Below are 144,179 nucleotides of genomic sequence, written 5' to 3'. Positions count from 1 at the left end.
AACAATTCTCTAACGGTGATCCTGGGACGGATACCACTAGGACAGGACCGATTCACAGGGGACAAGTGACCGCATCCAGCGACATCCTGATTTGTGAGACAAGCACCTGTATATACTTAATCTGGTAAGCAGGGACTTCTGTCAACGGCCCTGAGGGGTTTCTTTTACTATCTGAGTGATCTCATATGCTCTCTATACCCGTACCATCTGGTAATTATACTATTAAATAAGTGGTGGTTCATTCAGGATTGCTTTAATTGTTCTTTGCTGTCTCTATTAATTTATCTGGTAAGCAGCCTGTGATGGTGGTGGTTCCTATGAGCACTTTCCTTGTCTGATACACACGGGAGATATACATCATATATACAGTATCACGCTATGTATTTTCATTTTTTATTTTGATATATCCATCAACTTGTGATCCTGGGACGGAAATTTCTGTGAAGGAATCCTTCATAAACTTCCATCGGGCCTGGATATCTATACATAAAGCTTAATTTGCTGCTGCATCTGGTAAGCAGTAACTTCACATGTATTCTACTCCTGTGGATCCGCGCTTGATAGTTTGGACCCTTATTTGATTGTTTTACTTACCATTACTGAAATTTGGGACTTATTTGGACTCAATTTTTATACTTGTGTCACTAAGCACAGCTTTCTTTATCCACAATTGCATTTAGTAACCAATAGCCTGAAAAATAGTTTTTGATCAAAATGACTCTATTTTGGTCTCCAAGTGTCTAAAAAGCCTTTTTTAGTAAAGATAACTGCATTTGGTCACCAATGGTCTGAATTTTTTTTTAGTCAAAATGACTGCATTTCCGTCTTTTAGAGTCTTAAAAAGCCGGTTTTTGACAAGATAATTACATTTGGTAACCAATGGCTTGAAACATTTTTTTGGGGTCAGAATGACTCAATTTTGGTCTCCAAGTGTCTAAAAATCCTTTTTTTAGTCAAGATAACTGTATTTGGTCACCAAAGGTCTGAATGTTTTTTTTAGTCAAAATGACTGTATTTTCGTCTTTAAGAGTCTTTAAAAGCCGGTTTTAGACAAGATAATTGCATTTCGTAACCAATGGCCTGAAAAAATTTTTTGGTTTAAAATAACTCTATTTTGGCCTCCAAGTGCCTAAAAATCCTTTTTTAGTCAAGATAACTGTATTTGATCACCAAAGGTCTGAAAGTTTTTTATAGTCAAAATGACAGTATTTTTGTCTTTTAGAGTCTTAAAAAGCCGGTTTTAGATAAGATAATTGCATTTCGTAACCAATGGCCTGAAAAAAATTTTTTTGGTCAAAATAACTCTATATTGGTCTCCAAGTGTCTAAAAAAACATTTTTTTAGTCACGATAACTGCATTTGGTCACCAGAGGTCTGAACATTTTTTTTAGTCAAAATGACTGTATTTTGTCTTTAAAAAAACGGTTTTAGACAAGATAATTGCATTTAGTAACCAATGGCCTGAAAAATTGTTTTTGGTCAAAATGACTCTATTTTGGTCTCCAAGTGTCTTAAAAGCCTTTTTTAGTCAAGATAACTGCATTTGGTCACCAAAGGTCTGAAATTTTTTTAGTCAAAATGACTGCATTTCCGTCTTTTAGAGTCTTAAAAAGCCGGTTTTTGACATGATAATTGCATTTGGTAACCAATGGCTTGAAACATTTTTGGGGGGTCAGAAAGACTCGATTTTGGTCTCCAAGTGTCTAAAAATCCTTTTTTAGTCAAGATAACTGTATTTGGTCACCAATGGTCTGAATGGGTTTTTTTTTGTCAAAATGACTGGTTTTTCGCATTTTAGAGCCTTAAAAAGCCGGTTTTAGACAAGATAATTGCATTTCGTAACCAATGGCCTGAAAAATATTTTTTGGTCAAAATAACTCTATTTTGCCCTCCAAGTGTCTAAAAATCCTTTTTTAGTCAAAATAACTGTATTTGGTCACCAAAGGTCTGAAAGTTTTTTATAGTCAAAATGACAGTATTTTCGTCTTTTAGAGTCTTAAAAAGCCGGTTTTAGACAAGATAATTGCATTTTTTTGGTCAAAATGACTCTGTCATGCCTCCAGCATAAGGAAATAATTAATTCTATTGGAACTTGTAATACCAATATGATCCACAAGATGCCACTGTGACATAGACTGTTGTACAGCACTTCATGGTACTTCCTGTTCTCTATTGCTAGATTAGTTCCACCCTTCTCTGAGGAGAATTTCCAGTTTAAGATTTACCTCAGAAGGAGTAGACAGTACCTGAGGTTCCTGTGGGAAGATTCCTGAACCCCTTTTGAAGCATCGCTGGTATGCCTATGAACTGTCAGTTATATACTCAATGCATATACTGTTAATGTTTGTATACTGATTATATGCCTTTATATGTTTATTTACAGTTTCACCTGACTATTCACAATCCTATTCACATTTCCATCTGACTTGTAACCTGTTCATGTGACTACTATTCGTTCACTGGAATAAAGCTTTAAGTTACAAAAGGACTGGTTATTGCAGGATTAAAGGTTTAGCTGTATGTTTAGCTGCACACGCCTGGGGCATACGTGTAGTGAGAACAGAACATTGAAACAGCGGCTATCCAGCAAGTGGGATTTAGGACAGAGACTATACAGAGGCCTGCTACTCTGCCAGCGCAGTCATCTGCATATGCAATACAGCAGTCTCTACACAGTCAAGCATTCCTGCAAACGACATGTCACATAGCCAAACATCCTCACTCAAGACAAAGTCCAGAGTTTCCGGTTCCTCTAGATCTTCCTCCGCAAGCAATGCACTCGCCATAGCACGTGCGAAAGCTGAAGCCGCCAAGGCACGAGCAGCCTTTACTGAGCAAGAAATGCAGATTAAAAAGGAGAAGGTGAGGCTAAAAGAAGAGGCCAAAGAAGCCCTCCTGAAAATGAGGTTAAAGAAAGAGACAGAGGAAGCCCTCCTAAAAACAAAGACAGAGGAAGCCCTCCTAAAAGCAAAGACAGAGGAAGCCCTCCTAAAAACGCAGAAAGAGGCAGAGGAGGCCCTCCTAGAAGTAGCCCTAGAGAAACTGACTGTAGAGAAGGAAGTAGCAGCAGCCATAGCTGAAGCAGATGCCTTAGAATTAGCTGTATACCCGAGAAGTGAACGCAGCAGACGCAGTAATATTCTCGATCCAGCAGCTGAAACTCCAAATTCTCTACAACAAACTTCAGATTACATCAACCAACACTTTAAAACAAGCAGTGTGAAAGATGACATCAAAGAGACAAGCCTAAGACACCACACGGTACCGCCGCAAGTCAGTGACAAACCCCAAGCCTGCAAACAGGAGAAATCCATGCAAAGTGATGTCTCCTACGACAGACTCCACATAGGTGAGATAATAGAATCACCTTCTAATCGCCCTCCAGAACCAACGCTTAAGCCAGAACGGTACATCAGAGGAAAGCTCGGTGCCAGCAAAAGGTATGACTACACACAGCCATCTTACCATGACAACACACAGCAGGCTAACCAAGCCACCATAGACTTTGCAAGGTTCTTTGCACGACGCAAGTTAGTCACCAAAGGACTTGAAAAGTTTAATGACCGCCCTGAAAACTACAGAGCTTGGCGGTCATCCTTTCAAAACACTATCAGAGCCTTAGGGCTATCTTGCAGTGAAGAGATAGACCTCCTGATCAAATGGCTTGGGAATGAGTCTGCCGAACATGCCAGGCGAATCAGGACAATAAATATAAACTACCCAGACACTGGTCTTAGAACAATCTGGGATAGACTTGATGAGTGTTATGGTTCAGCAGAAGCAATAGAAAATGCATTATTCAAAAGACTTGATAACTTTCCCAGAATACCTAGCAAAGCCTACCATAAACTTAGAGAGTTAAGTGACTTGTTAATGGAACTTCAAGTAGCTAAATCTGAGGGGGACTTACAAGGACTTGCATTCCTTGACACAGCCAGAGGTGTCAATCCCATTGTGCTAAAGTTACCCTATAACTTGCAAGAGCAGTGGATTACACACGGATCCCGATATAAAAGACAACATGATGTTCCATTCCCTCCTTTTTCTGTTTTTGTGGACTTTGTGTGCCAGCAAGCTAAAACAAGAAATGATCCAAGTTTTGATTTTACACTGTTGTGTGCTGCTCCTGTGGGACTTAACCCTCGCAAACCTCCAGTAGCAGTACACAAAATTAACGTGTCTCCTCCAAGTTCCTTTCACAGGTCTGTCAACTTCTCTAACTCAGAGACAAAGGTCAACGATCCTGGTAAGCAGTGTCTCTTGCATCGGAAGCCACATCCTCTACTAAAATGCAGAGCCTTCAGAGAGAAAACCCTGCAGGACCGCAAAGCCTTCCTCAAGGAGAACCACATCTGCTACAGGTCAACATCCCATCTCGCCAAGGACTGTAAGGTCAGTTTAAAATGCACAGAATGTGACAGCTCAGATCACAACACAGGGTTGCATCCTGGGCCAGCTCCATTGACTTTACAACACACCCTCAGCACTAGTGAGCACGGCGGGGAGGAGGAGCACACCACCACAACTACACCAGAGGTCACTTCACAATGTACAGAGATATGCAAAGGAGCCATAGGTGGTAGGTCCTGCTCCAAAATCTGCCTAGTCAGAGTCTACCCAGCAGGCCAAAAAGACAAAGCTATTAAGCTTTACGTAATCCTGGATGACCAAAGTAACAAGTCATTAGCCAGCTCAACTTTCTTTGAAATGTTCAGCATTAAAGGCCCCAGCATTCCCTACTCCTTAAAAACTTGTGCAGGAATAGTGGAGACGGCTGGTAGGAGAGCATCCGGCTACCAAATCGAGTCCATCGATGGGCAATCTCGCTTGTCTTTGCCAACTCTTATTGAATGCAATCAGATCCCTGATCATAGATCTGAAATTCCTACACCAGATGTAGCTGCTCATCACCCACACTTGAAACGCATAGCACATCTGATACCAGAACTTGATCCTCAGGCTCAGATTATCCTACTCCTTGGAGAGATATCTTACAAGCCCACAAATCAAGAGCTCAAATTAATGGTCCCAATAACGCTCCTTATGCTCAGAAGTTAGACCTCGGATGGGTCATCATAGGAGATGTCTGTCTAGGAAGCGTGCACAAACCTAACTCCGTTAGCAGCATGCTCACAAATACCCTAGAGAATGGACGTCCCTCTCTTTTCCAGCCATGCCACAACCATTTCCTTGTTAAAGAATCAGCCTACGCCACCCACTCATCTTGTCCCTTCACAAACCCCACTAGTGACAACTTTGCCTGTGACAGTGACCAAGACCATTTAGGGTGCACAGTCTTTCAGAGAACTAAAGATGACAATCGTGTGGCAATGTCTATCGAAGACAAACTCTTCTTAGAATTAATGGAGCAAGGTCTAGTCAAAGACAGCACAAACAGCTGGGTTGCACCTCTTCCCTTCAGACCACAGAGACAACGCTTACCCAATAACAAAGAACAAGCGTTACAACGTTTTGCTTCCCTTAAACATAATTTACAAAGAAAGCCAGAGATGAAGGAACAGTTCTTTTCTTTTATGGGGAAGATCTTTGAGAACGGTCATGCCGAGGTGGCTCCCACCCCTAAAGACTCTGAAGAGTGTTATTATCTCCCTATATTCGGAGTGTACCATCCTAAAAAGCCAGGTCAAATTAGAGTAGTGTTTGACTCTAGTGCCAAATACAAGGGTGTCTCCTTAACCACTTGCCTACAGTGCACTTTCACCCCCTTCCTGCCCAGACCGATTTTCAGCTTTCAGCGCTCTCACACTTTGACTGAGAATTACTCAGTCATGCAACACTGTAACCATACAAAAATTGTGTCCTTTTTTTCACACAAATAGAGCTTTCTTTTGATGGTATTTGATCAATACTGGGTTTTTTATTTTTTGTGCTATAAATAAAAAAAGACTGAAAATATAGTGAAAAAACACATTTTTCTTTGTTTCTGTCATAAAATTTTGCAAATTAGTCATTTTTCTTCACAAATTTTGGCCAAAATTTATACTGCTACTTATCTTTGGTAAAAATAACCCAAGTAAGTGTATATTATTTGGTCTTTGTGAAAGTTATAGAGTCCACAAGCTATGGTGCGAATCATTGAAAATTGATCACACTTGATCACACCTGATGTACTGAAGGCAGGATCTCATTTCTTGAGACACTAAAAAGTCAGGACAGTACAAATACCCCCCAAATGACCCCTTTTTGGAAAGTAGACATTCCAAGGTATTTAATAAGGGGCATGGTGAGTTTTTTTAAGTTGTAATTTTTTCCCACAATGCTTTGCAAAATTAAGATTTTTTTTATACAAATTGCCGTATTAACAGGTTATTTCTCTCACACAGCATATGTATACTTGCAACTACACCCCAAAACACATTCTACTACTCCTCCTGAGTATGGTGATACCACATGTGTGAGACTTTTTCACAGCCTGGCCACATACAGAGGCCTAACATCCAAGTAGCAGCGTCCGGCATTCTAGGAGCACAAATTACACATATAATTTCCTGACAACCTATCGCACTTTTGAAGGCCCTGGAGCACCAGGACAATGGAAACCCCCATAAAATGACCCCATTTTGGAAAGCAAACAGCCCAACGTATAATTTTTGAGGCATAATGAGTCTTTTGAATATGTCATTTTTTTCCACAAATTTTTGGAAAATGTGGAAAGAAAATGAAAACACATTTTTTTACACAAAGCTGTCCATTTATGCAATATTTCTAACACATAGCATGTACATAGCAAAAATTGCACCCCGAAATACATTCTGCTATTCCTCCTGAGTATGGCGATACCACATGTGTAACATTTTTTCACAGCCTGGCCACATACATAGGCCTAACATCCAAGTAGCGCTTTACACAAAGTTGTCCATTTATCCACTTTAAGACTGGGCCTATTTTTGACACTTGGTGTTTACAAGCTAAAATCATTTTTTTTGCTAGAAAACTACTTGGAACCCCCAAACATTATATATTTTTTTTAGCAGAGACCCTAGAGAATAAAATGGAGATCGTTGCAATATTTTTTATCACACCATATTTGCGCAGCAGTCTTCCAAATGCGATTTTTTTGAAAAAAATTCACTTTTTTGAACTAAAAAATAAGAAAACAGTAAATTTAGCACAATTTTTTTCCATAATGTGAAAGATAATGTTACGCCGAGTAATTAGATACCCAACATGTCATGCTTCAAAATTGCGCATGCTCACAGAATGGCGCCAAACATTGGTACTTAAAAATACCCATAGGCAACATTTTAAAATTTTCTGCAGGTTACTAGCTTAGAGTTACAGAGGAGGTCTAGGGCTCAAATTATTGCTCTCGCTCTAACGATCGCAGCGATACCTCACGTGTATGGTTTGAACACCGTTTACATATGTGGGCGGGACTTGCGTATGCGTTTGCTTCTGCGCGCGAGCTAACGGGGACAGTGCGCTTTAATTTTTTTTTTTTCCTATTTATTTTATTTATTATTTTTTTATTTTTACACAGTTTAAAAAAAAAATGTTTTGATCATTTTTATTCCTATTACAAGGAATGTAAACATCCCTAGTAATAGAAATAGGCATGACAGGTCCTCTTTATTGTGAGATCTGGGGTCAAAAAGACCTCACACCTCACAACTACACTAAAAAAGAAAAAAAAAAAAATTGTTGAAAGAGGAAAAAAAAAAAGAAAAAAAAAAAAGCGGCCCTTTAAACCGGTTGCTAGGCAACGTCTTTTGACGTAGCTCCAGTCCTCTAAGACCATAGAGTTGAGTGAGGGCCATCTTGCCCTAACTCGCCTTTCTGTCTCTGAGGATCCGGGACCGGATAGTTTTCCCCGCTGCCGGCGGGTCCGGTAAGCTAGGAAAACGTCTGGGACGCGGCAGGAGGGGGGTAGCACCTCTTCCCCTGCACCGTAAGGGTAATTCCGCGGTGAATCTGCCACTGGGACCACCCTTATCTGAAAGCCGACCGCCTGCCGTTTCAAAAAATACCGGGGTTATGGGGGCTATCTGCTGCCATAACCCCAGTATTTAGCTTTTAATGGCCGACGCATATAGTCGTTAGGCGGTCAGTAAGTGATTGCATGTACAGTGGGCTTTGTTATATTGCAGCCATTTGCTAAAATCATTTAAGTTCATTTAAGTTCATTCTTCTTCCTCATGAATGTACACATAGCACCCCATACTGACAGAAAAACACAGAATTGTTGACATTGTTGCAGATTTATTAAAAAAGAAAAACTGAAATATCACATGGTCCTAAGTATTCAGACCCTTTGCTGTGACACTCATATATTTAATGCTTTCCATTTCTTCTGATCATCCTTGAGATGGTTCTACACCTTCATTTGAGTCCAGCTGTGTTTGATTATACTGATTGGACTTGATTAGGAAAGCCACACACCTGTCTATATAAGACCTTCCAGATCACAATGCATGTCAGAGCAAATGAGAATCATGAGGTCAAAGGAACTGCCTGAAGAGCTCAGAGACAGAATTGTGGCAAGGCACAGATCTGGCCAAGGTTACAAAAAGATTTCTGCTGCACTTAAGGTTCCTAAGAGCACAGTGGCCTCCATAATCCTCAAATGGAAGACGTTTGGGACGACCAGAACCCTTCCTAGAGCTGGCCTTCCGGCCAAACTGAGCTATCGGGGGAGAAGAGCCTTGGTGAGAGAGGTAAAGAAGAACCCAAAGATCACTGTGGCTGAGCTCCAGAGATGCAGTCAGGAGATGGGAGAAAGTTGTAGAAAGTCAACCATCACTGCAGCCCTCCACCAGTCGGGGCTTTATGGCAGAGTGGCCCGACGGAAGCCTCTCCTCAGTGTAAGACACATGAAAGCCCGCATGGAGTTTGCTAAAAAACACCTGAAGGACTCCTAGATGGTGAGAAAAAAGATTCTCTGGTCTGATGAGACCAAATTAGAACTTTTTGGCCTTAATTCTAAGCGGTATGTGTGGAGAAAACCAGGCACTGCTCATCACCTGTCCAATACAGTCCCAACAGTGAAGCATGGTGGTGGCAGCATCATGCTGTGGGGGTGTTTTTCAGCTGCAGGGACAGGACGACTGGTTGCAATCGAGGGAAAGATGAATGTGGCCAAGTACAGGGATATCCTGGACAAAAACCTTCTCCAGAGTCTGGACCTCAGACTGGGCCGAAGGTTTACCTTCCAACAAGACAATGACCCTAAGCACACAGCTAAAATAACGAAGGAGTGGCTTCACAACAACTCCGTGACTGTTCTTAAATGGCCCAGCCAGAGCCCTGACTTAAACCCAATTGAGCATCTCTGGAGAGACCTAAAAATGGCTGTCCACCAACGTTTACCATCCAACCTGACAGAACTGGAGAGGATCTGCAAGGAGGAATGGCAGAGGATCCCCAAATCCAGGTGTGAAAGACTTGTTGCATCTTTCCCAAAAAGACTCCTGGCTGTATTAGATCAAAAGGGGGCTTCTACTAAATACTGAGCAAAGGGTCTGAATACTTGGGACCATGTGATATTTCAGTTTTTCTTTTTTAATAAATCTGCAACAATGTCAACAATTCTGTGTTTTTCTGTCAGTATGGGGTGCTATGTGTACATTCATGAGGAAGAAGAATGAACTTAAATGATTTTAGCAAATGGCTGCAATATAACAAAGAGTGAAAAATTTAAGGGGGTCTGAATACTTTCCGTACCCACTGTATATGGCAAACAGGTGACGATGACTGATGGGGTGACAGGTGACGATGACTGATGGGGTGACAGGTGACAATGACTGATGGGGTGACAGGTGACGATGACTGATGGGGTGACAGGTGACGATGACTGATGGGGTGACAGGTGATGATGATTGATGAGGTGACAGGTGACGATGATTGATGAGGTGACAAGTGACGATGATTGATGGGGTGACAGATGACAATCACTGACGGGGTGACATGTGACGATGATTGATGGGGTGACAAGTGACGATCACTGATGGGGTGTCAAGTGACGATGATTGATAGGGTGACAGATGACGATGACTGATGGGGTGACAGGTGACGATGACTGATGGGGTGACAGGTGACGGTGATTGATGGGGTGACAGGTAACGGGCGATGGTGACTGATGGGTGACAGGTGACGGGCGATGGTGCACGGCGGTACTGATGGCAGTCTCTGGTGACCGGTGAACTTTAGGCTACATTCACATGTGAGCGTAGCGATCATGGGCAGAATCACTGCGATTCCGCCCGTGATCCAGAAATCATTGCAAATTGCGGGACGCCTGTGCGTTGCCCGTGATTTGAGATAGCACCCCAAATGCTGTGCGATGTTGCTGCGATTTCCGCCTGCCGAATCGAGGTAACATCACGCAAACAACGCATGACGCCCCAAAGAAGCTCCTGTACCTTTTTTGGGAGTCATGCGATGTTTGCGCGATGTTACCGCGATTCGGCAGGCGGAAATGGCGGCAACATCGCACAGCGTTTGGGGTGCTATTGCAAATCACGGGCAACGCACAGGCGTCCCCGCAATTTGCAATGATTTCCGGATAGCGGGCAGAATCGCGGTGATTCTGCCCGCGATTGCTGCGCTCACATGTGAACGTTATGGGTGTCAATTTCTGGGCACTGATGAGATGACTGTTGGGTGACAGGTGACATTGGGGGGGGCTGAGGTCTGTGTGGGGACCTTTATTTGTGTGATTTTTACTTTGATTTTTACTTTTGACAGGTGTACAGATCAGTAACTCACTATTTCTAGCTCTGCTCCCCTCATACTGGAAACTGTATGAGGGGAGAAGAGCTAGTAACAGTGAGTTACTGCTCTTTGTTTACATTTTGTGATCGGCTGTGAATGGATTCACAGCCGATCACTTAGTAAACAGTCACTGTCAGTGACTGTTTACTACTGCCGGTGACAGCTGTGTTCCTACGGAACACAGTGCCACCGACATGACCGCGCTGCGCGCTCCCGATCGCGCATGCGCGGTCATCTCCCGGGCGCCTCCATTGTGATCGGCTGTGTCATTGGAACACAGCCGATCACGTGGGAAACAGCCATGCCTATTGGCTGTTTCCCCCACGCCGACACCGGCAGTGCACATCGGCGCGCCCGCGATCGCGTGCCTGCCCTGCATTTACTGGGTCACGTCATATGACGTCCGCCCAGGATAATAGCCGCACCGTCCCGCCGTCATATGACGGCGGGCGGGCGGTAAGTGGTTAAACGATGTCCTCTTGACAGGCCCAGACCTCAACAACAAACTCCTGGGAGTGCTCTTACGCTTCCACAAAGATTCTATTGCCTTCATAGCTGACATCCAGCAGATGTTCCATTGTTTATTGGTCAGAGAGGAAGACAGGAACTTCCTAAGGTTCCTTTGGTTCCAAGACAATGATCCTTCAAAAGATATCTCAGAGTATTGCATGAGGGTACACATCTTTGGCAATAGCCCTTCACCTGCAGTCGCTATCTACGGACTCAGACTTTCCGCCCAAGAAGGTGAACTTGAGTTTGGCTCAGATGCAAGACAATTGCATCTGAGTGGGAGGAGCAAGCAGCGAGCAGCCGGAGGAGTGTGTGTGTAGAGGAGAGCGTGGAGGAGAGCCGGGTGACACGTGCGGGGGAACCGCACTAGGTCACCAGAAGCCGGCGCGAGTGCAGGGGACAGAGAGACCGGAACAGAGAGCGGGACCGGGACGTGAAGGACCGGGACTGGAAGCCGCGGCGGTAGACGGCGGAGCGGCGGCTGCGGCGGTGAACGGACACCACACAGTATTGAGGAGGGAGGTTCACGGAAGCAGGGGAGGAGGAGCAGCGGCGACTGGTGAGTATCTCCCTGCAGCTGTGTGACGTGCTTTGGGACCTGTGACTGACGGACTGACAGACCATCCTGTGACTGACTGACCATAGGGATCTGTGACTGACTGACCTTAGGGATCTGTGACTGACTGACCTTAGGGATCTGTGACTGACTGACCATAGGGATCTGTGACTGACTGACCTTAGGGATCTGTGACTGCCTGACCATAGGGATCTGTGACTGACTGACCTTGCTTGCGACAGTCAACGACTGACTGACTGCTCTGCGACTAACAGACTGTTCTGCGACTGACAAGACTGTTCTGCAACTGACAAGACTGTTCTGTGACTGACAAGACTGTCCTGCGACTGACAAGACTGTTCTGCGACTGACAAGACTGTTCTGCGACTGATAGACTGTTCTGCGACTGACAAGACTGTTCTGCGACTGACAAGACTGTTATGCGACTGACAAGACTGTTCTGCGACCGATAGACTGTTCTGCGACCGATAGACTGTACTGCGACTGACAAGACTGTTCTGCGACTGACAAGACTGTTCTGCGACTGACAAGACTGTTCTGCGACTGACAAGACTGTTCTGCGACCGATAGACTGTTCTGCGACTGACAAGACTGTTCTGCGACCGACAAGACTGTTCTGCGACTGACAAGACCGTTCTGCGACTGACAAGACTGTCCTGCGACCAACAAGACTGTCCTGCGACCGACAAGACGGTTCTGCGACCGACAAGACTGTCCTGCGACCGACAAGACTGTTCTGCGACCGACAAGACGGTTCTGCGACCGACCGACCGACGGCGCTCTTGACTGATCGACCGTGAGTATTTTAGAGACTGGTGAGTATCTTAGCGACTAGTGAGCATTTTGCGACTGGTTAGCATCTTGCGAGGGTTAGCATCTTGCGACTGGTGAGTATATTTGCAACTGGTGTGTATCGGGTGAGTATCTTGCGACTGGTGAGATTCTTTGCGACTGGTGAGTATCCTTGCGACTGGTGAGTATCCTTGCGACTGGTGAGTATCTTTGCGACTGGTGAGTATCTTGCGTCTGTTGGATCTTTGCGACTGGTGAGTATCGTTGCGACTGGTGAGTATCGTTGCGGTTAGTGAGTATCGTTGCGACTGGTTAGTATCGTTGCGACTGGTGAGTATCTTTGCGTCTGTTGGATATTTGCGTCTGTTGGATCTTTGCGACTGGTGAGTATCTTTGCGTCTGTTGAATCTTTGCGACTGGTGAGTATCTTGCGTCTGTTGGATCTTTGCGACTGGTGAGTATCTTAGCGACTGGTTAGTATATTAGCGACTGGTGAGTACCCCAGGTTTAGTACCAGGGAAGTTAGAGGTAGTGTAGGTTAGGAAGAGCAGTTCGTTAATATATCCCCATAGAGTAGTGGGTAATAATGTCCGACAGGATTGCGGATGCCACTCAGTGCACTTCTTGCTGCATGTATGCGTTCCTTGATGAACCATTCGAGGGCGAATACTGCTGTGCAAGATGTGAGCGACTTGTTGCTCTGGTAGACCAGATCCTGGACCTACAGAACACAGTGGCAACACTGTGTGGCATCAACAACCTGGAAAGGAGCTTGGACATTACCTATCAGGCGCTGGTAGGGGCCAGCATAGAGGAGGGAGGAACAGAGGAGACGCAAGCAGCAGAGGTACGCAGCTGGGTGACTGTTAGGAATGTTAGGGGGAGGAGAGCCAGGGAGGCCAATCCTGAGTTGGTACACCCTAACAAATCTGTCGAGTTGCAGGTTGAGGGGGATATCAGCTCAGGGGTGGCAGAGCTGGAGCATGCGCCCTCCCCCAGCTGCCAGGGGAGGGACGGCTCCAGGAAGAAGGGGGGCTGTAACTCAGGAAAGTTTAGAAAGGTTGTGGTAGTTGGGGACTCAATTATCAAGAGGACAGAGAGGGCAATCTGTAAAAAAGATCTCGTGAACCGAACAGTTTGTTGTTTACCGGGCGCCCGAGTTCGGCACATCGCAGATCTGGCAGACAGATTGTTGTGTGGGGCTGGGGATGACCCAGCGGTCATGGTGCACGTGGGCACTAATGACAAAGTTAAAGGTAGGTGGAGGATCCTTAAGAACGATTTCAGGGACTTAGGTAATAGATTGAGGAAAAGGACCTCCAAGGTGTTTTTCTCTGAAATACTGCCTGTACCTCGAGCCACACAGGAGAGGCAGAAGGAGATTAGGGAACTTAACAAGTGGCTGAGGAATTGGTGTAGGAAGGAGGGGTTTGGGTTCCTGGAGAACTGGGCTGACTTCTCAGTCGGCTACCGGCTCTTTAGTAAGGATGGGCTGCACCTTAATGGGGACGGTACAGCTCTTTTGGGGAGAAAGATGGCCACCAAGTTGGAGGGGCTTTTAAACTAGGAGACGGGGGGGAGGGCTCAGAAGTAGAATCAGTCAGGAGGGAGCAGAGGACTGAAGGCAGCTGTAGTGTCAGCAGCGACAGTAGGTCCACAATGTCAATTGGCAGGTCTGTGCGGGAGAACCTCAGACCAAACAGGAATAAACATAACCGCCAATTGCGCTTAACTTCCTTAAAACTAAGAGGGGTATATGCTAATGCCAGGAGCCTAGCTAATAAAATGGATGAGTTGGAAATGTTAGTACATGAGGAGGACATAGACATTGTGGGAATAGCGGAGACTTGGTTCGACCCCTCACATGACTGGCTGGCAAATATCCAAGGGTATTCAGTGTACCGGAAGGACAGGGTAGGAAAAAGAGGGGGAGGGGTATGTCTCTATGTCAAGAACAATATAAAGGTGACAGAAAGGAGTGACATTACGAATGGGATGAGCATGGATTTAGAATCTGTGTGGGTTGAACTCCATAGGGAAGGAGAAAAGGGGAAAGTAATTGTGGGGGTTTGCTATAGGCCACCTAACCAAGGGGAGGAGGTAGAGCTGGAATTTTTAGCACTAATGGGTAAAGTGGCAAAATTGGGATCAGTCATCGTATTGGGGGACTTCAATTACCCCGACAATGACTGGGAAGAGGGGACTGCACACTCACAGAAGGCCCGCCTATTCACGGAAACCTTACTGGATAATTACATGTCACAGTTGGTGGATTCCCCTACCGGAGAAAACGCAGTCCTGGATCTATTGCTCACTAATGACCCAGACATAATCTCGGAGGTAGGAGTCCAGGACAACCTGGGCTCTAGCGATCGCAGGATGATCACATTTAGTGTAAATAACAATATAACAAGACAAGTGGGGAACATAAGAACCCTAAACTTCAGAAGGGCAAACTTTCCAAGATTGTACTCAATGATGGAAAGGGTAAACTGGGACCAAACCCTGGGATCCCTGAACACAGAGGAAAAATGGGAATGCTTTAGGAACATATTAGGCAAAGGCATATTGCAGTGCATTCCTATGGGAATTAAATTTAGAAGAGACAAAGCCAAACCTGGCTGGCTAAACTGTAGCGTCAAAAAACTTATTAGGGGGAAAAAATTGGCCTTCAAGAAGTATAAATCAGAGGGCACAGTATCGGCTTTCGAGCAATACAAGGAGGCAAATAAGAAAAGTAAACAAGAAATCAAGATGGCTAAAAGCAACTTTGAGAGACAAATAGCAGAGGATAGTAAAAAAAACCCAAAGAAATTCTTTAAATATATCAACAGCAAAAAAACTAAGGCAGAGCATATTGCACACATAATTAACAATGATGGGAGGATGGTTACAGAGGACACTGAAAAAGCAACCGTGCTAAATGCTTTTTTCTCGTCAGTCTTCACACAGGAAAAGGAGGGGTACACTGACCAGGACTGTATGGTTAGTAGTAATAAACAGGACTTGCCACCATGGCTAACAGAGGGGGAAATCAGGGAAAGGCTGGATAAACTTAACACAAACAAATCACCAGGACCGGATGGCATACATCCGAGAGTACTCAAGGAACTCAGTAAAGTTATATCGAGACCACTGTTCCTGATCTTTGCTGACAGTATTAGGACAGGAGATGTACCAGGGGATTGGAAGAAAGCTAACGTGATTCCAATATTCAAAAAGGGCCAGAGGCATATCCCGGGAAATTATAGGCCTGTCAGTTTGACATCAGTAGTATGTAAACTTCTGGAGGGGATGATAAGGGACTATATCGTAGAGTTTGCTAAGGACAACAACATCATCAGCAGTAATCAGCACGGGTTTACAAATGGGCGTTCTTGTCAAACCAATCTCCTAACATTCTACGAGGAGGTGAGCTGTGAGCTAGATAGGGGGAGACCAGTGGATGTGGTGTACTTGGATTTCGCTAAGGCATTTGATACAGTTCCCCACAAGCGCTTAATTTATAAAATAAGGTCTGCAGGTATCGATAGCAGGGTTTGCTCTTGGATACGGAACTGGCTAAAAAGGCGTGTCCAAAGGGTAGTAATAAACAGCGCATACTCAGACTGGTCTGAGGTGGTAAGCGGGGTCCCCCAAGGCTCAGTCTTGGGACCAACCTTGTTCAATTTATTCATAAACAACATTGAGGTCGGGATCAGTAGTTTGATATCAGTTTTTGCAGATGACACAAAATTGGGCAGGGCAATAACTTCACAACATGAAGCAGATATCCTACAGAATGACCTGGACAAAATAACAGAGTGGGCAACGACATGGCAAATGAGGTTTAACGTGGAGAAGTGTAAGGTTTTGCACTTGGGGACTAAAAACATAAAAACACAATACATGTTAGGAGGGGAGCCCTTGGGGGAATCAAAAATGGAGAAGGATCTGGGAGTCTTGGTTGATGATAGATTAGGAAACAGCATGCAATGTCAAGCGGCAGCTTCCAAAGCCAACAGAATATTAGCATGCATAAAGAAAGGGATGCATTCCAGAGATAAGACTATAATCCTTCCACTTTATAAAACTCTGGTCCGACCGCATCTGGAGTATTCCGTCCAGTTCTGGTCGCCAGTCCTCAGGAGGGATGTGTTGGAGCTGGAGAGAGTCCAGAGAAGGGCAACTAAACTAATTAGGGGATTGGAGGACCTTGACTATGAAGAGCGTCTACAATCGCTCGATTTATTCTCCCTGGAGAAGAGACGTCTGAGGGGGGACATGATAGCAATTTATAAATATCTTAATGGGGATCCCAGCTTAGAAAAAAAGCTGTTCATTCGAAGGGATTGCATGAGGACTCGAGGGAATACAATGCGATTAGAGGAGAAGCGTTTTAACCTCAGGCAACGCGGGGGGTTCTTTACTGTTAGGGCAACAAGATTGTGGAATTCTCTACCACAAGAAGTGGTTTCTGCGGGTAGTATGGTGGCTTTCAAAAGACTCTTAGACTTACATCTCAAGGATCAGAACATTCAGGGGTATGGGAGATGATTACAGCCACACATACCTACACAGGTTGAACTAGATGGACTATTGTCTTTATTCAACCTCACCTACTATGTAACTATGTAACTATGTAACAATTCATAGAGAAAGACTTTTATGTGGATGACTGATTAAAATCCTTACCGTCCAGTGAGTCTGCAATCTGTCTTCTTAAAAGAGCATAGGAAATGCTCGCTTGTTCCAATCTCAGACTTCACAAGATTGCTTGTAACTGCAAAGAGGTAATGGAAGTTTTCCCCACTCAAGACCATTCCAGTGATCTAAAGGACTTAGATCTGGGTACAGACTCTTTACCTGTACTGCGCAGTCTAGGTCTACTATTGGACTTGAAATCCGATTCCTTTACCTTCCAAGTAAATGGAGAAGAAAGACCCTTCACTCGCAGAGGTGTCTTGTCTACAATCAATAGCCTGTACGATCCATTAGGATTTGTGGCACCTGTTACAATTCAAGGCAAAGCCTTACTTAGAGACTTGGTTTGTGAAACATCCGACTGGGATGCCCCACTACCCCTTGATAAGAGGAACTCTTTAGTAGAGTGGAGGGACTCTTTATCAGTCTTATCTGATCTCCATGTTTCACGCCCATATGCTCCTGTACCTTCTACAGAGATACAGAGTCAAAACCTTTGCATATTCTGTGATGCTTCTGTCAAGGCAATAGCTGCTGTGGCCTACCTAAGGACTGTTGACACTACAGCACAATGCCACGTAGGATTCATCATGGGCAAAGCAAAGCTTGCTTCACACCCGAGAATACTATAGGCTAGAACTTTGTGCTGCAGTACTAGCTGTTGAACTAGCAGAGCTAATAACCTCAGAGATGGACATTGACCTTAAAGATGTTCAGCTCTACACAGACAGCAAGGTAGTTCTAGGCTACATCTACAATGAGACCAGACGTTTCTATGTCTATGTCAACAACACAGTGTTGAGGATTAGGAGATCCACCAGTCCAACACAATGGCACTATGTACCTACTGACTACAACCCTGCAGACCATGCTACAAGAGCTGTTGCTGCATGTAACCTGAAAGACACAACATGGTTTACTGGACCTGCATTCTTGTACGATGCAGAACAAACCTTTCCTAAAAGTGACACGATTGAACTAATAGATCCAGGCTCAGATACTGACATCCGTCCTGAGATCTCAACATTTCATACTGCAACTTCAGGTTGTCAGCTTAAATCTGACAGATTTACCAGATTCTCAAAATGGAAGACACTTGTTTGAGCTATTTCTTGTCTTATTCACTTAGCTTGCTCCTTTAAGGGTGACTCAAACAGCTGTGACTGCAAGGGATGGCACCACTGTCAAAGGATCAGTTCAGAATTAGAGCTACAGCAGTCTCAGGATCTTATCATCCGCACTGTACAGCATGAAGCATTTGCTAAGGATATTGACTGTATCTTGAACGGGAAACCTATCCCTAGAGACAGTGCCCTGAGAAAACTTGACCCGTTCCTTGATCAAAATGGACTACTTAGGGTAGGTGGTCGTCTAAGGCAAGCCAACCTAGAGTCAGACGAGAGAAACCCTCTAATAGTTCCTGGTCACCACCACATCGCGTACTTGAGTGTATCACATCATCACTCCCATGTAAAGTGGAAGTCAAAATCCAGAGAATCAAAGAGACGAAGTTGTTCCTCAGATCAGTTCTTGAACTAGTTTGTTGTTACCATCTGAAGAATAAATGGTGGTATCTGATGATACCAGGCAGGGAGTGTCATGCCTCCAGCATAAGGAAATAATTAATTCTATTGGAACTTGTAATACCAATATGATCCACAAGATGCCACTGTGACATAGACTGTTGTACAGCACTTCATGGTACTTCCTGTTCTCTATTGCTGGATTAGTTCCACCCTTCTCTGAGGAGAATTTCCAGTTTAAGATTTACCTCAGAAGGAGTAGACAGTACCTGAGGTTCCTGTGGGAAGATTCCTGAACCACTTTTGAAGCATCGCTGGTATGCCTATGAACTGTCAGTTATATACTCAATGCATATACTGTTAATGTTTGTATACTGATTATATGCCTTTATATGTTTATTTACAGTTTCACCTAACTATTCACAATCCTATTCGCATTTCCATCTGACTTGTAACCTGTTCATGTGACTACTATTCGTTCACTGGAATAAAGCTTTAAGTTACAAAAGGACTGGTTATTGCAGGATTAAAGGTTTAGCTGTATGTTTAGCTGCACATGCCTGGGGCATACGTGTAGTGAGAACAGAACAGACTCTATATTGGTCTCCAAGTGTCTAAAAAGCATTTTTTTTAGTCATGATAACTGCATTTGGTCACCAAAGGTCTGAACATTTTATTTAGTCAAAATGACTGTATTTTGTCTTTTAATGTCTTAAAAAAACGGTTTTAGACAAGATAATTGCATTTAGTAACCAATGGCCTGAAAAATAGTTTTTGGTCAAAATGACTCTATTTTGGTCTCCAAGTGTCTAAAAAGCCTTTTTTAGTCAAGATAACTGCATTTGGTCACCAAAGGTCTGACATTTTTTTTAGCCAAAATGACTGCATTTCCATCTTTTAGAGTCTTAAGAAGCCGGTTTTTGACAAGATAATTGCATTTGGTAACCAATGGCTTGAAACATTTTTTGGGGTCAGAATGACTCGATTTTGGTCTCCAAGTGTCTAAAAATCCTTTCTTAGTCAAGATAACTGTATTTGGTCACCAAAGGTCTGAATGTTCTTTTTAGTCAAAATGACTGTATTTTCATCTTTTATAGTCTTAAAAAGACGCTTTTGGACAAGATAATTGCATTTGGTAACCAATGGCCTAAAACATTTTTTGGGTCAGAATGACTCGATTTTGGTCTCCAAGAGTCTAAAAAGCCTTTTTTAGTCAAACTAACTGCATTTGGTCACAAAAGGTCTGAAAAAAAGGTTTAGTCAAAATGACTGTATTTTCGTCTTTTAGAGTCTTAAAACGTTGGTTTTAGACAAGATAACTGCATTTGGTAAACCAATGGCCTGAAAAAAGTTTTTTGTTCAAAATGACTCTATGTTGGTCTCCAAGTGTCTAAAAAGCCTTTTTTTAGTCAAGAGTCAAGGCTTTTTAAGACTGTAAAAGACGAAAATACAGTCATATATACATCACTAGCCTGTGAGGCTATGGGGAGCGAGCGCGCGCCGCCGGCTGCGCGCTCACGCGCGGTCACGGTCCCCCCTGCGCGTGTGACCGGCGGTCACTCGGCGTTTGTCGGGGGAGAGGGAGAAAGGCAGGCGGCTAGTGTAAACAAGCCACCTGTCATTCTCCCCTGTGTAGAAACAATGTAGGACCGTTGATCATTGTTCCTACAGCTCAAGCCACAGCTGGGATGCACACAGCCCCTCCCTCTCAAATAAAGTTAACCCCTTCACTGCCAGTGTAATTTTACAGTAACAGTGCATATGTATAGCACTTATTACTGTAGAAATGTCACTGGTAACCCCAAAAGTGTAAAAAAATGTCAGTCCAGGGTCCGATCTGTCCGCCGCAATGTCGCAGTACCACAAAAAAAATCGCAGATCGCCGCCATTACGCGTTAAAAAAACAAAAATGACAAAAATCTTTCCCTTTGTTAGTAAAAACGATAACTTTTGCGCAAACCAATCAAAATACGCTTTTTGCGATGTTTTTTACCAAGCATATGTAGCATAAAACAAATTGGCCGAAAATGTTAAAAATTTAGATTTTTAACTTTTTGGGGGGGGGGGGGAATTTCATATAAAAAATTTGAAAAATATTGTTATTTTTGCAAAATTGACGCTCTTTTTTTGTTTATAGCGCATGATCAAAAAATCGCACAGGTGATCAAATACCACCAAAAGAAAGCTCTGTTTGTGGGGAAAAAAGGACGTCAAATTAGTTTAGGTACAGCGTTGCATGAGTGCGCAATTGTCCATTAAAATCACGCAGTCCTGAATCGCAAAATACCCCCTGGTCAGGAAGGGGGTAAAATCTTCCGGGGCTTAAGTGGTTAAGGACTCTAAAAGACGAATATACAGTCATTTTGACTAAAAAAAATTTTCAGACCTTTGGTGACCAAATGCAGTTATTTTGACTAAAAAAGGCTTTTTAGGCACTTGGAGACCAAAATAGAAACATTTTGACCAAAAAAATATTTCAGGCCATTGGTTTACCAAATGCAGTTAAACCAGTGTTTTAAGACTTTTGGGGTGAAAAAAATTAAATTACGGCATAGTCTGTATTGGTACGTGTGAGATACACCTTTTTATATATACTTTTTTCTATTCCGCTATTCAATATACACCCTTTTGGGGTGAAAAAAATCTAATTTCGGCATAGTCTGTATCGGTACGTGTGAGATACACCTTTTTATATATACTTTTTTCTATTCCGTTATTCAATATACACCCTTTTGGGGTGAAAAAAATTAAATTGCAGGATAGTCTGTATCGGTACGTGTGAGATACACCTTTCAAATTTTTTGGGCGCATCTTCCACCGCCAAGGATTGCAGGGCGCTTCAGTTTGCCTCCTGTTCTGAACTCCTCCTACTCCTCTTCCTCATCCTCATCCTGCCTTTAGGGTAGAAAAAATTGTAATCGGGGCCAAGTCTGTGTTTGTACGTGTGAGATACACCGTTTTATAACATTTTTTTCTATTCCGCTATTCAATATACACCCTTTTGGGGTGAAAAAAATTAAATTGCGGCATAGTCTGTATCGGTACGTGTGAGATACACCTTTTAAATTTGTTTGGCACATCTCCTTCCACCGCCGAGGATTGCAGGGTGCTTCAGTTTGCCTCCTGTTCCGAACTCCTCCTACTCCTCTTCCTCATCCTCATCCTCCCTTTAGGGTACAAAAAATTTTAATCGGGGCCTAGTCTGTGTTTGTACGTGTGAGATACACCGTTTTATATCCTTTTTTCTATTCCGCTATTCAATATACACCCATTTGGGGTAAAAAAAATTAAATTGCGGCATAGTTTGCATATTTGACTGTGAGATACACCCGTGTGATACTGTTGTTGTTTTGTTGTTGTTATTCAATAAACTCCTTTCTAGGGCAAGATCATAAATTACAGAAATATGAGGAGAACTTCAAATAGGGGCATTGGCCTGGGTCATGGTGCTGCTGGTAGAGCTCCTGTTGCAAGGAGAGGACGTGGTCGATCTGTGCCAGCTACACGCAAAAATGAAACACCTTCCTCAAGTGTGAGTAGGCGACAGAACCTACAGCAGTATTTGGTAGGGCTTCATGCGCCTCTACAGGTGTTGAGCAAGAACAAGTAGAGGCGATAGTAGATTGGTTTGCTGACAGTACCTCCAGTTCCTTCACATTGTCTCCCACCCAGTCTACTGCAGAAAGGTCAGAGTTGGCACCTGCAGCCGATGTCCAACCGTCTTTCACCTCACCCCCTTGCAAATCAGGCAAGCAGTCTGAGCCCCAAGTCATGCAGCAGTCTCTTCTTTTTGATGACTCTGTCAGCAGGGTTTCCCAGGGCCATCCACCTAGCCCTGCCCCAGAAGTGGAAGAGATTGAGTGCAGCGATGCCCAACCACTTATTTCTCAAGATGAGTACATGGAAGGACCATCGCAGCACGTCTCCGATGATGACGAAATGCAGGTGCCAACTGCTGCGGCACTCAGAATTGTGGAGACCGACAAGGAGGGCAGGGGTGAAGACTGGGTGGAAGATGATGTGGAGCATGATGAGGTCCTCGACCCCACATGGAATGAAGGTCATGGAGGTCTTGGAGGAAGAGGCGGTGGTCGCACAGAGCCACCAGCACAGCAGAAGCGGAGCGGCCGTGCCCTAGACACTATGCCTGCTACTGCCCAATGCAGCAAGGGACTGAGCGCACCAAAGCCAGCTCAAAGGAGTTCTCTAGCGTGGAAGTTCTTCAGACAATGTGCTGATGACAGGACATGAGTGGTTTGCACCCTGTGCAATCAGAGCCTGAAAAGCGAGTCATAAACCTTCTCAACCTGAGCACAACCTGCATGATCAGGCATCTAAGTGCAAAGCACGAGCTGCAGTGGAGTAGACACCTTCAAAACCAAGAAAGGTCTCTGGCTCCTCCTGATTCCTCTTCTGCTGCAGTCTCGGCCTCTTCATCCACCTCTGTAGTGATACCGGCACCTGCCACACCGCAAACAGACGATCTGTCAGCAACACCACCACCTGGGTCACCAACCATCTCCACAATGTCCCGTGGAAGCGTTCAGCTTTCCATCTCCCAAACACTTCAGAGGAAGAGGAAGTACCCCCCTACCCACCCACGATCCCTGGCCCTGAATGCCAGCATTTCAAAATTCTTGGCCTTTGAAATGCTGTCAATCCGTCTGATGGAGACGCATAGTTTTAAAAGCCTTATGTCGGTGGCTGTCCCACAGTACGTCATGCCTAGCCGTCACTACTTTTCCACGCAAGCCATCCCTTCCCTGCACAACCAAGTGGGGGAAAAAATCAGGTGTGCACTGCGCAACGCCATCTGTGGCAAGGTCCACCTAACTACCAATACATGGACCAGTAAGCACGGTCATGGGCATTATATCTCCCTAACGGCACACTGGGTAAATGCAGTGGCGGCTGGGCCTGAGGCTTGCAGGACACCGAGGATTGCAGGGCGCTTCAGTTTGCCTCCTGTTCCTAACTCCTCCTACTCCGCTTCCTCATCCTCTACCACCTCCTCATCTGGTCAGCGTTACACCTTCACCACCAACTTCAGCACAGCCAGGGGTAAACGACAGCAGGCAGTTTTAAAACTTGCCTGTTTGGGGGAAAAACCACACACCATGCAGGAGTTGTGGAGGAGCATGGAACAGCAGACCAATGAGTGATTGCTGCCAACGAGCCTCAAGCCCGGCCTGGTGGTGTGCGATAACGGGCGAAATCTCATAGCAGCTCTGGGCCTAGCCGGTTTGACGCACATCCCTTGCCTGGCGCATGTGCTGAATTTGGTGGTGCAGAGGTTCCTTAAAAATTACCCCGATATGTCAGAGCTGCTGCAGAAAGTGCGGGCCGTTTGTGCGCACTTTCAGCGTTCTCACCCTGCTGCTGCTCGCCTGTCAGCGCTGCAGCGTAACTTCGGCCTTCCCGCTCACCGCCTCATATGTGACGTGCCCACAAGGTGGAACTCCACCTTGCACATGCTGGAAAGACTGTGCGAGCAGCAGCAGGCCATAGTAGAGTTTCAGCTGCAGCACGCACGCGTGAGTCGCTCTGCGGAACAGCACCACTTCACCACCAATAACTGGGCCTCCATGCGAGACCTTTGTGCCTTGTTGCGCTGTTTTGAGTACTCCACCAACATGGCCAGTGCCGATGACGCCGTTGTCAGCTTAACTATCCCACTTCTATGCCTCCTTCAAAAAACGATTCGGGCGATGATGGAAGAGGATGTGGCACAGGAGGAGGAGAAATAGGGATAATTTCCAAGGCTTTCAGGGCAGTCATTCACAAGTGGCTCTGAGGGTGGGTTCCTGCACCCACAAACGTCAGGTACACAATTGTCCAGCAGGGTCACAGTTCTGGAGGATGAGGAGGAGGAGATGGAACCATGTTCACAGCAGGGTGGCACCCAGGCCAGCTCATGGCCATCACTGGTGCATGGCTGGGGGGATACAGAGGACACAGACGATACACCTCCCACAGAGGACAGCCTTTCGTTGCCTCTGGGCAGCCTGGCACACATGAGCGATTACATGCTGCAGTGTCTCCACAACGACCGCCGAGTTGCCCACATTCTAACTTGTGCTGATTACTGGGTGGCCACGCTGCTGGATCCCCGTTACAAGGACAACGTACCGTCCTTAATTCACTCACTGGAGCGTGATCGCAAGATGCACAAGTACAAATGCACGCTGGTAGACACGATGCTGCTGGCATTCCCACCTGACAGCGGGGCCACAGTGGAAGCACAAAGGCCAAGGCAGAGGAGGAGGAGGAGGAAGAGGTCGCCAACGCAACCAGGGCACCGCCAGCACCTCAGAAGGCAGGGTTAGCATAGCTGAAATGTGGAAAAGCTTTGTCAGCACGCCACAACAAACAGCAGCACCAGCAGCTCATATGGAACGTTTTAGCAGGAGGCAGCATTTCCCCAACATGGTAGAGCAGTATGTGTGCACACGCCTAAATGTAGTGAATGATGGGTCTGCCCCCTTCAACTTCTGGGTCTCCAAATTGGGCACATGGCCTGAGCTTGCCCTTTATGCCTTGGAGGTGCTGGCGTGCCCTGCAGCCAGTGTATTATCTAAACATGTATTTAGCATGGCTGGGGGTGTTATCACAGACAAGCGCAGCCGCCTGTCCAGAGACAATGTGGACAAGCTCACGTTCATTAAAATGAACCAGGCATGGATCCCACAGGACTTTTCCGTACCTTGTGCAGAATAGAGATGGATACCGACCTTACCCAGCCATTGTTATATTTTTGATCTTTCTCACTCTTTTGGGGTGTACCCTAACTTAAAATGACTAAAAAAAAAGCAGTGTTGGCTACCTCGTCCCCCTCCACCACCGCTTCCACCTACACCGCTACATCCACCGCCACCTCAACCTCCCTCCTACTCCATATGGGCCTCATCCTTCACAGATGAAGAAAATTGTTTTATTTTTCTGTTTTTTTGTTGTTTTAAGTTATTTCCCTATCCACATTTGTTTGCAGAGCACTTGCCATGCTCTTAACTACATTTTGCTGCCATTTTCAGCACTCTAGCCCTTTCCATTGGTTTTTTAGAGCCATTTTAGTGCCTGAAAGTTCGGGTCCCCATTGACTTCAATGGGGTTCGGTGTCCGGGTAAAGTTCGGAAAAAGTCCGGGTCACGGACCTGGACTTTTTTTTCAAGTTCGGCCGAACCCGCCGAACACGGACATCCAGGTGTCCACTCAACGCTAATTATAAGCAAACTCTGCTGTAGGAAGGTAGTCAACCCAATCATCCTGCAGATAAGTCACAAAACATCGAAAAGGTATTGCTCCAAAGTTTGATTGGTCCTCTCGGTCTGACCATTAGACTGAGGATGAAAAGCTGAGGAAAGATTAATTGTTACACCCAAAGCTGAGCAAAAATGTCTCCAAAATTTTGAGGTAAACTGTACTCCCCTGTCGGACACTACATCATCAGGAATTCCATGTAGTTTAAAAACTTCTCAAACCATTACTTCTGCAGTATGCTCCACTGAGGGTACACCTTTAACTGGTATGAAATGAGCCATCTTAGTGAGACGGTCAACAACTACCAGGATAGTGGTCATCCCTTTTGAAAGGGGAAGATAAACCACAAAATCCATAGAAATTGACCCCCATGGTCTTGATGGAACAGGCAGTGGTTGAAGTAACCCCAGAGGAGATTGGGGTGTCTTATTGCGAGCGCATGTCAGACACGAGGCCACATATCTCTTGACATCCTTCTTGTACCCAGGCCACCAAAAGGTACGTGATAAGAGTTCTTCTGTTTTAGAAACCCCAAAATGACCAGCAAGTTTAGAGTCATGAACCAATTTGAGGGCTTCTACCCGAAAAGATTCAGGTACATAGAGGCGATGCGCTTGAGTCCAAAAGCTGTTCTTGTATTTGAGATTAATGTTCCTAGGAGGATGATTAACCACTTAAACCCCGGAGGATATGGCTGCTAAACGACAAGGGGGTATTTTGCGATTCGGCACTGCGTGACTTTAACGGACAATTGAGCGGTCATGCGATGCTGTACCTAAACAAATTTGATGTCCTTTTTTCCCACAAACAGAGCTTTCTTTTGGTGCTATTTGATCACCTGTGCACTTTTTACTTTTTGCGCTATAAACAAAAAAAGAGCGTAAATTTTGCAAATATAACAATATTTTTCACATTTTTTTATATGAAATTCCCCCCCCAAAAAATGTAAAAATCTAAATTTTTTAACATTTTCGGCCAATTTGTTTTATGCTACATATGTTTGGTAAAACAAAAATCGCAAAAAGCGTATTTTTATTGGTTTGCGCAAAAGTTATCGCGTTTACTAACAAAGGGAAAGATTTTTGTCATTTTTGTTGTTTTTTTTTTAACGCGTAATGGCGGCGATCTGTGATTTTTTTGCGGTACTGCGACATTGTGGCTGACAGATCGGACCCTTGACTGACATTTTTGACACTTTTGGGGTTACCAGTGACATTTCTACAGTAATCAATGCTATACATATGCACTGTTACTGTAAAAATACACTGGTAGTGAAGGGGTTAACTTTATTTGAGAGGGAGGGGCTGTGTGTGTCCCTAGGGGCGTGCTTTCTACTGTGATTGGCTGTGGCTTGAGGTGTAAGGACACTGATCAACGGTTCTACATAGTAGAACCGTGTGATCAGTGTTTTTACACCGAGGAGAAAGACAGGTGGCTTGTTTACACAAGCCGCCTGACTTTCTCCCTCTCCCCCGACGATTGCCGAGTGACTGGTGGACATCGGGTCCGCCGGTCACACGCGCGGGGGGGGGTCCGTGACCGCGCGGGAGCGGGCCTCTGCGGGCACGCGCTCGCTCCCCAGACCCTCCCAGGCTAGTGACGTTAATTAACGTCACTCTGCCTGGCCGGGGCTGACCGCCGCAGTAAATTTACTTGCGGTGGTCGGCAAGCGGTTAAGAAGTGGGTCATTCTCATACCCCTCCTTAAGAAGATTAAAAAAAGGTTTTAGAACTTGTGGCTCCTAGAAAGTTATTTTGAGGCTGAATATTCGGAACATTCGCAGAACATTCGGAGTTGCTTTCCTGGAGGGGCCCAGACAACATCCGCGATAGAGCATCAGCCTTACCGTTCCTTGACCCAGGGCGGTACAAAATAACAAAATTGAACCTGGAGAAGAATGGGGTCCAACGTGCTTGTCTAGATGACAGTCTTTTGGCAGAACGAATAAATTCTAAATTTTTATGATCCGTGAGAACGGTTACAGAGTGCTTTGCCCCTTCCAACAGATGCCTCCACTCAGAAAATGCTTCCTTAATTGCCAGCAGCTCCTTGTTTCCGATGTCATAATTCTTCTCAGCAGAAGACATCAGTCGAGAGAAATAAGCACAAGGATGGAGCAGCATTCTTTCGCCAATTCGCTGAGAAAAGATAGCTCCCACAGCAGAATCTGAAGCATCCACTTCTACGATGAAAGGTAGCTCTGGATCTGGATGTACCAGTATTGGTGCAGAAGTGAAGAGAGTCTTTAATTTAGTAAAGGTGGCCTATGTCTCTGGTGACCACAAAAAGGGCACCCCCTTCTTTGTCAGCTGCGTAATTGGAGCAATTACCTTGGAGAAGTTCCTTATAAATCTTCTGTAAAAATTGGCAAATCCAACAAATCACTGTATTTCCTTAACATTCTTAGGGACAGGCCAATCCACCACTGCTTTGATCTTATCGGGATCCATGCTCACTCCTTCAGAAGAAATGATGTATCCCAAGAACTGGATCTTAGTTTGTTCAAACTCTCATTTCTCTAGTTTAATGTAAAGTTGATTCCGCCTTAGTCTCTCGAAGACAGTACAGACGTGCTTGCGGTGTTCTTCCAAATTATCAGAAAAAATAAGAATATCATCCAAATATGCTATTACAAACTGATCCAACAAATCTCGAAAAACATCATTAATGAAATGTTGGAAGGTTGAGGGAGCATTGCAAAGTCCAAAAGGCATAACCAAAGACTCAAAATGTCCATATCTGGTTCTGAAAGCAGTTTTCCATTCATCTCCGGGACGAATGCGGACCAGGTTGTATGCTCCTCGTAAATCTAATTTGGTAAAGATCTTGGCGGAGCGTAGTCTCTCAAGCATTTCTGGAATTAGTGGAAGTGGATAGCGATTTTTAATTGTGATCCTATTTAACTCCCTGTAGTCAATACATGGACACAGGGTGGAATCCTTTTTCTCTACGAAGAATAAGCCCGCTCCAGCAGGAGAAGTTGAGTGTCTAATAAACCCTTTTTTTAGATTCTCATCAAGCCACTCCCTGAGCACCTTCAGTTCAGGTTCAGAAAAGGAATAAAGACAGCCAAAGGGGATCTCTGCCCCTGGAAACAATTCAATGGGACAATCATAAGAGGGATGTGGAGGCAGCTGATCAGCATTTTTTTATCACAAGCATCCTTAAATTCAAGATGTTGTGGGGGGCAGGTCTTCATATGACTGGGTAGTTACCATAGCTGCTTGCGAGTCCTGGGTTGGTGGTGGGCTTACTTGGGAAGATCTTTTGCAAATGTTCTTTGCAATAGTCAGAGGTAAGTTTTAAAGAACGTGTCTCCCAGTTGATGGAAGGATTATGGATAGAGAACCAAGAAATTCCCAGGATGATAGGAAATTTAGACGATGTGATCAGCTGAAAGCTGATAGTCTCCTGATGGTCAGTCTCGATTAAGAGTTCAAGTGGGACAGTCTCGTGGGTAACAGGTCCTGAAGACAAAGGTGAGCCATCCACAGTTTCCATATCAATTGGGGCAAATTTATTTCTTCCTTGTATGTTATTATTTTGGGCAAATTCAATGTCCATGAAGTTCCCCCCGACCCCTGAGTCCAGCATAGCGGAGCAAGGTATTTCACTGCTTTCAGTGATAAGCTTTATAGGGATGACAAAATGAGAAGATAACAAATTAACTTTATGAGCTTCTTGAATCAAAGGAGAAACAGAGTGAGAAATTGAGTTTATTTGTTCAGATACCATAAGATCTGTTGCCGCAATTGTTCTTTTAAATTTGTTGGGACAATTGATTGCGTAATGCCCAGATTCTCCACAATAAAGACATACATTTTCTGAACGTCGTCTTTCTTTCTCCTGAGTTGTAATAGATCTTTTAATAGCATCCACCAGCATAGGTTCAGGAGTGTCAGAACCTGGAAGAACTCTTGGACCCTTAGGAGTATACTGAGTAGTAGAAAAACGCATGCCACCATTACTGCCTAGAATTCCCTGCCTCTCTTTTCTCCTTTCAGTAAGTCTTTGATCAATTCGAATACATAATTTAATAAAGGCCTCAAGGTCATCAGGGCTTTCTACTCGGGCAAGCTCATCTTTTACTTGTTCAGAGAGTCCTTGATGAAACTGACTCTTTTGCGCTGCTGGATTCCAATTGGTATCTGAAATCCAACGTCTGAATTCTGTTGTGTACTCTGCAACAGAGCGCCTCCCCTGCCGTAAATTGTGCAATTTTGCCTCAGCAGTAGCGCAGCGGTTAGGATCATCAAAAATTTGATTCATGGCAGCCACAAAATTATTGAAATTATCCAGGATGACATCATCTTTCTCCACATAAGGGGAGGCCCAGGCTAAGGCTTCCTCTGTCAGGAGGTTGATGATAAACAGCACCTTTTTCCTGTCAGAAGTAAATGCAGCAGGTTGCATCTCAAAGTATATACGACATTGATTAAGGAAACCTCTGTAATTGTGATGGTCACCATTAAACTTGAGTGGGAGGGGCATTCGTGTGCTAGTATCAACCGCAACAGCATCTCGAGAACGCATGTCCCGCAACTGTCTGTGCAGATCAAGGATGTCCTCTTGTAGCCCTTTCACTTCAGTTTGTAATTCAGCAAACTTTTCCTGGTAGGTAGTACCAAACGCCTGCAACTCAGAGATTTGTACCCTGAAAGGAGCCACAGCAGCTGCTACAACGGCCTCCATGTTTTGGGCCAGAATATTCTGTCACGATCTGGAGTCAGGCTGGAAGACCAATAGCTATAGCAGCTTACACAGGAACCAGCTGGATAGGAACACAGGCAGGTCTCACTGGCAGATGACGCAGGCTCACCCGAGGTGCGGAATCTAAGTACTAACCGGTGTTCACCAGCGCTCCTGATGGTGGAGATGGATTTTGCTGTGTGTTAGTACCAGGTCGCGGTCCTCAGGATCGCCCCACCAGGAGGTGAGCAAGCCAGGGTCCAGTAGCAGATATAGCAGGTCAGGATCAAGCAGAAGCGTAGTCTAGGAATAGCCAAAGGTCGGTAACAAGTAGTTGCAGGTCGGGATTAGGCAAAAGCGTAGTCGAGGAACAAGCCAAGTGTCGATAACAGATGATAGCAAAGATACGGACAGCAGCAGGAGAGACAAGCGAGAAATCGGCTGTTGAAGGCACAATATTTTGGCAACCAGGAAGTGCAAAGACATGGCTTATAACAGGAAGTTCATAGGAGGAGCAAAGGGTTCAAGGTTCAAGGTAATAAAGATTTACAGCAGAATCATTCAAGGATTTGTCCAAGGAGCTGTCCAGCATTCCAGGTGGCTCAGCAAGAAGAGTCATTGGCACACACACTGGAAGTCCCAGGTTCAAGTCTGGGTCCTGACATTTGGTGACCAAATGCAGTTATTGTGACTAAAAAAGGTTTTTTAGACACTTGGAGACCAAAATAGAGTCATTTTGACCAAAAAAAACTTTTTTCAGTCCATTGGCTTTTCCTTTATTCGTTGGCTTTCTTTTTGTTTCTCCTGAGGTGGCATCTTACCATGGCCAAGTTCAAAGGGGTAGAGGGTGGCAGTGGTGATCGCCTACAGCCACATCACCCTGAAAGCGCCCGATCTCGTCTGATCTCGGAAGCTAAGCAGGGTCGGGCACCTCAAAGGGAGACCGCCTGCGAACACCAGGTGCTGTAGGCTTTTGGCTTTTCCTTTATTCTTTGGCTTTCTTTTTGTTTCTCCTGACGTGCCATCTTGCCATGGCCAAGTTCAAAGGGGTCGAGGGTGGCATTGGTAATTGCCTATGGCCACATAATCCTGAACGCGCCCGATCTTGTCTGATCTCGGAAGCTAAGCAGGCTCAGGCCTGGTTAGTACCTCGATGGGAGACTGCCTGGGAATACCAGGTGCTGTAGGTAGAGTTGAGTGGACATCTGGGTGTTCGTGTTCGGCGGGTTCGGACGAACTTGAAAAAAAAGTCTGGGTCCGTGTCCCGAACTTTACCCGGACACCGAACCCCATTGAAGTCAATGGGGACCTGAACTTTCATGCACTAAAATGGCTCTAAAACACCAATGGAAAGGGCTAGAGTGCTGCAAATGGCAGCAAAACGTAGTTAAGAGCATGAGAAGTGCTCTGCAAACAAATGTGGATAGGGAAATAACTTAAAAAAACAGAAAAATAAAACAATGTTCTTCATCTGTGAAGGATGAGGCCCATATGGAGTAGGAGGGAGGTTGAGGTGGTGGTGGTGGATGTGGCGGTGTCATAGGCGTGTGCTGGGTGTGCTGGGTGTGCTGGGTGTGCCTGGGCACACCCTAATCACCTAGGGCACATTAGCATTATCGCTCTGTTTGCCAGTGAGGAGATGGGAAAGATCTCCCTCGGACCTGCTCTGCTCTATTTCACTTTGCCAGCAGGGAAAGTAATGTACCGGGGCCATATACATGTAGGCAAACACATGCATGTGTATTTAAACTTTGGGGTGCACACCCTAATGCAATAGGCTGCGCACACCTATGGGCAGTGTAGGTGGAAGTGGCGGTGGAGGAGGACGAGGTAGCCGACACTGCCTTTTTTCAGTCATTTTAAATGAGGGTACACCCAAAAAGAGTGAGAAAGATCATAAATAGAACAATGGCTGGGTAAGGTCGGTATCCATCTCTATTCTGCACAAGGTACGGAAAAGTCCTGTGGGATCCATGCCTGGTTCATTTTAATGAACGTGAGCTTGTCCACATTGTCTCTGGACAGGCGGTTGCGCTTGTCTGTGATAACGCCCCCAGCCGTGCTAAATACACTTTCAGATAATACACTGGCTGCAGGGCACGCCAGCACCTCCAAGGCGTAAAGGGCAAGCTCAGGCCATGTGCCCAATTTGGAGACCCAGAAGTTGAAGGGGGCAGACCCGTCATTCACTACATGTAGGCGTGTGCACATATACTGCTCCACCATGTTGGTGAAATGCTGCCTCCTGCTAAGACGTTCCATATGAGCTGCAGGTGCTGCTGTTTGTTGTGGCGTGCTGACAAAGCTTTTCCACATTTCGGCCATGCTAACCCTGCCTTCTGAGGTGCTGGTGGTGCCCTGGTTGCGTTGGCGACCTCTTCCTTCTCCTCCTCCTCTGCCTTGGCCTTGTGCTTCCACTGTGGCCCCGCTGTCAGGTGGGAATGCCAGCAGCATCGCGTCTACCAGCATGCGCTTGTACTCGCGCATCTTGCGATCGCGCTCCAGTGAGTGAATTAAGGACGGTACGTTGTCCTTGTAATGGGGATCCAGCAGCGTGGCCACCCAGTAATCAGCACAAGTTAGAATGTGGGCAACTCGGCGGTCATTGTGGAGACACTGCAGCACGTAATCGCTCATGTGTGCCAGGCTGCCCAGAGGCAACGAAAGGCTGTCCTCTGTGGGAGGTGTATCGTCTGTGTCCTCTGTATCCCCCCAGCCACGCACCAGTGATGGCCATGAGCTGGCCTGGGTGCCACCCTGCTGTGAACATGGTTCCATCTCCTCCTCCTCATCCTCCTCATCCTCCAGAACTGTGCCCCTGCTGGACAATTGTGTCCCTGGCGTTTGTGGGTGCAGGAACCCAGCCTCGGAGCCACTTGCGAATGACTGCCCTGAAAGCCTTGAAAATGTTACCTCTTCATCCTCCTCCTTCTCCTCCTCATCCTGTGCCACACCCTCTCTCATCATTGCCCGAATTGTTTTTTGAAGGAGGCATAGAAGTGGGATAGTTAAGCTGACAACGGCGTCATCAGCACTTTCCATGTTGGTGGAGTACTCAAAACAGCGCAACAAGGCACACAGGTCTCGCATGGAGGCCCAGTTATTGGTGGTAAAGTGGTGCTGTTCCGCAAAGCGACTCACGCGTGCGTGCTGCAGCTGAAACTCCACTATGGCCTGCTGCTGCTTGCACAGTCTTTCCAGCATGTGCAAGGTGGAGTTCCACCTTGTGGGCATGTCACATATGAGGCGGTGAGCGGGAAGGAGGAAGTTACGCTGCAGCGCTGACAGGCGAGCAGCAGCAGGGTGAGAACGCCGAAAGTGCGCACAGACGGCCCACACTTTCTGCAGCAGCTCTGACATATCGGGGTAATTTTTAAGGAACCTCTGCACCACCAAATTTAGCACATGCGTCAGGCAAGGGATGTGCGTCAAACCGGCTAGGCCCAGAGCTGCTATGAGATTTCGCCCGTTATCGCACACCACCAGGCCGGGCTTAAGGCTCGCTGGCAGCAACCACTCATTTGTCTGCTGTTCCATGCTCCTCCACAACTCCTGCGCGGTGTGTGGTTTTTCCCCCAAACAGGCAAGTTTTAAAACTGCCTGCTGTCGTTTACCCCTGGCTGTGCTGAAGTTGGTGGTGAAGGTGTTACGCTGACCGGATGAGGAGGTGGTAGAGGATGAGGAAGCGGAGTAGGAGGAGTTAGGAACAGGAGGCAAATTGAAGCGCCCTGCAATCCTCGGCGGTGGAAGGAGATGCTCCAAACCAATTTGAAAAGGTGTATCTCACATGTACTGATACAGACTATGCCGTAATTTAATTTTTTACATTCAAACAGGGTGTATATTGAATAGCGGAATAGAAACATTTTTACAAAACGGTGTATCTCACACGTACAAACACAGACTAGGCCCCGATTACAATTTTTTGTACCCTAAAGGCAGGATGAGGAGTAGGAGGAGGTCCGAACAGGAGGCAAACTGAAGCACCCTGCAATCCTCAGCGGTGGAAGATGCACCCCCAAAATTTAAAAAGGTTTATCTCACACGTACCGATACAGACTATTCCGCAATTTAATTGTTTTTACCCCAAGGGCGTAGATTGAATAGCGGAATAGAAAATATGATATTAAAAGGTGTATGTATCTCACACGTACAGACCCAGACTAGGCCCCGATTGCTATTTTTTGTACCCCTAAAGGCAGGATGAGGAGTAGGAGGAGTTCGGAACAGGCAGGAGGCAAAGTGAAGCACCCTGCAATCCTTGGTGGTATGAGATGCGCCCCAAAAATTGGAAAGGTGTATCTCACACGTACCGATACAGACTATCCCGCAATTTAATTTTTTTTACCCCAAGGGTGTAGATTGAATAGCGGAATAGAAAATATGATATCAAAAGGTGTATGTATCTCACACGTACAGACCCAGACTAGGCCCCGATTACTATTTTTTGTACCCCCAAAGGCAGGCTGAGGAGTAGGAGGAGTTCGGAACAGGCAGGAGGCAAACTGAAGCACCCTGCAATCCTCGGCAGTATGAGAAGCGCCCCAAAAATTGGAAAGGTGTGTCTCACACGTACCAATACAGACTATCCCGCAATTTAATTGTTTTTACCCCAAGGGTGTAGATTGAATAGCGGAATAGAAAATATGATATCAAAAGGTGTATATATATCTCACACGTACAGACCCAGACTAGGCCCCGATTACTATTTTTTGTACCCCCAAAGGCAGCATGAGGAGTAGGAGGAGTTCGGAACAGGCAGGAGGCAAAGTGAAGCACCCTGCAATCCTCGGCGGTATGAGATGCGCCCCAAAAATTGGAAAGGTGTATCTCACACGTACCGATACAGACTATCCCGCAATTTAATTGTTTTTACCCCAAGGGTGTAGATTGAATAGCGGAATAGAAAATATGATATCAAAAGGTGTATGTATCTCACACGTACAGACCCAGGCTAGGCTCCGATTACTATTTTTTGTACCCCCAAAGGCAGGATGAGGAGTAGGAGGAGTTCAGAACAGGCAGGAGGCAAAGTGAAGCACCCTGCAATCCTCGGCGGTATGAGATGCGCCCCAAAAATTGGAAAGGTGTATCTCACACGTACCGATACAGACTATCCCGCAATTTAATTGTTTTTACCCCCAGGGGGGGGAGATTGAATAGAGGAATAGAAAATATGATATCAAAAGGTGTGTGTATCTCACACGTACAGACCCAGACTAGGCCCCGATTACTATTTTTTATACCCCCCAAAGGCAGGATGAGGAGTAGGAGGAGTTCGGAACAGGCAGGAGGCAAAATGAAGCACCCTGCAATCCTTGGCGGTATGAGATGCGCCCCAAAAATTGGAAAGGTGTATCTCACACGTACCGATACAGACTATCCCGCAATTTAATTGTTTTTACCCCAAGGGTGTAGATTGAAAAGCGGAATAGAAAATATGATATCAAAAGGTGTATGTATCTCACACGTACAGACCCAGACTAGGCCCCGATTACTATTTTTTGTACCCCCAAAGGCAGGCTGAGGAGTAGGAGGAGTTCGGAACAGGCAGGAGGCAAACTGAAGCACCCTGCAATCCTCGGCGGTATGAGATGCGCCCCAAAAATTGGAAAGGTGTGTCTCACACGTACCAATACAGACTATCCCGCAATTTAATTGTTTTTACCCCAAAGGGTGTAGATTGAATAGCGGAATAGAAAATATGATATAAAATTGGTGATTTTTCAATAGCACATGTGAACACAGCAGTGTCTTATATCAGTCAGCTCTGCTGCAGGCTATGAAGGGAAAAAAAAAGAAAATTCCCCTTTAAGTTTGTAATTTTTAAATAGATTAGTACAGACTATGCCACAATTTAATTTTTTTAACCCAAAAGGGTGTATATTGAATAGTGGAATAGAAAAAAGTGTATAAATTTTAAAATCACTAGCACATGTGAACACAGCAGTGTCTTATATTAGTCAGCTCTGCTGCAGGCTATGAAGGGGAAAAAAAAGAAAATTCCCCTTTAAGTTTGTAATTTTTAAATAGATTAGTACAGACTATGCCACAATTTAATTTTTTTTAACCCAAAAGGGTGTATATTGAATAGTGGAATAGAAAAAAGTGTATAAATTTTAAAATCACTAGCACATGTGAACACAGCAGTGTCTTATATTAGTCAGCTTTGCTGCAGGCTATGAAGGGAAAAAAAAAGAAAATTCCCCTTTAAGTTTGTAATTTTTAAATAGATTAGTACAGACTATGCCACAATTTAATTTTTTAACCCAAAAGGGTGTATATATTGAATAGTGGAATAGAAAAAAGTGTATAAATTTTAAAATCACTAGCACATGTGAACACAGCAGTGTCTTATATCAGTCAGCTCTGCTGCAGGCTATGAAGGGAAAAAAAAAAGAAAATTCCCCCTTAAGTTTGTAATTTTTAAATAGATTAGTACAGACTATGCCACAATTTAATTTTTTTTAACCCAAAAGGGTGTATATTGAATAGTGGAATAGAAAAAAGTGTATAAATTTTAAAATCACTCAATAATAGCACATGTGAACACAGCAGTGTATTATCACAGTCAGCAGCACTGAAGGAAAAACGCTGCACACAACTGACTGATAAAAAAGATTTTTTTCTCCCTCCTCCTCAGCGGGCAAAAAGATTGTGTTCACACCACCCCACACACAGCAAAATCGATGTAGAATACTGACCCTGCCTATTCTCCAGCCTCGCCCTAAAATGATCGATAAGATCAGTCACTGGCACTGCAAACCCCCCACACAGCAAAATCGATGTAGAACACTGACCCTGCCTATTCTCCAGCCTCGCCCTAAAATGCCCTAATAACTCGCCCTGCCTGCAGCACTCCGACCTGTCCCTGACTTCTTTTCGGACACAATATCATTTTTGACTGTCTGTCCCTAATCAGCAGCCAGCACGTATGATGTGTGCTCTGTCCCTATAATACAGCAGAATGACGCAGCGGCGCTGGGTCTCGAACTTATAAAGACATGGTCACATGCTTCAGATGGCCAATCACAGCTACTAATACATTAGTAGGCATGGCTGAGATGGCTTAAGGCACACCAGTTAAACGCCTGTTGATTGGCTGTTGAAAGCCCGCCATTAAAAGCGCGCCATTACATACAAACCCAGAAATAAAATGACCGAACACGGATTTTAAACCCGAACATACAGTAAAGTTTTCGGGTCCGTGTTCGGGTAACAAAAATCCATTTATTCGGTACGAACACGAATAATACAGTCCGTGTTCGCTCAACACTAGCTGTAGGCTTTTGGCTTTTCCTTTATTCGTTGGCTTTCTTTTTGTTTCTCCTGAGGTGCCATCTTGCCATGGCCAAGTTCAAAGGGGTAGAGGGTGGCAGTGGTGATCGCCTACAGCCACATAACCCTGAACGCACCCGATCTAGTCTGATCTTGGAAGCTAAGTAGGGTCAGGCCTGGTTATTACCTAGATGGGAGACCGCCTTGGAATACCAGGTTCTGTAGGCTTTTCCTTTATTTGTTGGCTTTCTTTTTGTTTCTCCTGAGGTGCCATCTTGCCTTGGCCAAGTTCAAAGGGGTCGAGGGCGGCAGTGGTGATTGCCTATGTCCACATAACTCTGAACGCGCCCAATCTCGTCGGATCTCAGAAACTAAGCAGGGTCGGGCCTGTTAGAACCTGGATGGGAAACCGCCTGGGAATACCAGGTGCTGTAGGCTTTTGGCTTTTCCTTTATTCGTTGGCTTTCTTTTTGTTTCTTCTCAGGTGCCATCTTGCCATGGCAAAGTTCAAAGGGGTCGAGGGTGGCAGTGGTGATCGCCTACGGCCACATCACCCGAACGTGCCCGATCTCGTCTGATCTCAGAAGCTAAGCAGGGTCGGGCCTGGTTAAAACCTGGATGGGAAACCGCCTGGGAATACTAGGTGCTGTAGGCTTTTGGCTTTTCCTTTATTCGTTGGCTTTCTTTTTGTTTCTACTGAGGTGCCATCTTGCCATGGCAAAGTTCAAAGGGGTCGAGGGTGGCAGAGGTGATCTCCTACAGCCACATCACCCTGAACGCACACAATCTCGTCTGATCTCGGAAGCTAAGCATGGTCGGGCCTGGTTAGTACCTGGATGGGAGACCGCCTGGGTGCTGGTATCAGGTGCTGTAGGCTTTTGGCTTTTCCTTTATTCGTTGGTTTTCTTTTTGTTTCTCCTAAGGAGCCATCTTGCCATGGCCAAGTTCAAAGGGGTCGAGGGTGGCAGTGGTGATCGCCTATGGCCACATCACCCTGAACGCGCCTAATCTCGTCTGATCTCTGAAGCTAAGCAGGGTTGGGCCTGGTTTGTATCTGGATGGGAGACCAACAGGGAATACCAGGTGCTGTAGGCTTTTGGCTTTTCCTTTATTCGTTGGCTTTCTTTTTGTTTCTCCTGAGGTGCCATCTTGCCATGGCCAAGTTCAAGGGGTCGAAGGTGGCAGTGGTGATCGCCTACGGCCACATCACCCTGAACACACCCGATCTCGTCTGATCTCGGAAGTAAAAGTCCCCAACAATTTGCCCACATGTTTTTACCTGACAGCTAAGAACGTAGTATTCTGTGGCTGAAGGTACATTAGGCATTCACAGGATACAGAAGTAAGTGTCGGCCATAAAAGGCCCCAAAAATTAGCCCACATGGGTTTACCTAACAGCTAAGAATGTAGTATTTGGTGGCTGAAGGTATATTAGGCATTCACAGGGTACAGAAGTAAGTGTCAGCCTGTATAGGCCCCAAAAATTAGCCCACATGGGTTTAATTGACAGCTAAGAACGTAGTATTCTGTGGCTGACGGTACATTAGGCATTCACGGGATACAGAAGTAAGTGTAGGCCGTAAAAGGCCCCAAAAATTAGCCCACATGGGTTTACCTGACAGCTAAGAACGTAGTATTCTGTGGCTGAAGGTACATTAGGCATTTACAGGATAAAGAAGTAAGTGTCGGCCATAAAAGGCCCCAAAAATTTGCCCACATCAGTTTACCTGACTACTAACTAAGAACGTAGTATTTGGTGGCTGGAGGTAAATTAACCACTTGCCGACTGCGCACAGTATATTTACTGCGGCAGTCGGCCCCTGCCAGGCAGAGTGACGTAGGTCTACGTCGCTACTTGCCGCCGGTCCTTTGCGCGCTCCCGCGCGTGCCCGCCGACACCGATGGCTTGATCGGTCCTGCCCAATCAGATCTTGTTCTGAGTCTGTGAAATGTAAACACAGACTCAGAAAAGAGGTGCCCTCTTCTCCCATGATCCCTTTTGGATTCATCGGGAGAAGAGAGCACTTCTAACTGTAAGTACTGCATCAAACACAGTCACACACAGCTAGATAGGCACATTTACCCCCCAATCGCCCCCCCCCCCCGATTAACCCCTACAGCACCTGACACAACACACACTATATACAGCATATAGCAGTTACCTATATACTTGTATAAGTGTGATTTGTGAACAGGTGTAGCACTTGCGACCCCCCCTTTTCCACTTGAATTACCCGCCACCCCCCTAATAAAGATTTGAGCCCCTGATCTCCCCTGACCCCCCCCTGATCACCGCTAGTTAACCCCTACACCCTCTGTCACATCAGCACTAATACAAACGTAATATACAGTGTTTTTGTATTTTTGTATTAGTGTCATTGTGATCAGAATTAGCGTAGGCGACTAAGTTTGTGTCCCAAGAAGGTTTAGGGTCCCCGCCACCCGCCCAATAAAGATTTAAGCCCCTGACCCCCCCTGATCACCCCTACACCCCCTGCCATAACACACACCGTATACAGTATATAGAATTTTGCTATATACCCGTATAACTGTGATTTGTGGTCAGGTCTAGCGCTTGCGACCCCCCTTTTTCCACTTGAATTACCCGCCACCCCCCCTAATAAAGATTTAAGCCCCTGATCCCCCCTGATCCCCTCCTGATCACCGCTAGTTAACCCCTACACCCTCTGTCACATCAGCACTAATACAAACGTAATATACAGTGTTTTTGTATTAGTGTCATTGTGATCAGAATTAGCGCAGGCGACTAAGTTTCTGTCCCAAGGAGGTTTAGGGTCCCCGCCACCCGCCCAATAAAGATTTAATCCCCTGATCCCCCCCTGATCACCCCTACACCCCCTGCCACAACACACTGTATACAGTATATAGCATTTTCTATATACCCGTATAAGTGTGACTTGTGACCAGGTTTAGCGCTTGCCACCATTCCTTTTATCCTTAGGATACCCGCCAGCCCCTTCCAATAAAGATTTAAACCCCTGATCCCCCCCTGATCACATCCCGTTAACCCCTACACCCTCTGTCACATTAGCACTAATACACACATAATATACTGTTTTACTGTATTTTGTATTAGTGTCATTGTGACTTGAGGTTGCGCTAGCTAGCTAGTTTCTTTCCCAAAGGAGGTTTAGGGTCCCCGCCACCCCCCCCAGATCCCCAGCGCATAGTTTAGAAGTAACCCCTTGATTACCACACACGCACGCACGCACATACACTTCCATTTCTAGTATAGTGTTTGAACAGATCAATATCTGATCTGATCAGAACTATACTAGCGCCCCCATAGTTTAGGGTTCCCAAAACGCGGTGTTTGCACGATCAGCACTGATTCCGGCCAGCACCTGCGTTTAACCCTTTCACCCAGGCAAGTGTAGTAATCAATAGATTACTGTCACTTGCAAAAAAACACTAAACACAAAACCGCTGTGTTAGCAGAGTCAGGCCTGATCCCTGCTAGCATTAGCAGTTTTTTTGGTAGCGCTTGAAATAATCTTCGACAACCAGGTGCTTTTATTACCTGTCGCATCACTGTACGGGTAAATTTAGTTACCAAAATGACCAAACGTTCGTACAGGGATGAAGAGCTTATCAGTTATATGCTGACCGAGTCATCTGATAGCGAAGGGGAAGCTACAATGACCGAATTAGTGTCAGTATATGAACCTGATGACGGCAGCGGCTCCCTGACAGATAGCTCCGATGACAGATGGGTCCCTGTTAGACCCAGGCGTACCCGACCCCATTCTGAAGTTGTTGAGATGCAGGAATCGCAGGGTGCTCGTATGGAGCAGAGTGTGGTTACTAGTGCCGCTCATTTTTCTGGCGACCTGGCAAGCGCCAGCGGCCTAGTACAACCTGGACCTAGTACAACCAGCACTGCAGTAACACCTGGTGACGTGGCGAGTCCCCTAAGTGCAGTTGAAGCTGGTGCGGTGGCTAGCACAAGTAGTGGCCCGCAGCCACCGCGTATTCGTAGACAGGCCCGTAGAGCCCATAGTGCCCTCCCTGATGCGCTGGCATATCCTAATTGGCAACCCACTGATACTACAGCGCCAGTAATTCCCCCATTCACTGCCCAACCTGGAATCCACGTGGAGACAGGTGGTTTTACGCCCCTGAACTTTTATGAGCTGTTCTTCACGGAAGATCTTTACAGATCGATTGTGGATCAATCAAATTTATATGCACAACAGTTCATCGCCGCCAACCCAAATTCACACCTTGCCAGACAATTCGGCTGGAAACCTATAACGGTTTCCGAATTTAAGATCTTTCTGGGCCTTTCCCTCCACATGGGCATAACTAAACAGAGTGAATTGCGGCTATATTGGTCCACTAGCCCAGTTCACCATATGCGCATGTACTCTGCCTCCATGTCCAGGGGGAGATACGAGCAAATTCTGCGATTCATGCATTTCAGCGACAATGAAATCTGTCGTCCTCGGGGAGACCCTGAATACGATCGGCTCCACAAAATTCGGCCCCTCATAGACCACTTCAATCAGCGGTTTGCAGCCTTGTTTACCCCCGAACAAGTTGTCTGCGTTGACGAGTCCCTGATTAAATTTACTGGCCGCCTTGCTATGAAACAGTACCTCCCCAGCAAGCGTGCCAAGTACGGGGTCAAACTGTATAAATTGTGTGACAGGGCCACAGGCTATACAGTTAGTTTCCGGGTCTATGAGGGAAAAGATAGCTGTGTGGAGCCCCCCAACTGCCCAGACTACATAGGGAGCAGTGGTAAGATCGTTTGGGACTTGGTGTCACCCTTATCCGGAAAGGGGTACCATTTGTACGTGGACAACTTTTATACAAGCGTGCCACTATTTAGTCACCTTCTCGATTTACAAATTGGCGCATGTGGCACCGTGCGACCTAATCGCCGGGGGTTCCCCCAACGGCTTGTAAATTCCCGTCTTAGTCGGGGGCGAGAGCCTGCTTGAAAACGGACAAATTGCTTGCGGTGAAGTGGAAGGATACACGGGATGTTTATGTTCTGTCCTCCCTTCACGCAGACACGACGATCCAAATCACTACGGCAACTGGCGTTGTGGAGAAACCCCTCTGTGTCCACGAATATAACCTTAACATGGGAGGGGTGGACCTTAACGACCAGCTTTTGGCGCCGTATTTAGTTGCCCGTAAAGCCAGACGCTGGTACAAAAAAGTGTCTGTTTACCTTTACCAATTGGCTATGCTGAACGCCTTTGTCCTATACAGGGCGTCAGGACGAACTGGATCTTTCCGGGAATTCCAGGAAGAGATCATCTTTGCCTACCTGTACCCAGGAGGCATGCCTGCCCAACTTCCCCTTCCAGATGCAGTGAGCCGGCTGCATGAGAGGCATTTTCCTTATGTCCTCCCGAGTACCCCTACCCAAAGATACCCCCAAAAAAGATGTCGTGTCTGTAGCAGGCGCGGATTTAGGCATGACACCCGTTATTATTGTCCCAAATGTCCTGACCAACCTGGTCTCTGCATCGGGGAATGTTTCGAGCTCTACCATACACTAGTGGAGTAGGGTAGAGTAGGGTACAGCACGACACAGTGTAGGGCACACAAACACAGGGTCTCGAAAGATGTTGGATGTCCATCGACATTTTGAGAGACCCAAGCTGGAAGAGAAGATCGCAGAAGATCGCAGTCCCAAATCAAGAAACAGTTAGAAAAATAAAAGGATCCAAAAACTGTTGTTGTGTCAGTAATTTTATATGTCCTTCTACTCCTTCCTACTGTACTTTTTTCAATGTCCTTTGTTTGTTTTTTCATTCTTTTGTGACCTGTTTCTCTTGCAGGTACTCGTCGGCTACCACGCATTGATTTTATATATTCTGACACAAACAGTGTTTGCGCTCAGCATATATGGATACCTTTGCTGATAGCAGCTGTGGTGATTTTCTGATTTCAGCACTGCAGTTAAAATCCTATTTTGGTATACGTGAATAGTGCCGTGTATACCCATCATTAAATTCAGTGGGTGGTTGTTTGGGCGGTTAATGATGAGAATCCAAAAACTTTTGTTGTGTCAGTCATTTTATATGTCCTACTCTTCCTACTGTACTTTTTTTTTAATGTCCTTTGTTTTTTCATTCTTTTGTGACCTGTTTCTCTTGCAGGTACTCGTCGGCTACCACGCATTGATTTTATATATTCTGACACAAACAGTGTTTGCGCTCAGCATATATGGATACCTTTGCTGATAGCAGCTGTGGTGATTTTCTGATTTCAGCACTGCAGTTAAAATCCTATTTTGGTATACGTGGATAGTGTCGTGTATACCCATCATTAAATTCAGTGGGTGGTTGTTTGGGCGGTTAATGATGAGTAATACTACGCATTATTCCTGTGCTGATTTCTGATAGGTTCTCTTTTTTTCCGTTCAGCCCACAGGCTGCATGAAAAAAAAAAACCTATATGCCAAACAAGGACCAGCAATGTACTGGTACGTTGCTGGACTTTGAGTGGTTATACCAGGATGATGCCTGCAGATTTAGGCATCATCTTGGTATCGTTTTTTACAGCCAGCGGTCGGCTTACATGTAAAAGCAATCCTAGCAGGTAATTGGCCGCTAGACTGCTTTTACATGCAGTGGGAGGGGCCTCACCCCCCCCCACCGCCGCCTTCCGCAGCCTTCCGTGGTTTTTCTCGGGCTCTCCTGTCCCACCGGTTAACCCGAGAGTGCAGCCGGTGGTTCAATTGTCTAACCATAGAGCTAATTGGAGATGAGAATGGCTCCAATCATCTCTATGGCCTAAGATGCCGGAGGCTACGAGCATTTCATGACTTCTGTTTCGCCAGAAATAAGCAGGGCCATTGGGAAATTGGGAAAGTATTTTATCACACCAATTTTGGTGTGGTCAGATGCGTTAAGGTCAGAGGAGAGATCTAGAGTCTAAAAGACCCCAATTTTTTAAAAAAAGAGTACCTGTCACCACAGATTGCTATCATAGGGGATATTTAAATTCACTGTGATAACAATAAAAATGATTTAAAAAAAAAAAATTAAAGGAAAGGTGTCAAAATAACATAAAAAAGCAAAAGAAAAAAGAAAAAAAAAAATTGAGCCCCCCCCCTTTCCCCCGGTGCTTGCGCGCAATGGCGCACGCAAGCGGTGGTCTAGTGTCATATGTAAACCGCAATTGCAGCATGCATGTGAGGTATCGCCGTGATCGCCAGATCTAGTGCAGTAATTCTTGCAGTAGACCTCCTCTGTAAATCTAAAGTGGTAACCTGTAGAGACTTTTAAAGGTTTTTAAAAATGTACGTATGTTTTTGCCGCTGCGCAGGCATGCGCAATTTTTAAAGCATGTCATGTTAGCCCCCAGGGCGACCTATCGTTTCGGCGGTGGGAGGCCCATTAGAAAGAACTGGCAAATTCATTGACGCCCTCATTAAGGAGTTAGTGACTGCCCTCCCGTCCTTTGTACAAGATACTAGGGATGTACTCCGTAAGCTCTCTCAGATCTCTGCCCCCCCGGATATACTCCTGGTGGGCATTGACGTTGAGAGTTTATATACTTCCATCCCACATGATTGGGGTCTGAGGGCAGTCGCACACTTCTTGGAGAATAGATTCCCTGAGCTCGGCGCTCATAATGAATTTGTCGTCGAGCTCCTGGAATTTCTCCTGGGCCATAATTTCTTCCAGTTCATGAACAGATACTATCAGCAGATTAGAGGAACCTCGATGGGGGCGCCGTGGGCCCCGGCCTACGCGTGCCTCCATCTTGGCCTTTGGGAGGAGCAGGTTATTTATCCATCCTCAATGTACCTCAGCCACTCACACCTGTGGCTGAGGTACATTGATGATGTCCTGCTTCTCTGGAAGGGTACCCCTGCTGAATTGGATCAATTCATGGACGATCTAAGCCAAAATGACCGCAATATACGGTTAACATATACGGCGAGTACTAATAGTCTCCCTTTCCTCGATCTCCTCATTTCAGTGGATGATGGGGAGATCAAGACCAAAACTTATCGGAAAGACACTGCAGCCAATACACTTTTGGCCGCAGATAGCCACCATCCTAAACATTTGATTAATAGTATCCCAGTGGGGCAGTTTTTACGTCACAAAAGAAACTGTTCGAAACCAGCAGACTATCAGGAAGAGGCAAAACAATTGCACCAAAGATTCAGGGAGAGGGGATACTCCCATAGTATTATTAAGAAAGCACGGAAAAGAGCAGGACTTAGACCAAGATCCACCCTGCTTGGCGAACAAGAAGCAGGGACCACAGATGTGACGACTGTTGGTGATCGATACCCACGTATTATCACCCAGTACGGCACACAATGGAAGGAGGTTGGGTCAATCCTAACAAAACACTGGCAAGTCCTTACAGTGTCCCCCCTTATTGAAAAACTAGTAGGTCCCAGGCCCCTACTTACAGCCAAAAGGGCTAGAAATCTGAAAGACACACTTTGTCACTCGGAATTTGTCAGGTCACGGAGTAATGAGAATTGGCTAACCTCTTTACCACAACCAAAAGGAATGTCCCATGTGGCCATTGCCAGATTTGTAAATTGGTAATTAAGTCCAAAACTTTTATTAGTTGTAATGGGCAAAATAGTTTTACTATTAATGATTTCATTAATTGCCAAACAGAAAGAGTCATATATGAAATTATTTGTCCTTGCCAAAAATCATATATTGGCAAAACTAAACGTCAACTTAAAACACGGATTCTTGAACATGTTGCCGATATTAGGAAGAAAATTGACAAAAGGACAGTTCCCCTTCACTTTATAGAGCATCACGATGCCAGTCCCGACGGTCTAAGGGTCAGGGGGATATATGCTCTTAAATTACCTGCAAGGAGGGGAGACTTTGACCAGATCCTCCTCCAGAAGGAGAAAATGTGGATCTTTAAGATGGGATCTTTAGTACCAATGGGACTCAATGTTGAATTCAGTCTACAGCCCTTCCTGAACCCCTGAATCCTTTGTCCCTTGTGACTGGTATCGTGATGTTACTAACCTTCTTCCTATCAAAATTCAATTATGGTTGACCATCTCCTTAGCCCCAACCTCCTCCTATGTTCAGGAGTATAAATACTAACCCTCCGGTGCGTAGCCTCCCCTCTTCTAAGGTCTTTCACAAATTGGTAAATTCACCTCAGGACTTAATCCCTGAGGTACATAAAGGGCCCCTATCCTCAACCTATTAATAATCTAATTATGGTTCTCCATATCAAAGAATGTAGAAACTATCAGTCATTTCTATTTTCCTCTTTCCCCTTTTTGTTTTTCTAATTTAGTTTGCTGTGTAATTTTTAAATCACATGTATTTGTCCATTTATTCTTTTGTTAAAAGAATATAGCCCTGTCTCCATAGTGACATACATGGAGTCAGTGCTATCAACTTTGCTGGCAGAATGGCAAGATGCATTGAAGTATTCTATCTGATTAACTTTTAAGGAGCGAGGACATCTTGTGGTGGAATATGGTAATTCATTCCCCTTAAGTCCCGCACCTAATTGGATGATCAATTAATTACTGCCAATTAAGGGCGGTATATATCGGTGCATCTTGATTACATTCAATAGCTCTGAGGAAACCAATCCGTTTGGTGAAACGCGTCAGCGTCCGGCATTGTGTACCAAGCTCCCATGCAACAGGCGACAATTGAGTTCCCAACATAGGATCCACATTTATCGCTCCCCAGGCTGTTCCCCGTGGAGGCGTCCGGCCGTTTGGCTACACAGGAAGTGACGACCGGGAGGAAATCCTCTGACCCGGAAGTCAACCGCCACGGCCGCTGGCTAAGCCGCATGGAGGGGAAGAACGCCGACGGGTAAGAGCGCCAGTTCTACGGGATCTGGGGGACCGTGCCGCCTAATACCTCTACTCATCTTCCTCCCCCGCTACATGACCAGGACATTGGCTTACCTAGAATGAAAAGGTAAACATATGATCTATTGAGTCTGTGAACCAGGACGGTGAAACTTTTCCTATATCAACTACTCATCTCAGGTACATTGACTGTCCACCCAAAATCTATTTTGAAGTCTTTTCCAATATCAAGGACTGTCCTTACCCTGATGATCTTATTGATAAGTCGCCACTTGTTCACAATATTTAATACCTCCTTAATTTTGGAGAATCATTCACTGCAACCAACGACTTAATTTTGGACAAGCATGTTAAAAATCTATTGAAAGTCATCGGACTGACAACTATTTACATCATCAATACCTTTTCAAGATTATTTACATCATATTTTAGTTCACCAATTGGTGAATTTCAGCCAGGTCTTGTTTAACCCTAGTGTCCATAGGGGTATTATCGAGGTCCTCACATTATACCCTGCGCATTATCCAGCATACTAGGTATGCTGGCTTACGCAGGGGTATAATGTTCTTGAGTATATGGTATATTCTCACATGCATGGGTGCCTAATTGTTGATTTTATTTCATTTTTTGTGAGTTAGTGTCACCATGGTTCACCACCCAAGTGTCTGTTTTCTGTCTTGAAATCAATTTTTATGGCATACGTGCCAAATAAATCTACTATTTTTATTCAAACTCGTGTCTGGTGCCCTTAGTTGGTTGTTGGGATACAGAGTAACAGGGTACATCTGTATTCTCTTGGTCTCCCGACCTCTTGTTTTCTGTTTTGACATGTCATGTTAGGTGTCTATGAACTCGGCATAAGATCATCTTTTAAATTTTACCAAAAAAATTGGAATTATATAGTGTATTTGTGCAATAAATTAAAAAAAATGTATTTTTTTCGCAAAAATTGCGTTTGGAAAATCTGTGCGCAAATACCGTGTGACAAAAAAATTTGCAACATCCACCATTTTATTCTATAGGGCCTCTGCTTTAAAAAAATATATAATGTTTGGGGGTTCAAAGTAATTTTCTAGTAAAAAAAAAATATTTTTTCATGTAAACAAAAAGGCACAGAAAAGGCTTGGTTTTCAAGTGGTTAGAAGAGTGGGTGATGTGTGGCTAAGATTGAGCATAAAATGCCGGGACAGTTCAAACACCCCCCAAATGACCCCTTTTTGAAAAGTAAACACCCAAAGCTTTTTTCTGAGAGGCATGGTGAGTCCATGGAGTATTTTATATTTTGCCACAAGTTTCGGGAAAATTATTATTATTTTTTTTGTTGTTGTTTTTTTACAGAAAGTTGTCACTAAATGATATATTTCTCATGCATGCCATGGGAATATGTGAAATGACACCCCAAAATACATTATTTTGCTTCTCCTGAGTACAGGGATACCCCATGTGTGAGATTTTTTGGGAGCCTAGCTGTGTACGCGACCCCGACAACCAGTCCACATCTTCAGGTTTTCTAATGGCGTAAATTGCTGATTTTACCCCTGACTACCTGTCACAGTTTCAGAGGCCCTGAAATTTCAAGATAGCACAAAACCCCCCCAAATGACCCAATTTTGCAAAGTAGACACTCCAAGCTACTGGCTGAGAAGCATGGTGAGTCCATGGAATAGTTTATATTTTGCCACAAGTTTCGGGAAAAAAAATTTTTTTAATTTTTTTATTTTTTTTTACACAAAGTTGTCAGTAAATGATATATTGCTCACACATGCCATGGGTTTATGTGAAATGACACCCCAAAATACATTTTGCTGCTTCTCCTGAGTACAATGATACCCCATGTGTGAGACTTTTTGCCAGTCTAGCCGCGTACAGGACCCGGAAAACCAATGCGCACCTTTTGGCTTTCCAAGGGCGTAAATTGTTGATCTCACTCCTTACTACCTATCACACTTTTGAAGTCCATAAAAAGCCAAGATGGCACAAAACCCCCCCAAATTACCCCATTTTGCAAAGTAGACACTCCAATCTATTTGCTGAGAGGCATGGTGAGTATTTTGCAGCTCTAATTTTTTTTGGAAAATGAAGAAAAAACAGGAAAATGCATTTTTTTCCCTCTTTTTTCAATTTCCAAAGCTTTGTGACAAAAAGTGAGATCTGCAAAATACTCAACATGCCTCTCTGCAAATAGCTCAGGTTGTCTACTTTCCAAAAAGGGGTCATTTGGGGGGGGGGGGGTTGTGCTGTCTTGGCATTTCATGGCCTCCAAAACTGTGATAGGTAGTCAGGAGTGAAATCAACAATTTACGCCCTTGGAAAGCCTGAAAGTGGAGGTTGGTTTTCGGGATCCTGTACTCGGCTAGACGGCAAAAAAGTCTCACACATGGGGTATCCCTGTACTCAGGAGAAGCAGCAGAATGTATTTTGGGGTGTCATTTCACATATACCCATGGCATGTGTGAGCAATATATCATTTACTGACAACTTTGTGTAAAAAAAAACAAAAAAAAATAATAATAATATATTTCCCGGAACTTGTGGCAAAATATAAAATATTCCATGGACTCACCATGCCTCTCAGCAAATAGCTTGGGGTGTCTACTTTCCAAAATTGGGTCATTTGGGGGGGGGTTTGTGCTATCTTGGAATTTTAGGGCCTCGGAAACTGTGATAGGTAGTCAGGAGTGAAATCAACAATTTACGCCCTTGGAAAGCCTGAAAGTGGAGGTTGGTTTTCGGGGTCCTGTACTCGGCTAGACTGCAAAAAAGTCTCACACATGGGGTATCCCTGTACTCAGGAGAAGCAACAGAATGTATTTTGGGGTGTCAGTTCACATATACCCATGGCATGTGTGAGCAATATATCATTTACTGACAACTTTGTGTAAAAATATATATATATATATATATATATATATATATATATATATATTTCCCGGAACTTGTGGCAAAATATAAAATATTCCATGGACTCACCATGCCTCTCCGCAAATAGCTTGGGGTGTCTACTTTCCAAAATGGGGTCATTTGGGGGGGTTTTATGCTATCTTGGAATTTTAGGGCCTCCGAAACTGTGATAGGTAGTCAGGAGTGAAATCAACAATTTACGCCCTTGGAAAACCTGAAAGTGGAGGTTGGTTTTCGGGGTCCTGTACTCGGCTAGACTGCAAAAAAGTCTCACACATGGGGTATCCCTGTACTCAGGAGACGCAGCAGAATGTATTTTGGGGTGTCAGTTCACATATACCCATGGCATGTGTGAGCAATATATCATTTACTGACAACTTTGTGTAAAAAAAAAAATATATATATATATATATATATATTTCCCGGAACTTGTGGCAAAATATAAAATATTCCATGGACTCACCATGCCTCTCAGCAAATAGCTTGGGGTGTCTACTTTCCAAAATGGGGTCATTTGGGGGGGGGTTTGTGCTATCTTGGAATTTTAGGGCCTCGGAAACTGTGATAGGTAGTCAGGAGTGAAATCAACAATTTACGCCCTTGGAAAGCCTGAAAGTGGAGGTTGGTTTTCGGGGTCCTGTACTCGGCTAGACTGCAAAAAAGTCTCACACATGGGGTATCCCTGTACTCAGGAGAAGCAACAGAATGTATTTTGGGGTGTCAGTTCACATATACCCATGGCATGTGTGAGCAATATATCATTTACTGACAACTTTGTGTAAAAAAAAAAATATATATATATATATATTTCCCGGAACTTGTGGCAAAATATAAAATATTCCATGGACTCACCATGCCTCTCCGCAAATAGCTTGGGGTGTCTACTTTCCAAAATGGGGTCATTTGGGGGGGTTTTATGCTATCTTGGAATTTTAGGGCCTCCGAAACTGTGATAGGTAGTCAGGAGTGAAATCAACAATTTACGCCCTTGGAAAACCTGAAAGTGGAGGTTGGTTTTCGGGGTCCTGTACTCGGCTAGACTGCAAAAAAGTCTCACACATGGGGTATCCCTGTACTCAGGAGAAGCAGCAGAATGTATTTTGGGGTGTCAGTTCACATATACCCATGGCATGTGTGAGCAATATATCATTTACTGACAACTTTGTGTAAAAAAAAAAAATATATATATATATATATATATATTTCCCGGAACTTGTGGCAAAATATAAAATATTCCATGGACTCACCATGCCTCTCAGCAAATAGCTTGGGGTGTCTACTTTCCAAAATGGGGTCATTTGGGGGGGTTTTGTGCTATCTTGGAATTTTAGGGCCTCCGAAACTGTGACAGGTAGTGCAGAGATGACATGAACAATTTACGCCATTAGAAAACCTGAGAGTGTTGATTGGCTTTTGCGGTCCTGTACACAGCTAGGCTCCCAAAAAGTCTCACACATGGGGTATCCCCATACTCAGGAGAAGCAGCAGAATGTATTTTGGGGTGTCATTCCACATATACCCATGTCATGTGTGAGAAATTTATCTTTTAGTGACAACGTTGTGTAAAAAAAAAAATTAAAAAAAAAATTGTAATTTTCCCAAAACTTGTGGCAAAATATAAAATATTCCATGGACTCACCATGCCTCTCAGCAAATAGCTTGGGGTGTCTACTTTCCAAAATGGGGTCATTTGGGGGGGTTTTGTGGTATCTTGACATTTCAGGGCCTCCTAAACCGTTAGAGGTAGTGAGAAAATGCAATGAAAAATGTACGCCCTTTGAAATTCTGATGGTGGTGATTTGTTTTTGGGGACCCCTACACAGCTAGGCTCCCAAAAAGTCCCACATATGTGGTATCCCTGTACTCAGGAGAAGCAGCAGAATATATTTTGGGGTGTAATTACACATATACCCATGGCATGTGTGAGCAATATATCATTTACTGACAACTTTGTGTAAAAAAAAAAAAATATATATATATATATATATATATATATATTTCCCGGAACTTGTGGCAAAATATAAAATATTCCATGGACTCACCATGCCTCTCAGCAAATAGCTTGGGGTGTCTACTTTCCAAAATGGGGTCATTTGGGGGGGGGGTTTGTGCTATCTTGGAATTTTAGGGCCTCGGAAACTGTGATAGGTAGTCAGGAGTGAAATCAACAATTTACGCCCTTGGAAAGCCTGAAAGTGGAGGTTGGTTTTCGGGGTCCTGTACTCGGCTAGACTGCAAAAAAGTCTCACACATGGGGTATCCCTGTACTCAGGAGAAGCAACAGAATGTATTTTGGGGTGTCAGTTCACATATACCCATGGCATGTGTGAGCAATATATCATTTACTGACAACTTTGTGTAAAAAAAAATATATATATATATATATATTTCCCGGAACTTGTGGCAAAATATAAAATATTCCATGGACTCACCATGCCTCTCCGCAAATAGCTTGGGGTGTCTACTTTCCAAAATGGGGTCATTTGGGGGGGTTTTATGCTATCTTGGAATTTTAGGGCCTCCGAAACTGTGATAGGTAGTCAGGAGTGAAATCAACAATTTACGCCCTTGGAAAACCTGAAAGTGGAGGTTGGTTTTCGGGGTCCTGTACTCGGCTAGACTGCAAAAAAGTCTCACACATGGGGTATCCCTGTACTCAGGAGAAGCAGCAGAATGTATTTTGGGGTGTCAGTTCACATATACCCATGGCATGTGTGAGCAATATATCATTTACTGACAACTTTGTGTAAAAAAAAAAAATATATATATATATATATATATATTTCCCGGAACTTGTGGCAAAATATAAAATATTCCATGGACTCACCATGCCTCTCAGCAAATAGCTTGGGGTGTCTACTTTCCAAAATGGGGTCATTTGGGGGGGTTTTCTGCTATCTTGGAATTTTAGGGCCTCCGAAACTGTGACAGGTAGTGCAGAGATGACATGAACAATTTACGCCATTAGAAAACCTGAGAGTGTTGATTGGCTTTTGCGGTCCTGTACACAGCTAGGCTCCCAAAAAGTCTCACACATGGGGTATCCCCATACTCAGGAGAAGCAGCAGAATGTATTTTGGGGTGTCATTCCACATATACCCATGTCATGTGTGAGAAATTTATCTTTTAGTGACAACGTTGTGTAAAAAAAAAAATTAAAAAAAAAATTGTAATTTTCCCAAAACTTGTGGCAAAATATAAAATATTCCATGGACTCACCATGCCTCTCAGCAAATAGCTTGGGGTGTCTACTTTCCAAAATGGGGTCATTTGGGGGGGTTTTGTGGTATCTTGACATTTCAGGGCCTCCTAAACCGTTAGAGGTAGTGAGAAAATGCAATGAAAAATGTACGCCCTTTGAAATTCTGATGGTGGTGATTTGTTTTTGGGGACCCCTACACAGCTAGGCTCCCAAAAAGTCCCACATATGTGGTATCCCTGTACTCAGGAGAAGCAGCAGAATATATTTTGGGGTGTAATTACACATATACCCATGGCATGTGTGAGCAATATATCATTTCAATGACAACTTTGTGTAAAAAATAAATACATTTTTTTTTAGTCATTTTTCAAACACCTGTGACAAAAAAATGAAATATTCAATGAGCTCAACATGCCTGTCAGGACATTCTTTAGGATGTCTACTTTCCAAAAAGTGGTAGTTTGGGGGGGTTTTGTACTGCCCCGCCATTTTAGCACTTCATGAAATGAGATTGGCAGTCAGAAATTAAAGCTGCCTAAATTTCACTATTTACACCATAGTTTGTAGACGCTATAACTTTTGCGCAAACCAATAAAAATACGCTCATTGATTTTTTTTGTCAAAGACATGTAGCTAAATATATTTTGGCAAAAAAAAATGACATAAATTGAGTATATTGGATATTTTTTAAAAGACAAAGTTGAAAATGTCATTTTTTTGCAAAATTTTCGCTATTTTTTTATTAATATCGCAAAAAATAAAAAGCGCAGAGGCGATCAAATACCACCAAAAGAAAGCTCTGTTTGTGGGAAAAAAAGGACGTAAATTTCGTTTAGGTACAGCATTGCATGACCGAGCAATTATCAGTTAAAGTCACGAAGTGCCAAGTTGAAAAAAGGGGTCTGGTCTTTAAGCTGCAAAATCCTCCGATGGAAAAGTGGTTAAGCATTCACACAGTATACAGAAGTAAGTGTCGGCCTGTATAGGTCCCAAAAAATAGCTCACATGGGTTTAACTGACAGCAAAGAATGTAGTATTTGATGGCTAGAGGTACATTGGGCATTCACACAGTATACAGAAGTAAGTGTCGGCATGTACAGGCCGCAAAAATTAGCTCACATGGGTTTACCTGACAGTTAAGAATGTAGTATTTGGTGGCTGAAGGTACATTAGGCATTCACAGGATACAGAAGTAAGTGTCTGCCTGTTTAGGCCCCAAAAATTAGCTCACATGGGTTTAACTGACAGCAAAGAACGTAGTGTATTTGATGGCTGGAGGTACATTAGGCATTTCCAGTATACAGAAGTAAGAGTCGGCCTGCATAGGCCCCAAAAATTAGCTCACATATGTTTAACTGACACCAAAGAACGTAGTGTATTTGATGGCTGGAGGTACATCAGGCATTCACAGTAAACAGAAGTAAGTGTCGGCCTGTATAGGCCCCAAAAATTAGCTCACATGGGTTTAACTGACAGCAAAGAACGTATTATTGGATGGCTAGAGGTACATCAGGCATTCACACAGTATACAGAAGTAAGTGTAGGCCTGTATAGGCCCCAAAAATTAGCTCACATGGGTTTAACTGACAGCAAAGAACGTAGTATTCTGTGGCTAAAGGTACATTAGGTATTCACAGGATACAGAAGTAAGTATAAAATGTTAGGTGCCGACCCTAAATGCCAGTAAGCCAAGAAAGGTCCTGCCACATCCCTAAGGACATATGAGAAAAAAGTGTGGTATTGGTGTTCCAATACACCAGACACTAAATGAGCCCCACAGGGAACTGTGTATTCTGAGGAAACACCCAACGTGGGACTTTGTAGGCAGGAGTTACTTGGCATGAATAGATAAATAGAAGACCAATTTAAAATATAATGATTTTATTAATACATGTGAACAAAATTGTCAAAAAAGACACAGATGCAAAGGCATCAAAAGACAGTCAATATAGAAAATATGTGATACATAAAATTATGAACCATATCCTAGAGTAGTGGGGTCACCCAGGTCCAACATGTTTCGCCGACTCTGCAGAGTCGCAGACCCGCAGGCTAAAAAAGGCCAAATCTTGTCTAAAACTGGCTTTTTAAGGCTCTAAAAGACAAAAATACTGTCATTTTGACTAATTTTTTTTATCAGACCTTTGGTGACCAAATGCAGTTATTGTGACTAAAAAAGGCTTTTTAGACACTTGGAGACCAAAATAGAGTCATATTGACCAAAAATATTTTTTTCAGGTCATTGGAGCCCAAATGGCCGGTTTTAGACAAATCTTGTCTAAAACCGGCTTTTTAAGGCTCTAAAAGACAAAAATACATTCATTTTGACTTAAGTTTTTTTTTTCAGACCTTTGGGGACCAAATGCAGTTATTTATACTAAAAAATCCTTTTTAGACACTTGGAGACAAAAATAGAGTCATTTTGACCAAAAAAAATTTCAGGCCATTGGAGCCCAAATGTCTAAAATCTTGTCTAAAACCGGCTTTTAAGGCTATAAAAGACAAAAATACAGTCAATTTGAATAATTTTTTTTCAGACCTTTGGTGACCAAATGCAGTTATTTTGACTAAAAAAAAAGGCTTTTTAGACACTTAAAGACCAGAATAGAGTCATTTTTACCATAAAAAATTTTTTCAGGCCATTGCAGCCAAATGTCTAAAATCTTGTCTAAAACCGGCTTTTTAAGGCTCTAAAAGACAAAAATATAGTCATTTGGACTAAAAAAATTTTCAGACCTTTGGTGACCAAATGCAGCTATTTTGACTACAAAAGGCTTTTTAGACACTTGGAGATCAAAATAGAGTCATTTTGACCAAAAAGTTTTTTTCAGGCCATTGGAGCCCAAATGGCCGGTTTTAGACAAATCTTGTTTAAAACCGGCTTTTTAGGGCTCTAAAAGACAAAAATACAGTCATTATGACTAATTTTTTTTATCAGACCTTTGGTGACCAAATGCAGTTGTTTTGACTAAAAAAGGCTTTTTAGCCACTTTACGATCGCTTACGTTGATACTTCTGCGGCAGTGTGGCACGATCCCGTCCAGCGACGTAGACCTACGTCGGGCGCGATCTCGGCTCCCAGAGCGCGCTCCCGCGAGCCGCGGGTCCCGATTCCGATCGGATTCGGTAGGGAACCGATCAGTCACCAGATACTGACCAATGATTTTTGGTCAGTGTCTGGCGATCGGTCTCAGCCAATGGAAATCTGTCCCCTGTCTGTGTAATGTAAACACAGGCAGGGGAAGTGATGTCACTGTCCCTCCTGGAGTCCTTTCGATTCCAGGAGAAGACAGAGAGACATCAAAAACATGAGTTCCACCAAACAGCACACTGACACACCTCACATAGGCACATTTAACCCCTTGATCACCTCGGATCACCCCCTGATCCCCCCCAAACCCCTTACAGTGAACACTATATACAGTGGTATACAGATATTTTACTGATCACTGTATTTAGTGTCACTAGTGACCCTAATTTGCACTTGCGCTAAGCTCAGATAGGGTTAGGGCACCCGCCACCTATCCCTTAATGAACTTTTAACCCCTTGATCTCCCCCAGTTAACCCCTTCACTACCTATAACACAGTGCACTAATATATACAGTAAATCAGATAACTACTGATCACTGTATTTAGTGTCACTTGTGACCCTAATTTGCGCTTGCGCTAAGCCCAAATAGGTTTAGGCCAACCGCCATCTATCCCTTATAAAGGTTTAACCCCTTGATCTCTCCCAGTTAACTCCTTCACTTCCAATCACACAGTGCACTAATATATACAGTATATCAGATAACTACTGATCACTGTATTTAGTGTCACTTGTGACAATAATTTGCGCTTGCGCTAGGCCCAATTAGGTTTAGGCCAACCACCATCTATCCCCTATAAAGGTTTAACCCCTTGATCTCTCCCAGTTAACCCCTTCACTGCCCTTTCACAGTGTTCACTATATACAGTGATTACCGATCACTGTATTAGCGTCACGGGTGACACAACTTAGGCTAGCTAGTTAGCGTCAGGGTCCCACTACACCACCGTTACTTAGCGTCAGTTAGAGTCAAGTACACTAACACACATACACACACACACACACCTCCATTACTAGTATAGTGTTTGAACAGATCAATAGCTGATCTGATCAGAACTATACTAGCATCCTCATAATTTAGTGTTCCCAAAATGCAGTGTTTGCACAATCAGCGCTGATTCCTGCTAGCACCTGCGTTTAGCTCCCTTGCCCAGACCACCTTACCCAGGCAAGTGTAGTAATCAATAGATTACTGACACTTCCAAAAAACACAAGTCACACAAAACCGCTGCGTTAGCAGAGTCAGGCCTGATCTCTGTTAGCACTAGCAGTTTTTTTTGTAGCGACCAAATAGTCCTCAACAACCAGGTGCTTTTATTACCTAGTAGTCGCACTACTTAGTTACTAAAATGACAAAACGTAAATCAAAGGAGCAAGAGTTCAAAACACTAATACGTGTAAAATCGCTTACTCACCCAGTGCTAAAAAACACTATAAGAACAATTAATTGAAGTAAAAACCATAAAGGTAAAAGCTGCTGCTATACAAAGGAAAAATCTGAAATAAGGTGCAACAAATAAAGCTTACATAAACTAATTTGTGACACTAGCAGCGCTAAAAAATAAATATCATAAGTAATAAGTGCTAAAACATTATGGCTGGAAATGATAAAATCTAAAACAATCAAAGTCCATCAGTGGTCAAAACTCCTGCTGATGTAAAGGTAAGCATTCGGCCAAAGTACAGTCCCATGTACCCATGCAGTAGTAACATGGAAAAGAGTGCGGCTAATAATAATGTCCGTGTGCCACCGTGTGATCACCCGTCAGATTGGAAACTCACCAAATCAAGGATAAGACAGGCATGTACATATCAACGCTGGCTCCTCCACTCAGAGCAATAACAACCACCGCCTGGCTCTTTAATGCGAAACCTTGTCCTTAACGCTCATGTCACCATGTGGATGTAAGCATAACAAGGGGATACATAGCGTGATTCCATAAAGAATGTTTATTGAAGAAACAACCCCCGTTCCCCACACATATGTACTCACAAGCACATCAAGTAGTCAGGCATAAGTGAATGAATAAAAGCGTCCATCCACCTCTGTCACATTCAAACTGGCCGCTTTGGCGGCAAGCAGACCGGATCGGACAGTACGGCGTGGCGTCCTCTGTTGCTAGGCGACCACGCACTCACTCACTGATGCGTTTCGTCATCAAAGACTTCCACTGAGGGCGTAAATGCGCGGCGCGATCGCCCCGTCTAATAGTCTCCCATGCGCATGCGCAGCCGGACTTCCCCACTCCTACGTTGGGAACAGTCCGCACTTCCGCCCTTACTGCACGCAAGGAGCGTTGTCTCCAAGGGTAAGAGAGGCTGGATTCACCCCTTTTTTATGGATAGTGTAGGACCCACCGATAATGGGGTACTTTGACGCAGTGGTGGGCTTGAGCACGATATGGCCATATGGTGGAACTAAATCCCCATTTTTATTTATGGATGGTCTCCATATTTGATAGTCATTTCTTTTGCATGGTTGCGCTATTCTTTTTTAATATACATGTTGCTTGGTCCATAGCTGCACCGGCTTTAGATATACATGTTCAGGGTCTGCTCCCCCAATTTTTTGCTTGTTTATTATGTATTCGGTCTGACCAGACTTATGAGGTTGAGCATCCCATCCCCCACACACACCTGTACTCTATTGGTGTCCTCTATCAAGTAGATATAGGAGGAGTCCCCTGCAGTGCATTAGCACACCTTCCCAGCAAGGAGCGTTGTCTCCAAGGGTAAGAGAGGCTGGATTCACCCCTTTTTTATGGATAGTGTAGGACCCACCGATAATGGGGTACTTTGACGCAGTGGTGGGCTTGAGCACGATATGGCCATATGGTGGAACTAAATCCCCATTTTTATTTATGGATGGTCTCCATATTTGATAGTCATTTCTTTTGCATGGTTGCGCTATTCTTTTTTAATATACATGTTGCTTGGTCCATAGCTGCACCGGCTTTAGATATACATGTTCAGGGTCTGCTCCCCCAATTTTTTGCTTGTTTATTATGTATTCGGTCTGACCAGACTTATGAGGTTGAGCATCCCATCCCCCACACACACCTGTACTCTATTGGTGTCCTCTATCAAGTAGATATAGGAGGAGTCCCCTGCAGTGCATTAGCACACCTTCCCAGCAAGGAGCGTTGTCTCCAAGGGTAAGAGAGGCTGGATTCACCCCTTTTTTATGGATAGTGTAGGACCCACCGATAATGGGGTACTTTGACGCAGTTGTGGGCTTGAGCACGATATGGCCATATGGTGGAACTAAATCCCCATTTTTATTTATGGATGGTCTCCATATTTGATAGTCATTTCTTTTGCATGGTTGCGCTATTCTTTTTTAAAATAACAAGGGGATACATAGCGTGATTCCATAAAGAATGTTTATTGAAGAAACAACCCCCGTTCCCCACACATATGTACTCACAAGCACATCAAGTAGTCAGGCATAAGTGAATGAATAAAAGCGTCCATCCACCTCTGTCACATTCAAACTGGCCGCTTTGGCGGCAAGCAGACCGGATCGGACAGTACGGCGTGGCGTCCTCTGTTGCTAGGCGACCACGCACTCACTCACTGATGCGTTTCGTCATCAAAGACTTCCACTGAGGGCGTAAATGCGCGGCGCGATCGCCCCGTCTAATAGTCTCCCATGCGCATGCGCAGCCGGACTTCCCCACTCCTACGTTGGGAACAGTCCGCACTTCCGCCCTTACTGCACGGGGATCCTTTACTGGTGTCAGCAAAGTATGTATACCCATTGGCTATGCAGTTTACAATCACGGGTCGTCTCACAGACTCCGCTTGCATGCCAACACCAGACGCTGAGATCGTTACTATATATAGCAAAACAATGTCAGAAGGTTCCAAATTAACAAAACCCCGATAATTGCGGCTCAAATTAAAGTGCTTAATATGCATTGGCCATATGCCTCACATATTAAAAAAGTGTACAACACCTTTAAAATCACATTCCATATAGTACCATTAAATCATATAACAATAAAATTGATAATACACCAATAAAATTGATACAGTGCCATAATGTCCATTTAGCCTTTAAAATCATAGTCTACTACAAATAAACTTGATACTAAGCATAGACATTAAAACCACGATAATTAAAATATCTATTAAAAGGGATAAAATACAAGAATTAGATTTATAAATATAGATGCTCCCAATGTTTAAAATAATGATGATATGAACACAACATTAAACAGCCAATAGTTAAAACATGTACTCATATTAGAAAAAACCGAGAAGGGTAAAGGATAAAACAATAAAACAACACTCAATAATTGCTGATAAAACAGTTTATGTCCAGGTCAATGTTCAACCCCTTTGGATGTAAAGAATCTGTCAGAAAAATCCAATATGTCTCCCGTTTGGAGAATTCTCTCACTCTATTTGAACCTCTCCAAACAGGGTCTACCCTTTCAATCCCCCAAAATTTGAGGTGAGAGGGGTCCCTGTTATGATGTTGACGGAAGTGAAGAGACACATTATTGGCTGAGGATGTAAAATCTTTGAGGAATTTCACCTCGTTTACATCCTCAGCCAATAACCAGACCTTTGATATTAAAGATTTTATATCCTGTAATAGCACACATGTGGTATATGGCTTAGAATGCCCGTGCGGCCTGATCTATATTGGTAGGACCAAGCGGACATTGGCCATAAGAGTGTCAGAACACATTGCCAACATACGCAAAGGTTTTAAAGACCATAATGTGTCTCTTCACTTCCGCCAACATTGCATAATTGGCAGCCCACAGATTCCACAGCACCAGTATTTCGCCCATTCACCGCCCAACCCGGAATCCAAGTGAAAACAGCTGGTTTTAATCCCATAAACTTTTTTGAGCTGTTTTTCACTGAAGATCTTTTCAGATCTATGGTGAACCAATCAAATTTGTACGCTCAACAATTCATCGCCGCCAACCCAAATTCACCCCTTGCCAGACCATTCGCCTGGAATCCTATTACGATTCCAGAGTTTAAAATCTTTCTGGGCCTTTCCTTCAACACGGGCATTACAAAAAAGAATGAATTGCGGTTATATTGGTCCACTGACCCAATTCATCAAATGTACGTGCTCTCTGCTGCTATGTCCAGGGCTCGATACGAACAAATATTTCAGTTCATGCATTTCAACGACAATGAACTCTGTCGTCCTCGGGGAGACCCTGCATATGATCGGCTCCACAAAATTCGGCCCCTCGTAGACCACTTCAATCAGTGGTTCACAGCCTTGTTTACCCCCCAACAAGATGTCTGCGTTGACGAGTCCTTGATTAAGTTTACTGGTCGCCTTGCTATCAAACAGTACCTCCCCAGCAAGCGTGCCAGATACGGGGTCAAGTTGTATAAGCTTTGTGACAGGGCCGCAGGCTATACAGTTAATTTCCGTGTCTACGAGGGAAAAGATAGCACTGTGGAGCCCCCGACTGCCCAGGCTACATAGGGAGCAGTGGCAAGATAGTTTGGGACTTGGTGTCACCCTTATTCGGAAAGGGGTACCACTTGTACGTGGACAACTTCTATACAAGCGTGCCACTTTTTAGACACCTCTTTCAATTTCAAATTGGCGCTTGTGGCACCGTGCGATCTAATCGCCGGGGCTTCCCCAATGGTTAGTAAATGCCCCACTGAGCTCGGGGGAGAGAGCCTGCTTGAGGTGCGAGGAATTGCTTGCAGTGAAGTGGAGGGACAAACGGAACGTTTTCGTTCTCTCCTCCATTCACCCAGACACGGCAGTCCAAATTACTACGGTCTCCAGTGTTGTTGTTGAGAAGCCCCTCTGTATCCATGACTATAACTGTAAAATGGGAGGGGTGGACTTCAACGACCAGATGATGGGACCGTACTTAATTGCCCGTAAGGCCAGACGCTGGTACTATTTCAATTGGCTATTTACAACGCTTTTGTCTTATACAAAGCGTCTGCCGGAACATTATCCTTCTTTCAATTCCAAGAAGAGATAATCAGAGCCCTCCTGTATCCAGCTGGTGCTCCTGCCCCAATTCCCCAACCAGATGCAGTGAGCCGGCTGCATGAGAGGCATTTTCCGCAATACCTCCCGAGTACCCCTACCCAACGCTACCCCCAAAAAAGATGCTGTGTCTGCAGCAAGCGCGGATTGAGGCGTGACACTCGGAATTATTGTCCCGACTGTCCTGACCGACCTGGTCTTTGCCACGGTGACTGTTTCCGTCGCTACCACATACTAGTGGATTATTAGCGTAGGGTACAGCACTGCACAGTTTAGGGCACATTTACACAGGGTCTCAAAAGATGTTCGATGGCTATCGTTATTTTGAGAGACCCCAACCTGGAACCTGGAACTCTAACGTTTGAAGAAAAAAAAAATACATAAAAGCCAAAAATAGTTGTCGTCTCAGTAATTTTTTATGTTCTTCTACACTTCCTACTGTACTTTTAATGTACTATGTTTGTTTTTTCATTCTTTTGTGACCTGTTTCTCTTGCAGGTACTCGTCGGATGCCACGGCATTGATTTTATATATTCTGACACAAACAGTGTTTGCGCTCAGCATATATGGATACCTTTGCTGGCAGCAGCTGTGGTGATTTTCTGATTTCAGCACTGCAGTTAAAATCCTATTTTGGTATACGTGGATAGTGTCGTGTATACCCATCATTAAATTCAGTGGGTGGTTGTTTGGGCGGTTAATGATGAGTAATATGCATTATTCCTGTGCTGATTTCTGATAGGTTCTCTTTTTTTCGTTCAGCCCACAGGCTGCATGAAAAAAAAAAACCTATATGCCAAACAAGGACCAGCAATGTACTGGTACGTTGCTGGACTTTGAGTGGTTATACCTGGAAGATGCCTGCAGATTTAGGCATCATCTTGGTATCGTTTTTTACAGCCAGCGGTCGGCTTACATGTATAAGCAATCCTAGCGGATAATTGGCCGCTAGACTGCTTTTACATGCAGTGGGAGGGGACTCCCCCCCCTCCTGCCGCCTTCCGCCGCCTTCCACGGTTTTTCTCGGGCTCTCCTGTCCCACCGGTTAACCCGAGAGTGCAGCTGGTGGTTCAATTATCTAACCATAGGGCTGATTGGAGATGAGAATGGCTCCAATCATCTCTATGGCCTAAGATACCTGAAGCTACGAGCAATTCATGACTTCTGTTTTGCCAGAAATAAACAGCGCCATTGGGAAATTGGGAAAGTATTTTATCACACCAATTTTGGTGTGGTCAGATGCGTTAAGGTCAGAGGAAAGATCTAGATTCTAAAAGACCCCAATTTTTTTTAAAAAGACTACCTGTCACTACAGATTGCTATCAGAGGGGAAATTTAAATTCACCGCGATAACAATAAAAATGATTAAAGAAAAAAAAAATGAAAGAAAAGGTGTCAAAATAACATAAAAAAGCAAATTAAAAAAAATCAAGCCCCCCCTGTCCCCCCGTGCTTGCGCGCAAATGCGCACACAAGCGTTGGTCTAGTGTCATATGTAAACCGCAATTGCACCATTCATGTGAGGTATTGCCGCGAACGCCAGGTCGAGGACAGTAATTCTTGCAGTAGACCTCCTCTGTAAGTCCAAAGTGGTAACCTGTAAAGACTTTTAAAGGCTTTTAAAACCGTATGTAGTTTGTTGCCGCGGCACGGGCGTGCGCAATTTTTAAAGCATGTCATGTTAGGTGTCTATGAACTCGGCATAAGATCATCTTTTAAATTTTACCAAACAATTTGGAATTATATAGTGTATTTCTGCATTAAATATAAAAAAATGTTTTTTTACGCAAAAATTGCGTTTGGAAAATGTGTGCGCAAATACCATGTGACAAAAAAAATTTTGTTCTGTAGGGCCTCTGCTTTAAAAAAATATATAATGTTTGGGGGTTCAAAGTAATTTTCTTGTGAAAAAAAATATTTTTTCATGTAAAGAAAAACTCACAGAAAAGGCTTGGTTTTCAAGCGGTTAGAAGAGTGGGTGATGTGTTGCTAAAATTGAGCATAAAATGCCAGGATTGTTCAAACACCCCCAAATGACCCCTTTTGGAAAGTAGACACCCAAAGCTATTTGCTGAGAGGCATATTGAGTCCATGCAGTATTTTACGTTTTGCCCTAAGTTTCAGGAATATGACAATTTGTTATTTTTTGTTTTTTTTTTTACACAAAGTTGTCACTAAATAATATATTGCTCACGCATGCCATGGGTATTTGTAAAATGACACCCCAAAATACATTCTGCTACTTCTCCTGAGTATAGGGATACACCATGTGTGAGACTTTTTTGCAGTCTAGCCGCGTACAGGACCCGGAAAACCACTCCCCACCTTCATGCTTTCTAAGGGCGTAAATTGTTGATCTCACTCCTTACTACCTATCACACTTTTGAAGGCCATGAAATGCCAAGATGGCACAAACCCCCCAAATGACCCCATTTTGCAAAGTAGACACTCCAAGCTATTATCTGAAAGGCATGATGAGTCCATGGAATACTTTATATTTTGCCACAAGTTTCGGGAAAATTATTATTTTTTTGTTTTTTTGTTTTTTTACAAAAAGTTGTCAGTAAATGATATAATGCTCACACATGCCATGGGTATATGTGAAATTACACCCCAAAATACATTCTGCTACTTCTCCTGAGTACAGGGATACCCCATGTGTATGTGTGAGACTTTTTGGCAGTCTAGCCGGGTACAGGACCCGGAAAACCACTCCCCACCTTCAGGCTTTCTAAGGGCGTAAATTGTTGATCTCACTCCTTACTACCTATCACACTTTTGAAGGCCATGAAATGCCAAGATGGCACAAAACCCCCCCAAATGACCCCATTTTGCAAAGTAGACACTCCAAGCTATTAGCTGAGAGGCATGATGAGTCCATGGAACAGTTTATATTTTGCCACAAGTTTCTGGAAAATTATTATTTTTTTTTGTTTTTTTTACACAAAGTTGTCAGTAAATAATATAATGCTCACACATGCCATTATGATCTCGGAAGCTAAGCAGGGTCGAGCCTGGTTAGTACAAGAAAACAACAAGAGAAGGGCGCACCGACCTTGTGCATTACCACTTAAAAGTTTATTAAAATCAAAGAAGGGTAGCGTACAATGTACTCTCAAACGTAGCATATGAACAAGCATATAGGAAATGGGCACCGCTCGCTTCCAGGACACTTCTCTACTGCTGGATAGCGTGATGGCATCCTCAAAACCTGATGTGGCTTACGCGTTTCGAGGGAGGACCCTCTTCCTCAGAGCCAAAATCGCCAACCACCAAATACTACGTTCTTAGTTAGTAGTCAGGTAAACTGATGTGGGCTAATTTTGGCGCCTTTTATGGCTGACACTTACTTCTTTATCCTGTGAATGCCTAATGTACCTTCAGCCACAGAATACTACGTTCTTAGCTGTCAGGTAAAACCATTTGGGCTAATTTTTGGGGCCTTTTATGGCCGACACTTACTTCTTTATCCTGTAAATGCCTAATGTATCTTCAGCCACAGAATACTACGTTCTTAGCTGTCAGGTAAACCCATGTGGGCTAATTTTTGGGGCCTTTTACGGCCGACACTTACTTCTGTATCCTGTGAATGCCTAATTTACCTTCAGCCACAGAATACTACATTCTTAGCTGTCAATTAAACCCAGGTGGGCTAATTTTTGGGGCCTATACAGGCCGACACTTACTTCTGTACCCTGTGAATGCCTAATATACGTTCAGCCACCAAATACTACGTTCTTAGCTGTCAGGTAAACCCATGTGGGCTAATTTTTGGGGCCTTTTATGGCCGACACTTACTTCTGTATCCTGTGAATGCCTAATGTAAACTTCAGGTACAGAATACTACGTTCTTAGCTGTCAATTATACCCATGTGGGCTAATTTTGGGGGCCTATACAGGCCTGACACTTACTTCTGTACCCTGTGAATGCCTAATATACCTTCAGCCACCAAATACTACATTCTTAGCTATTAGGTAAACCCATTTGGGGTAATTTTTGGGGCCTTTTATGGCCGACACTTACTTCTGTATCCTGTGAATGCCTAATGTACCTTCAGCCACAGAATACTACGTTCTTAGCTGTCAGGTAAAAACATGTGGGCTAATTGTTGGGGCCTTTTACTTCCGAGATCAGATGAGATCGGGCGCGTTCAGGGTGATCTGCCACCCTCGACCCCTTTGAACTTGGCCATGGCAAGATGGCTCCTCAGGAGAAACAAAAAGAAAGCCAACGAATAAAGGAAAAGCCAAAAGCCTACAGCACCTGATATTCCCAGGCGGTCTCCCATCCAGGTACTAACAAGATCAGACGAGATTGAGCACGTTCAAAGTGATGTGGCCATAGGCGATCACCACTGCCACCCTCGACCCCTTTGAACTTGGGCATGGCAAGATGGCACCTGAGGAGAAACAAAGGAAAGCCAACGAATAAAGGAAAAGCTAAAAGCCTACAGCACCTTTAATTCCCATGCGGTCTCTCATCCAGGTACTAACCAGGGCCAACCCTGCTTAGCTTTCGAGATCAGATGAGATTGAGTGCGTTCAAGGTGATGTGGCCATAGGCGATCATCACTGCCACCCTCGACCCCTTTGAACTTGGCCATGGCAAGATGGCTCCTCAGGAGAAACAAAAAGAAAGCCAGCGAATAAAGGAAAAGCCAAAAGCCTACAGTACCTGATATTTCCAGGCGGTCTCCCATCCAGGTACTAACCAGGGCCGACCCTGCTTAGCGTGCAAGATCAGACGAGTTTATGCGCGTTCAGGGTGATGTGGCCGTAGGCGATCACCACTGCCACCCTCGACCCCTTTGAACTTGACCATGGCAAGATGGCACCTCAGGAGAAACAAAAAGAAAGCCAACGAAGAAAAAGCCAAAAGCCTACAGCACCTGGTATTCCCAGGCGGTCTTCCATCCAGGTACTAACCAGGCCCGACCCTGCTTAGCGTCCGAGATCAGATGAGATTGTGCGCGTTCAGGGTTATGTGGCCGTAGGCGATCAACATTGCCACCCTCGACCCCTTTGAACTTGGCCATGGCAAGATGGCACCTCAGGAGAAACAAAAAGAAAGCCAACGAATAAAGGAAAAGCCAAAAGCCAACAGCACCTGGTATTCCCTGGTTGTCTCCCATCCAGGTACTAACCAGGCCTGACCCTGCTTAGCTTCCGAGATCAGACAAGATCGGGCGCGTTCAGGGAAGAACGTAGTGTATTTAATGGCTGGAGGTACATTAGGCATTCACACAGTATACAGAAGTAAGTGTCGGCCTCTATAGGCCCCAAAAATTAGCTCACATGGGTTTACCTGACTGCTAGGAACGTAGTATTCTGTGGCTAAAGGTACATTAGGCATTCACACAGTATACAGAAGTAATTGTCGGCCTGTATAGGCTCCTAAAATTAGCTCACATGGGTTTAACTGACAGAAAAGAACGTAGTATTTGATGGCTGGAGGTACATTAGGCATTAACACAGTATACAGAAGTAAGTGTCGGCCTCTATAGGCCCCAAAAATTAGCTCACATGGGTTTACCTGACTGCTAAGAACGTAGTATTCTGTGGCTAAAGGTAAATTAGGCATTCACAGGATACAGAAGTAAGTGTCGGCCATAAAAGGCCCCAGAAATTAGCCCACATAGGTTTACCTGACACTTACCTTCAGCCACAGAATACTACGTTCTTTGCTGTCAGTTAAACCCATATGGGCTAATTTTTGGGGCCTATACAGGCCGACACTTACTTCTGTACCCTGTGAATGCCTAATGTACCTTCAGCCACCAAATACTACGTTCTTAGCTGTCAGGTTAATTTTTGGGGACTTTTATGGCCGACACTTACTTCTGTATCCTGTGAATGCCTAATGAACCTTCAGCCACAGAATACTAAATACATTCGTTTTGACAAAAAAAATTTCAGACCTTTGGTGACTAAATGCAGTTATTTATACTAAAAAAGGTTTTTTTAGACAATTGGAGACCAAAATAGAGTAATTTTGACCAAAAAGATTTTTCAGGGCATTGGAACCCAAATGTCTAAAATCTTGTCTAAAACCAGCTTTTAAGGCTCTAAAAGACAAAAATACAGTCAATTTGACTAAATTTTTTTCAGAGCTTTGTGACCAAATGCAGTTATTTTGACTAAAAAAGGCTTTTTAGACACTTGGAGACCAAAATACAGTCATTTTGACCCAAAAGAATTTTCAGACCATTGGAGACAAAATGCAGCACTCTTGTCTAAAACCAGCTTTTTAAGACACTAAAATACAAAAATACAGTAATCGTGACTAAAAGTATTTTTTCGATCACCACTGCCACTCTCGACCCCTTTGAACTTGGCCATGGCAAGATGGCACCTCAGGAGAAACAAAAAGAATGCCAACGAATAAAGGAAAAGCCAAAAGCCTACAGCACCTGGTATTCCCAGGTGGTCTCCCATCCAGGTACTAAACAGGCCTGACCCTGCTTAGCTTCTGAGATCAGATGAGATTGGGTGCGTTCAGGGTGATGTGGCCGTAGGCCATCACCACTGCCAACTTCGACCCCTTTGAATTTGGCCATGGCAAGATGGCACCTCAGGAGAAACAAAACGAAAGCCAACGAATAAAGGAAAAGCCAAAAGCCTACAGCACCTGGTATTCCCAGGCGGTCTCCCATACAGGTACTAACCAGGCCTGACCCTGCTTAGCTTCCGAGATCAGACGAGATGTGGCACATTCAGGGTGATGTGGCCGTAGGCGATCACAAATGCCACCCTCGACCCCTTTAAACTTGGCCATGGCAAGATGGCACCTCAGGAGAAACAAAAAGAAAGCCAATGAATAAAGGAAAAGCCAAAAGCCTACAGCACCTGGTATTCCCAGGCGGTTTCCCATCCAGGTACTAACCAGGCCCAACCCTGCTTAGCTTCAGAGGTTAGACAAGATCGGATGCGTTCAGGGTGATGTGGCCGTAGGCGATCACCACTTCCACCCTCGACCCCTTTGAACTTGGCCATGGCAAGATGGCACCTCAGGTTATTCATTGGCTTTCTTTTTGTTTCTCCTGTGTGAATGCCTAATTTACCTATAGCCATCAAATACTACGTTCTTTGATGTCAGTTAAACCCATGTGAGCTATTTTTTGAGGCCTATACAGGCCTACACTTACTTTTGTATACAGTGAATGCCTAATGTACCTTCAGCCATCAAATACACTATGTTATTTGCTGTCAGTTAAACCCATGTGAGCTAAGTTTTGGGGCCTATACAGGCTGACACTTACTTCTGTATCCTGTGAAAGCCAAATGTACCTCCAGCCATCAAATACTAGGTTCTGTGCTGTCAGTTAAACTCATGTGAGCTAATGTTTGGGGCCTATACAGGCCGACACTTACTTCTGTCTACTGTGAATGCCTAATGTGCCACCAGCTATCAAATACACTACGTTCTTTGCTGTCAGTGAAACCCATGTGAGCTAATTTTTGGGGCCTATACAGTCCGACACTTACTTCTATATACTGTGTGAGTGCCTAATGTACCCCCAGCCACCAAATACTACGTTCTTAGTTGTCAGGTAAACTGATGTGGGCTAATTTTTGGGGCCTTTTATGGCCGACACTTACTTCTTTATCCTGTGAATGCCTAATGTACCTTCAGCCACAGAATACTACGTTCTTAGCTGTCAGGTAAACCCATTTGGGCTAATTTTTGGGGCCTTTTATGGCCGACACTTACTTCTTTATCCTGTAAATGCCTGATGTACCTTCAGCCACAGAATACTACTTTCTTAGCTGTCAGGTAAACCCATGTGGGCTATTTTTTGGGGCCTTTTATGGCTGACACTTACTTCTGTATCCAGTGAATGCCTAATGTACCTTCAGCCAAAGAATACTACGTTCTTAGCTGTCAATTAAACCCATGTGGGCTAATTTTTGGGGTTATACAGGCCGACACTTACTTCTGTACCCTGTGAATGCCTAATATACCTTCAGCCACCAAATACTACGTTCTTAGCTGTCAGGTAAACCCATGTGGGCTAATTTTTGGGGCCTTTTACGGCCGACACTTACTTCGGTATCCTGTGAATGAAAAAATAATTTATTCCAAATGACTGTATTTTTGTATTTTAGAGTCTTAAAAATCCAGTTTTAGTCAAGATAGCTGCATTTTGCTCTCCAATGGCCTGAAAATGTTTTTGGTCAAAATGACTCTATTTTGGTCTCCAAGTGTCTTAAAAGGCTTTTTTAGTCAAAATAACTGCATTTGGTCACCAAAGGTCCTAAAAATTTTTTTAGTCAAAATGACTGTATTTTTGTCTTTTAGAGCCTTAAAAAGCTGGGTTTAGACAAGATTTGTAGGGTTGAGCGAACACGGACTCTATTATTCGTGTTCTTACCGAATAAATGGATTTTTGTTACCGGAACACGGACCAGAAAACTTTACTGTATATTCGGGTAAAAATCCGTGTTCGGTCATTTTATTTCCGGGTTTTGTTTGCATTGGTGAGCTTTTAATGGCGGGCTTTCAACAGCCAATAAGGTGTGCCTTAAGCCATGCCAGCCATGCCTACAAATGTATTAGTAGCTGTGATTGGCCATCTGAAGCATGTGACCAAGTCTTTATAAGTTCGAGCCAGCGCCGCTACATCATTCTGCTGTGTAGTTCAGGGACAGAGCACACATCATACGTGCTGGCTGCTGATTAGGGACAGACAGGCAAAAATCATTTGTGTCCGGATAGAATTGAGGGACAGGTCGGAGTGTGTTAGGCAGGGTGAGTTGTAGGGCATTTTAGGGCGAGGCTGCTGATTTTTAGGGTCAGTTTTCTACAATCGATTTTGCTGTGTGGGGGGGGGGGGTTTGCAGTGACCGATCTTATCAATCCTTTTAGGGAGAGGCTGGAGATAGGCAGGTGTCAGTGGTCCACATCGATTTTGCTGTGTGTGGGGTGCAGTGAACACAATCTTTTTTTGCCCACTGAGGAGGAGGAGGGAGAAAAGTCTTTTTCTATCAGTCACTGTGTGCAGCGTTTTTCCTTCAGTGCTGTGCTGTGCTGACTCTGATCATACACTGCTGTGTTCAGTGTTCACATGTGCTATTATTGAGAGATTTCAAAAGTTATACACTTTTTTCTATTCCACTATTCAATATACACCCTTGGGTTAAAAAAATTAAATTGTGGCATAGTCTCAGTCTGTACTAATCTAGTTAAAAATTACAAACTTAAAAGGGGAATTTTTTTCCCCTCCATAGCCTGCAGCAGAGCTAGTCCACATCGATTTTGCTGTGTGTGGGGTGCAGTGAAAACAATCTTTTTTGCCCACTGAGGAGGAGGGAGAAAAGTATTTTTCTATCAGTCACTGTGTGCAGCGTTTTTCCTTCAATGCTGCTGTGCTGACTCTGATCATACACTGCTGTGTTTAGTGTTAACATGTGCTATTATTGAGTGGTATCAAAAATCATACACTTTTTCTATTCCACTATTCAATATACAGCCTTGGGTTAAAAAAATTAAATTGTGGCATAGTCTGTACTAATCTAGTTAAAAATTACAAACTTAAAAGGGAAATTTTTTTCCCTCCATAGCCTGCAGCAGAGCTGAATGATATAAGACCCTGCTGTTCACATGTGCTATTGATAAATCACACCAATTTTATATCATATTTTCTATTCCGCTATTCAATAAAAACCTTTGGGTATAAACAATTAAATTGCGGGATAGTCAGTGTTGGTACATGTGAGATACACCTTTCCAATTTTTGGGGTGCATCTCACACTTCTGAGGATTTGAGGGTGCTGCCTCTTCCAAACTTCTCCTACTCCTCATCCTGCCTTTGGGGGTACAAAAAATAGTAATTGTGGCCTAGTGTGGTTCTGTACGTGTGAGATACATACACTTTTTTTGATAATATTTTCTATTCCGCTATTCAATAAAAACCTTTGGGTATAAACAATTAAATTGCGGGATAGTCTGTGTTGGTACGTGTGAGATACACATTTCCAATTTTTGGGGTTCATCTCATACTTCTGAAGATTTGAGGGTGCTGCCTGTTCCCTATTCCTCCTACTCCTCATCCTGCCTTTAGGGGTACAAAAAATAGTAATTGGGGCCTAGTGTGGTTCTGTACATGTGAGATACATACACTTTTTTTGATAATATTTTCTATTCCGCTATTCAATAAAAACCTTTGGGTATAAACAATTAAATTGCGGGATAGTCTGTGTTGGTACGTGTGAGATACACCTTTCCAATTTTTGGGGTTCATCTCATACTTCTGAAGATTTGAGGGTGCTGCCTGTTCTGTACTCCTCCTACTCCTCATCCTGCCTTTAGGGGTACAAAAAATGGTAATTGTGGCCTAGTGTGTTTCTGTACGTGTGAGATACATACACTTTTTTTGATAATATTTTCTATTCCGCTATTCAATAAAAACCTTTGGGTATAAACAATTAAATTGCGGGATAGTCTGTGTTGGTACGTGTGAGATACACCTTTCCAATTTTTGGGGTTCATCTCATACTTCTGAAGATTTGAGGGTGCTGCCTGTTCCGTACTCCTCCTACTCCTCATCCTACCTTTAGGGGTACAAAAAATAGTAATTGGGGCCTAGTGTGGTTCTGTACGTGTGAGATACATACACTTTTTTTTATAATATTTTCTATTCCGCTATTCAATAAAAACCTTTGGGTATAAACAATTAAATTGCGGGATAGTCTGTGTTGGTATGTGTGAGATACACCTTTCCAATTTTTGGGGTTCGTCTCATACTTCTGAAGATTTGAGGGTGCTGCCTCTTCCAAACTCCTCCTACTCCTCATCCTGCCTTTGGGGGTACAAAAAATAGTAATTGGGGCCTAGTGTGGTTCTGTACGTGTGAGATACATACACTTTTTTTGATAATATTTTCTATTCCGCTATTCAATAAAAACCTTTGGGTATAAACAATTAAATTGCGGGATAGTCTGTGTTGGTACGTGTGAGATACACCTTTCCAATTTTTGGGGTTCATCTCATACTTCTGAAGATTTGAGGGTGCTGCCTGTTCTGTACTCCTCCTACTCCTCATCCTGCCTTTAGGGGTACAAAAAATGGTAATTGTGGCCTAGTGTGTTTCTGTACGTGTGAGATACATACACTTTTTTTGATAATATTTTCTATTCCGCTATTCAATAAAAACCTTTGGGTATAAACAATTAAATTGCGGGATAGTCTGTGTTGGTACGTGTGAGATACACCTTTCCAATTTTTGGGGTTCATCTCATACTTCTGAAGATTTGAGGGTGCTGCCTGTTCCGTACTCCTCCTACTCCTCATCCTACCTTTAGGGGTACAAAAAATAGTAATTGGGGCCTAGTGTGGTTCTGTACGTGTGAGATACATACACTTTTTTTTATAATATTTTCTATTCCGCTATTCAATAAAAACCTTTGGGTATAAACAATTAAATTGCTGGATAGTCTGTGTTGGTACGTGTGAGATACACCTTTCCAATTTTTGGGGTTCATCTCATACTTCTGAAGATTTGAGGGTGCTGCCTGTTCCGTACTCCTCCTACTCCTCATCCTACCTTTTGGGGTACAAAAAATAGTAATTGGGGCCTAGTGTGGTTCTGTACGTGTGAGATACATACACTTTTTTTATAATATTTTCTATTCCGCTATTCAATAAAAACCTTTGGGTATAAACAATTAAATTGCGGGATAGTCTGTGTTGGTATGTGTGAGATACACCTTTCCAATTTTTGGGGTTCGTCTCATACTTCTGAAGATTTGAGGGTGCTGCCAGTTCCGTACTCCTCCTACTCCTCATCCTGCCTTTAGGGGTACAAAAAATAGTAATTGGGGCCTAGTGTGGTTCTGTACGTGTGAGATACATACACTTTTTTTGATAATATTTTCTATTCCACTATTCAATAAAAACCTTTGGGTATAAACAATTAAATTGCGGGATAGTCTGTGTTGGTACGTGTGAGATACACCTTTCCAATTTTTGGGGTTCATCTCATACTTTTGAAGATTTGAGGGTGCTGCCTGTTCCGTACTCCTCCTACTCCTCATCCTACCTTTAGGGGTACAAAAAATAGTAATTGGGGCCTAGTGTGGTTCTGTACGTGTGAGATACATACGCTTTTTTTTATAATATTTTCTATTCCGCTATTCAATAAAAACCTTTGGGTATAAACAATTAAATTGCGGGATAGTCTGTGTTGGTATGTGTGAGATACACCTTTCCAATTTTTGGGGTTCGTCTCATACTTCTGAAGATTTGAGGGTGCTGCCTGTTCCGTACTCCTCCTACTCCTCATCCTGCCTTTAGGGGTACAAAAAATAGTAATTGGGGCCTAGTGTGGTTCTGTACGTGTGAGATACATACACTTTTTTTGATAATATTTTCTATTCCGCTATTCAATAAAAACCTTTGGGTATAAACAATTAAATTGAGGGATAGTCTGTGTTGGTACGTGTGAGATACACCTTTCCAATTTTTGGGGTTCATCTCATACTTCTGAAGATTTGAGGGTGCTGCCTGTTCCGTACTCCTCCTACTCCTCATCCTGCCTTTAGGGGTACAAAAAATAGTAATTGGGGCCTAATGTGGTTCTGTACGAGTGAGATACATACACTTTTTTGATAATATTTTCTATTCCGCTATTCAATAAAAACCTTTGGGTATAAACAATTAAATTGCGGGATAGTCTGTGTTGGTACGTGTGAGATACACCTTCCAATTTTTGGGGTTCATCTCATACTTCTGAAGATTTGAGGGTGCTGCCTGTTCCGTACTCCTCCTACTCCTCATCCTGCCTTTAGGGGTACAAAAAATAGTAATTGGGGCCTAGTGTGGTTCTGTACGTGTGAGATACATACACTTTTTTTGATAATATTTTCTATTCCGCTATTCAATAAAAACCTTTGGGTATAAACAATTAAATTGCGGGATAGTCTGTGTCGGTACGTGTGAGATACACCTTTCCAATTTTTGGGGTTCATCTCATACTTCTGAAGATTTGAGGGTGCTGCCTGTTCCGTACTCCTCCTACTCCTCATCCTGCCTTTAGGGGTACAAAAAATAGTAATTGGGGCCTAGTGTGGTTCTGTACGTGTGAGATACATACACTTTTTTTGATAATATTTTCTATTCCGCTATTCAATAAAAACCTTTGGGTATAAACAATTAAATTGCGGGATAGTCTGTGTTGGTACGTGTGAGATACACCTTTCCAATTTTTGGGGTTCATCTCATACTTCTGAAGATTTGAGGGTGCTGCCTGTTCCGTACTCCTCCTACTCCTCATCCTGCCTTTAGGGGTACAAAAAATAGTAATTGGGGCCTAGTGTGGTTCTGTATGTGTGAGATACATACACTTTTTTTGATAATATTTTCTATTCCGCTATTCAATAAAACCCTTTGGGTATAAACAATTAAATTGCGGGATAGTCTGTGTTGGTACGTGTGAGATACACCTTTCCAATTTTTGGGGTTCATCTCATACTTCTGAAGATTTGAGGGTGCTGCCTGTTCCGTACTCCTCCTACTCCTCATCCTGCCTTTAGGGGTACAAAAAATAGTAATTGGGGCCTAGTGTGGTTCTGTACGTGTGAGATACATACACTTTTTTTTGATAATATTTTCTATTCCGCTATTCAATAAAAACCTTTGGGTATAAACAATTAAATTGCGGGATAGTCTGTGTTGGTACGTGTGAGATACACCTTTCCAATTTTTGGGGTGCATCTCATACTTCTGAGGATTTGAGGGTGCTGCCTGTTCCGAACTCCTCCTACTCCTCATCCTGCCTTTGGGGGTACTAAAAATAGTAATTGTGGCCTAGTCAGGTTCTGTACGTGTGAGATACATACACCTTTTTTTGATAATATTTTCTATTCCGCTATTTAATCTACAGCTTTGGCTAAAAACAATTAAATTGCGGGATAGTCTGTGTCCGTACGTGTGAGATACAGCTTTCCAATTTTTTCTCATACTGCCGAGGATTTGAGGGTGCTTCAGTCTGCCTCCTGCCTGTTCCGAACTCCTCCTACTCCTCATCCTGCCTTTAGGGTACAAAAAATTGTAATCGGGGCCTAGTTTGTGTTTATACATGTGAGATACACAGTTTTGTAAAATTTGTCCTATTCTACTATTCAATATACACCCTGTTTGAGTGTAAAAAATTTAATTGCGGGATAGTCTGTATCGGTACATGTGAGATACACCTTTTTAAATTTGTTTGTCGCATCTCCTTCTACCGCCGAGGATTGCAGGGCGCTTCAGTTTGCCTCCTGTTCCCAACTCCTCCTACTCCTCTTCCTCATCCTGCCTTTAGGGTACAAAAAATTGTAATCGGGGCCTAGTCTGTGTTTGTACGTGTGAGATACACCGTATTATAAAATTTTTCCTATTCTGCTATTCAATATACACCCTTTTGGAGTGTAAAAAATTAAATTACGGCATAGTCTGTATCGGTACGTGTGAGATACACCTTTTAAATTTGTTTGGCGCATCTCCTTCCACCGCCAAGGATTGCAGGGCGCTTCAGTTTGCCTCCTGTTCCCAACTCCTCCTACTCCTCTTCCTCATTCTCCCTTTAGGGTACAAAAAATTTTAATCGGGGCCTAGTCTGTGTTTGTACGTGTGAGATACACCGTTTTTATCCTTTATCCTATTCCGCTATTCAATATACACCCTTTTGGGGTAAAAAACATAAAATTGCGGCATAGTTTGCATATTTGACTGTGAGATACACCCGTGCGATACTGTTGTTGTTTTGTTCCGCTATTCAATAAACACCTTTCTAGGGCAAGATCTTAAATTACCGAAATATGAGGAGACCGTCAAATAGGGGCCGTGGCCTGGGTTGTGGTGCTGCTGGTAGAGCTCCTGTTGCAAGGAGAGGACGTGGTCGATCTGTGCCAGCTACACGCACAAGTGAAACACCTTCCTCAAGTGTTAGTAGGGGACAGAACCTGCATCAGTATTTGGTAGGGCATCATACGCCTCTAGAAGTGATGATGCCAGAACACGTAGAGGCGATAGTCTATTGGTTTGCTGCTGACAGTGCCTCCAGTTCCTTCACATTGTCTCCCACCCAGTCTACTGCAGAAAGGTCAGAGTTGGCACCTGCAGCCGATGTCCAACCGTCTTTCACCTCACCCCCTTGCAAATCAGGCAAGCAGTCTGAGCCCCAAGCCATACAGCAGTCTCTTCTTCTTTTTGATGACTCTGTCAGCAGGGTTTCCCAGGGCTATCCACCTAGTCCTGCCCCAGAAGTGGAAGAGATTTAGTGCAGCTATGCCCAACCACTTATTTCTCAAGATGAGTACATGCAAGGACCAAAAGCAGGTGCCAACTGCTGCGGCTTTCAGAATTGTGCAGACCGACAAGGAGGGCAGGGGTGAAGACTGGGTGGAAGATGATGTGGAGGACGATGAGGTCCTCGACCCCACATGGAATGAACGTCATGCAGGTGACCTGAGTAGTTTGAAGGAAGAGGCGGTGGTCGCACAGAGCCACCAGCACAGCAGAAGAGGGAGCAGGGTGCAGAAGCGGAGCGGCCGTGCCCTAGACACTACACCTGCTACTGCCCAACGCGGCAAGGGAACGAGCGCACTAAAGCCAGCTCAAAGGAGTTCTCTAGCGTGGAAGTTCTTCAGAAAATGTGCTGATGACAGGACACGAGTGGTTTGCACCCTGTGCAATCAGAGCCTGAAGCGAGGCATAAACCTTCTGAACCTGAGCACAACCTGCATGATCAGGCATCTAAGTGCAAAGCACGAGCTGCAGTGGAGTAGACACCTTCAAAACCAAGAAACGTCTCTGGCTCATCCTGCTTCCTCTTCTGCTGCAGTCTCGGCCGCTCCAGCCACATATGTAGTGATACCGGCACCTGCCACCCCGCAAACAGACGATCTGTCAGCAACACCACCACCTGGGTCACCAACCATCTCCACAATGTCCCGTGGAAGCGTTCAGCTTTCCATCTCCCAAACACTTGAGAGGAAGAGGAAGTACCCCCCTACCCACCCGTGATCCCTGGCCCTGAATGCCAGCATTTCAAAATTATTGGCCTTTGAAATGCTGTCATTCCGTCTGGTGGAGACGCACAGTTTTAAAAACCTTATGTCAGTGGCTGTCCCACAGTACGTTGTGCCCAGCCGCCACTACTTTTCCAGGCAAACCATCCCTTCCCTGCACAACCAAGTGGGGGAAAAAATCAGGTGTGCACTGCACAACGGCATCTGTGCCAAGGTCCACCTAACTACCGATACGTGGACCAGTAAGCACGGTCAGGGGCGTTATATCTCCCTAACGGCACACTGGGTAAATGCAGTGGCGGATGGGCCTGTGGCGGATAGCAATTTGGCGCATGTCCTTCCACCACCGAGGATTGCAGGGCGCTTCAGTTTGCCTCCTGTTCACACACTGTGCAGGAGTTGTGGAGGAGCATGGAACAGCAGACAAATGAGTGGTTGCTGCCAGCGAGCCTCAAGCCCGGCCTGGTGGTGTGCAATAACGGGCTAAATCTCATAGCAGCTCTGGGCCTAGCCGGTTTGACGCACATCCCTTGCCTGGCGCATGTGCTGAATTTGGTGGTGCAGTGTCCCCACAACGACCGCCGAGTTGCCCACATTCTAACTTGTGCTGATTACTGGGTGGCCACGCTGCTGGATCCCCGTTACAAGGACAACGTACCGTCCTTAATTCACTCACTGGAGAGCAATCGCAAGATGCGCGAGTACAAGCGCGAGCTGGTAGACGCGATGCTGCTGTAATTCCCATCTGACAGCGGGGCCACAGTGGAAGCACAAGGCAGAGGAGGAGGAGGAGGAGGAGGAGGAGGAGGAAGAGGTCGCCAACTCAACCAGGGCACCGCCAGCACCTCAGAAGGCAGGGTTAGCATGGCCGAAATGTGGAAAAGCTTTGTCAGCACGCCACAACAAACAGCAGCACCAGCAGCTCATATGGAATGTCTTAGCAGGAGGCAGCATTTCACCAACATGGTGGAGCAGTATGTGTGCACACGCCTAGACGTACTGAATGACGGGTCTGCCCCCTTCAACTTCTGGGTCTCCAAATTGGGCACATGGCCTGAGCTTGCCCTTTACGCCTTGGAGGTGCTGGCGTGCCCTGCAGCCAGTGTATTTTCTGAACGGGTATTTAGCACGGCTGGGGGCATTATCACAGACAAGCGCAGCCGCCTGTCCAGAGACAATGTGGACAAGCTCACGTATATTAAAATGAACCAGGCATGGATCCCACAGGACTTTTCCGTACCTTGTGCAGAATAGCGATGGATACCGACCTTACCCAGCCATTGTTTTATTTTTGATCTTTCTCACTCTTTTGGGGTGTACCCTCATTTAAAATTTCTGAAAAAAAAGCAGTGTTGGCTACCTCGTCCTCCTCAGGGCCAGATTAACATAGGGGCTGTTGGAGCTGCAGCTCCAGGCCCCTACCTTAATATAGGCCCCGGGTTGGCCATATTCACTGTTACCGCTCTTCTGTCACTTGTAAACACAGAAGTTTGGCTTCTATGCTCGCTTCCCCAGGCAGCTCCCTCAGAACCTCCCCACACAGCACGAAGGCCGGACAAGGAGGAACAGTTGCCGATGCATGGATGTGTTTATGGTCTTCAGAGACAGCATCCCATGTTGAATTAGGCATGCATGGCTGCACCCTTCCTCCTCTGGGTGCATGCCAAGGCACGGCCCTTAAGGCCCTTCAAAATCCTCAGCACCAAGCCCATGATGCTCTTAATCCGGCCCTGGTCCTCCTCCACCGCCGCTTCCACCTACACCGCCCATAGGTGTGCGCAGCCTATTGCATTAGGGTGTGCACCCCAAAGTTTAAATACACATGCATGTGTTTGCCTACATGTACATGGCCCCGATACATTACTCTCCCTGCTGGCAAAGAGAAATAGAGCAGAGCAGGTCCGAGGGAGATCTTTCCCATCTCCTCACTGGCAAACAGAGCGATAATGCTATGTGCCCTAGGTGATTAGGGTGTGCCCAGGTACACCCGGCACACCCTGTGCGCACGCCTATGACACCGCCACATCCACCACCACCTCAACCTCCCTCCTACTCCATATGGGCCTCATCCTTCAGAGATGAAGAACATTGTTTTATTTTTCTGTTTTATTTTGTTGTTTTAAGTTATTTCCCTATCCACATTTGTTTGCAGAGCACTTGCCATGCTATTAACTACGTTTTGCTGCCATTTGCAGCACTCTAGCCCTTTCCATTGGTGTTTTAGAACCATTTTAGTGCCTGAAACTTCGGGTCCCCATTGACTTCAATGGGGTTCGGTGTCCAGGAAAAGTTCGGCAAAAGTACGGGACACGGGTCGAACCCGCCGAACACGGACATCCAGGTGTCCGCTCAACTCTAAAGATTTGTCTAAAATCGGCCATTTGGGCTCCAATTGCCTGAAAAAATCTTTTGGTCAAAATGACTCTATTTTGGTCTTGAAGTGTCTAAAAAGCCTTTTTTTAGTCAAAATAGCTGCATTTGGTCACCAAACGTCTGAAAAAAAATGTAGTCAAAATGACTACATTTATGTCTTGTAGAGCCTTAAAAAGCCGGTTTTAGACAAGATTTTAGACATTTGGCTCCAATGGCCTGAAAATTTTTTTTGGTCAAAATGACTCTATTTTGGTCTCCAAGTGTCTAAAAAGCCTTTTGTAGTCAGAAAAACTGCATTTGGTCACCAAAGGTCTGAAATTTATTTTGTCAAAATGACTGTATTTTTGTCTATTAGAGCCTTAAAAAGCCGGTTTTAGACACGATTTTAGACATTTGGGCTCCAATGGCCTGGAAATTTTTTTGGTCAAAATGACTCTATTTTGGTCTCCAAGTGTCTAAAAAGCCTTTTTTAGTCAAAATAACTGCATTTTGTCACCAAAGGTTTGAAAAACATTTTGTCAAAATTACTGTATTTTTGTCTTTTAGACAAGATAACTTTATTTGGGCTCCAATGGCCTGAATTTTTTTTTGTCAAAATGACTCAATTTTGGTCTCGAAGTGTCTAAAAAGCCTTTTTAGTCACAATAACGGCATATGGTCAACCAAAGGTCTGAAAAAATTTTAGTCAAAATGACGGTATTTTTGTCTTTTAGAGCCTTAAATATCCGGTTTTAGACACGATTTTGTCTAAAACCGGCCATTTGGGCTCCAATGGCCTGAAAAAATTTCTTTGGTCAAAATGACTCTATTTTGGTGTCCAAGTGTCTAAAAAGCAATTTTTAGTCAAAATAACTGCATTTTGTCACCAAAGGTCTGATAAATTTTTTTGTCAAAATGACTGTATTTTCGTCTTTTAGAGCCTTAAAAAGCCGGTTTTAGACAAGATTTGTCTTAAACCTGCCATTTGGGCTCCAATGGCCTGAAAATGTTTTTTCGGTCAAAATTATTATTTTGATCTCCAAGTGTCTAAAAAGCCTTTTTTAGTCAAAATAACTGCATTTGGTCACCAAAGGTCTGAAAAAAAAGTCGAAATGACTGTATTTTTGTCTTTCAGAGCCTTAAAAAGCCAATTTTAGACAAGATTTTAGACATTTGACTCCAATAACCTGAAAAAAATGTTTTGGTCAAAATGACTTTAGACATTTGGTCTCCTATGGCCTGAAAACATTTTTTTTGGTAAAAATTACTCTATTTTGGTCTCCAAGTTTCTAAAAAGCCTTTTTGTTAGTCAAAATAACTGCATTTTGGTCACCAAAGGTCTGAAAAAAATATTTAGTCAAAATTACTGTATTTTTGTCTTTTAGACAAGATAACTTTATTTGGGCTCCAATGGCCTGAAATTTTTTTGTCAAAATTACTCGACTTTGGTCTCGAAGTGTCTAAAAAGCCTTCTTAGTCACAATAACGGCATATGGTCAACCAAAGGTCTGAAATTTTTTTAGTCAAAATGACGGTATTTTTGTCTTTTAGAGCCTTAAAAATCCGGTTTTAGACACGATTTTGTCTAAAACCGGCCATTTGGGCTCCAATGGCCTAAAAAAAATTTCTTTGGTCAAAATGACTCTATTTTGGTCTCCAAGTGTCTAAAAAGCCTTTTTAGTCAAAATAACTGCATTTGGTCACCAAAGGTCTGATAAAAATTTTTTGTCAAAATGACTGTATTTTTGTCTTTTAGAGCCTTAAAAAGCCAGTTTTAGACAAGATTTGTCTAAAACCGGCCATTTGGGCTCCAATGGCCTGAAAATATGTTTTTGGTCAAAATGACTCTATTTTGGTCTCCAAGTGTCTAAAAAGCCTTCTTTAGTCAAAATAACTGCATTTAGTCACCAAAGGTCTGACAAAATTTTTTAGTCAAAATGACTGTATTTTTGTCTTTTAGAGTCTTTAAAAGCCGGTTTTAGACAAGATAACTGCATTTGGTCTCCAATGGTCTGAAATTTTTTTTGTCAAAATGAATGTATTTAGTATTCTGTGGCTGAAGGTACATTAGGCATTCACAGGATACCGAAGTAAGTGTCGGCCATAAAAGTCCCCAAAAATTAGCCTGACAGCTAAGAACGTAGTATTTGGTGGCTGACGGTACATTAGGCATTCACAGGGTACAGAAGTAAGTGTCGGCCTGCATCGGCCCCAAAAATTAGCCCACATGGGTTTAACTGACAGCTAAGTACGTAGTATTCAGTGGCTGAAGGTGAGTGTCAGATAAACCCATGTGGGCTAATTTCTGGGGCCTTTTATGGCCGACATTTACTTCTGTATCCTGTGAATGCCTAATGTACCTTTAGCCATCAAATACTATGTTCTTTGCTGTCAGTTAAACCCATGTGAGCTAATTTTTGGGGCCTATACAGGCTGACACTTACTTCTGTATCCTGTGAATGCCTAATGTACCTCTAGCCATCAAATACTACGTTCTTTGCTGTCAGTTAAACCCATGTGAGCTAATTTTTGGGGCCCATACAGGCCGACACTTCTGTATACTGTTTGAATGCCTAATGTACCTTCAGCTACAGAATACTATGTTCTTAGCTGTCAGTAAAACCCATGTGGGCTAATTTTTGGGGACTTTACAGGCCGACACTTACTTCTATATCCTGTGAAAAATCGGCGCTAATTCAAATCATAAATAAATGTGATACACTCTGTGACAATAACGATGTCCACCACTGTGGATAGTGCTCTATATGATAAAACCTGATGCAAAAATGTCGAAGTAAAATCAATCCTCAATGTAAAACTGTAAAAGCGAGCCTATACACAAAAGATCTTCAGTGGATGACTCTGAAAAGACTGTGCATAAATAAAGTCCTCAAAAAAATAGTGTGTCAATCCCAAGGAAATATATATATATATATATATATATATATAATGCAATCACAAAAGCAATGCAATAGATGAAAAAGGGTGATGATCAATATAATCGTTGATGACCGATATGTGATGAAAAAATTCCTAAAAATATTTCATAAAACAATTCATAAAAAAAGTTGTGTATAAAAATATAAGTGTCTGAGAAAATCCCACAGTGTCCAATATACAATCAAAGATGAATGAAATAAATCTTCAAAGGATCAACCAATCGTAAAATATAACATCAATAATCTGGATATCGATCCAATCTCCAACAAACAGGTGTGTAGTGGCCGCTTACCTCCCATACACACTATCTGCACATGTGTGTAATCCAAACAAGCCGATTGCTTTCCTTTGAACTGGGCTTCCGACCTCTCTCCTCTCTTGCAGGCATGTAATCACTGATGTTCACAGTACATCGATCTCCCAATCCAGTAACGATCTTCAGCTGCACAATATGCTCACTCCAAGCCGTTCCGCCTCATAGGATATAAAATGAGACGCTCATGGTGCAGTAACTTCAAAACCAGTTTAATTACAATAAAAGATACACTTACAATCAAATAGCAACAAACGAGCAAAAGCAATACACTGTAGAACCTCCGGCTACGGCCGTAAACACGGAGGTGACGTCACCCGGCTCTTCCCGACGCGCGTTGCGTCACTACTCACGTGACTTTATCAAGGGATATGAGCATGGGTGACTCGCTGCCGGTTTATATAGCATAGCGGTTGCCATGGAATCAATCAACCACATTACATTCACCATTGCACTGCGGATACAATAACACTTTTTTAGGGGGGGTGGAGAAATATAAAGCCCACTGGAGGGGCAGTAATAAGATAAGGACATTGAGCCAAGCGGAATCCAGATGGATATTTGAAATCCAAAGTTTTATTCCATTAGGTCTTAACGTCGAATTTGATTTAAATTGTTTTATCTCTGATTTTTAGATTCACCTTCTCCTGGTTTTTTACCATCCTAATTATTAGGGCCATTGAAAGAGTTTACATATTTATATTTGGATATCTGCGATTTTATACACAAATTTTATATTTTTAGCATATTGTTATTTTCATTTTATTTTAAATTTTCATTTTACACACAATTTGGAGGCATTTTATGTATATACATATGTTTTTATATATGTTACACCATTTCCCTGCTGTTTGATTACTTCAGACGAAAAAAATAAAAAAATCGTTGAGATCGGGCATCTGCCTATCTATGGTATGACGGTTTTGTGAGGTTGACCGAATATATGAATCAGCTTGGGATCATCCTCATGGGTTAACTCACAGCACGGACTTGTGCTGAGTGGAACCAAGTGTTATTGTATCGGCAGTGCAATGGTGAATGTAATGTGGTTGATTGATTCCATGGCAACCGCTATGCTATATAAACCGGCAGCGAGTCACCCATGCTCATATCCCTTGATAAAGTCACGTGAGTAGTGACGCAACGCGCATCGGGAAGAGCCGGGTGACGTCACCTCCGTGTTTACGGCCGTAGCCGGAGGTTCTACAGTGTATTGCTTTTGCTCGTTTGTTGCTATTTGATTGTAAGTGTATCTTTTATTGTAATTAAACTGGTTTTGAAGTTACTGCACCATGAGCGTCTCATTTTTTATCCTATGAGGCGGAACGGCTTGGAGTGAGCATATTGTGCAGCTGAAGATCGTTACTGGATTGGGAGATCGATGTACTGTCAACATCAGTGATTACATGCCTGCAAGAGAGGAGAGAGGTCGGAAGCCCAGTTCAAAGGAAAGCAATCGGCTTGTTTGGATTACACACATGTACAGATAGTGTGTATGGGAGGTAAGCGGCCACTACACACCTGTTTGTTGGAGATTGGATCGATATCCAGATTATTGATGTTATATTTTACGATTGGTTGATCCTTTGAAGATTTATTTCATTCATCTTTGATTGTATATTGGACACTGTGGGATTTTCTCAGACACTTATATTTTTATACACAACTTTTTTTATGAATTGTTTTATGAAATATTTTTAGGAATTTTTTCATCACATATCGGTCATCAACGATTATATTGATCATCACCCTTTTTCATCTATTGCATTGCTTTTGTGATTGCATTATATATATATATATATATTTCCTTGGGATTGACACACTATTTTTTTGAGGACTTTATTTATGCACAGTCTTTTCAGAGTCATCCACTGAAGATCTTTTGTGTATAGGCTCGCTTTTACAGTTTTACATTGAGGATTGATTTTACTTCGACATTTTTGCATCAGGTTTTATCATATAGAGCACTATCCACAGTGGTGGACATCGTTATTGTCACAGAGTGTATCACATTTATTTATGATTTGAATTAGCGCCGATTTTTCACACCATACACGTACAAATTCACGGTGGGGACACCGATTTAGATTGGCAGCTTTTTCTACATTTTTTTTTTTTTTTTTAATTTATTTGATATCTTGGAATTGATTTACTCCTATCAAACCCCTCTGGGTAGCGCATTGATCCTCTTATTTATTTACTTCTATATCCTGTGAATGCCTAATGTACCTTCAGCCACCAAATACTACATTCTTAACTGTCAGTTAAACCCATGTGAGCTAATTTTTGGGGCCTATACATGCCGACACTTACTTCTGTATGCTGTGTGAATGCCTAATATACCTCTAGCCATCAAATACTACGTTCTTTGCTGTCAGTTAAACCCATGTGAGCTATTTTTTGGGGCCTATACAGGCCGACCCTTACTTCTGTATACTGTGTGAATGCCTAATGTACCTTCAGCCATCAAATACACTACGTTCTTTGCTGTCAGTTAAACCCACGTGAGCTAATTTTTGGGGCCTATACAGTCCGACACTTACTTCTGTATCATGTGAATGCCTAATGTACCTCCAGCCATTAAATACTACGTTCTTTGCTGTCAGTTAAACCCACGTGAGCTAATTTTTGGGGCCTTTTATGGCCGACACTTACTTCTGTATCCCGTGAATGCCTAATATACCTTCAGCCACAGAATACTACGTTCTTAGCTTTCAATTAAACCCATGTGGGCTAATTTTTGGCGCCTATACAGGCCGACACTTACTTCTGTACCCTGTAAATGCCTAATATACGTTCAGCCACCAAATACTACGTTCTTAGCTGTCAGGTAAACCCATGTGGGCTAATTTTTGGGGCTTTTTACGGCCGACACTTACTTCTGTATCCTGTGAATGAAAAAAAATTTTAGTCAAAATTACTGTATTTTTGTATTTTAGATTCTTAACAAGCCGGTTTTAGTCAAGATAGCTGCATTTTGCTCTCCAATGGCCTGAATTTTTTTTTGGTCAAAATGACTCTCTTTTGGTCTCCAAGTGTCTTAAAAGCCTTTTTTAGTCAACATATCTGCATTTGGTCACCAAAGGTCTGAACATTTTTTTTAGTCAAAATGACTGTATTTTCGTCTTTTAGAGGCTTAACCACTTCCATACCAGGCCTATTTCGGACACTTTGTGTTTACAAGTTAAAACCAGTATTTTTTCCTAGAAAACTACTTAGAACCCCCAAACATTATATATATTTTTTTAGCAAAGACTCTTGAGAATAAAATGGCGGTCATTGCAATATTTTTTGTCACGCGATATTTGCGCAGCGGTCTTTAAAACGCCATTTTTTTGGGAAAAATTACATTTCACTGCATTTAAAAAATACTAAACAGTAAAGTTAGCCCATTTTTTTGTATATTGTGAAAGATGATGTCATGCCGAGTAAATAGATACCCAACATGTTACGGTTTAAAATTGCGCCCCCCTGTGGGATGGCGACAAACTACGGTCAATAGAGATCTCAATAGGCGACATTTTAAATTTATTTAACGGTTACCAGTTTAGAGTTAGAGTGTAGCTCTTTTTTTTAAATTATTGCTCATGCTCTGGCGATCGCGGCGATACCTCACATGTGTGGTTTGAACAGCGATTTCATTCGCGGCTCGACTTCCGTATACTTTTTTTTTGTGCGCGAGCTAACGGTGATCAGGGTGGCTAAATTTTTTTTTTTCCCATTTATTTTATTTATTTTTTTAACTTTATTACAGTTTAAAAAAAATAAAAAATCTGATCACTTTTATTGCTGTCACAAGCAATGTAAACATCCCTTGTGACAGCAATATGCAGTGACAGGTACACTTTATGGAGGGATCGAGGGTCTAAAAGACCCTCGACCCCTCCACTACACTTCCCTGTATGCAAAACGCCGAAAACGGCGTTTTTGCATACAGCTGTTTTTCAAATTTGGTGCCGTTTTGCAGCACACTAACCCGGAAGTGACGTCATGGACGCCGCCTCCGGGTTACGTCATCGGAGACCCGATCGATGCCATTTCCGGCATTCATCGGGACTCCATCCAGCCGGCGGACGCGCCGGCTGGGTGCTCGGGGCTCCCGGTGGGACGGGAGCCCCGGTAAAAGCCGCGGAAGGCGGCGGGAGGGGGGGACGTCCCCTCCCGCCCCCCAGGGTAACGATCGAGCGGCTCCCAAGCCACATCGATCAGTACCGACGGAAAGCCGACCGTCGACTTCAAACAACGGTACCGGGATGATGCCTCTAGCTAGAGGCATCAACCCGGTATACCCCCGCAAAGTTTACGATGTCATATGACGTCGTCCTAGGGGGAAGTGGTTAAAACGCCGGTTTTAGACAAGATAACTGCATTTGGTAAACCAATGGCCTGAAAAAGTTTTTTTGGTCAAAATGACTCTATGTTGGTCTCTAAGTGTCTACAAAGCCTTTTTTAATCAAGATAACTGCATTTGGTCACCAAAGGTCTGAAAATTGTTTTCTAGTCAAAATGACTGTATTTTCGTCTTTTAGAGTCTTAAAACGCCGGTTTTAGACAAGATAACTGCATTTGGTAAACCAATAGCCTGAAATTTTTTTTGGTCAAAATGACTCATTTTTGGTCTCCAAGTGTCTATAAAGCCTTTTTTAGTCAAAATAACTATATTTGGTCACCAAAGGTCAAAAATATTTTTAGTCAAAATTACTGTATTTTTGTCTTTTAGAGTCTTAAAACGCCAGTTTTAGACAAGATAACTGCATTTGGTAACCAATGGCCTGAAAAAAATGTTTTTGGTCAAAATGGCTCTATTTTGAGTGTCTCCAAGTGTCTATAAAGCCTTTTTTAGTCAAAATAACTGCATTTGGTTACCAAAGGTCTGAAAAATACTTTTAGTCAAAATGACTGTATTTTTGTCTTTTAGAGTCTTAAAATGCCGGTTTTAGACAAGATAACTGCATTTGGTAACCAATGGCCTGAAAAAAATATTTCTGGTCAAAATGGCTCTATTTTGAGTGTCTCCAAGTGTCTATAAAGCCTTTTTTAGTCAAAATAACTGCATTTGGTCACCAAAGGTCTGAACATCTTTTTTTAGTCAAAATGACTGTATTTTCGTCTATTAGAGTCTTAAAACTGAATGCCTAATGTACCTTCAGCTACAGAATACTATGTTCTTAGCTGTCAGTAAAACCCATGTGGGCTAATTTTTGGGGACTATACCGGCCAACACTTACTTCTGTATCCTGTGAATGCCTAATGTACCTTCAGCCACCAAATACTACATTCTTAACTGTCAGGTAAACCCATGTGAGCTACTTTTTGGGGCCTATACATGCCGACACTTACTTCTGTATACTGTGTGAATGCCTAATGTACCTCCAGCCATCAAATACACTACGTTCTTTGCTGTCAGGTAAACTGATGTGGGCTAATTTTTGGGGCCTTTTTACGGCCGACACTTACTTCTGTATCCTGTGAATGCCTAATGTACCTTCAGCCACAGAATACTACATTCTTAGCTGTCAATTAAACCCATGTGGGCTAATTTTTGGGGCCTATACAGGCCGACACTTACTTCTGTACCCTGTGAATGCCTAATATACGTTCAGTCACCAAATACTACGTTCTTAGCTGTCAGGTAAGCCCATGTGGGCTCATTTTTGGGGCCTTTTATGGCCGACACTTACTTCTGTATCCTGTGAAGGCCTAATGTACCTTCAGCCACCAAATACTACGTTCTGAGCTGTTTGGTAAACCCATGTGGGCTAATTTTTGGGGCATTTTATGGCTGACACATTTTCTTTGCACTAGCACTTTATTTTGCACGTATCTTAAAAGTTACCCCACGGTCTGGATACACTGTTGGTTTTCCTTTATATATAAAAGGTAGCACCGTTTCCAACTACCTTTCCCCCCATATGATACTTGACCCCTAATGTTTTAGGGGTTGGTGGCTGACAAATTTGAACTGGTAAAGGATATACATTTATTTGCACGACGTCTTATGTTCAAATGCATGTACTCCAAACCTGAGACCCCGAGTCCTGCACTACAGCCCAACCTGACCATGGCCGACCTTAGGGCCCTTAGAGACCTCAATCTCTTATTGATGGAGGGAGGCTTTGACAGCTCCTCTGGGGAGGAGGACGAGGATGGGGGAACCCCCGTACCTCCGACTGAGACCCCACAAACAACCGACTTCACGAGTTTTCGTAGAAGTTCAGCAAAATTTCCATCCTTCAATACCAATCCAGCCCTGGCCTTGTTTGTTAGACAGACTACTCGGGAAATAGAAAACATGGCCAGGGATAAATCTCAGGGAAATCTAAGTACAGCCCAGCAACATGCCCTCAGATCCTTACAGAACAACTCGTCCATCACAATTAAGCCCTCCGACAAGGGGGGCAATATTGTTTTGATGGACAATAGGGACTATGAGAGCATGTGCCTTAAAATCCTGGGGGACCAAAAATGGTACAAACGAGTACCAGCCTCCCTGGTTGAGACATTCAACCAGGAATTCTACTGTTTGGTAGATGAGGCAGGGACAGAGGGCATCATCTCGAAATAATTATGGGACTTCATACGTACTAGGCACCCGAAGCTCCCTACGATGTATTCCCTGCCTAAGGTGCACAAAAGCCTTAGTAACCCCCCAGGTAGGCCTATTATATCAGGTAACGGGAGTATATCAGAAAGCATGAGTGAGGTATTGGACCATTTTCTGCGGCCGCATGTTGTCAGTTTGCCCTCCTACACCAGGGACACCCTACATCTGCTCCAGGCCATAGAGAACCTCCAAATTCCCGAGTCGGCCATCCTGGTTTCCATCGATGTGGAATCTTTATACAATAGTATTCCGCACGATTTGGGGATCCAGGCGGTGGCTCGGGTAATCAATCAAAGCAGTCGGGAGGATTGGGCTTTCAATCAATTTATGCTTACCATGTTGGACTTCATTCTTAGGCACAACATTTTCTCCTTCGGAGGCTCCCACTACCTCCAGGTGCAGGGGGTGGCCATGGGCACATGCTGTGCCCCCACCTATGCCAACCTGTACCTGGGGGAGTGGATGCGCTTCCTTTTCTCGGATGAGAGCCTTGCGATGTATACCTGCCACATTCTCATGTGGCAGAGATACATTGATGATGTATTCTTGATTTGGGATCAGTCTCCTGCCTTGCTAAGGGAATTTTTGGAATGCCTCAATAAGAACAATTTCAACCTGTTCTTTACCATGGTGTTCAACACCCACCATATAGATTTCTTGGATCTTACCATCCGGAAGAAGGAGGATGGGAAATTGACCAGCGGTCTCTTCAGGAAGGATACCGCTGGCAATACCATCCTCCATGCCAGTAGTTTCCATCCTGAGCCCTTACTTAAGTCTATCCCCTACAGTCAGTTTTTGCGACTTAGGCGCAATTGTACCACCTTTGAAAGCTTTCAGATGGAAGCAGATAAGCTTACGCAGAGACTGTTAGTTCGGGGATACACTAAGTCGGCTCTTAAAAAATCATTTAATAAAGTAAGAGCGCTAGATAGGAGGGATCTAATTTTCAGAGAAAATGTCCCAAAAAAAGAGGAAAGTATAAGATTGATTACACAATATTCCAATGAGCACCACAAGATTGCCAAGGTTTTAAAAAAACATTGGCATATTCTGACGGAAGATGCCATCCTTTCCAAGTTCATTACCAAGAACCCATCAATAGTGCATTGCAGGGCTGGATCCATTGGTGAGCAGCTGGTGCACAGTGAGTATAGGGGTGATTTGCCCCTTGACCCATGTAGGGTGTGGGGTACCTACCCCTGTGGATCATGTATCAGCTGTCCCTTCATCCAACAACGCACCACCTTCATCTTGCCCAACGGTAAGCCCTTCAGATTAAGGCACTTTGCCAACTGTAAGACCAGGGGGGTGGTCTACTTGATGGAGCGTGAGTGCGGTTCTTTTTATGTGGGGAAAACTAGACAGGAATTTCATGACCAGGTGGGCAAACATCTGGCCAGCATGAGGGTCGGCAACCCATACTTGCCTCTTGGGAGGCATGTTGCTGGCTCCCATGGCTACCAGATGCCCTCGGTAAACTTTACTGTCCTGGACCGCACTCACATTCCATCAAGAGGGGGCAATTGGAACAAGGTCCTCCTGCAGAAGGAGGCACGTTGGATCAGGGCCCTCTGAGCGACCTCGCCCCCTGGTCTCAATGAAACCGAGAGTTTCAGACCTTTTCTGTCGGGCTTCAGTTCAGGCAAGACGGATTAATCAGTACTTTCACCTACCCCCCTCCCCCTTCCCCCCTTCCCCTTTATTTCTTCCCTTTTTTGGTTTTTTTTCTCCTTTTTTCCATCCCCCCCTCCTTTTTTAACCTGTTTTATTTCACATGTGTGGTTCTGATGTTGCCGAATATACCAATCCTGTTTTTCAGGATTAAGCAGGGTGTTTTCTTTAAATTTAAATTTTCATAATTTATAAAATGATCTGAGTTATGTTCTTGTTTTTTGGACACACGTATGCACATATACAATGCTAAATGTCCCCCTGCAATAGGGGTATTTTGTATGTATTTCTGTTGGGGATTTGTTATCTTATGGTGACGATTCTGTGCATATGTGACAATTTGTGTGTTTTTAATATGATGTAATGACTGCAAATAGTGGGCAATATATGTGGAATTTTTACATCGTCCTTGCCTTTGGCTGTTTTGGCAATTCCCCCTTCGGACATCTCTCTGTCTCCATTTGGGGGCGGAGATTTGATATCCTAGTCTTTGCTAGTGATCAGGGGGGTGTTTTTTCAATTCTCCTTACAAATTTGGTTTGGACCATTTTGGAGACTGTGGGGGTACCCCCAGTTTAGGGGGATCCTTTAGGGTTTAGGCATTAGCCTATTCAATTAACTTAAGTTTTTTAATGCATATACATCTGCCAGTGCGTTGTCCTCCCCCCGGGTTTTGGTCTATTCAATGCCTCCTCCTGTCCGGCGCGGGTGAGATGGTGTCCCGCCCTTTCTGCACATTGATCTTGTGTGGATGGGCGGGACATGCCATCCAGGTCCTTGGGGATGGAGAGGGGAGTTCTTTCCCTTCTCCTCCCCTCTTGGGTCTCGGTGGCCAACCAGCACCCGCGCCGGCGGCCATTGGTCCTTTCCTCTGAGCATCAGACACGTAGCTGCAGCCTCGCTTTCGCGAGGCGCGCCGCTTCCGATGTCACGGCCGACTTCGGGTGTGGACGCCATGTATGACGTCACATCCGGTGGAAGGAGGGGCGGGCCCAGCGCAGCGTTCCCCACGCTGGCGCCCATTTCTAGGACGCCGAGGTCCGTGATCGGCTGCGATCTCCCCGAGCTCTCCCTCGCTGTAGGGGTGCTCTTTTTTGATGGGAGTTTTTTGTGTCTGGGGACCATTTGTTTGAGAAGTCCCCCCTTTTTGGAAATTTGGAAATCAATTGGGGATTTTTTCTTGAAACGGATCCCATACCTTGGAATCTTTTTGGCTCTTTGAGAGATTGCTGGAATCCTTCCTGGTCTCTGGGATAGTAAGTACACCCCCATTTTGGGAACTGGGTTGTATATATATAACTCCTTGACAGGACATATGTCCGTTAAGCATGTTTTCTAGGCCCTTCCTAGTATAGGTTGGATCATTTGACATGCTGTATATGGATGTAGAGGGTCCTTCTTGCCCCTTGTTTCAGTGATATACTGATCAACCTGTCCATAACCACCGTTGTCTTATGTTGATTTGGTTTTGTTATCATCAGGGGTTCTTCTTTTTCCCCCCTTTTTCCCCCCTCCCTCTCCCTTGTTTCTTGAAACCAAGGGAATTATATATAGATATATGCTTTTTTAAAATACATAGAGGTGGTGCCGGTCGTTTGGTAATTATTTTTTCCCTTTTTCTCCTGTGGTCCTACAGGAGAGAGGCATGAAGCTGACCCCTTTATTGAAAGAGGATGTGAGACACGCTCGGGGGAAGCATACAAGCTTTGGAAACATACAAGCTGTTCCAGTTATGGGTACAAACCTTTGAAAGGATAAAGGATCTGTGGGGATGTTCTTTTCCATACATCTCCTCCTCCCTCTCCCTATGGTCAGTCCAATAATCTGGCATATATCCACACATATATTGGTTGTGTTTTACTCCCTATATGCAGTTATATTACATCATTATATTATGTTTCTTTTTTCTTTTCTCAGAGTTTAAGTCCATTTCCCTGATGAAGAACAGAACTGCTAGTTCAAAAAGTTTGAAACGCGTTGGAGTAGGACTTTTTACTCTTAATTGCAGGGGCTCATTACCCCAAGGACTTTTCTTGACCCATGCACGTTATTATTAGCTCGTCAATGTCTTTTGAAATACATTTTATCCTATGTACAACATGCATTACTATATCTGTCAGTCATGTTATTTAATAAAATGAATGATTTTATCATATACCCTCTATATATTTTGTATTGTTTGCCGACAAAATCCCACCTTGAGGAGAATGTCTTTGTTTAATTCCTATATGTAACTCGGGATGGTGGCAAACCTTACCAATCCCAATCTGTAAAGTTTTTCTATGGTTGGTGGCTGCAACCTATTTTTATGCAATAAAGTCTCTGAGAATTTATCCATAGCGCTGATCTTTCTCCTCACCTGCTTTTCATTTTACGGCCGACACTTACTTCTGTATTCTGTGAATGAAAAAAAACTTTTAGTCAAAAGGACTGTATTTTTGTGTTTTAGAGTCTTTTTGCATTTTGCTCTCCAATGACTCTATTTTGGTCTCTAAGTGTCTAAAAAGCCTTTTTTTAGTCAAAATAACTGCATTTGGTCACCAAAGGTCTGCAATTTTTTTTAGTCAAAATGACTCAATTTTTGTCTTTTAGAGTCTTAAACAGCCGGTTTTAGACAAGATTACTGCATTTTGTCTCCAATGGTCTGAAAGAAATTTTTGGGTCAAAAATGACTGTATTTTGGTCTCCAAGTGTCTAAAAAGCCTTTTTTAGTCAAAATAACTGCATTTGGTCACCAAAGGTCTGAATAATTTTTTTTGTCAAAATGACTGTATTTTGTCTTTTAGAGCCTTAAAAAGCCGGGGCTTAGACATGATTTGTCTAAAACCGGCCATTTGGGCTCCAATGGCCTGAAAAAATTTTTGGGTCAAAATGACTCTATTTCAGTCTCCAAGTGTCTAAAAAGCCTTTTTAACCACTTGCCGAACGCCGCAAGTAGATATACTGCGGCGGTCAGCTCCGGCCAGGCAAAGTGACGTATATATACACGGCCCCCCCGCGCGTGTGACCAGCGGACCCGATGTCTGCCGGTCACTCGGCGATCGTCACTGCAGAGGGAGAAAGTCAGTTGGCTGATGTAAACAAGCCGCCTGTCATTCTCCCCTGTGTAGAAACAGTGATCATACGGTTCTACTATGTAGGACCGTTGATCACTGTTCCTACAGCTCAAGCCACAGCCAATCACAGTTAGAATCACGCCCCTAGGGACACACACAGCCCCTCCCTCTCAAAAAAATTAACCCCTTCACTGCCAGTGTAATTTTACAGTAACAGTGCATATGTATAGCACTGATTACTGTAGAAATGTCACTGGTAACCCCAAAAGTGTCAAAAATGTCAGTCAAGGGTCCGATCTGTCCGCTGCAATTTTGCAGTACCGCAAAAAAATCGCAGATCGCCGCCATTACTCGTTAAAAAAAACTGACAAAAATCTTTCCCTTTGTTAGTAAACGCGATAACTTTTGCGCAAACCAATCAAAATACGCTTTTTGCGATTTTTTTACCAAACATATGTAGCATAAAACAAATTGGCCGAAAATGTTAAAAAATTTAGATTTTTAAATTTTTTGGGGAATTTCATATAAAAAAATGTGAAAAATATTGCTATTTTTGCAAAATTGACGCTCTTTTTAGGTTTTTAGCGCATGTTCAAAAAATCGCACAGGTGATCAAATACCACCGAAAGAAAGCTCTGTTTGTGGGAAAAAAGGACGTCAAATTTGTTTAGGTACAGCGTCGCACGACCGCGCAATTGTCCATTAAAGTCAACGCAGTGCCGAATCGCAAAATATGCCCTGGTCAGGAAGGGGGTAAAATCTTCCGGGGCTTAAGTGGTTAAAAAGCCGGTTTTAGACAAGATTTGTCAAAAATCGGCCATTTGAGTTTCAATGGCCTGAAAAAAACTTTTTGGTCAAAATGACTCTATTTTGGTCTCCAAGTGTCTAAAAAGCCTTTTTTAGTCAAAATAACTGCATTTGGTCACCAAAGGTCTGATAAAAAAAATAGTCAAAATGACTGTATTTTTGTCTTTTAGAGCCTTAAAAAGCCGGTTTTAGACAATATTTTAGTCATTTGGGCTCCAATGGCCTGAAAATTTTTTTGGGTTAAAATGACTCTATTTTGGTCTCCAAGTGTCTAAAAAGCCTTTTTTAGTATAAATAACTGCATTTGGTCACCAAAGGTCTGAAAAAAAATTAGTCAAAATGAATGTATTTTTGTCTTTTAGTGTCTTAAAAAGCCGGTTTTAGACCAGATTTGTCTATAACTGGCCATTTGGGCTCCAATGGCCTGAAAATTTTTTTTGGTCCAAATGACTCTATTTTGGTCTCCAAGTGTCTAAAAAGCCTTTTTTAGTCAAAATAACTGCATTTGGTCACCAAAGATCTGAAAAAAATTTAGTCAAAATGACTGTATTTTTGTCTTTTAGAGCCTTAAAAAGCCAGTTTTAGACAAGATTTGTCTAAAACCGGCCATTTGGGCTCCAATTGCCTGAAAAGAATTTTGGTCAAAATGACTCTATTTTGATCTCCAGGTGTCTAAAAAGCTTTTTTTAGCCGAAATAACTGCATTTGGTCACCAAAAGGTCTGACAAACTTTTTTTATTCAGAATGACTGTATTTTTGTCTTTTAAAGTCTTAAAAAGACTATTTTAGACAAGATAACTGCATTTGGTCTCCAATGGTCTGAAATTTTTTTGTCAAACTGAATGTATTTAGTATTCTGTGGCTGAAGGTACATTAGGCATTCACAGGATACAGAAGTAAGTGTCGGCCATAAAAGTCCCCAAAAATTAGCCTGACAGCTAAGAACATAGTATTTGGTGGCTGAAGGTACATTAGGCATTCACAGGGTACATTAGTAAGTGTCGGCCTGTATAGGCCCCAAAAATTAGCCCACATGGGTTTAACTGACAGCTAAGAACTAAAAACGTAGTATTCTGTGACTGAAGGTAAGTGTCAGTTAAACCCATGTGGGCTAATTTCTGGGGCCTTTTATGGCCGACACTTACTTCTGTATCCTGTGAATGCCTAATGGACCTTTAGCCACAGAATACTACGTTCTTAGCAGTCAGGTAAACCCATGTGAGCTAATTTTTGGGGCCTATAGAGGCCGACACTTACTTCTGTATACTTTATGAATGCCTGATGTACCTCTAGCCATCCAATACTACATTCTTTGCTGTCAGTTAAACCCATGTGGGCTAATTTTTTGGGCCTATACAGGCCGACACTTACTTCTGTATACTGTGTGAATGCTTCATGTACCTCCAGCCACCAAATACTACGTTCTTAGTTAGTAGTCAGGTAAACTGATGTGGGCTAATTTTTGGCGCCTTTTATGGCCGACACTTACTTCTTTATCCTGTGAATGCCTAATGTACCTTCAGCCACAGAATACTACGTTCTTAGCTGTCAGGTAAACCCACGTGGGCTAATTTTTGGGGCCTTTTCTGGCCGACACTTACTTCTGTATCCCGTGAATGCCTAATGTACCTTCAGCCACAGAATACTACGTTCTTAGCTGTCAATTAAACCCATGTGGGCTAATTTTTGGGGCCTATACAGGCCGACACTTACTTCTGTACCCTGTGAATGCCTAATATACGTTCAGACACCAAATACTACGTTCTTAGCTGTCAGGTAAACCCATGTGGGCTAAATTTTGGGGCCTTTTATGGCCGACACTTACTTCTGTATCCTGTGAATGCCTAATATACCTTCAGCTGCAGAATACTACGTTCTTAGCTGTCAATTAAACCCATGTGGGCTAATTTTGGGGGCCTATACGTACCTGACACTTACTTCTGTACCCTGTGAATGCCTAATATACCTTCAGCCAACAAATACTACATTCTTAGCCGTTAGGTAAACCCATGTGGGCTAATTTTTGGGGCCTTTTATGGCCGACACTTACTTCTGTATCCTGTGAATGCCTAATGTACCTTCAGCCACAGAATACTACATTCTTAGCTTTCAGGTAAAAACATGTTGGCTAATTGTTGGGGCCTTTTACTTCCGAGATCAGACGCGTTCAGGGTGATGTGGCCGTAGGCAATCACCACTGCCACCCTCGACCCCTTTGAACTTGGCCATGGCAAGATGGCTCCTTAGGAGAAACAAAAAGAAAGCCAATGAATAAAGGAAAAGCCAAAAGCCTACAGCACCTGATATTCCCAGGTGGTCTTCCCATCCAGGTACTAACCAGGCCCGACCCTGCTTAGCGTCTGAGATCAGACGAGATTGTGCGCGTTCAGGGTGATGTGGCTGTAGGCAATCACCACTGACACCCTCGACCCCTTTGAACTTGGCCATGGCAAGATGGCACCTCAGGAGAAACAAAAAGAAAGCCAACGAATAAAGGAAAAGCCAAAAGCCTACAGCACCTGATATTCCCAGGAGGTCTCCCATCCCGGTACTAACCAAGCCCGACCTTGCTTAGCTTCTGAGATCAGACGAGATGAGGCGTGTTCAGGGTGATGTGGCCGTATGCAATCAACACTGCCACCCTCGACCCCTTTGAACTTGGCCATGGCAAGACGGCACCTCAGGAGAAACAAAAAGAAAGCCAACAAATAAAGGAAAAGCCAAAAGCCTACAGCACCTGGTATTCCCAGGCAGTCTCCCATCCAGGTACTAACCAGGCCCGACCCTGCTTAGCGTCCGAGATCAGACAAGATCGTGCGCGTTCAGGGTGATGTGGCCATAGGCGATCACCACTGCCACCCTCGACCCCTTTGAATTGGCCTTTGCAAGATGGCTCCTCAGGAGAAACAAAAAGAAAGCCAACGAATAAAGGAAAAGCCAAAAGCCTACAGCACCTGATATTCCCGGGCGGTCTCCCATCCAGGTACTAACCAGGCCCGACCTTGCTTAGCTTCCGAGATCAGACAAGATCGGGCATGTTCAGGGTGATGTGGCCATAGGCAATCAACACTGCCACCCTCGACCCCTTTGAACTTGGCCATGGCAAGATGGCACCTCAGGAGAAACAAAAAGAAAGCCAACGAATAAAGGAAAAGCCAAAAGCCTACAGCACTTGGTATTCCCAGGCGGTCTCCCATCCAGGTACTAACCAGGGCCGACCCTGCTTAGCGTGCAAGATCAGACGAGTTTATGCGCGTTCAGGGTGATGTGGCCGTAGGCGATCACCACTGCCAACGTGTCCCGGACTTTTTCCGAACTTTACCCGGACACCGAACCCCATTGAAGTCAATGGGGACCCGAACTTTCAGGCACTAAAATGGCTCTAAAACACCAATGGAAAGGGCTAGAGTGCTGCAAATGGCAGCAAAACGTAGTTAAGAGCATTGCAAGTGCTCTGAAAACAATTGTGGATAGGGAAATAACTTAAAACGACAAAAAAAACAGAAAAAATAAAACAATGTTCTTCATCTGTGAAGGACGAGGCCCATATGGAGTAGGAGGGAGGTTGAGGTGGTGGTGGATGTAATCACCTAGGGCACATTAGCATTATCGCTCTGTTTGCCAGTGAGGAGATGGGAAAGATCTCCCTCGGACCTGCTCTGCCATAAGTGAAGTGCCACACACTTCTATTTCACTTTGCCAGCAGGGATAGTAATGTTCCGGGGGCCATATACATGTAGGCAAACACATGCATGTGTACTTAAACTTTGGGGTGCACACCCTAATGCAATAGGCTGCGCACACCTATGGGCAGTGTAGGTGGAAGCGGCGGTGGAGGAGGACGAGGTAGCCAACACTGCTTTTTTTCAGTCATTTTAAATGAGGGTACACCCCAAAAGAGTGAGAAAGATCAAAAATAGAACAATGGCTGGGTAAGGTTGGTATCCATCTCTATTCTACACAAGGTACGGAAAAGTCCTGTGTGATCCCTGCCTGGTTCATTTTAATGAACGTGATCTTGTCCACATTGTCTCTGGACAGGCGGCTGCGTTTGTCTGTGATAACGCCCCCAGCCGTGCTAAATACACGTTCAGATAATACACTGGCTGCAGGGCACGCCAGCACCTCCAAGGCGTAAAGGGCAAGCTCAGGCCATGTGCCCAATTTGGAGACCCAGAAGTTGAAGGGGGCAGACCCGTCATTCACTACATGTAGGCGTGTGCACACATACTGCTCCACCATGTTGGTGAAATGCTGCCTCCTGCTAAGACGTTCCATATGAGCTGCTGGTGCTGCTGTTTGTTGTGGCATGCTGACAAATCTTTTCCACATTTCGGCCATGCTAACCCTGCCTTCTGAGGTGCTGGTGGTGCCCTGGTTGGTGACCTCTTCCTCCTCCTCCTCTGCCTTGGCCTTGTGCTTCCACTGTGGCCCCGCTGTCAGGTGGGAATGCCAGCAGCATCGCATCTACCAGCGTGCGCTTGTACTCGCGCATCTTGCGATTGCGCTCCAGTGAGTGAATTAAGGACAGTACGTTGTCTTTGTAACGGGGATCCAGCAGCGTGGCCACCCAGTAATCAGCACAAGTTAGAATGTGGGCAACTCGTCGGTCGTTGTGGAGAAACTGCAGCCTGTAATCACTCATGTGTGCCAGGCTGCCTAGAGACAACGAAAGGCTGTCCTCTGTGGGAGGTGTATCATCTGTGTCCTCTGTATCCCCCCAGCCACGCACCAGTGATGGCCATGAGCTGGCCTGGGTGTCACCCTGCTGTGAACCTGGTTCCATCTCCTCCTCCATCTCCTCCTCCTCATCCTCCTCATCCTCCAGAACTGTGCCCCTGCTGGACAATTGTGTCCCTGTCGTTTGTGGGTGCAGGAACCCACCCTCGGAGCCACTTGCGAATGACTGCCCTGAAAGCCTTGGAAATGTTACCTCTTCATCCTCCTCCTCCTCCTCCTCATCCTGTGCCACATCCTCTTCCATCATTGCCCGAATCGTTTTTTGAAGGAGGCATAGAAGTGGGATAGTTAAGCTGACAACAGCGTCATCGGCACTGGCCATGTTGGTGGAGTACTCAAAACAGCGCAACAAGGCACACAGGTCTCGCATGGAGGCCCAGTTATTGGTGGTGAAGTGGTGCTGTTCCGCAGAGCGACTCACGCGTACGTGCTGCAGCTGAAACTCCACTATGGCCTGCTGCTGCTCGCACAGTCTTTCCAGCATATGCAAGGTGGAGTTCCACCTTGTGGGCACGTCACATATGAGGCGGTGAGCGGGAAGGCCGAAGTTACGCTGCAGCGCTGACAGGCGAGCAGCAGCAGGGTGAGAACGCCGAAAGTGCGCACAGACGGCCCGTACTTTCTGCAGCAGCTCTGACATATCGGGGTAATTTTTAAGGAACCTATGCACCACCAAATTCAGCACATGCGCCAGGCAAGGGATGTGCGTCAAACCGGCTAGGCCCAGAGCTGCTATGAGATTTTGCCCGTTATCGCACACCACCAGGCCAGGGCTTGAGGCTCACTGGCAGCAACCACTCATTTGTCTGCTGTTCCATGCTCCTCCACAACTCCTGCGCGGTGTGTGATTTTTCCCCCAAACAGGCTAGTTTTAAAACTGCCTGCTGTCGTTTACCCCTGGCTGTGCTGAAGTTGGTTGTGAAGGTGTTACGCAGACCGGATGAGGAGGCGGTAGAGGATGAGGAAGCGGAGTAGGAGGAGTTAGGAACAGGAGGCAAACTGAAGCGCCCTGCAATCCTCGGCGGTTGAAGGACATGCGCCAAATTGCTATCCGCCTCAGGCCCATCCGCCACTGCATTTACCCAGTGTGCCGTTAGGGAGATTTAACGCCCCCTGACCGCGCTTACTGGTCCACGTATCGGTAGTTAGGTGGACCTTGGCATAGATGGCGTTGCGCAGTGCACACCTGATTTTTTCCCCCACTTGGTTGTGCAGGTAAGGGATGGCTTGCCTGGAAAAGTAGTGGCGGCTGGGCACGACGTACTGTGGGACAGCTACTGACATAAGGCTTTTAAAACTGTGCGTCTCCACCAGACGGAATGACAGCATTTCAAAGGCCAAGAATTTTGAAATGCTGGCATTCAGGGCCAGGGAAGTGTTTGGGAGATGGAAAGCTGAACGCTTCCACGGGACATTGTGGAGATGGTTGGTGACCCAGGTGGTGGTGTTGCTGACAGATCGTCTGTTTGCGGGGTGGCAGGTGCCGGTATCACTACAGAGGTGGATGGAGAGGCCGAGACTGCAGCAGAAGAGGGAGCAGAAGAAGCCAGAGACCTTTCTTGGTTTTGAAGGTGTCTACTCCACTGCAGCTCATGCTTTGCACGTAGATGCCTGATCATGCAGGTTGTGTTTAGGTTGAGAAGGTTTATGCCTCGCTTCAGACTCTGATTGCACAGGGTGCAAACCACTCGTGTCCTGTCATCAGCACATTTTCTAAAGAACTTCCACGCTAGAGAACTCCTTTGAGCTGGCTTTGGTGCGCTTGGTCCCTTGCTGCGTTGGGCAGTAGCAGGCGTAGTGTCTAGGGCACGGCCGCTCCGCTTCTGCACCCTGCTCCCTCTTCTGCTGTGCTGGTGGCTCTGTGCGACCACCGCCTCTTCCTCCAAGACCTCCATGACCTTCATTCCATGTGGGGTCGAGGACCTCATCATCCTCCACATCATCTTCCACCCAGTCTTCACCCCTGCCCTCCTTGTCGGTCTCCACAATTCTGAGTTGCGCAGCAGTTGGCACCTGCGTTTCGTCATCATCGGAGACGTGCTGCGATGGTCCTTCCATGTACTCATCTTGAGAAATTAGTGGTTGGGCATCGCTGCACTCAATCTCTTCCACTTCTGGGGCAGGGCTAGGTGGATGGCCCTGGGAAACCCTGCTGACAGAGTCATCAAAAAGAAGAAGAGACTGCTGCATGACTTGGGGCTCAGACTGCTTGCCTGATTTGCAAGGGGGTGAGGTGAAAGACGGTTGGACATTGGCTGCGGGTGCCAACTCTGACCTTGCTGCAGTAGACTGGGTGGGAGACAATGTGAAGGAACTGGAGGCACTGTCAGCAACCCACTCTACTATCGCCTGTACTTCTTCTGGCCTCATCACTTCTAGAGGCGCATGATGCCCTACCAAATACTGCTGCAGGTTCTGTCGCCTACTCACACTTGAGGAAGGTGTTTCACTTGTGCGTGTAGCTGGCACAGATCGACCACGTCCTCTCCTTGAAACAGGAGCTCTACCAGCAGCACAGCCCCTATTTGACGGTCTCCTCATATTTCTGTAATTTATGATCTTGCCCTAGAAAGGTGTTTATTGAATAGCAGAACAAAACAACAACAGTATCGCACGGGTGTATCTCACAGTCAAATATGCAAACTATGCCGCAATTTAATTTTTTTTACCCCAAAAGGGTGTTTATTAAATAGCGGAATAGAAAAACAGTATACAAATACAACGGGTGTATCTCACAGTCAAATATGTAAAGTATGACGCAAATTAAATTTTTTTCACCCCAAAAGGGTGTATATTGAATAGCGGAATAGAAAAAAGGATATAAAACAGTGTATCTCACACGTACAAACACAGACTAGGCCCCGATTGCAATTTTTTGTACCCTAAAGGGAGGATGAAGAAGAGGAGTAGGAGGAGTTCAGAACAGGAGGCAAACTGAAGCACCCTGCAATCGTTGGCGGTGGAAGGAGATGCGCCAAACAAATTTAAAAGGTGTATCTCAAACGTACTGATACAGACTATGCCGTAATTTAATTTTTTACACTCCAAAGGGGTGTATATTGAATAGCGGAATAGGAAAAATTTGATAAAACGGTGTATCTCACACGTACAAACACAGACTAGGCCTCCATTACAATTTTTTGTACCCTAAAGGCAGGATGAGGATGAGGAAGAGGAGTAGGAGGAGTTTGGAACAGGAGGCAAACTGAAGCACCCCGCAATCCTCGGTGGTGGAAGATGCGCCCCAAAAGATTGGAAGATATATCTCACATGTACCGATACAGACTATACCGCAATTAAATTATTTTTACCCCAAAGGGTGTAGATTGAATAGCGGAATAGAAAAAAATTTATAAAATGGTGTATCTCACACGTATAAACACAGACTAGGTCCCGATTACAATTTTTTGTACCCTAAAGGCAGGATGAGGATGAGGAGTAGGAGGAGGTCGGAAGAGGAGGCAAACTGAAGCACCCCGCAATCCTCGGCGGTGGAAGATGCGCCCCAAAAGATTGGAAGGTGTATCTCACACGTACCGATACAGACTATGCCGCAATTTAATTATTTTTACCCCAAAGGGTGTAGATTGAATAGCGGAATAGAAAAAATTTATAAAACGGTGTATCTCACACATACAAACACAGACTAGGCTCCGATTACAATCTTTTGTACCCTAAAGGCAGGATGAGGATGAGGAGTAGGAGGAGTTCGGAACAGGCAGGAGGCAAACTGAAACACCCTGCAATCCTCGGTGGTATAAGATGCGCCCCAAAAATTGGAAAGGTGTATCTCACACGTACCGATACAGACTATCTCGCAATTTAATTCTTTTTACCCCAAGGGTGTAGATTGAATAGCGGAATAGAAAATATGATATCAAAAGGTGTATCTATCTCACATGTACAGACCCAGACTAGGCCCTGATTACTATTTTTTGTACCCCAAAGGCAGGATGAGGAGTAGGAGGAGTTCGGAACAGGCAGGAGGCAAACTGAAACACCCTGCAATCCTCGGTGGTATAAGATGCGCCCCAAAAATTGGAAAGGTGTATCTCACACGTACCGATACAGACTATCCCGCAATTTAATTCTTTTTACCCCAAGGGTGTAGATTGAATAGCTGAATAGAAAATATGATATCAAAAGGTGTATCTATCTCACACGTACAGACCCAGACTAGGCCCTGATTACTATTTTTTGTACCCCAAAGGCAGGATGAGGAGTAGGAGGAGTTCGGAACAGGCAGGAGGCAAACTGAAGCACCCTGCAATCCTCGGCGGTATAAGATGCACCCCAAAAATTGGAAAGGTGTATCTCACACGTACCGATACAGACTATCCCGCAATTTAATTCTTTTTACCCCAAGGGTGTAGATTGAATAGTGGAATAGAAAATATGATATCAAAAGGTGTATCTATCTCACACGTACAGACCCAGACTAGGCCCCGATTACTATTTTTTGTACCCTAAAGGCAGGATGAGGAGTAGGAGGAGTTCGGAACAGGCAGGAGGCAAACTGAAGCACCCTGCAATCCTCGGCGGTATAATATGCGCCCTAAAAATTGGAAAGGTGTATCTCACACGTACCGATACAGACTATCCCGCAATTTAATTCTTTTTACCCCAAGGGTGTAGATTGAATAGAGGAATAGAAAATATGATATCAAAAGGTGTATCTATCTCACATGTACAGACCCAGACTAGGCCCCAATTACTATTTTTTGTACCCTAAAGGCAGGATGAGGAGTAGGAGGAGTTCGGAACAGGCAGGAGGCAAACTGAAGCACCCTGCAATCCTCGGCGGTATAAGATGCGCCCCAAAAATTGGAAAGGTGTATGTCACACGTACCGATACAGACTATCCCGCAATTTAATTCTTTTTACCCCAAGGGTGTAGATTGAATAGCGGAATAGAAAATATGATATCAAAAGGTGTATCTATCTCACACGTACAGACCCAGACTAGGCCCTGATTACTATTTTTTGTACCCCAAAGGCAGGATGAGGAGTAGGAGGAGTTCGGAACAGGCAGGAGGCAAACTGAAACACCCTGCAATCCTCGGTGGTATAAGATGCGCCCCAAAAATTGGAAAGGTGTATCTCACACGTACCGATACAGACTATCCCGCAATTTAATTCTTTTTACCCCAAGGGTGTAGATTGAATAGCAGAATAGAAAATATGATATCAAAAGGTGTATCTATCTCACACGTACAGACCCAGACTAGGCCCTGATTACTATTTTTTGTACCCCAAAGGCAGGATGAGGAGTAGGAGGAGTTCGGAACAGGCAGGAGGCAAACTGAAGCACCCTGCAATCCTCGGCGGTATAAGATGCACCCCAAAAATTGGAAAGTTGTATCTCACACGTACCGATACAGACTATCCCGCAATTTAATTATTTTTACCCCAAAGGGTGTAGATTGAAAAGCGGAATAGAAAATATGATATAAAATTGGTGATTTTTCAATAGCACATGTGAACACAGCAGTTTCTTATGTCAGTCAGCTCTGCTGCAGGCTATGAAGGGGAAAAAAAAAGAAAATTCCCCTTTAAGTTTATAATTTTTAAATAGATTAGTACAGACTATGCCACAATTTAATTTTTTTTAACCCAAAATGGTGTATATTGAATAGTGGAATAGAAAAAAGTGTATAAAATTGAAAATCACTAGCACATGTGAACACAGCAGTGTCTTGTGTCAGTCAGCTCTGCTGCAGGCTATGAAAGGAAAAAAAAAAGAAAATTCCCCTTTAAGTTTATAATTTTTAAATAGATTAGTACAGACTATGCCACAATTTAATTTTTTTTAACCCAAAAGGGTGTATATTGAATAGTGGAATAGAAAAAAGTGTATAAAATTTAAAATCACTCAATAATAGCACATGTGAACACAGCAGTGTCTTATCACAGTCAGCACTGAAGCAAAAACCCTGCACACAACTGACTGCTAAAAATAGATTTTTTTCTCCCTCCTCCTCAGCGGGCAAAAATATTGTGTTCACTGCACCACCCCACACACAGCAAAATTGATGTAGAACACTGACCCTGCCTGTTCTCCAGCCTCGCCCTAAAATGATCAATAAGATCGTTCACTGGCACTGCACAACCAACCCCCCACACAGCAAAATTGATGTAGAACACTGACCCTGCCTATTCTCCAGCCTCGCCCTAAAATGCCCTAATAACTCGCCCTGCCTGCAGCACTCCGACCTGTCCCTGCATTCTTTTCGGACACAATACAAATTTTCACTGTCTGTCCCTAATTAGCATCCAGCACGTATGATGTGTGCTCTCTCCCTAAACTACAGCAGAATGAAGCAGTGCGCTGGGACTCTCGAACTTATAAAGACATGGTCACATGCTTCAGATGGCCAATCACAGCTACTAATACATTAGTAGGCATGGCTGGGATGGCTTAAGGCACACCAGTTAAATGCTTGTTGATTGGTTGTTGAAAGCCCGCCATTAAAAGCGCGCCATTACATACAAACCCGGAAATAAAATGACCGAACACGGATTTTAAACCCGAACATACAGTAAAAATTTCGGGTCCGTGTTCGGGTAATAAAAATCCAATTATTCGGTACGAACCCGAATAGTACAGTCCGTGCTCGCTCAACACTACCAACGAATAAAGGAAAAGCCAAAAGCCTGCAGCACCTGATATTCTGAGGTGGTCTCCCATCCAGGTACTAACCAGGCCTGACCCTGCTTAGCTTCCAAGATCAGACGAGATCAGGCATGTTCAGGGTGATGTGGCCGTAGGTTATCACCATTGCCACCCTTGATCCCTTTGAACTTGGCCATGGCAAGATGGCACCTCAGGAGAAACAAAAAGAAAGCCAACGAATAAAGGAAAAGACATAAGCCTACAGCACCTGATATTCCCAGGCAGTCTCCCATTCAGATACTAACCAGGCCCGACCCTGCTTAGCTTCAGAGATCAGACATTCAGGGTGATGTGGCTGTAGGCGATCACCACTGTCGGCCTCAACCCCTTTGAACTTGGCCATGTTTCTCCTATGTGAATGCCTAATTTACCTCAAGCCATCAAATACTACGTTCTTTGCTGTCAGTTAAACCCATGTGAGCTATTTTTTGGGGCCTATACAGGCCGACACTTACTTCTGTATACTGTGAATGCCTAATGTACCTTCAGCCATCAAATACACTATGTTCTTTGCTGTCAGTTAAACCCATGTGAGCTAAGTTTTGGGGCCTATACAGGCTGACACTTACTTCTGTATCCTGTGAAAGCCTAATGTACCTCCAGCCATCAAATACTACGTTCTGTGCTGTCAGTTAAACCCATGTGAGCTAATGTTTGGGGCCTATACAGGCCGACACTTACTTCTGTTTACTGTGAATGCCTAATGTACCTCCAGCCATCAAATACACTACGTTCTTAGTTGTCATGTAAATTGATGTGGGCTAATTTTTGGGGCCTTTTATGGCCGACGCTTACTTCTTTATCCTGTTAATGCCTAATGTACCTTCAGCCACAGAATACTACGTTCTTAGCTGTCAGGTAAACCCATGTGGGCTAATTTTTGGGGCCTTTTACGGCCGACACTTACTTCTGTATCCCGTGAATGCCTAATGTACCTTCAGCCACAGAATACTGTCAATAGCTGTCAATTAAACCCATGTGGGCTAATTTTTGGGGTTATACAGGCCGACACTTACTTCTGTACCCTGTGAATGCCTAATATACCTTCAGCCACCAAATACTACGTTCTTAGCTTTCAGGTAAAGCCATGTGGGCTAATTTTTGGGGCCTTTTATGGCCGACACTTACTTCTGTATCCTGTGAATGCCTAATGTACCTTCAGCCACAGAATACTATGTTCTTAGCTGTCAGGTAAACCCATGTGGGATAATTTTTGGGGCCTTTTATGGCCGACACTTACTTCTGTATCCTGTGAATGCCTAATGTACCTTCAGCCACAGAATACTACGTTCTTAGCTGTCAGGTAAACCCATGTGGGCTAATTTTTTGGGGCCTTTTACGGCCGACACTTACTTCTGTATCCCGTGAATGCCTAATGTACCTTCAGCCACAGAATACTGTCAATAGCTGTCAATTAAACCCATGTGGGCTAATTTTTGGGGTTATACAGGCCGACACTTACTTCTGTACCCTGTGAATGCCTAATATACCTTCAGCCACCAAATACTACGTTCTTAGCTTTCAGGTAAACCCATGTGGGCTAATTTTTGAGGCCTTTTATGGCCGACACTTACTTCTGTATCCTGTGAATGCCTAATGTACCTTCAGCCACAGAATACTATGTTCTTAGCTATCAGGTAAACCCATGTGGGCTAATTTTTGGGGCCTTTTATGGCCGACACTTACTTCTGTATCCTGTGAATGCCTAATGTACCTTCAGCCACAGAATACTACGTTCTTAGCTGTCAGGTAAACCCATGTGGACTAATTTTTGGGGCCTTTTACGGCCGACACTTACTTCTGTATCCCGTGAATGCCTAATGTACCTTCAGCCACAGAATACTGTCAATAGCTGTCAATTAAACCCATGTGGGCTAATTTTTGGGGTTATACAGGCCGACACTTACTTCTGTACCCTGTGAATGCCTAATATACCTTCAGCCACCAAATACTACGTTCTTAGCTTTCAGGTAAACCCATGTGGGCTAATTTTTGGGGCCTTTTATGGCCGACACTTACTTCTGTATCCTGTGAATGCCTAACGTACCTTCAGCCACAGAATACTATGTTCTTAGCTGTCAGGTAAAAAACACGTGGGCTAATTTTTGGGGACTATACAGGCCGACACTTACTACTGTATCCTGTGAATGCCTAATGTACCTTCAGCCCACCAAATACTACATTCTTAACTGTCAGTTAAACCCATATGAGCTAATTTTTTGGGGCATATACATGCCGACACTTACTTCTGTATACTGTGTAAATGCCTAATGTACCTCTAGCCATCAAATACTATGTTCTTTGCTGTCAGTTAAACCCATGTGAGCTAATTTTTGGGGCCTATACAGGCCGACACTTACTTCTGTAAACTGTGTGAATGACTGTTGTCTAAAACCGGCCATTTGGGCTCCAATGGCCTGAAAAAAAGTTTTTGGTCAAAATTACTCAATTTTGGTCTCCAAGTGTCTAAAAAGCCTTTTTTAGTCAAAATAACTGCATTTGGTCACCAAAGGTCTGAAAAAAGTTTAGTCAAAATGACTATATTTTTGTCTTTTAGAGCCTTAAAAAGACGGTTTTAGACAAGATTTGTCTAAAGCCGGCCATTTGGGCTCCAATGGCCTGAAAATAAATTTCCGGTCAAAATTACTCTATTTTGGTCTCCAAGTGTCTAAAAATCCTTTTTTAGTCAAAATAACTGCATTTGGTCACCAAAGATCAGAAATTTTTTTGTCAAAATGACTATATTTTTGTCTTTTAGAGCCTTAAAAAGCCGGTTTTAGACAAGATTTTTGACATTTGGCTCCAATGGCCTGAAAAAAATGTTTTGGTCAAAATGACTCTATTTTGGTCTCCAAGTGTCTAAAAACCTTTTGTTAGTCAAAATAACGGCATTTGGTCACCAAGGGTCTGGAAAAAAAATTTAGTCAAAATGACTGTATTTTTGTCTTTTAGAGCCTTAAAAAGCCGGTTTAAGACAAGATTTGTGTAAAACTGGCCACTTGGGCTCCAATGGCCTGAAGTTCTTTTTGGTTAAAATGACTCTATTTTGGTCTCCAAGTGTCTAAAAAGCCTTTTTAAGTCAAAATAACTGCATTTGGTCACCAAAGGTCTGAAAATTTTTTTAGTCCAAATGACTATATTTTTGTCTTTTAGAGCCTTAAAAAGCCGGCTTTAGACAAGATTTTAGACATTTGGCTCCAATAGCCTGAAAAAAATTTTTGGGGTCAAAATGACTCAATTTTGGTCTCCAAGTGTCTAAAAAGCCTTCTTTTTTTTAGTCAAAATAACTGCATTTGGTCATCAAAGGTATGAAAAACAAATTTAGTCAAATTGACTGTATTTTTGTCTTTTAGAGCCGTAAGACGCCAGTTTTAGACAAGATTTTAGACATTTGGGCTCAAATGGCCTGAAAGATTTTTTTGGTCAAAATGACTCTATTTTGGTCTCCAAGTGTCTAAAAAGCCTTTTTTAGTCAAAATAACTGCATTTGGTCACCAAAGGTCTCAAAAAGATTAAGTCAAAATGAATGTATTTTTGTCTTTTAGAGAATTAAAAAGCCGGTTTTAGACAAGATTTGTCTAAAACCGGCCATTTCGGCTCCAATGGCGTGAAAAATATTTTTGGTCAAATTGACTCTATTTTGGTCTCCAAGTGTCTAACCACTTTACCACAGGAGGATTTTGCTGTCTTACGTCCAGGCCACTTTTTGTGCTTCTGCACTGTGCGACTTTAACTGACAATTGTGCGGTCATGCAATGTGGTACCCAAACGAAATTTACGTCCTTTTTTTTCCACAAACAGAGCATTCTTTTGGTGGTATTTGATCACCTCTGCGCTTTTTATTTTTTGCGATATTAATAAAAAAAGAGCGAAAAATTTGCAAAAAAATGACATTTTCAACTTTGTCTTTTAAAAAATATCCAATATAGTCAATTTATGTCATTTTTTTGGCCAAAATATATTTAGCTACATGTCTTTGACAATAAAAAATTCAATGAGCATATTTTTATTGGTTTGTGCAAAAGTTATAGCGTCTACAAACTATGGTGTAAATACTGAAATTTTACGCAGCTTTAATTTCTGACTGCCTATCTCATTTCATGAAGTGCTAAAATGGCAGGGCAATACAAGACCCCCCCAAATTACCACTTTTTGGAAAGTAGACATCCCAAGGAATGTTCTGAGAGGCATGTTGAGCTCATTGAATATTTCATTTTTTAGTCACAGGTGTTTGAAAAATGACTAAAAAAAATTTTGTTTTTTAACACAAAGTTGTCACTAAAAGAAACATTTCTCACACATGACATGGGTATATGTGGAATGACACCCCAAAATACATTCTGCTGCTTCTCCTGAGTATGAGGATACCCCATGTGTGAGAATTTTTGGGAGCCTAGCTGTGTACGGGACCCCGAAAATCAATCTCCATCTTTAGGTTTTCTAATGGCATACATTTTTGATTTTACTTTCCAAGATAGCACAAAACCCCCCCAAATGACCCCATTTTGCAAAGTAGACACCCCAAGCTATTTGCTGAGAGGCATGGTGGGTCCATGGAATATTTTATATTTTGCCACAAGTTCCGGGAAATATATTATTATTATTGTTTTTTTTTACACAAAGTTGTCACTAAATGATATATTTCTCATACATGCCATGGGTATATGTGGAATGACACCCCAAAATGCATTCTGCTGTTTCTCCTGAGTACAGGGATACCCCATGTGTGAGTCTTTTTTGCAGTCTAGCCGAGTACAGGCCCCCGAAAATCAGTCACCACTTTCAGGCTTTCCAAGGGCGTAAATTGTTGATTTCACTCCTGACTACCTATCACAGTTTCGGAGGCCATGAAATGCCAAGACAGCACAACCCCCCCCCCCAAATGACCCCTTTTCGGAAAGTAGACACCCTAAGCTATTTGTAAAGAGGCATGTTGAGTGTTTTGCAGATCTCACTTTTTGTCACAAAGTTTTGGAAATTGAGAAAAGAGGGAAAAAAATGCATTTTCCTGTTTTTTCTTCATTTTCCAAAAAAAATGAGAGATGCAAAATACTCACCATGCCTCTCAGCAAATATATTGGAGTGTCTACTTTGCAAAATGGGGTCATTTGGGGGGGTTGTGTGCCATCTTGGAATTTCATGGCCCTCAAAAGTGTAATAGGTAGTAAGGAGTGAGATCAACAATTTACGCCCTTAGAAAGCCTGAAGGTGGGGAGTGGTTTTCCGGGTCCTGTACGCGGCTAGACTGCAAAAAAGTCTCACACATGGGGTATCCTTGTACTCAGGAGAAGCAGCAGAATGTATTTTGGGGTGTCATTTCACATATACCCATGGCATGTGTGAGCATTATATAATTTACTGACAACTTTGTTAAAAAAAAAAAAATAATAATAATTTTCCCGAAACATGTGGCAACATATAAACTATTCCATGGACTCATCATGCCTCTCAGCTAATAGCTTGGAGTGTCTACTTTGCAAAATGGGGTAATTTGGGGGGGGGGTTGTGCCATCTTGGCATTTCATGGCCTTCAAAAGTGTGATAGGTAGTAAGGAGTGAGATCAACAATTTACTCCCTTAGAAAGCCTGAAGGTGGGCAGTGGTTTTCTAGGTCCTGTACATGGCTAGACTGCCAAAAAGTCTCACACTTGGGGTATCCCTGTACTCAAGAGAAGCAGCAGAATGTATTTTGGGGTGTAATTTCACATATACCCATGGCATGTGTGAGCATTATATCATTTACTGACAACTTTTTGTAAAAAAACAAAAAAATAATAATTTTCCCTAAACTTGTGGCAAAATATAAACTATTCCATGGACTCATCATGCCTCTCAGATAATAGCTTGGAGTGTCTACTTTGCAAAATGGGGTCATTTGGGGGGGTTTTGTGCCATCTTGGCATTTCCTGGCCTTCAAAAGTGTGATAGGTAGAAAGGAGTGAGATCAACAATTTACGCCCTTAGAAAGCCTGAAGGTGGGGAGTGGTTTTCCGGGTCCTGTACGCGGCTAGACTGCAAAAAAGTCTCACACATGGGGTATCCCTGTACTCAGGAGAATCAGCAGAATGTATTTTGGGGTGTCATTTCACATATACCCATGGCATGCGTGAGCAATATATTATTTAGTGACAACTTTGTGTAAAAAAAAAAAAAACAAATTGTCATTTTCCTGAAACATAGGGCAAAATGTAAAATACTCCATGGACTCAATATGCCTCTCAGCAAATAGCTTTGGGTGTCTACTTTCCAAAAAGGGATCATTTGGGGGGTGTTTGAACAGTCCTGGCATTTTATGCTCAATTTTAGCAACACATCACCCACTCTTCTAACCACTTGAAAATCAAGCCTTTTCTGTGAGTTTTTGTTTACATGAAAAAATATTTTTTTTTCACAAGAAAATTACTTTGAACCCCCAAACATTATATATTTTTTTAAAGCAGAGGCCCTACAGAACAAAATGGTGGATGTTGCAATTTTTTTTGTCACATGTCACACGGTATTTGCGCACACATTTTCCAAACGCAATTTTTGCGTAAAAAAAAACACTTTTTTTATATTTAATGCAGAAATACACTATATACTTCCCAATTGTTTGGTAAATTTAAAAGATGATCTTATGCATAGACACCTAACATGACATGGTTTAAAAATTGCGCACGCCCATGCCACGGCAACAAACTACTTAAGGTTTTAATTGCCTTTAAAAGTCTTTACAGGTTACCACTTTGGACTTACAGAGGAGGTCTACTGCAAGAATTACTGCCCTCGACCTGGCATTCGCGGCGATACCTCACATGCATGGTGCAATTGCGGTTTACATATGACACTAGACCAACGCTTGTGTGCGCATTTTTCGCGCAAGCACGGGGGGACAGGGGGGCTTTTTTTTTTTTTAATTTGCTTTTTTATGTTATTTTGACACCTTTTCTTTCATGTTTTTTTTCTTTAATCATTTTTATTGTTATCGCGGTAAATTTAAATTTCCCCTACGATAGCAATCTGTAGTGACAGGTACTCTTTTTAAAAAAAATTGGGGTCTTTTAGACTCTAGATCTTTCCTCTGACCTTAACGCATCTGACCACACCAAAATTGGTGTGATAAAATACTTTCCCAATTTCCCAATGGCGCTGTTTATTTCTGGCGAAACAGAAGTCATGAATTGCTCGTATCTTAGGCCATAGAGATGATTGGAGCCATTCTCATCTCCAATCAGCTCTATGGTTAGATAATTGAACCACCAGCTGCACTCTCGGGTTAACCGGTGGGACAGGAGAGCCCGAGAAAAACCGTGGAAGGCGGCGGAAGGCGGCAGGAGGGGGGGGGAGAGTCCCCTCCCACTGCATGTAAAAGCAGTCTAGTGGCCAATTATCCGCTAGGATTGCTTATACGTGTAAGCCGACCGCTTGCTTTAAAAAACAATACCAAGATGATGCCTAAATCTGCAGGCATCATCCTGGTATAACCACTCAAAGTCCAGCAACGTACCAGTACATTGCTGGTCCTTGTTTGGCATATAGGTTTTTTTTTCATGCAGCCTGTGGGCTGAACGAAAAAAAAGAGAAGCTATCAGAAATCAGCACAGGAATAATGCGTAGTATTACTCATCATTAGGGTTGAGCGAACACGGACTGTATTATTCGTGTTCGTACCGAATAATTGGATTTTTGTTACCCGAACACGGACCCGAAAACTTTACTGTATATTCGGGTAAAAATCCGTGTTCGGTCGTTTTATTTCTGGGTTTTGCATGCTTTGGCGCGCTTTTCATGGCGGGCTTTCAACAGCCAATCAACAAGCGTTTAACTGGTGTGCCTAAGCCATCCCAGCCATGCCTACAAATGTATCAGTAGCTGTGATTGGCCGTCTGAAGCATGTGACCAAGTCTTTATAAGTTCGAGGCAGCGCCGCTGCGGCGTCATTCTGCTGTTTAGTTCAGGGAGAGAGCACACATCAACGTACTGGCTGCTGATTAGGGACAGACAGGAAAAAAAAAACATTTGTGTCTGGATAGAATTGAGGGACAGGTCGGAGTGTGTTAGGCAGGGCGAGTTGTAGGCATTTTAGGGAGAGAGTCTGCTGATTTTTAGGGTCAGTGTGTTCTACAAACTACAATCGATATTGCTGTGTGGGGTGGGGTTTGCAGTGACCGATCTATGATCTTATCAATCCTTTTAGGAACAGAGTCTGCTGATTTTTAGGGTCAGACAGTGCGTTCTACAAACTACAATCGATATTGCTGTGTGTGGGGGGGGGGGGGGGGTTTGCAGTCACCCGATCTACGATCTTATCAATCCGTTTAGGGACAGAGTCTGCTGATTTTTAGGGTCAGACAGTGTGTTCTACAAACTACAATCGATATTGCTGTGTGGGGGGGGGGGGGTTTGCAGTCACTCGATCTACGATCTTATCAATCCTTTTAGGGACAGAGTCTGCTGATTTTTAGGGTCAGACAGTGTGTTCTACAAACTACAATCGATATTGCTGTGTGGTGTGGGATAGGAGATAGGCAGGTGTCATTGGTCCACATCCATTTTGCTGTGTGTGGGCTGCAGTGAACACAATCTTTTTGGGGTGCAGTGAACACAATATTTTTGGGGTGCAGTGAACACAATCTTTTTGGGGTGCAGTGAACACAATCTTTTTTACCCACTGAGGAGGAGGGAGAAAAGTATTTTTCTATCAGGCACTGTGTGCAGCATTTTTCCTTCAGCTGTGCTGTGCTGAGTGACTGATCATACACTGCTGTGTTCAGTTCACACGTGCTAATATTGAGTGGTTTCAAAAATCATACACTTTTTTTCTATTCCACTATTCAATATACAGTCTTGGGTTAAAAAAAATTAAATTGTGGCCTGCAGCAGAGCTGAATGATATTTGGGGTTTTTGGGGTTCATTTCATACTTCTGAAGATTTGAGGGTGCTGCCTGTTCCATACTCCTCCTACTCCTCATCCAGCCTTTTAGGGGTACAAACAATAGTAATTGGGGCCTAGTATGCTTCTGTACGTGTGAGATACATACACTTTTTTTGATCATATTTTCTATTCCGCTATTCAATAAAAACCTTTGGGGATCAATTAAATTGCGGGATAGTCTGTGTTGGTACGTGTGAGATCCACCTTTCCAAGTTTTTGGGGTTCATCTCATACTTCTGAAGATTTGAGGGTGCTGCCTGTTCCATACTCCTCCTACTCCTCATGCAGCCTTTTAGGGGTACAAACAATAGTAATTGGGGCCTAGTGTGCTTCTGTACATGTGAGATACATACACTTTTTTTGATCATATTTCCTATTCTGCTATTCAATAAAAACCTTTGGGGATCAATTAAATTGCGGGATAGTCTGTGTTGATACGTGTGAGATCCACCTTTCCAAGTTTTTGGGGTTCATCTCATACTTCTGAATATTTGAGGGTGCTGCCTGTTCCATACTCCTCCTACTTCTCATCCAGCCTTTTAGGGGTACAAACAATAGTAATTGGGGCCTAGTGTGCTTCTGTACGTGTGAGATACATACACTTTTTTTGATCGTATTTCCTATTCCGCTATTCAATAAAAACCTTTGGGGATCAATTAAATTGCGGGATAGTCTGTGTTGGTACGTGTGAGATCCACCTTTCCAAGTTTTTGGGGTTCATCTCATACTTCTGAAGATTTGAGGGTGCTGCCTGTTCCAAACTCCTCCTACTTCTCATCCTGCCTTTAGGGGTACAAACAATAGTAATTGGGGCCTAGTGTGCTTCTGTACGTGTGAGATACATACACTTTTTTTGATCATATTTCCTATTCCGCTATTCAATAAAAACCTTTGGGGATCAGTTAAATTGCGGGATAGTCTGTGTTGGTACGTGTGAGATCCACCTTTCCAAGTTTTTGGGGTTCATCTCATACTTCTGAAGATTTGAGGGTGCTGCCTGTTCCATACTCCTCCTACTCCTCATCCAGCCTTTTAGGGGTACAAACAATAGTAATTGGGGCCTAGTGTGCTTCTGTACGTGTGAGATACATACACTTTTTTTGATCATATTTCCTATTCCGCTATTCAATAAAAACCTTTGGGATCAATAAAATTGCGGGATAGTCTGTGTCGGTACGTGTGAGAACCACCTTTCCAAGTTTTTGGGGTCCATCTCATACTTCTGAAGATTTGAGGGTGCTGCCTGTTCCATGCTCCTCCTACTCCTCATCCAGCCTTTTGGGGGTACAAACAATAGTAATTGGGGCCTAGTGTGGTTGTGTACGTGTGAGATACATACACTTTTTTTGATCATATTTCCTATTCCGCTATTCAATAAAAACCTTTGGGGATCAGTTAAATTGCGGGATAGTCTGTGTTGGTACGTGTGAGATCCACCTTTCCAAGTTTTTGGGGTTCATCTCATACTTCTGAAGATTTGAGGTTGCTGCCTGTTCCAAACTCCTCCTACTCCTCATCCTGCCTTTAGGGGTACAAACAATAGTAATTGGGGCCTAGTGTGCTTCTGTACGTGTGAGATACATACACTTTTTTTGATCATATTTCCTATTCCGCTATTCAATAAAAACCTTTGGGGATCAATTAAATTGCGGGATAGTCTGTGTTGATATGTGTGAGATCCACCTTTCCAAGTTTTTGGGGTTCATCTCATACTTCTGAAGATTTGAGGGTGCTGCCTGTTCCATACTCCTCCTACTCCTCATCCAGCCTTTTAGGGATACAAACAATAGTAATTGGGGCCTAGTGTGCTTCTGTACGTGTGAGATACATACACTTTTTTTGATCATATTTCCTATTCCGCTATTCAATAAAAAACTTTGGGGATCAATTAAATTGCGGGATAGTCTGTGTTGGTACGTGTGAGATCCACCTTTCCAAGTTTTTGGGGTTCATCTCATACTTCTGAAGATTTGAGGGTGCTGCCTGTTCCAAACTCCTCCTACCCCTCATCCTGCCTTTAGGGGTACAAACAATAGTAATTGGGGCCTAGTGTGCTTCTGTACGTGTGAGATACATACACTTTTTTTGATCATATTTCCTATTCCGCTATTCAATAAAAACCTTTGGGGATCAGTTAAATTGCGGGATAGTCTGTGTTGGTACGTGTGAGATCCACCTTTCCAAGTTTTTGGGGTTCATCTCATACTTCTGAAGATTTGAGGTTGCTGCCTGTTCCAAACTCCTCCTACTCCTCATCCTGCCTTTAGGGGTACAAACAATAGAAATTGGGGCCTAGTGTGGTTTTGTACGTGTGAGATACATACACTTTTTTTGATCATATTTCCTATTCCGCTATTCAATAAAAACCTTTGGGGATCAGTTAAATTGCGGGATAGTCTGTGTTGGTACGTGTGAGATCCACCTTTCCAAGTTTTTGGGGTTCATCTCATACTTCTGAAGATTTGAGGGTGCTGCCTGTTCCATACTCCTCCTACTCCTCATCCAGCCTTTTAGGGGTGCAAACAATAGTAATTGGGGCCTAGTGTGCTTCTGTACGTGTGAGATACATACACTTTTTTTGATCATATTTCCTATTCCGCTATTCAATAAAAACCTTTGGGGATCAATTAAATTGCGGGATAGTCTGTGTTGATACGTGTGAGATCCACCTTTCCAAGTTTTTGGGGTTCATCTCATACTTCTGAAGATTTGAGGGTGCTGCCTGTTCCAAACTCCTCCTACTCCTCATCCTGCCTTTAGGGGTACAAACAATAGTAATTGGGGCCTAGTGTGCTTCTGTACGTGTGAGATACATACACTTTTTTTGATCATATTTCCTATTCCGCTATTCAATAAAAACCTTTGGGGATCAGTTAAACTGCGGGATAGTCTGTGTTGGTGCGTGTGAGATCCACCTTTCCAAGTTTTTGGGGTTCATCTCATACTTCTGAAGATTTGAGGGTGCTGCCTGTTCCATACTCCTCCTACTCCTCATCCAGCCTTTTAGGGGTACAAACAATAGTAATTGGGGCCTAGTGTGCTTCTGTACGTGTGAGATACATACACTTTTTTGATCATATTGCCTATTCCGCTATTCAATAAAAACCTTTGGGGATCAGTTAAATTGCAGGATAGTCTGTGTTGGTACGTGTGAGATCCACCTTTCCAAGTTTTTGGGGTTCATCTCATACTTCTGAAGATTTGAGGGTGCTGCCTGTTCCATACTCCTCCTACTCCTCATCTAGCCTTTTAGGGGTACAAACAATAGTAATTGGGGCCTAGTGTGCTTCTGTATGTGTGAGATACATACACTTTTTTTGATCATATTTCCTATTCCGCTATTCAATAAAAACGTTTGGGGATAAATTAAATTGCGGGATAGTCTGTGTTGGTACGTGTGAGATCCACCTTTCCAAGTTTTTGGGGTTCATCTCATACTTCTGAAGATTTGAGGGTGCTGCCTGTTCCAAACTCCTCCTACTCCTCATCCTGCCTTTAGGGGTACAAACAATAGGAATTGGGGCCTAGTGTGGTTGTGTACGTGTGATATACATACACTTTTTTTGATCATATTTTCTATTCCGCTATTTAATCAAAACCTTTGGGTATAAACAATTAAATTGCGTGATAGTCTGTGTCGGTACGTGTGAGATACACCTTTCCAATTTTTTGGGCGCATCTCATACTGCCGAGGATTTGAGGGTGCTTCAGTCTGCCTCCTGCCTGTTCCGAACTCCTCCTCTTCCTCATCCTGCCTTTAGGGTACAAAAAATTGTAATCGGGGCCTAGTTTGTGTTTGTACGTGTGAGATACACCGTTTTGTAAAATTTGTCCTATTCCGCTATTCAATATACACCCTGTTTGAGTGTAAAAAATTGAATTGTGGGATAGTCTGTATCAGTACATGTGAGATACACCTTTTTAAATTTGTTTGGCGCATCTCCTTCTACCGCCGAGGATTGCAGGGCGCTTCAGTTTGCCTCCTGTTCCCAACTCCTCCTACTCCTCTTCCTCATCCTGCCTTTAGGGTACAAAAAATTGTAATCGGGGCCTAGTCTGTGTTTGTACGTGTGAGATACACCATATTATAATATTTTTCCTATTCCGCTATTCAATATACACCCTTTTGGAGTGTAAAAAATTAAATTACGGCATAGTCTGTATTGGTACGTGTGAGATACACCTTTTAAATTAGTTTGGCGCATCTCCTTCCCCCGCCAAGGATTGCAGGGCACTTCAGTTTGCCTCCTGTTCCCAACTCCTCCTACTCCTCTTCCTCATCCTGCCTTTAGGGTACAAAAAATTGTAATCGGGGCCTAGTCTGTGTTTGTACGTGTGAGATACACCGTATTATAAATTTTTTCCTATTCCGCTATTCAATATACACCCTTTTGGAGTGTAAAAAATTAAATTACGGCATAGTCTGTATCGGTACGTGTGAGATACACCTTTTAAATTAGTTTGGCGCATCTCCTTCCCCCGCCAAGGATTGCAGGGCACTTCAGCTTGCCTCCTGTTCCCAACTCCTCCTACTCCTCTTCCTCATCCTCCCTTTAGGGTACAAAAAAATTTAATCGGCCTAGTCTGTGTTTGTACGTGTGAGATACACCGTTTTTTATCCTATTCCGCTATTCAATATACACCCTTTTGGGGTAAAAAACATTAAATTGCGGCATAGTTTGCATATTTGACTGTGAGATACACCCGTGCGATACTGTTGTTGTTTTGTTCCGCTATTCAATAAACACCTTTCTAGGGCAAGATCTTAAATTACAGAAATATGAGGAGACCGTCAAATAGGGGCCATGGCCTGGGTCGTGGTGCTGCTGGTAGAGCTCCTGTTGCAAGGAGAGGACGTGGTCGATCTGTGCCAGCTACACGCACAAGTCAAATACCTTCCTCAAGTGTTAGTAGGCGACAGAACCTGCATCAGTATTTGGTAGGGCATCATACGCCTCTAGAAGTGATGAGGCCAGAACACAGAGAGGCGATAATAGATTGGTTTGCTGCTGACAGTGCCTCCAGTTCCTTCACATTGTCTCCCACCCAGTCTACTGCAGAAAGGTCAGAGTTGGCACCTGCAGCCGATGTCCACCCGTCTTTCACCTCACCCCCTTGCAAATCAGGCAAGCAGTCTGAGCCCCAAGCCATACAGCAGTCTCTTGTTCTTTTTGAGGACTCTGTCAGCAGGGTTTCCCAGGGCCATCCACCTAGCCCTGCCCCAGAAGTGGAAGAGATTGAGTGCAGCGATGACCAACCACTCATTTCTCAAGATGAGTACATGCAAGGACCATCGCAGCACGTCTCCGATGATGACGAAACGCAGGTGCCAACTGCTGCGGCGTTCAGCTTTGTGGAGACCGACAAGGAGGGCAGGGGTGAAGACTGGGTGGAAGATGATGTGGAGGACGATGAGGTCCTCGACCCCACATGGAATGAACGTCATGCAGGTGACCTGAGTAGTTTGGAGGAAGAGGCGGTGGTTGCACAGAGCCATCAGCACAGCAGAAGAGGGAGCAGGGTACAGAAGCGGAGCGCCCGTGCCCTAGACACTACGCCTGCTACTGCCCAACGCAGCAAGGGAACGAGCGCACCAAAGTCAGCTCAAAGGAGTTCTCTAGCGTGGAAGTTCTTTAGAAAATGTGCTGATGACAGGACACGAGTGGTTTGCACCCTGTGCAATCAGAGCCTGAAGCGAGGCATAAACCTTCTCAACCTGAGCACAACCTGCATGATCAGGCATCTAAGTGCAAAGCACGAGCTGCAGTGGAGTAGACACCTTCAAAACCAAGAAACGTCTCTGGCTCATCCTGCTTCCTCTTCTGCTGCAGTCTTGGCCGCTCCAGCCACATCTGTAGTGATACCGGCACCTGCCACCCCGCAAACAGACGATCTGTCAGCAACACCACCACCTGGGTCACCAACCATCTCCACAATGTCCCGTGGAAGCGTTCAGCTTTCCATCTCCCAAACACTTGAGAGGAAGAGGAAGTACCCCCCTACCCACCCACGATCCCTGGCCCTGAATGCCAGCATTTCAAAATTCTTGGCCTTTGAAATGCTGTCATTCCGTCTGGTGGAGACGCACAGTTTTAAAAACCTTATGTCGGTGGCTGTCCCACAGTACGTCGTGCCCAGCCGCCACTACTTTTCCAGGCAAGCCATCCCTTCCCTACACAACCAAGTGGGGGAAAACTCCCTGAGGAAGTCACGTGACCTCGTGACGTAACGCGTAGGAGGAGCCGGAAGTGACGTTACAACGGAGCCCGATCTCCACAGCGGCGGCTGGTTTTTTTGTTTACATGCTGAATTATCATGCCAAAATTGTAAGTGCAAATCTTTATATTTTAATAAATGAGTTGGATATACTGCACCATGAATAGTCTTTGTCTCTGAGGCACACTAAAGACCGGACAAGGAGGATAGTACTAGAAAAACGATCAAGACAAACACTTATAGGAATCCAAGAAATCAGCTCCATTAAGAGAGTAAGGATCCAGATTGAGAGAAACTGAGTCTATCGTTGAGCTTGGATAGATACCAAAGGCATATTGATCTTGCCTATAAGGTGAGAGGCTAGAGCACTTAGAGGTGACACACAAGGTGAAGGAGATCACAGTCACTTAATTGCATGAGTGAAGCACGGATATAAGCGAGGAACGTATTCACACAAGCTTTTTTGGATTTTCTCTATATATATATTTAAAATTTTTTTTTCTTTTTTTGGACTATCTCAGTTGATATTTGTATTTGAAGGATTGCAATTGAACTGTTCACAGATATCTCTTCCAGAACCGTTTTAATAGAAATTGCATGTAGCACTTTATTTTGAGCACATATATATCTTTTACTGTTTATGAATCAGATTGAAGACTAACACTGGATTTATATATTTTATTTATTAATGTTCACTGGCAAAGAAGAAGCATTCTGATATTCATTTATTTATCTATTCATTTATTGATACACACATCGAAAACATACACCGTATTCATATATTTATTTATTTGTAAAGAAGAAAAACCTTGATATTTATTGATCTATGTATTTATAGACACACGCATTGATCTGATTGACACACCTGCACTTTCATTATCTAATTTTTTTTTGGAATATAAATGTTATATCTATCACGCCGAGCACTTTCAAATCAAGATTTACACACACCACTGCCACCAACCCAAATAGAGATCCACGAGAGCTGATCCTTGAAGCGCACCACTACTCCTTTAATTATATCGTTTACTGCTTTAGTATCAGTCCCAGTGGCGCTGCAGCAGGGATTCTCTTGCCACCTCAGATAGCGCAGGGATCACACACACCCCTTGATAGATTGCAAGTGGGGGAAAAAATCAGGTGTGCACTGCGCAACGCCATCTGTGCCAAGGTCCACCTAACTACCGATACGTGGACCAGTAAGCACGGTCAGGGGCGTTATATCTCCCTAACGGCACACTGGGTAAATGCAGTGGCGGATGGGCCTGAGGCGGATAGCAATTTGGTGCATGTCCTTCCACCACCGAGGATTGCAGGGCGCTTCAGTTTGCCTCCTGTTCCTAACTCCTCCTACTCCGCTTCCTCATCCTCTACCGCCTCCTCATCCGGACAGCGTAACACCTTCACCACCAACTTCAGCACGGCCACGGGTAAATGACAGCAGGCAGTTTTAAAACTTGCCTGTTTGGGGGACAAACCACACACCACGCAGGAGTTGTGGAGGAGCATGGAACAGCAGACAAATGAGTGGTTGCTGCCAGCGAGCCTCAAGCCCGGCCTGGTGGTGTGCGATAACGGGCGAAATCTCATAGCAGCTCTGGGCCTAGCCGGTTTGACGCACATCCCTTGCCTGGCGCATGTGCTGAATTTGGTGGTGCAGAGGTTCCTTAAAAACTACCCCGATATGTCAGAGCTGCTGCAGAAAGTGTGGGCCGTCTGTGCGCACTTTCGGCGTTCTCACCCTGCTGCTGCTCGCCTGTCAGCACTGCAGCGTATCTTCGGCCTTCCCGCTCACCGCCTCATATGTGACGTGCCCACAAGGTGGAACTCCACCTTGCACATGCTGGAAAGACTGTGCGAGCAGCAGCAGGCCATAGTGGAGTTTCAGCTGCAGCACGCACGCTTGAGTCGCTCTGCGGAATAGCACCACTTCACCACCAATAACTGGGCCTCCATGCGAGACCTGTGTGCCTTGTTGCGTTGTTTTGACTACTCCACCAACATGGCCAGTGCCGATGACGCCGTTCTCAGCTTAACTATCCCACTTCTATGCCTCCTTGAAAAAACAATTTGGGCGATGATGGAAGAGGATGTGGCACAGGATTTTGAGGAGGAGGAGGAGGAGGAGGATGAAGAGGTCACATTTCCAAGGCTTTCAGGGCAGTCATTCGCAAGGGGCTCCAAGGGTGGGTTCCTGCACACACAAACGCCAGGGACACAATTGTCCAGCAGGGGCACAGTTCTGGAGGATGAGGAGGAGGAGCTGGAGGAGGAGATGGAAGCATGTTCACAGCAGGGTGGCACCCAGGCCAGCTCATGGCCATCACTGGTGCGTGGCTGGGGGGATACAGAGGACACGGACGATACACCTCCCACAGAGGACAGCCTTTCGTTGCCTCTGGGCAGCCTGGCACACATGAGCGATTACATGCTGCAGTGTCTCCACAACGACCGCCGAGTTGCCCACATTCTAACTTGTGCTGATTACTGGGTGGCCACGCTGCTGGATCCCCATTACAAGGACAACGTACAGTCCTTAATTCACTCACTGGAGCGCGATCGCAAGATGCGTGAGTACAAGCGCACGCTGGTAGACGCGATGCTGCTGGCATTCCCACCTGACAGCGGGGCCACAGTGGAAGCACAAGGCAGAGGAGGAGGAAGAGGTCGCCAACGCAACCAGGGCACCGCCAGCACCTCAAAAGGCAGGGTTAGCATGGCCGAAATGTGGAAAAGCTTTGTCAGCATGCCACAACAAACAGCAGCACCAGCAGCTCATATGGAACGTCTTAGCAGGAGGCAGCATTTTACCAACATGGTGGAGCAGTATGTGTGCACATGCCTACATGTAGTGAATGACGGGTCTGCCCCCTTCAACTTCTGGGTCTCCAAATTGGGCACATGGCCTGAGCTTGCCCTTTACGCCTTGGAGGTGCTGGCATGCCCTGCAGCCAGTGTATTATCTGAACGGTTATTTAGCATGGCTGGGGGCGTTATCACAGACAAGCGCAGCCGCCTGTCCAGAGACAATGTGGACAAGCACACGTTCATTAAAATGAACCAGGCATGGATCCCACGGGACTTTTCCGTACCTTGTGAAGAATAGCGATGGATACCGACCTTACCCACCCATTGTTCCATTTTTGCTCTTTCTCACTCTTTTGGGGTGTACCCTCATTTCAAATTTGTGAAAAGAAGCAGTGTTGGCTACCTCGTCCTCCTCAGGGCCAGATTAATGTAGGGGCTGTTGGAGCTGCAGCTCCAGGCCCCTACCTTTTATATAGGCCCCGGGTTGGCCATATTCACTGTTACTGCTCTTCTGTCACTTGTAAACACAGAAGTCTGGCTTCTATGCTCGCTTCCCCAGGCAGCTCCCTCAGAACCTCCCCACACAGCACGAAGGCCGGACAAGGAGGGACAGTTGCCGATGCATGGATGTGTTTATGGGCTTCAGAGACAGCATCCCATGTTGAATTAGGCATGCATGGCTGCACCCTTCCTCCTCTGGGTGCATGCCAAGGCACGGCCCTTAAGGCCCTTCAAAATCCTCAGCACCAAGCCCATGATGCTCTTAATCCGGCCCTGGTCCTCCTCCACCGCCGCTTCCACCTACACCGCCCATAGGTTTGCGCAGCCTATTGCATTAGGGTGTGCACCCCAAAGTTTAAATACACATGCATGTGTTTGCCTACATGTACATGGCCCCGATACATTACTCTCCCTGCTGGCAAAGTGAAATAGAGCAGAGCAGGTCCGAGGGAGATCTTTCCCATCTCCTCACTGGCAAACAGAGCGATAATGCTAATGTGCCCTAGGGGATTAGGGTGTGCCCAGGTACACCCGGCACACCCTGTGCGCACGCCTATGACACCGCCACATCCACCACCACCTCAACCTCCCTCCTACTCCATATGGGCCTCGTCCTTCAGAGATGAAGAACATTGTTTTATTTTTCTGTTTTTTTTTTGTTGTTTTAAGTTATTTCCCTATCCACATTTGTTTGCAGAGCACTTGCCATGCTCTTAAATACGTTTTGCTGCCATTTGCAGCACTCTAGCCCTTTCCTTTGGTGTTTTAGAGACATTTTAGTGCCTGAAAGTTCGGGTCCCCATTGACTTCAATGGGGTTCGGTGTCCGGGAAAAGTTCGGCCGAACCCGCCGAACACGGACATCCAGGTGTCTGCTCAACTCTACTCATCATTAACCACCCAAACAACCACCCACTGAATTTAATGATGGGTATACACGACACTATCCACGTATACCAAAATAGGATTTTAACTGCAGTGCTGAAATCAGAAAATCACCACAGCTGCTGCCAGCAAAGGTATCCATATATGCTGAGCGCAAACACTGTTTGTGTCAGAATATATAAAATCAATGCCGTGGCAGCCGACGAGTACCTGCAAGAGAAACAGGTCATAAAAGAATGAAAAAACATAGTACATTAAAAGTACAGTAGGAAGTGTAGAAGAACATAAAAAATTACTGAGACGACAACTATTTTTGGATTTTATGTATTTTTTTCTTCTTCAAACGTTAGAGTTCCAGGTTCCAGGTTGGGGGTCTCTCAAAATGACGATAGCCATCGAACATCTTTTGAGACCCTGTGTAAATGTGCCCTAAACTGTGCCGTGCTGTACCCTACGCTAATAATCCACTAGTGTGTGGTAGCGACGGAAACAGTCACAGTGGCAAAGACCAGTTCGGTCAGGACAGTCGGGACAATAATTGCGGGTGTCACGCATCAATCCGCGCTTGCTGCAGACACGGCATCTTTTTTGGGGGTATCGTTGGGTAGGGGTACTCGGGAGGTATTGCGTAAAATGCCTCTCATGCAGCCGGCTCACTGTATCTGGTTGGGGAATTGGGGCAGGAGCACCAGCTGGATACAGGAGGGCTCTGATTATCTCTTCTTGGAATTGAAAGAAGGATAATGTTCCGGCAGGCGCTTTGTATAAGACAAAAGCGTTGTAAATAGCCAATTGAAATAGGTATACAGACACTTTTTTGCAATTAAGTACAGTCCCATCATCTGGTCGTTGAAGTCCACCCCTCCCATTTTACGGTTATAGTCGTGGACACTCATACAAAAATGTGATGCGCCAGAGATACACAATTAATAAAAGTGATATGACATAAATAATTGTGAAAAAAATCAAGTCCGTAAGGCACACAGTGGTGCTCGTGCTCAGAACCAATATATAGTGTCCCAGTGTTCAATAAAAAATCATATGGTGACAAATAACAGCAAATTGTGAACACCGCTACGTGAATCCCTCCACCAGATGGAATGGCCTCTCACCTTCCTGCAAGACCCAAACGGGCCAGCAAATGCATATAACAAAGATTATAAGACTCCAGGAAAGGACCTCCCTGCTTGTCACCTCCGGGGATCACGGGACATAGATGGGGAAAAAGATATGGCAAAATCTAGTGCTCTCTCCACAAGACCAAGTCCTGAACTTCTCATGAGTCCTGAATTCATTTGATTCATTCATATTTGATTTGCGCTGATTAGATCGCACGGTGCCACAAGCGCCAATTTGAAATTGAAAGAGATGTCTAAAAAGTGTCACGCTTGTATAGAAGTTGTCCACGTACAAGTGGTACCCCTTTCCGAATAAGGGTGACACCAAGTCCCAAACTATCTTGCCGCTGCTCCCTATGTAGCCTGGGCAGTCGGGGGGCTCCACAGTGCTATCTTTTCCCTCGTAGACACTGTTTTGTGGCCCTGTCACAAAACTTATACAACTTGACCCCGTATCTGGCACACTTGCTGGGGAGGTACTGTTTGATAGTAAGGCGACCAGTAAACTTAATCAGGGACTCGTCAACACAGACATCTTGTTGGGGGGTAAACAAGGCTGCGAACCGCTGATTGAAGTGGTCTACGAGGGGCCGAATTTTGTGGAGCCGATCATATGCAGGGTCTCCCCGAGGATGACAGAGTTCATTGTCGTTGAAATGCATGAACCAAAATATTTGTTCATATCGAGCCCTGGACATAGCAGCAGAGAACACGTACATTTGATGAATTTGGTCAGTGGACCAATATAACCGCAATTCATTCTTTTTTGTAATGCCCGTGTTGAAGGAAAGGCCCAGAAAGATTTTAAACTCGGGAATAGTAATAGGATTCCAGGCGAATGGCCTGGCAAGGGGTGAATTTGGGTTGGCGGCGATGAATTGTTGAGCGTACAAATTTGATTGGTCCACCATAGATCTGAAAAGATCTTCAGTGAAAAAAAGCTCAAAAAAGTTTATGGGATTAAAACCAGCTGTTTCCACTTGGATTCTGGGTTGGGCGGTGAATTACAGTACAGTGAAGTTCTGGCGCTGTGGAATCTGTGGGCTGCCAATTAGGATATGCCAGCACTTCAGGGAGGACACTATGGGCTCTACGGGCCTGTCATCGGATACGCGGTGGCTGCGGGCCACGACTCGTGCTAGCCACCGCACCAGCTTCAACTGCACTTAGGTGACTCGCCACGTCACCAAGTGATACTGCAGTGCTGGTTGAAGGTCCAGGGTGTACTAGGCCGCTCATGCTTGCCAGATCATGAGAAGTGTGAGCGACACTAGTACTGGCACTCTGCTGCATACGAGAAACTCCCGATTCTTGCAAGTCAGCAATTCCAGAATGGGGTCGGGTACACCTGACCTTAGCAGGGACCCCTCTGTCATCGGAGCTATCTGTCAGGGAGCCGCTGCTGTCATCTGGTTCGTATATTGACCCTGATTCTGCCAGTGAGGCTTCCCCATCGCTCTCACCTGACATGGCCATTATACTGTAGACCTCTTCACCACTGTACCAACGTTTTGTCATTTTAGTAACTAAATTTACCGGTACAGTAGTGCGACTACTAGGTAATAAAAGCATCTGGTTGTCGAGGACTATTTGGTCGCTACAAAAAAAACTGCTAGTGCTAACAGAGATCAGGCCTGACTCTGCTAACGCAGCGGTTTTGTGTGATTTGTGTTTTTTGGAAGTGTCAGTAATCTATTGATTACTACACTTGCCTGGGTAAGGTGGTCTGGGCAAGGGAGCTAAACGCAGGTGCTAGCAGGAATCAGCGCTGATTGTGCAAACACTGCATTTTGGGAACACTAAAATATGAGGATGCTAGTATAGTTTTGATCAGATCAGCTATTGATCTGTTCAAACACTATACTAGTATTGGAGGTGTGTGTGTGTGTGTATGTGTGTTAGTGTACTTGACTCTAACTGACGCTAAGTAACGGTGGTGTAGTGGGACCCTGACGCTAACTAGCTAGCCTAAGTTGTCGGTAATCACTGTATATAGTGAACACTGTGACAGGGCAGTGAAGGGGTTAACTGGGAGAGATCAAGGGGTTAAACCTTTATAAGGGATAGATGGCGGGTGGCCTAAACCTATTTGGGCTTATCGCAAGCGCAAATTAGGGTCACAAGTGACACTAAATACAGTGATCAGTAGTTATCTGATTTACTGTATATATTAGTGCACTGTGTTATAGGGAGTGAAGGGGTTAACTGGGGGAGATCAAGGGGTTAAAAGTTTATTAGGGGATAGGTGGTGGGTGCCCTAACCCTATCTGGTCTTAGTGCAAGCGCAAATTAGGGTCACTAGTGACACTAAATACAGTGATCAGTATTTACCTATATACTGTATTTAGTGCACAGAGTAATAGGGAGTGAAGGGGTTAACTGGGGCTGATCAAGGGGTTAAAACTTTATTAGGGGATAGGTGGCGGGTGCCCTAACCCTATTTGGGTCTAACGCAGGCGCAAACTAGGCTCACAAGTGACACTTATACAGTGATCAGTAAAATATCTGTATACCACTGTATATAGTGTTCACTGTGAGGGGTTTGTGGGTGATCAGGGGGTGATCAGAGGTGATCAAGGGGTTAAATGTGCGGTGTGTCAATGTGCTGTTTGGTGGAACTCACGTTTTTGATGTCTCTCTGTCTTCTCCTGGAACCGAAAGGACTCCAGGAGGGACAGTGACATCACTTCCCCTGCCTGTGTTTACATTACACAGACAGGGGACAGATTTCCATTGGCTGGGACTGATCGCCAGACACTGACCAAAAATCATTGGTCAGTATCTGGTGACTGATCGGTTCCCTACCGAATCCGATCGGAATCGGAACCCGCGGCACGCGGGAGCGCGCTCTGGGAGCCGAGATCGTGCCCGACGTAGGTCTACGTCGCTGGACGGGATCATGCCACACTGCCGCAGTAGTATCAATGTAAGCGGTCGTAAAGTGGCTAAAAAGCCTTTTTTTAGTCAAAACAACTGCATTTGGTCACCAAAGGTCTGATAAAAATTTTTTGTCAAAATGACTGTATTTTTGTCTTTTAGAGCCTTAAAAAAACGGTTTTAAACAAGATTTGTCTAAAACCGGCCATTTGGGCTCCAATGGCCTGAAAAAAACTTTTTGGTCAAAATGACTCTATTTTGATCTCCAAGTGTCTAAAAAGTCTTTTGTAGTCTAAAAAAACCTGCATTTAGTCACCAAAGGTCTGAAATTTTTTTTAGTCCAAATGACTATATTTTTGTCTTTTAGAGCCTTAAAAAAGCCGGTTTTAGACAAGATTTTAGGGCTCCAATGGCCTGAAATTTTTTTTGGTCAAAATGACTCTATTTTGGTCTCCAAGTGTCTAAAAAGCCTTTTATAGTATAAATAACTGCATTTGGTCACCAAAGGTCTGAAAAAGAATGTAGTCAAAATGAATGTATTTTTGTCTTTTGGAGCCCTAAAAAGCCGGTTTTAGGCAAGATTTGTCTAAAACCGGCCATTTGGGCTCCAATGACCTGAAAAAATATTTTTGGTCAAAATGACTCTATTTTGGTCTCCAACTGTCTAAAAAGCCTATTTTAGTCACAATAACTGCATTTGGTCCCCAAAGGTCCGAAAAAAAATTTAGTCAAAATGAATGTATTTTTGTCTTTTAGAGCCATAAAAAGACGCTTTTAGACAAGATTTGTCTGAAACCGGCCATTTGGGCTCCAATGGCCTGAAAAAAAATTTGGTCAAAATGACTCTATTTTGGTCTCCAGGTATCTAAAAAGCCTTTTTTAGTCAAAATAACTGCATTTGGTCACCAAAGGTCTGACAAACTTTTTTAGTCAAAATGACTGTATTTATGTCTTTTAGAGGCTTAAAAAGTCGGTTTTAAACAAGATTTGTCTAAAATCGGCCATTTGGGCTCCAATGGCCTGAAAAAAACTTTTTGGTCAAAATGACTCTATTTTGATCTCCAAGTGTTTAAAAAGCCTTTTGTAGTCTAAATAACTGCATTTGGTCACCAAAGGTCTGAAATTTTTTTTAGTCCAAATGACTATATTTTTGTCTTTTAGAGCCTTAAAAAGCCGGTTTAGACAAGATTTTAGACATTTGGCTCCAATGGCCTGAAAAACATTTTTTGGTCAAAATGACTCTATTCTGGTCTCCAAGTGTCTAAAAGCCTTTTTTTTTCAAAATAACTGCATTTGGTCACCAAAGGTCTGAAAAAAAAATTATTCAAATTGACTGTATTTTTGTCTTTTATAGCCTTAAAAAAGCCGGTTTTAGACAAGATTTTAGACATTTGGGCTGCAATGGCCTGAAATTTTTTTTGGTCAAAATGACTCTATTTTGGTCTCCAAGTGTCTAAAAAGCCTTTTATAGTATAAATAACTGCATTTGGTCACCAAAGGTCTGAAAATTTTTTTTAGTCAAAATGAATGCATTTTTGTCTTTTAGAGCCCTAAAAAGCCGGTTTAGACAAGATTTGTCTAAAACTGGCCATTTGGGCTCCAATAACCTGAAAAAATATTTTTGGTCAAAATGACTCTATTTTGGTCTCCAAGTGTCTAAAAAGCCTATTTTAGTCACAATAACTGCATTTGGTCACCAAAGGTCTGATAAAAAAATTAGTCAAAATGACAGTATTTTTTGTCTTTTAGAGCCTTAAAAAGCCGGTTTTAGACAAGATTTGTCTAAAACCGGCCATTTGGGCTCCAATGGCCTGAAAAAATGTTTTCGGTCAAAATGACTCTATTTTGGTCTCCAAGTGTCTAAAAAGCCTTTTTTGTCAAAATCACTGCATTTGGTCACTAAAGGTGTGGAAAAAATTTTTAGTCAAAATGACTACATTTTTGGTCTTTTAGAGCCTTAAAAAGCCGCTTTTAGACAAGATTTGTCTAAAACCGGCCATTTGGGCTCCAATGGCCTGAAAAAAAATTTGGTTCAAGTTTTTGGGGTTCATCTCATACTTCTGAAAATTTGAGGGTGCTGCCTGTTCCATATTCCTCCTACTCCTCATCCAGCCTTTTAGGGGTACAAACAATAGTAATTGGGGCCTAGTGTGCTTCTGTACGTGTGAGATACATACACTTTTTTTGATCATATTTCCTATTCCGCTATTCAATAAAAACCTTTGGGGATCAATTAAATTGCGGGATAGTCTGTGTTGGTACGTGTGAGATCCACCTTTCCAAGTTTTTGGGGTTCATCTCATATTTCTGAAGATTTGAGGGTGCTGCCTGTTCCATACTCCTCCTACTCCTGATCCAGCCTTTTAGGGGTACAAACAATAGTAATTGGGGCCTAGTGTGGTTTTGTACGTGTGAGATACATACACTTTTTTTGATCATATTTCCTATTCCGCTATTCAATAAAAACCTTTGGGGATCAGTTAAATTGCGGGATAGTCTGTGTTGGTACGTGTGAGATCCACCTTTCCAAGTTTTTGGGGTTCATCTCATACTTCTGAAGATTTGAGGGTGCTGCCTGTTCCATACTCCTCCTACTCCTCATCCAGCCTTTTAGGGGTACAAACAATAGTAATTGGGGCCTAGTGTGCTTCTGTATGTGTGAGATACATACACTTTTTTGATCATATTTCCTATTCCGCTATTCAATAAAAACCTTTGGGGATCAATTAAATTGCGGGATAGTCTGTGTTGGTACGTGTGAGATCCACCTTTCCAAGTTTGTGGGGTTCATCTCATACTTCTGAAGATTTGAGGGTGCTGCCTGTTCCATACTCCTCCTACTCCACATCCAGCCTTTTAGGGGTACAAACAATAGTAATTGGGGCCTAGTGTGCTTCTGTACGTGTGAGATACATACACTTTTTTTGATCATATTTCCTATTCCGCTATTCAATGAAAACCTTTGGGGATCAATTAAATTGCGGGATAGTCTGTGTTGGTACATGTGTGAGATTCACCTTTCCAAGTTTTTGGGGTTCATCTCATACTTCTGAAGATTTGAGGGTGCTGCCTGTTCCATACTCCTCCTACTCCTCATCCAGCCTTTTAGGGGTACAAACAATAGTAATTGGGGCCTAGTGTGCTTCTGTACGTGTGAGATACATACACTTTTTTTGATCATATTTCCTATTCCGCTATTCAATAAAAACCTTTGGGGATCAATTAAATTGCGGGATAGTCTGTGTTGGTACGTGTGAGATCCACCTTTCCAAGTTTTTGGGGTTCATCTCATATTTCTGAAGATTTGAGGGTGCTGCCTGTTCCATACTCCTCCTACTCCTCATCCAGCCTTTTAGGGGTACAAACAATAGTAATTGGGGCCTAGTGTGGTTTTGTACGTGTGAGATACATACACTTTTTTTGATCATATTTCCTATTCCGCTATTCAATAAAAACCTTTGGGGATCAGTTAAATTGCGGGATAGTCTGTGTTGGTACGTGTGAGATCCACCTTTCCAAGCTTTTGGGGTTCATCTAATACTTCTGAAGATTTGAGGGTGCTGCCTGTTCCATACTCCTCCTACTCCACATCCAGCCTTTTAGGGGTAAAAAAACAATAGTAATTGGGGCCTAGTGTGCTTCCGTACGTGTGAGATACATGCACTTTTTTTGATCATATTTCCTATTCCGCTCTTCAATAAAAACCTTTGGGGATCAATTAAATTGCGGGATAGTATGTATTCGTATGTGTGAGATCCACCTTTCCAAGTTTTTGGGGTTCATCTCATACTTCTGAAGATTTGAGGGTGCTGCCTGTTCCATACTCCTCCTACTCCTCATCCAGCCTTTTAGGGGTACAAACAATAGTAATTGGGGCCTAGTGTGCTTCTGTACGTGTGAGATACATACACTTTTTTTGATCATATTTCCTATTCCGCTATTCAATAAAAACCTTTGGGGATCAATTAAATTGCGGGATAGTCTGTGTTGGTACGTGTGAGATCCACCTTTCCAAGTTTTTGGGTTCATCTCATACTTCTGAAGATTTGAGGGTGCTGCCTGTTCCATACTCCTCCTACTCCTCATCCAGACTTTTAGGAGTACAAACAATAGTAATTGGGGCCTAGTGTGGTTTTGTACGTGTGAGATACATACACTTTTTTTGATCATATTTCCTATTCCGCTATTCAATAAAAACCTTTGGGGATCAGTAAAATTGCGGGATAGTCTGTGTTGGTACGTGTGAGATCCACCTTTCCAAGTTTTTGGGGTTCATCTCATATTTCTGAAGATTTGAGGGTGCTGCCTGTTCCAAACTCCTCCTACTCCTCATCCTGCCTTTAGGGGTACAAACAATAGTAATTGGGGCCTAGTGTGCTTCTGTACTTGTGAGATACATACACTTTTTTGATCATATTTCCTATTCCGCTATTCAATAAAAACCTTTGGGGATCAGTTAAATTGCGGGATAGTCTGTGTTGGTACGTGTGAGATCTACCTTTCCAAGTTTTTGGGGTTCATCTCATACTTCTGAAGATTTGAGGGTGCTGCCTGTTCCAGACTCCTCCTACTCCTCATCCAGCCTTTTAGGGGTACAAACAATAGTAATTGGGGCCTAGTGTGCTTCTGTACGTGTGAGATACATACACTTTTTTTGATCATATTTCCTATTCCGCTATTCAATGAAAACCTTTGGGGATCAATTAAATTGCGGGATAGTCTGTGTTGGTACGTGTGTGAGATTCACCTTTCCAAGTTTTTGGGGTTCATCTCATACTTCTGAAGATTTGAGGGTGCTGCCTGTTCCATACTCCTCCTACTCCTCATCCAGCCTTTTAGGGGTACAAACAATAGTAATTGGGGCCTAGTGTGCTTCTGTACGTGTGAGATACATACACTTTTTTTGATCATATTTCCTATTCCGCTATTCAATAAAAACCTTTGGGGATCAATTAAATTGCGGGATAGTCTGTGTTGGTACGTGTGAGATCCACCTTTCCAAGTTTTTGGGGTTCATCTCATATTTCTGAAGATTTGAGGGTGCTGCCTATTCCATACTCCTCCTACTCCTCATCCAGCCTTTTAGGGGTACAAACAATAGTAATTGGGGCCTAGTGTGGTTTTGTACGTGTGAGATACATACACTTTTTTTGATCATATTTCCTATTCCGCTATTCAATAAAAACCTTTGGGGATCAGTTAAATTGCAGGATAGTCTGTGTTGGTACGTGTGAGATCCACCTTTCCAAGCTTTTGGGGTTCATCTCATACTTCTGAAGATTTGAGGGTGCTGCCTGTTCCATACTCCTCCTACTCCACATCCAGCCTTTTAGGGGGAAAAAACAATAGTAATTGGGGCCTAGTGTGCTTCCGTACGTGTGAGATACATGCACTTTTTTTGATCATATTTCCTATTCCGCTCTTCAATAAAAACCTTTGTGGATCAATTAAATTGCGGGATAGTATGTGTTGGTATGTGTGAGATCCACCTTTCCAAGTTTTTGGGGTTCATCTCATACTTCTGAAGATTTGAGGGTGCTGCCTGTTCCATACTCCTCCTACTCCTCATCCAGCCTTTTAGGGGTACAAACAATAGTAATTGGGGCCTAGTGTGCTTCTGTACGTGTGAGATACATACACTTTTTTTGATTATATTTCCTATTCCGCTATTCAATAAAAACCTTTGGGGATCAATTAAATTGCGGGATAGTCTGTGTTGGTACGTGTGAGATCCACCTTTCCAAGTTTTTGGGGTTCATCTCATACTTCTGAAGATTTGAGGGTGCTGCCTGTTCCAAACTCCTCCTACTCCTCATCCTGCCTTTAGGGGTACAAACAATAGTAATTGGGGCCTAGTGTGCTTCTGTACGTGTGAGATACATACACTTTTTTTGATCATATTTCCTATTCCGCTATTCAATAAAAACCTTTGGGGATCAGTTAAATTGCGGGATAGTCTGTGTTGGTACGTGTGAGATCCACCTTTCCAAGTTTTTGGGGTTCATCTCATACTTCTGAAGATTTGAGGGTGCTGCCTGTTCCATACTCCTCCTACTCCTCATCCAGCCTTTTAGGGGTACAAACAATAGTAATTGGGGCCTAGTGTGCTTCTGTACATGTGAGATACATACACTTTTTTTGATCATATTTCCTATTCCGCTATTCAATAAAAACCTTTGGGGATCAGTTAAATTGCGGGATAGTCTGTGTTGGTACTTGTGAGATCCACCTTTCCAAGTTTTTGGGGTTCATCTCATACTTCTGAAGATTTGAGGGTGCTGCCTGTTCCATACTCCTCCTACTCCTCATCCAGCCTTTTAGGGATACAAACAATAGTAATTGGGGCCTAGTGTGCTTCTGTACGTGTGAGATACATACACTTTTTTTGATCATATTTCCTATTCCGCTATTCAATAAAAACCTTTGGGGATCAATTAAATTGCGGGATAGTCTGTGTTGGTACGTGTGAGATCCACCTTTCCAAGTTTTTGGGGTTCATCTCATACTTCTGAAGATTTGAGGGTGCTGCCTGTTCCATACTCCTCCTACTCCTCATCCAGACTTTTGGGGTACAAACAATAGTAATTGGGGCCTAGTGTGGTTTTGTACGTGTGAGATACATACACTTTTTTGACCATATTTCCTATTCCGCTATTCAATAAAAACCTTTGGGGATCAGTAAAATTGCGGGATAGTCTGTGTTGGTACGTGTGAGATCCACCTTTCCAAGTTTTTGGGGTTCATCTCATATTTCTGAAGATTTGAGGGTGCTGCCTGTTCCAAACTCCTCCTACTCCTCATCCTGCCTTTAGGGGTACAAACAATAGTAATTGGGGCCTAGTGTGCTTCTGTACTTGTGAGATACATACACTTTTTTGATCATATTTCCTATTCCGCTATTCAATAAAAATCTTTGGGGATCAGTTAAATTGCGGGATAGTCTGTGTTGGTACGTGTGAGATCTACCTTTCCAAGTTTTTGGGGTTCATCTCATACTTCTGAAGATTTGAGGGTGCTGCCTGTTCCAGACTCCTCCTACTCCTCATCCAGCCTTTTAGGGGTACAAACAATAGTAATTGGGGAGTAGTGTGCTTCTGTACGTGTGAGATACATACACTTTTTTTGATCATATTTCCTATTCCGCTATTCAATAAAAACCTTTGGGGATCAATTAAATTGCGGGATAGTCTGTGTTGGTACGTGTGAGATCCACCTTTCCAAGTTTTTGGGGTTCATCTCATACTTCTGAAGATTTGAGGGTGCTGCCTGTTCCATACTCCTCCTACTCCTCATCCAGCCTTTTAGGGGTACAAACAATAGTAATTGGGGCCTAGTGTGCTTCTGTACGTTTGAGATACATACACTTTTTTTGATCATATTTCCTATTCCGCTATTCAATAAAAACCTTTGGGGATCAATTAAATTGCGGGATAGTCTGTGTTGGTACGTGTGAGATCCACCTTTCTAAGTTTTTGGGGTTCATCTCATACTTCTGAAGATTTGAGGGTGCTGCCTGTTTCATACTCCTCCTACTCCACATCCAGCCTTTTAGGGGTACAAACAATAGTAATTGGGGCCTAGTGTGCATCTGTACATGTGAGATACATACACTTTTTTTGATCATATTTCCTATTCCGCTATTCAATAAAAACCTTTGGGGATCAGTTAAATTGCGGAATAGTCTGTGTTGGTACGTGTGAGATCCACCTTTCCAAGTTTTTGGGGTTCATCTCATACTTCTGAAGATTTGAGGGTGCTGCCTGTTCCATACTCCTCCTACTCCTCATCCAGACTTTTGGGGTACAAACAATAGTAATTGGGGCCTAGTGTGGTTTTGTACGTGTGAGATACATACACTTTTTTGACCATATTTCCTATTCCGCTATTCAATAAAAACCTTTGGGGATCAGTAAAATTGCGGGATAGTCTGTGTTGGTACGTGTGAGATCCACCTTTCCAAGTTTTTGGGGTTCATCTCATGTTTCTGAAGATTTGAGGGTGCTGCCTGTTCCAAACTCCTCCTACTCCTCATCCTGCCTTTAGGGGTACAAACAATAGTAATTGGGGCCTAGTGTGCTTCTGTACTTGTGAGATACATACACTTTTTTGATCATATTTCCTATTCCGCTATTCAATAAAAATCTTTGGGGATCAGTTAAATTGCGGGATAGTCTGTGTTGGTACGTGTGAGATCTACCTTTCCAAGTTTTTGGGGTTCATCTCATACTTCTGAAGATTTGAGGGTGCTGCCTGTTCCAGACTCCTCCTACTCCTCATCCAGCCTTTTAGGGGTACAAACAATAGTAATTGGGGAGTAGTGTGCTTCTGTACGTGTGAGATACATACACTTTTTTTGATCATATTTCCTATTCCGCTATTCAATAAAAACCTTTGGGGATCAATTAAATTGCGGGATAGTCTGTGTTGGTACGTGTGAGATCCACCTTTCCAAGTTTTTGGGGTTCATCTCATACTTCTGAAGATTTGAGGGTGCTGCCTGTTCCAAACTCCTCCTACTCCTCATCCAGCCTTTTAGGGGTACAAACAATAGTAATTGGGGCCTAGTGTGCTTCTGTACGTGTGAGATACATACACTTTTTTGATCGTATTGCCTATTCCGCTATTCAATAAAAACCTTTGGGGATCAGTTAAATTGCGGAATAGTCTGTGTTGGTATGTGTGAGATCCACCTTTCCAAGTTTTTGGGGTTCATCTCATACTTCTGAAGATTTGAGGGTGCTGGCTGTTCCATACTCCTCCTATTCCTCATCCAGCCTTTTAGGGGTACAAACAATAGTAATTGGGGCCTAGTGTGATTCTGTACGTGTGAGATACATACACTTTTTTTGATCATATTTCCTATTCCGCTATTCAATAAAAACCTTTGGGGATCAATTAAATTGCGGGATAGTCTGTGTTGGTACGTGTGAGATCCACCTTTCCAAGTTTTTGGGGTTCATCTCATACTTCTGAAGATTTGAGGGTGCTGCCTGTTCCATACTCCTCCTACTCCTCATCCAGCCTTTTAGGGGTACAAACAATAGTAATTGGGGCCTAGTGTGCTTCTGTACGTTTGAGATACATACACTTTTTTTGATCATATTTCCTATTCCGCTATTCAATAAAAACCTTTGGGGATCAATTAAATTGCGGGATAGTCTGTGTTGGTACGTGTGAGATCCACCTTTCTAAGTTTTTGGGGTTCATCTCATACTTCTGAAGATTTGAGGGTGCTGCCTGTTTCATACTCCTCCTACTCCACATCCAGCCTTTTAGGGGTACAAACAATAGTAATTGGGGCCTAGTGTGCATCTGTACATGTGAGATACATACACTTTTTTTGATCATATTTCCTATTCCGCTATTCAATAAAAACCTTTGGGGATCAGTTAAATTGCGGAATAGTCTGTGTTGGTACGTGTGAGATCCACCTTTCCAAGTTTTTGGGGTTCATCTCACACTTCTGAAGATTTGAGGGTGCTGCCTGTTCCATACTCCTCCTACTCCTCATCCAGCCTTTTAGGGGTACAAACAAAAGAAATTGGGGCCTAGTGTGCTTCTGTACGTGTGAGATACATACACTTTTTTTGATCATATTTCCATTTCCGCTATTCAATAAAAACCTTTGGGTATCAATTAAATTGCGGAATAGTCTGTGTTGGTATGTGTGAGATCCACCTTTCCAAGTTTTTGGGGTTCATCTCATACTTCTGAAGATTTGAGGGTGCTGGCTGTTCCATACTCCTCCTATTCCTCATCCTGCCTTTTAGGGGTACAAACAATAGTAATTGGGGCCTAGTGTGATTCTGTACGTGTGAGATACATACACTTTTTTTGATCATATTTCCTATTCCGCTATTCAATAAAAAGCTTTGGGGATCAATTAAATTGCGGGATAGTCTGTGTTGGTACGTGTGAGATCCACCTTTCCAAGTTTTTGGGGTTCATCTCATACTTCTGAAGATTTGAGGGTGCTGCCTGTTCCATACTCCTCCTACTCCTCATCCAGCCTTTTAGGGGTACAAACAATAGTAATTGGGGCCTAGTGTGCTTCTGTACGTGTGAGATACATACACTTTTTTGATCATATTGCCTATTCCACTATTCAATTAAAACCTTTGGGGATCAGTTAAATTGCGGGATAGTCTGTGTTGGTACGTGTGAGATCCACCTTTCCAAGTTTTTGGGGTTCATCTCATACTTCTGAAGATTTGAGGGTGCTGCCTGTTCCATACTCCTCCTACTCCTCATCCAGCCTTTTAGGGGTACAAACAATAGTAATTGGGGCCTAGTGTGCTTCTGTACGTGTGAGATACATACACTTTTTTTGATCATATTACCTATTCCGCTATTCAATAAAAACCTTTGGGGATCAATTAAATTGCGGGATAGTCTGTGTTGGTACGTGTGATATTCACCTTTCCAAGTTTTTGGGGTTCATGTCATACTTCTGAAGATTTGAGGGTGCTGCCTGTTCCATACTCCTCCTACTCCTCATCCAGCCTTTTAGGGATACAAACAATAGTAATTGGGGCCTAGTGTGGTTTTGTACGTGTGAGATACATACACTTTTTTTGATCATATTTCCTACTCCGCTATTCAATAAAAACCTTTGGGGATCAGTTAAATTGCGGGATAGTCTGTGTTGGTACGTGTGAGATCCACCTTTCCAAGTTTTTGGGGTTCATCTCATACTTCTGAAGATTTGAGGGTGCTGCCTGTTCCATACTCCTCCTACTCCTCATCCAGCCTTTTAGGGGTACAAACAATAGTAATTGGGGCCTAGTGTGCTTCTGTACGTGTGAGATACATACACTTTTTTGATCATATTTCCTATTCCGCTTTTCAATAAAAACCTTTGGGGATCAATTAAATTGCGGGATAGTCTGTGTTGGTACGTGTGAGATCCACCTTTCCAAGTTTTTGGGGTTCATCTCATACTTCTGAAGATTTGAGGGTGCTGCCTGTTCCATACTCCTCCTACTCCTCATCCAGCCTTTTAGGGGTACAAACAATAGTAATTGGGGCCTAGTGTGGTTTTGTACGTGTGAGATACATACACTTTTTTTGATCATATTTCCTATTCCGCTATTCAATAAAAACCTTTGGGTATCAATTAAATTGCGGGATAGTCTGTGTTGGTACGTGTGAGATCCACCTTTCCAAGTTTTTGGGGATCATCTTATACTTCTGAAGATTTGAGGGTGCTGCCTGTTCCATACTCCTCCTACTCCTCATCCAGCCTTTTAGGGGTACAAACAATAGTAATTGGGGCCTAGTGTGCTTCTGTACGTGTGAGATACATACACTTTTTTGATCATATTGCCTATTCCACTATTCAATAAAAACCTTTGGGGATCAGTTAAATTGCGGGATAGTCTGTGTTGGAACGTGTGAGATCCACCTTTCCAAGTTTTTGGGGTTCATCTCATACTTCTGAAGATTTGAGGGTGCTGCCTGTTCCATACTCCTCCTACTCCTCATCCAGCCTTTTAGGGGTACAAACAATAGTAATTGGGGCCTAGTGTGGTTTTGTACGTGTGAGATACATACACTTTTTTTGATCATATTTCCTATTCCGCTATTCAATAAAAACCTTTGGGGATCAGTTAAATTGCGGGATAGTCTGTGTTGGTACGTGTGAGATCCACCTTTCCAAGTTTTTGGGGTTCATCTCATACTTCTGAAGATTTAAGGGTGCTGCCTGTTCCATACTCCTCCTACTCCTCATCCAGCCTTTTAGGGATACAAACAATAGTAATTGGGGCCTAGTGGGGTTTTGTACGTGTGAGATACATACACTTTTTTTGATCATATTTCCTATTCCGCTATTCAATAAAAACCTTTGGGGATCAGTTAAATTGCGGGATAGTCTGTGTTGGTATGTGTGAGATCCACCTTTCCAAGTTTTTGGGGTTCATCTCATACTTCTGAAGAATTGAGGGTGCTGCCTGTTCCTTACTCCTCCTACTCCTCATCCAGCCTTTTAGGGGTACAAACAATAGTAATTGGGGCCTAGTGTGCTTCTGTACGTGTGAGATACATACACTTTTTTTGATCATATTTCCTATTCCGCTATTCAATAAAAATCTTTGGGGATCAATTAAATTGCGGAATAGTCTGTGTTGGTACGTGTGAGATCCACCTTTCCAAGTTTTTGGTGTTCATCTCATACTTCTGAAGATTTGAGGGTGCTGCCTGTTCCATACTCCTCCTACTCCTCATCCAGCCTTTTGGGGTACAAACAATAGTAATTGGGGCCTAGTGTGGTTTTGTACGTGTGAGATACATACACTTTTTTTGATCATATTTCCTATTCCGCTATTCAATAAAAACCTTTGGGGATCAGTTAAATTGGGGGATAGTCTGTGTTGGTACGTGTGAGATCCACCTTTCCAAGTTTTTGGGGTTCATCTCATACTTCTGAAGATTTGAGGGTGCTGCCTGTTCCATAGTCCTCCTACTCCTCATCCAGCCTTTTAGGGGTACAAACAATAGTAATTGGGGCCTAGTGTGCTTCTGTACCTGTGAGATACATACACTTTTTTTGATCATATTTCCTATTCCGCTATTCAATAAAAACCTTTGGGGATCAATTAAATTGCGGGATAGTCTGTGTTGGTACGTGTGAGATCCACCTTTCCAA

This window comes from Pelophylax lessonae (genome assembly GCF_965119305.1).
Source record: "Pelophylax lessonae genome assembly, chromosome: 9".
In the NCBI taxonomy this organism is placed as follows: domain Eukaryota; kingdom Metazoa; phylum Chordata; class Amphibia; order Anura; family Ranidae; genus Pelophylax; species Pelophylax lessonae.
The sequence above is the reverse complement of the archived record's forward strand: the minus strand, read 5'-3'. Positions refer to the sequence as shown.